A 144,179-nucleotide genomic window follows, 5' to 3' on the forward strand; every position below is an offset into this window, starting at 1 on the left:
GGGGGATCACTGTTAGAGCCATGCAGACACCTGTAAAATCACATTGGTTCTGCTCTACCACTTCTTCCCTTCTGGATCAGTTCCAGCATAAAGTGATGTATTCAGTAGATTCAGGCCACACCTGGTGGATGTGTGGCTCGGTTCAGGCAGCCCTGTTCTCCTGCCTCTTCTTATGGATGATGTATCAGCTGACTGGTTGTTAGAAAAATTCTCAATAAACATAAACAGACATTCAGATCAACGAGAGGCACAGCTGGATTTAACTTGTAAGGAGTTATAACAGAGCCAGGAGAAAAGTTAAGCACAGGCCAGCCAACAATGTTAGAATTGGTTTCCAGTCCAGGACACTTCTTTATATACCCCCATCGTCCTCCTGGGAACTGTTATCACGTCCACTCCATAGTCAGGCTTCACGTTGACCAACCACAGCAGGATGATAATAACGGCCTTAGATGTGTTTTTACAACTGCACTCAGTCCCAGAGAGGCCATTAAATAACAGTGTCCTGTGAAACAGTTCTGGGGCCTCATTTATCAAGATGGCGTAGGTACAAAAACCAGTGTAAGCCAAATGTAGTAAACTTCTGGGATTTATGAAAACCAAACTTGCGGGAGAATGTTCCTACCTCCACAGCAACTCTGACGATGGCGTACGCACAGAATCTGGGAAAACAGGAAATGCAACACCAATAGTACAGAATAAAATCAAGGAAATGATGAGGTGGAGAATCTGCTGCCAACATTTACCAGTCAGTAAAAGAAAATGTGAAGAGTAAGCTTTGGTCATTTATTCTGAGATCCAGCAGAGTTAGACAGACACAACAGGTGGATTTCCTTTATTTATTTATTCTTACACAATCCGCGATCGTGTCCCTCTGCACCTGCAGGACTCCCTCAGAGGACATGGCTGCCTCTATGAGGGGCTGTTAGAGACAGTATTTAGAATTACCCTCTCACAGTCACATATGAAACTGAAACCATTCACACATTATGGTAAAACCTCTCATACACTATACTGAAATCTCCTTTCATATACTTACTATACTGAAATGCTCTTATACACTATACTGAAATCATTCAGACACTATAGTGAAATTTCTGAAGTCATGTTTCACCATACTGCACCACTAATCAGATCTTACGACTTGTAGTAGCCCATGGGAGGAATATGCAATCAGGATGAATGCCAGGGAGTCGAGACCGGGAAGGGGAGAGCAGCAAAAGTCCAACAGTGTTGAAACTAGGTCCGACGAGGAGTGAATGTGGAGTGGGAGTATATATAGTCCAAGGCAATATTTAGTCTGCTAAATAAGATCATGGACTTTGGGGTATTCATTTTTGTGAATCCACTATTTTTTTTTCTTTTTTTTTTTTGTCTCGAAGAAATTTTGTAGTTCACATTTAGTTAAGCTGAAGTTACCAGCAGATAAGTTAAAATGTGCGGTTGTTGGGTGTATCATCCCACACAATTCCTTACATCCCCCAGCTTCAGAGCCTGCTCAAAGTGCATGGTTGGATTTAATTTTTCATGGAAATATACCGACATCAGTTGGGAAAGTCCTTTTTGTTTGTACGAAGCACTTCAAGCACGAGTGCTTCAGTAATCTCCGCCAGTATTAGAATGGATTTGCAGAAAGACTGCATCTGAATGAGGATATAACTGTACTGTGTGCTAACTTTTAGCTTTCTATCTGAGGATATAACTGTACTGTATACCTTGAATAAAATGATTTGGCTTTGTTTTTTTGCCATTTTGTGTAGTAAAACACATGATCCAAATGCATTCAATGACTTTCTTGACGCTCGCGTTGGCTAACTCCATAATGTCGAGGCCTTGTTTATTTCATTCATATTGTGGTAAAAAAAAAAAAAAAAAATTAGTGTTGGGGTAGGGGGGACAGCTGGTAGAGATGGCATGGGATGATGGAAAATACATAGAAGTGTATGGGGAACTTATCAGTAAGGGGCAAAAAGTAAGGGAGGAAGGAGGACCCAAACATGTATGGCTGGATGGACATGTTTTCTGTTGTTGACATCTCTAGTAAACTTGCCAATAAAACGTTTCTTGGCAGTACGTAATTGTATCGCTGCTATCAAACTACAAATGTGGCCGAATGGGGTGGTGGGGCATGAAATACTACAAGATGTTTTAACTGGCAGCTGGATCCATTTCTTCTGATCACAGTTCATTAGTTTTATCACATCCTAAGATGAAGCTCCAAAAATTAAAGGCTAAATAATAATTTCTTCTGTAAGAATAATTTAAAATGTTCTCATTTGTTGCAATGGATAAAGGGAAGCTTCCCTATAAGCAATCTTTCTCTCTACATTAACAATGTTTTTGTCAAGTTTTTTCTCTTTCAAAGTAAGAGTTCCGTGACGGAATAACTTCGGTGCACTGTGTAGCCCTTTCCTACTTCCTGGTTCCTTAATCACATGTGACTCCCCACAGTTGCCAAACAAAGCAGCCTTTGGAATTTTATGTTGGCAGCAGCACGCTGGTATGGAAGCTAGTAAAGGAAGCGGACCAGAAGTAGTTTCAGAAAAGCCTCAGCATCCTGCTAAAAATGCAAACGACCCAAAATGGAATAAAACAAAGATCAATATTGGAGAATCTTTTGAAAGGTGGAGAAGTCTGAGCTGGCAAAGTTTCTCCTCGACAGGTAAGCACCATAATTTTGCTTAAATTAACCGAAAAGTTTATCTTGATTTAAAAAGATTTTAGTCTAATTTATTTTTCTCAATGAATAGTGTCTTTGTCCTTATAAACCTATGAAATTACTATCAAATTAATTTATTAAGTGAGACTAATGGAAAACTACTACTGCGTGGCATCTATTCATTAATGTAGCTTTTGTTTACACTCTATTTTATGCTAACGTAAATTAGTGCGTGAAATTAGCACTCGCATTGCAAAGCATAGCAACCTACTGTGTGTGAATCATCTTAGCTCGTCATCATGACGTTTGCTGGTGCTATGTTCTCCGTCCTTCATAGACAGTATATCAAAGAACCGTCCTCTCACAAACCGGCAACCTGCGTGAATGCACTGCATTGACTGCAGTTCTGATTTGAAACACTAGGTGTCAATGCTACTTATTGTTGTGGATTTTAACATTAACAGCTACTTTTGTTGAACTATTTCATCTTTATTAGCAGCTCCATTTCTTCCTTTTGCTTTTCACTTTTCTCTGGTCCAGTCCACGTTATAAAGATTTCATCTTCAGGCAAAGCATTTGTCTTCTGAGCTTTAATCGCCATAACGATGCATGCAACGCTTCACTTTCTGCATATTGCCAGTATCGCCAAGACTTTGTTGAGATCCTTTCTTCTAGTGTTACACTCCTGGTTCACTGAGCTTCTACAGCGCTTCTCCTCTAATGGGATTTTTCTTCTAAGGCCCTCAATCCTCTTGAAGACCACCAAAGTAAAGTCTTACTGTGCATCATACCAGGACAGTCCGCTAGACTCAATATGACTGCAGAAACTGTTCAGTTAGGAGGTTAGGGCAGGTCACTTCTTCACGCCATATATCGTCTTACATGCCCATATAATTGGATTGCATTTACCCACAATACACTTTGCTTTGCAGTCCACTTCCTGAATTTGGTCCACTTGAAGTGGACCAAGATTCATGTCAGTACGTGGACTGAGTCCACCTTTTTTGATCCAAATCAGAACTGGTTTGCACATTCACAATTGTCCAAACAAAGAGGACGTTTCCAGCAAACAAACCAGGATTCTAATAAAAAGAGGGCTGGTGTGAATGCACCGTTTGGTTACCTTCCAGGTCCAATAAGCAATCAGATGTTCCATATTCTCCTAGTAAATGTCCTTTCCTTCCATGTGGATAAAACATGTTTAGCGTCAAGCGTGATGGAATACAGGTGAATGTTTTTTGGAAGAAAAGTTTTCCACGATGACCCAAAAAAACAGCAAAACAGAAAATTTTCCATTAGCATTATTTTTGAAGAAGCTTAAATTTTTATAATGCAGGTTTCACTGATTATAGCTTCATACAAGCAGAATTATTCTAAATATAAAAAGAATATAAAAAAATAAATAAGTCAATATTACAATGCCAAAGAAGAGTTAGAAAGTAGAGGAAGGAAGTCAAATAAAATCCAGGAAGGAGAAGCTTCACGATTCAAACACAATGTGGAGGTGAAAAACATTAAAACTTCTAAAATAAAATTCCAATGAGCTAATGGGATTAAAATAAGACATGAAATGAAACTTGAATAAGAATATCAAAACCACATAAACTGAAAAGAGAGAAATTAGATCATATTTACTTTTCAAGAAACATCAAATATTTTCACAAAAAGTCTAAAATAATTTGATTTGAAATAACGTAAAATTTATATGTAAAAGTTTTTATTGAAAAATCTTTAAATTCTAAATTTCAAGTTTTAAAAGTCAAACATTTGTGGTGAAAAATTAAGTAAAACAAGAAATTTCTGATGTGAAAATGAATCTTTAATTCAACACGTGAAAATGTTAGAAAGTCCAAATAAAGACAGAATGAAGCAAACAAACTAAGAGTGAAACACTGGGAGGATTTTCATTTCCAGCATCATGAAGTGAAACTAACTGCAGCTGACATGAAGTGAGCACAACATCCTGATATTCAGTGTGAAGCTTTGACTGGAAACAACATGTGGATCCTGGAAGAAGCACAGCTTCCATCTTTAAAGGACTGGAAGAGGAAGAAGTTTCCAAGGAATCATTTAGAAGAGTTTCACATAGAAACTGATTGAATCCATAAATCTGAAAAGATGTTTCTGAGTGAAAGAGACACACATGTACAGACTGAACTATCTGTTCACCAGTCAGAGTTTCTCTGTTACCATCAGACTCTTTACACTCTACACAGAGGAACCTAGGAACCAGAGGTGGACCAGACCCATAACCCAGCATAGAGAGGATGAGTGAATGTAGTGATGAAGGTGTGCAGGTGGATCAGTGAGTCAGAGGAGACTCTGTAGAAGGACAGAGAGCCAGCAGGACAGTCCACATACACTGCTACTCTGTTAGAGACAGAGGAGGAGGAGGAGGAGGAGGAGGAGGAGGAGATGTATGTTCCTCTGTCATTGTGCTAGACAGTGTAACCTTTATCTTCACAGCATCTCAGACTCCAGGACTGATTATTGTATCCAAACCAGCTTCCTGTCCTGCTGATTTCTCTGTAACTCACTGGTATATAAACGTCTCCTCTCCACTCAACCTCCCAGTAGCAGCGACCAGTCAGAACATTTTCACACAGCAGCAGAGGCCATTTAAATCTGTCTGCATGATAAGGACATGACTGAATCTTCATCACATGTGTCACCTTCCTGTTGTAGTCAGATAGTTTGAGTTCACTGTTCACTGTGTTCATGTTGATTGTGAGTGGACAGGAATCTGATGGAGAGAACAAACACAATCCAGTTGCAGTTATTGATCTATTGACACTTTGATGCTGACTGATGAATGAGTGATGGGACAGTGTGAAGATGGTTGAATGTGATGAATCCAATGAAAAACACACTTACACTCCTTCAGACCTGGTGTCAACCATGGTTCTCCAGCAGGCTCCACTCTGAAAGAAGAGGGGTCAGATCATGCTAACATGGACATTACATGGCTCTCATACACACTTTGTTCAACACCGAGAAAAGAACAGTCCAACATCTGGACACGTCCACCTGATTGGAGCATCTCCAGACTAGAAGGAGCAGAATCATGAAGCTGATTGGTCCACACCCACACCAACAAAACTGCTTTGTAGAAGTCACAGTTTCTTCTTTCAACCATCTTCTCCTTTTCATCTCTTCACAGATGAAGAACTCTGCAGAAACTCCTGATCTAACCAAGAGCTGCATCTTCTCTCTGTCCTGAAGTCTTATTGATCAGCTTCTGACAATAATATCCTCTGCAGAGCAGATTGGCTCAGATTCTTTGTTCTGACTCAGCTGGGAAATGTTAAAGTGGCTTCTTTTCCTGCAGCTGCTGAAATACAGGATGTGACAGGATTCAGGAAAGTCTGTCTCATCTTTCAACATCAGCTGTGAACATACTGAGTCCTTTCACGTTAACCAGGAAAACTGATGTAACAACACACACACACACACACACACTGCCATCTCCAGTCACCTCCTCCTCTATTATTACATGACTGAATCAACATTATCATTAGTTATCAGTCCATTCCTACGGGACAGTAGGGCTCTACTCCGCCCCCTAGAGGCTCCAGTAGGTCCTTATCATCTATTTACACCACTGATCAGTAGTACTGATACACGGAGACTCCTGATCCTGTCCGACAGGAATCCAGTCCACCGGCAGGTCTGAAATCTTTAGGATTATGCTGCATTTTCTGGTAAAACAAACATTTAAGTAATTTGACTGCTGAGTGAATATTGACTGTAAAGTGACAAAGTCTGGACAGAAATCCAGTTATTTTCATTCATGTCCTTATTATGATTCCAGATCATGAAACACTAAGCCAGACTTCAGGAGCATGAAGAAGTAAAGAACTTGTGTTTTCCTGTCTAACTCCTCTTTTCAGATCAGATCAGGAGGAGGGTGTCCACTGACTATCTCTGTCATTTTGTTCAGCTGTGTGCAGCTAATTAAAGGAAACTGATAACGACACTCGTGTGTGACATTGCATGGAGCACTGGCACTAACAGAAGATGACATGAAGGAAAGTGTCACGGAGGGTGTGAGGATCCAAGAAAAAAGGGAGCACCAGAAAGAGTTAACAGAGGTATTATTGTGACTGAATGGTGGACGGAGATGATAACGCTGGAAGGACGGGCAGGAGCGGGCAGACAGGATTCCTCAGAGGCACGGGTGAAGTCCAGGTCAGGTTCTTTGTGAGGAGAAAACACACAGTGGTTAATGTCAGGCTATGAGACAGAGACAAGACTGAGATCGCGACTGGTTACCACAGATTGTAGTATAATCCAGCGAAGACTGAAGGTCTGCTTGGAGTTCTTATGCGTGCGAGGATAATCAGTCTGAAGACTTCCAGCTGCGCCGTCCTGATTGCAGGTATGCTTCAAAGTCCAAATAAGGTCAGCAGGAAGTGTGAGCCATGACAGTGCCCCCCCCCCCCTCAAGGGGAGCCCCCAGGCGACCCACCCGCCTGGCGGCGACGGAAATCCCGGACCAGGCCGGCATCCAAGATGAAGGACCGGGGGACCCAGGAACGCTCCTCAGGGCCACACCCCTCCCAGTCCACCAGATACTGTAGGCCACGACCCCGGCGGCGGACACCCAGGAGGCGATGGACAGAGAAGGCCGGGCCACCGTCAATGACCCGGGCGGGAGGAGGGGGCCTGGAAGGAGGGACCAAGGGGCTGGTGGATACCGGCTTCAGCTGCGAGACGTGGAAGACAGGGTGGATGCGCATGGACCGGGGCAGGCGCAGCCTCACGACGGCAAGGTTCAACACCTCCAGGACCTCAAAGGGGCCAAGGAACCTGGGAGACAGCTTCCGGGACTCCGTCCGCAGAGGGATGGTCTTAGAGGACAGCCAGACGGGCTGCCCAGGGCGATACAGAGGCGCGGGAATCCTGCGTCGGTCAGCGCCCCGGCGGTTCCTGTCCGCCGCCCGAACCAACGCTGCCTTTGTAGCTCTCCACAGCCGGCGGCACCGGCCCAGGTGCCGTTGCACGGAGGGGACAGCAAGTTCTGCTTCCTGCTCGGGAAAGAGCGGCGGTTGGTAGCCCAGGGATGCCTCAAAAGGAGAGAAACCGGTGGCTGAGGAGACATGGGAGTTATGTGCGTACTCCACCCAACACAGGTGGCTGCTCCAGGCGGATGGGTTGTTGGCAGCCACACAGCGCAGGGCGGATTCCAGCTCCTGATTCAGGCGTTCTGCCTGGCCATTGGTCTGAGGATGGTAACCAGAACTGAGACTGATGGTGGCCCCCAGCTCGGCGCAGAACGCCCTCCAGACTCGGGACACGAACTGAGGACCTCGGTCAGAAACAATGTCGGCCGGAATGCCGTGAAGGCGGAAGACATGGGAGGACATGATGTCAGCGGTCTCCAAAGCCGAGGGCAGTTTGGGCAGTGCCACAAAATGGGCGGCTTTGGAGAATCTGTCCACAATAGTGAGAATAGTGGTGTTACCTTGTGATGATGGAAGTCCTGTGACAAAGTCCAGAGCAATGTGTGACCAGGGCCTCCCGGGGATGGGGAGCGGGCGCAGGAGCCCCGCTGGAGCCTGAGAGGAGGTCTTTCCTCGCGCACAGACCGGACAAGCGGCCACGAATTCCCGGACGTCCTTGTCCAAGGTGGGCCACCAAAAGCGCCGCCTGATGAGGGTGGAAGTGCGTGCACGGCCCGAGTGACAGGCCACCCGGGATGAATGCCCCCACTGTATCACCTGTGAACGGACATTATCAGGAACATACAGTCTGTTGGGTGGACCTGTACCTGGGTCCGGATGGGTCCCCTGGGCATCCCTGACGTTCTGCTCCACCTCCCACGTGACGGCAGCTATCACGTATGACGCGGGCAGGATGGTGTCAGGCTCTGCAGGAGGACCCTCGGAGCCGAACTGACGTGACAGGGCGTCAGGCTTGATGTTCTTGGAGCCGGGTCTGTAAGTCAAGGAGAAGTTAAAGCGACCAAAGAATAAAGCCCACCTGGCCTGTCGGGAACTCAGTCGTTTGGCTGACTGGATATATTCCAGGTTTCGATGGTCGGTCCAAACGATGAAAGGCTGAGCTGCTCCCTCCAGCCAGTGTCGCCACTCTTCCAAGGCCAGTTTCACCTCCAGCAGCTCACGCTCCCCAACGTCGTAATTTCGTTCAGCTGGGGAGAGACACCGGGAGAAAAAGGCACACGGATGCAACTCGCCTGATTGCGCTGGCCGCTGGGACAGGACAGCTCCCACCCCGGTATCGGAGGCATCCACCTCCACCACGAACTGTCGGGACGGATCAGGCTGAGTGAGCACTGGAGCAGAAGCGAAGCGCTCCTTCAGCTCTCGAAAGGCGGCGTCCGCATCCTCAGACCAGAGGAAGGGCGTCTTGGAGGAAGTTAACCGGGTAAGCGGGGCAGCTGTCAGGCTAAAGTTCCTGATAAAGCGGCGGTAAAAATTAGCGAAGCCCAGAAAACGCTGCAGTTGTTTCACAGTGTCGGGTGTGGGCCAGTCGATTACCGCTTTTACCTTAGCTGGATCTGTCTTCATCTGCCCGCTCATGAACACATAGCCCAAAAAGTCAACAGTGTCTGAATGAAAATGACATTTCTCCGCCTTGACGTACAGTTTGTTTTCCAGGAGCCGCTGTAGCACCTGACGGACGTGGTTTCTGTGTTCAGACAGGGATTTAGAGTAGATAAGGATGTCATCCAGATAAACAAATACGAACCGGTTGAGGAAATCACGGAGAACATCATTTACTAGGGCTTGGAAAACTGCTGGGGCGTTAGTGAGGCCGAAAGGCATGACCAGATATTCGAAGTGTCCAAGAGGGGTCTTGAATGCTGTTTTCCACTCATCTCCTTCCTTTACGCGGACCAGGTAGTAAGCATTACGGAGATCTAGCTTGGTGAACACTGGAATTGAGCAAGGAATCAAATGCAGAGTCGATCAGGGGTAACGGGTATTTATTATGGATGGTGATCTTGTTCAAGCCTCGATAATCTATGCAGGGCCGCAGGGTTTTATCCTTTTTGGTGATAAAGAAAAAACCCGCGGCTACAGGGGAGGATGAATGTCTAATAATGCCTGTATCCAAGGACTCCTGAATGTACTTCTCCAGCGTCTCTCTTTCAGGTCGGGAGATGTTATACAGCCTGCTGTTAGGCAAAGAGGACCCTGGAAGTAGATCAATGGCACAGTCGTAGAGTCTGTGGGGTGGCAGAGAGGAGGCTTTATGTTTACTGAAGACTTCGGCTAGGTCATGATATTCATGGGGAACTGCGGACAGATCCGGAGCTTCTGTCCCACCGCTGTCCTTCTTTGTGGGGGGTATGGCGGACCGTAGGCAGGACTGATGACAATCCTCACTCCAACCCGTGATGGTCCTGGTAGTCCAGTTTATTTGAGGGTTATGGAGAGCCAGCCAGGGATGACCAAGGACCAGAGGGGACTCAGGAGCTGAAATTAACTTGAATTCAATTAGTTCAGAGTGGTTGCCAGATAATTTCAACTTTATGGGTGCAGTGGTGTGGGTTACCTGGGCAAGGGTCCGGCCATCCAAGGCTTTGGCTGTAATGGGTCTGGGCAACGGTATCTGGGGTATCCGAGCTTTGTCTGCAGGGCGGATGTCCAGAAAGCTATCCTCAGCGCCTGAGTCGATTAAAGCTGGAACAGTGAAGGTCTGGTCTGCGAAGGTGATGGTGGCCGGGAGGTTGGGTCTTTGTCTGGGTTGGGCCCGTCAGTGGCAGGGTGAACGTGGTGGTGAATTCAGGAAGCGATCTGCGCAGAGGAGTCTGGACCTCCATCGGTGGCGGGGCCCAGTTCGGACTTCTGCGTTCCCGATATCTCTCCCGGAGGCGATTGTCCAGCCGAATGGCCAGGTCGATCAGATCGTCCAGAGTCGCTGGGAGATCCCGGGTTGCCAGCTCGTCCTTGAGAGGGTCTGTTAAACAATCCAGGAAGTGATCGATTAGTGCTGCAGAATTCCACTTAGAGTCGGCGGCCAGGGTACGGAATTCAACCGAGAATTCTGCCACACTCAGGGCTCCTTGGTGCAGGGACATGAGTCTTTTGGCCGCCTCGCGGCCCCGAACAGGACCGTCGAAGACCTTCAACAACTCTGCTGAAAACGACTGGTAAGTGAGAGTGTGAAGGGGCGTGGTCTCCAGATACGCTTCAGCCCAAGAAAGTGCTCTGGAAGTGAGTAAACCGATGGTGAACGATACCTTAGATCTGTCCGATGAGTAGGTGAGGGGTCTCTGAACGAAGATCAGAGCACACTGAAGCAGAAAACCTCTGCACTTCCCCAATTCCCCGGTGAAGGGTCTGGGATCCGGAATGTGCACCTCACGAGCAGGCGGCGGTGGAGGTGGAGCGGAGACCGGTTGCGTAACTGCTGGAGCCGAGAGCTGAGAAACATGGTTTAGCAGGGTTGACATTTTTTGAGTGACATCATCCAGCTGGGACTGTAAGGCAAGTTGGCCGTCCCCAAGAGATCTGAGTACCTGTGCGTGTTGGCCCAACAGGTTCCCCTGCGATGACACGGCAAAATGCAGCTCATGCCCAGCATCGGGTTTCCTGGAAGCAGCAATGGCTTGTTCCGTTGGATCCATGTTGTTGGCTGGATTATTCTGTCACGGAGGGTGTGAGGATCCAAGGAAAAGGGAGCACCAGAAAGAGTTAACAGAGGTTTTATTGTGACTGAATGGTGGACGGAGATGATAACGCTGGAAGGACGGGCAGGAGCGGGCAGACAGGATTCCTCAGAGGCACGGGTGAAGTCCAGGTCAGGTTCTTTGTGAGGAGAAAACACACAGTGGTTAATGTCAGGCTATGAGACAGAGACAAGACTGAGATCGCGACTGGTTACCACAGATTGTAGTATAATCCAGCGAAGACTGAAGGTCTGCTTGGAGTTCTTATGCGTGCGAGGATAATCAGTCTGAAGACTTCCAGCTGCGCCGTCCTGATTGCAGGTATGCTTCAAAGTCCAAATAAGGTCAGCAGGAAGTGTGAGCCATGACAGAAAGAATCTAAAAAGAACGAGTCTTCAGGATCCAAAACACTTCCTACTCTATATGTGTCATCTAAATTCATTTTCTGGATCTGTTGCTGTGATTCAGAGTCAGGAGCCTCCAGTAGCTCCAACTCCACTTTATTTATATAGCACTTACAAACAATAGGGTTGACCAAAGTGCTTCACACCAAAATAAAATAACTAAAATTGAATATAAAAAAATATACGATAAAACAGTAAAAAGTAAATTAAATTCATTAAAAATAAATAGTCAAAATATTCAGTCAAAACCAACATCTCAAGCAGTGGTAAAAGCCAACGAGAAAAAAAATTCAGTTTTAAGCAGGGATTTAAAAACAGTTAGTGATCAGGCCTTCTTAATATGTGGAGGCAACTGGTTCCACAGCTTCGTCCCAACTACCAGAAAGGCTTGTTCACCTCTAAGTTTTCTCTTTGTTTGGGGGACATTTAAAAGTGACCTGTTTGCCGATCTGAGAGAGCGTGACTGTGTGTAGGGCTGTAAGAGGTCTGACAGATATTGTGGGCCAAGACTGTCAAGGCACTTAAAAATAAATGAAGAATTTTAAAATCAACTCTAAAATGAACAGGCAGCCAATGCAGAGAGGCCAAGACCAGAGTAATATGCTCTCGTTCTTTAGTACCAGTCGAAAGTCGAGCGGCTACATTCTGGATCACCTGCCCTCAATGCACCTGTTGGGGGAGAAACTGCTGTGAAACCAAAACCGAATGTCATCAGATTTTCAGAAAATCCTGTCTCACATTATTGGCTTTGTGTCTTCATGTTTTTGTTTTATGCTTTATTCAAAATTGACAAACAATAAACGCACAGTGAAAGTAAATCCAGTCCAGCTTGTAAAAGATGCAGATGAAGAAAGAAACAGAATGAAGATGAAAAATAAAGTATAGAATAAATTAAAATACATATACTAAACAAATATAAATATAAATGAAAGGAAAGGAAACTGTCACGACAAACTTCATAATATTCTACATCAATTAATAGTATTTGTGACATTTCATTGGTTGAAAACCTCTGAATGAATATTAATTATTGATCTGCATTTCTTATTAGAAATCAGTTTTAGAGACTTAAGGTAATAATCAGCTTCAATAAGAAACAACTTAAATACTGGTGCTGAATTGTGAAATGTACTTTTATGGATGTGGAATTTTCCTAATAAAATATAAAGATTGACAAAAGTGCATCAATTTTTTTTATTTGGATTCAAAATTAGTATGTCCTTTCTGTCTATGTTAATTTCATGCACAGTACATACCCAGCCAGCATGTCTATGTGGGGTTTGTCTGCAGTTTTCACGTTGGCCTCACCAGTTTGCCCATTCAGGTCCAGGTCTATGTTTATGTCCAGGTCCAGGTCCAGTCTGGTTCCTGTGAATCCAGATGTTTGGTGATGTGAGTCCTGATCTCTGACATGGAGAAGAGTCATGGACAGTTAGAGATGGACATCTCACCTTTTAGAGGGAGGGACTCCCTCCTCTCTGTCCTGATCCATGATGCTGGATTTAAATCAGCTCACACACACTTTCTACCTTCCCCTGCAGAGGAAACACACATCATTCATCTGAACATCAACTGAAATCCTCCTTTCCATCATCTGCTGCTCCTCCTCTGATTGGCTCTGAGCTTCTGCTTCATATCAGAGTCAGATGGATGCAGTCAGACAGCAGTGAGGAAGAGGAAGCTGCCTTCAGCTGCTGGTCTTCTATCAGGACACCAGATGGAGGGATGGAGCTACAGACCAGCCTGCTCAGTGTGATGAGGCAGCTCAGAAGAGGAAATATTTCTCCTCCTTTTATTACCATGAAAAGAAACTGAAACTAAATCAGATGGAAGATTTTAAACAGGAAGCAGAAAAAAATTACATTTTCTGTCAGAAACAGAAACTAAAGGATGAAGTTAAAGAAGGAAGAATCAAGTGATTCCCTTCGAAAGTCAGACTGAAAGAGCTGCAGAATCACACACTGTAGGTTCTGATCCAGTAAACTGCTTCCTGTCAGCCACTCCTCATCTTCATCTTCTTCACTTCCACAGGTTTATTATCTGCTCCATCACAGCTGTTCACACCCAAGCTTTTTTTCCACCCATTATGATCATTTTTTATTTCAGCTGTTTCACTAAAAATCTTCCTGCAGCAGTTTGACTCAAAGAAGGTGAAAATGTTTAAATCAGAGTGGAGACCAGTTTTACAGAGATGGTTTACTGGTAATCTCCTGGAAACTGGAATAAAACAATATAATGAGGGTTTAGTGTCAAACAGCAGATGAATGTGGTTCAGTCAGCGGTTCCAGCATTAAACTGCAGGTGTGACTTAGTTCATCAGCAAAAAGTAAAATATTTCCATTGTTGAAATTACGGGGAGCTCGGCTCCCCTGGAAAGCTGAAGACCTCTGAAAACACTCACCTGGGACACTGAGGGGGCTTTAACCCCATGTTGTGTAGTGCAACAAACCTCTTCTGGCCTTTATATATTTTATTTCTTTTAATCTGATCAGTTTATTTTATTTATTCATTTGTTTTTATTTATGTTCATATTTCTATATTATCTATCATTTATTTTTATTAATTAATTATTATAATTGTTATTAATCTTATTTCTTTGCCTGATTTTTTATTTTTATTTATTTATTTTTTATTAACTAAATAAATTCTGGTGTTGAGACGTTAAAATAACCCCTCAACATTAAAATAACAGTAACGTTTCCATAAAAGCTCCTGATGTAACTTAAATGAAAAACGTTTAATGGTCAGTGTTGTGTTTATTTTTGATGATACATTAGATTGTCCTTCAGTGGGATGGACAGCAGCTTTGTTTGTTTGTTTGTTGTTGCCGTGAATCACTTCTCTGCTTTAGGTGGTTGTTAGAACAACTTTCCGTCCCTACATTAGATGATTCTGCTTGTGTAACTACAGACAGTAGCAGGATGTTTCTGGAAAAACACTTTTCTGACTTGGCAACTCACTGTGAATGCTGCAGATGAGGTTTCTCCAAAGGGCCCTGTGTTATTCAAATCCTGAATATCTTCTCTAAATCCTTTAAAATGTATTCTCTCTGATGTTAGTGATGTTTTGTTCATGAACGAGCAGGCTCTGAGAACCAATTCTTTGTAGTGAATGTGAAGAACCGATTCCTGGCTAATTGCCCATTTATGCTGATATGTAGACTGACAGACTGTTTTATCCGTCTTCTGCGTTGGTTACACGTGTAATTTAATCCGTTTTCAGGGAGTTTTGGCTATCCGTTGCTTGACGCAGAAGACAGAGGAATACCACCGGAAATCATAGGTGCAGTGCTGAGCAGAATAGCTGACATGTGACCAGGAAAATAACAATCCACAGATGAAGAAGAGTATCAGAAAGGGAACAAAAAAGTAGAAGAAAAAAGCAGACGAGGACAACTGTAGAAATTGACAAAAGACTATCGAGTGTTTAGGGCATTTTAGGCGGTTGAAAACAACTTTATCGTAACGCATTGCTGCCACCAACCGGGGTCAAAACACGGAATTGAACTCCAAATTTGGGACTACCCACTTTTGGATGAACTGATTTATTACCCACAGAAATGTAAAAGATGTGGAAGTATGAAGGTGGTGACGTATGACGAAACTGTTGCCTGCGTCACGCATAAAAAAGGCCATTTCATTTTCTTTGTACCCCTTAGCCCAGTATGGGTCGCGGGGAAGCTGGAGCCTATCCCAGCATTTTTTAAAGTGAGAGGAAGGTACAATCTGGAGAGGTCACCAGTCCAACACATGGCCATCATAGAGACCATACACATACACGGGGAGCACATGCAAACTCCACACAGAAAGGCCACAAACCCCCCAGGTACAAACTTCCTCCCAGCCGAAGCTGAAATCAGTGACCTCCTCATTGTGAGACTGCGGGGAGATAGTGGTACAGACCAGTTACACAGAGAGAGCTGGAAGCCAGGTTTAAATTAGAAGTGTAAAAAAAATGTTTATTTAAGTAGAAAGGTTAAGTAGAAATAAAAATTAATAATAAACTTAAAGTTCTATCTTCACTAAACTCCACGAAACTAAACATTTCAAACTTTGAAATGATTCATGAGGTTGTGCTGTACAAATTTCCCTCCTCTGGATGTATGTTTAATCCTTTTTTTCTTCATTATAATTATGTAATTGGACCTGGACTTTATCAAAGGCAGCTCCTCTTTGGCTTGATTGTACACCATGTTTTTGGCTCAGGTGACGTCACATAGACAGGGAGCTGTAGGGGTCAAAAAGCATCGTTCAACCAGCTTATTGAGGATAACAGATAACAACCATATTGCACATTTTACAATTGATTCCAGTTTCTGCGATTATCTTCTGGGTCATTCTTCGTCATACCAGACATCTAAAGGCCCATTTATGCCAAGGTTATCATAGTTATCGAAAAAACATTTTTGTTAACTGAAATAAAAATAAAAACGAGTTTTTAAAAAAAGGAAAACTAACTGAAACTGTATTGTGTGTTTACAAAACTAACTAAAACAAACTAAAATGAAGGCAAAAATGTCCTTCATTTTCTTTTTTTGTAAATTTATTTCATACATATATGAATATAAAATCTATTTACTTCACTCTGCCAGATTTATGCCAGGTGTCTGCGTTGTACGGCCGTGACGTCATGTGTCAGCAGCGTGTCCACCCGCGCCGGCTAGCATGATGCTACAGAGAAAGCAAGGAGAAAGCGGCAGAGTCCTATTTGGGATTTCTTTCATTATGACCATGCCAAAGATAAAAGTGCCTTGTAGAAGAAGCAGGTTGTACAATATGTGGAAGAGAAAAAAACCTCCAAAGTCCATTTGAAAAGCTGCACAAGAAAGCTAACCAGGAGTACCTGGACCAGGTAGCCTCTCTGCCCCCTCTCCGGAAAGATAAGCTTCAGCCAGGCCAAGCAGCATTGGGAAGGAACAGACACAGTCAATTACACACACACAAACACACACACACAGACACACAGTCACACACAGAGTTTTTGTTTACAATGTTGGACAGTAGGTTATGTATGCTTAGCATAGAAGGCAAGGCAGTTTATTTGTACAGCCAACTTAATTTACAGTGCATACATTACATAAAACGAAAGCATTACAGATATTAAGAAATAGTTGAAGGCAGAAACACATAGCAAGAATCACAATAAAATCATAAATTACATTAAAATGATTAAAAGCAAGATGAGTTAAAAGTTACTGTGCAGAATTAATGCATAGACATGAGAAAATAAATGTTTTTAACCTGGATTTAAAAATGTCTACATTTGGTGAAAGTTTAATCTCCACTTATGGGCTGTTGTGTTTGATTTGTCGATGGCTGTTCATGTTTCCTCCTGATACAGTTTTTAAAAATTTTATCTTTTTGAGTTTTTATTATACACTGCTTATTCTGATGATTTTGAATTTTGCACCTGACAACTACCCTAATTTAGAAAAAAACAAAAAAACTAAAACTATCACTGAAACTAATAAAACCTAGAAAATCTGCTCAAAAACTAATTAAAACTAACTGAATGTGAAAAAAAAGAAGTCAAAACGAAATAAAAACTAAAACTAATGAAAAATTAAAAACTATTATAACCTTGACTTATGCTCAATGCAGAAGATGAATATGAAGATGGACTGACACTTTTGTTCGTCTCCTGTGTCGTTTACTAGTAACTTGGTTTGTTTTAGGGGCCTTGCAGATCCGTCACAGCAAACGGAGCAAAACCACCAGAAACCACGGGGTCAGTGTCGAACAGCATAGCTGAAATGTGACCAGTGAAAGGAACAAACCAGAGAAGAAGAAGAGGAACAAGAGGAAGAATAATAATAATGAGACAACGAGGACAATAACTGTAAAGATGGCGAGAGATTTTGAAAAAAAGCTGTGTGAGTGTGTCGGGCATGTTATAAACAGCTTTATAGTGATAAATTAACTCCACCAACCGGTGTCTAAAACAGACGTTAAAACTGCCCACTAGTGGATGAACTAACTTCATAACCATGGGAACCAAAGTATGAAGGGATTTGTCTAATATTCCCTCCTTCATTTAATTGATATCATGATATGACAATAAGAGAAAACAGTGTTGTAAATTGCCGCAGCATAAATAAAGCTGAATTGAACGTCTTTATTCTGCCCAGCAACAAGCCAGTAGGTGTCACCCTTTCTTCGCGCCACAATGACCGAGGAGACAAAGATGTAGGATTCACCGCCAGATCCACCGGACCCTTCAGTAAGTGTTGGTTATTAATGACTGAAAATATGTCAGCATTGTCAGAGTACATCAAATAAAGTTTAAAGAAAGCTAAAGATATAAATGAATTTCTGGGTTATGACGAGGTTTAAGGTAAAGCTCAACTGTACAGGCAATGTTTTTAATATTTTGCTGTCTTTTCAAAATCATACTGAGCAAAATGATAGTATTCTGCCGGTTAGTAATCTACATAAGGAAAACCTAACTACTGCAAAGGAACACCTAACTAATGCAGAGGAACACCTAACTACTGCAGAGGAACACCTAACTACTGCAGAGGAACACCTAACTACTGCAGAGGAACACCTAACTACTGCAGAGGCACACCTAACTGCTGCAGAGGAACACCTAACTACTGCAGAGGAACACCTAACTACTGCAGAGGAACACCTAACTACTGCAGAGGAACACCTAACTACTGCAGAGGAACACCTAACTGCTGCAGAGGAACACCTAACTGCTGCAGAGGAACACCTAACTGCTGCAGAGGAATCAGAATCAGAATCAGAATCAGAAAGGTTTTTTATTGCCATATGAGTGAACAGGTTCACATCATTAGGAAAATGCTGCGGTACTTGGTGCAGACATAAAAACAATATAAGTTATAAGTTTAAGCATGCAATAAATATAAAATAAAAATTTTAAAACAAAATAAAGTCTCTACACTTTAACACAAAATTACAAAATATACAGGATGGGTATGGAATTAGAGCATAATCCAGAAAGTATGCTAAAGTGACAGTAAAGTAGCTTTGGTATGTTTGTCTCTTTTTGCATGAAGCACAGGTCCTGTGACTGAGACAGAGCGTTTATGGCCTAGAGTTCTCGTTCATGAGTCCAACAGCAGAGGGGTAGAAACTCTTCTTGTGGCGAGAGGTTCTGGTCCGGATGGACCGTAGCCTCCTGCCTGAGGGGAGTGGCTCAAAAAGTCCATGACCAGGATGAGAAGGGTCGGCTGCGATCCGGCCCGCACGGCCCAGTGTCCTGGAGGCGTACAGGTTCTGGAGAGATGGGAGAGTACAGCCGATCACCTTCTCAGCAGAGCGCACGATACGCTGTAGCCTCTGTACGTCCCTGGTGGTGGCTCCAGCGTACCACACGGTGATGGAAGAAGTGAGGATGGACTCGATGATGGCTGTGTAGAACTGCACCATTGTCTTTGTTGGCAGGTTGAATTTCTTCAACTGCCTCAGGAAGTACATCCTCTGCTGGGCCTTCTTGATGACAGAGGTGATGGTGGGCTCCCACTTGAGGTCCTGGGTGATGGTGGTACCCAGGAAGCGGAATGAGTCCACAGTGGTGATGGGGATGTCAGTCAGGATGATGGAGGGGAGTGGGGCTGTGTGCTTCCTAAAGTTCACAATAATCTCCACTGTCTTCTGGGTGTTCAGCTCCAGGTTGTTGTAGCTGCACCAGGACACCAGACGTTCAACCTCCATCCTGTAGGCAGACTCATCCCCGTCAGAGATGAGTCCAATAACGGTGGTGTCGTCCGCAAACTTAATAAGTTTGACAGACTGGTGGCTCGAGGTGCAGCAGTTGGTGTACAGGGAGAAGAGCATAGGAGAAAGTACACAGCCTTGGGGGGTGCCAGTGCTGATGGTCCGGGAGGCCGAGATGTTCTTCCCCAGCCTCACGTGCTGCCTCCTGTCCGTCAGGAAGTCAGTGATCCACCTGCAGATGGGATCAGGCACGTTCATCTGGGACAGCTTGTTTTGGAGGAGGTCTGGGAGGATGGTATTGAAGGCAGAGCTGAAGTCCACGAACAGGATCCTGGCGTAGGTTCCCGGTGAGTCCAGATGCTGCAGGATGAAGTGCAGGGCTATGTTGATGGCGTCGTCTACAGACCTGTTGGCTCTGTAGGCGAACTGCAGGGGATCCAGGAGGGGGGCCGTGAGGGATTTGAGGTGGGACAGAACCAGGCGCTCAAATGACTTCATGACCACAGAGGTCAGTGCCACAGGTCTGTAGTCATTAAGTCCAGTGATCCTTGGCTTCTTGGGGACAGGCACCTAACTGCTGCAGAGGAACACCTAACTACTGCAGAGGAACACCTAACTACTGCAGAGGAACACCTAACTACTGCAGAGGAACACCTAACTACTGCAGAGGAACACCTAACTACTGCAGAGGCACACCTAACTGCTGCAGAGGAACACCTAACTACTGCAGAGGAACACCTAACTACTGCAGAGGAACACCTAACTACTGCAGAGGAACACCTAACTACTGCAGAGGAACACCTAACTACTGCAGAGGAACACCTAACTGCTGCAGAGGAACACCTAACTGCTCCAGAGGAACACCTAACTACTGCAGAGGAACACCTAACTACTGCAGAGGAACACCTAACTACTCCAGAGGAACACCTAACTACTGCAGAGGCACACCTAACTACTCCAGAGGAACACCTAACTACTCCAGAGGAACACCTAACTACTGCAGAGGCACACCTAACTACTCCAGAGGAACACCTAACTACTGCAGAGGAACACCTAACTGCTGCTACTGTGAAATTTAGTTGATTGCTCAGGTAAAGAAAATAAAAATAAAAAAATAAAAAAAAAAACACTTGAAATGGGAAGCTGAACACTTTCAGAGCAGTGAAGCAACTCTGATCCACTTACAAATGTAAACCATGTAAGTCATCAAAGTATCAATATAAATCTATTAAACTGATCAACAGATGAGCCACTTTTCTTACTAATTTGTCAGTAAACATAGAAACCATGTTACATATTTCTACCTGGAAAGGAATATTTGAGCAGTCACACAAGAAAATTGTCTTGCGATTGCATCACTGCCATTTTGATTCTAATCAAATTGTGATGTGCATATTTCAGCTATTCAGGGAAAAAGTTCAGGGAAAAATCCAATGGTTTTTTCTAAAGATGAAATGTGATATGTGTGCTAAGAAGAGGATGAAAGGAAGTGCAGCCTTGTCTTTCACAATGTAGATACATTCAAGAAAATAAGCCTTCAAATAATATATTTTTAAGCAGTCTTAGACACTGTACTGTTGGAAAATATTTTTGTTAAGACTGCAAGCACATGAATATATGTGGTATGAATCATAGGTGCTATGGGAATAGCAGATGTTTTAAATATACACATTTATTTTTATCATATGCAGAGGTTTTAACAATGAAATGGTCTGAAATCCATTGATATAAATGGGCAGGAAGTTGTAGATTTGCATGTCTATGGATGGTGTTTATACTGTACAAATAGTTTTTGTGTATTTTTCTTTTTCTCTCAGCTTTCACAAGACAAACTTGAATCTGTAAAAGTCTTTGTTCCAACTTTTAAAGATGATAAAGAGATCTGTAAGAAGTTTCTCTACGTAAACAGTGTGATGAACCTCCTAGAACAAAGCTTTGTTCAGCATACTGGCTGTGTACTGGACATGTTTTTAAAGTATAACACTGATTTCAGGGAATTGATAGAAATGTAGCTATAAAGGACTTTGATAGGTTCCATGTCTCCCTGTCAACTGGAGGTTCTGGAGGACAAACTGGTCTCAGTGAGAATAACCAAAATGAGGTAGTTAATGTTGCTTAATGAAGTGTTTAAAAATGTTTAGAAATTTAGAAACTGAATTAGATGCAGATGTTCTGTATTCAGCAAGTAGCTAGTGCACAAAGATGTAAATGTAATTAATGATTAATAATTTTATTGATTTGTCTGTTTAATTTTTTGTTTAAAAGCTTTTTGTGTCCTTATTTCTTATTCATGCTTTTAAGTGCATTGGAATATTACTGTCATCTCTATGAACATAACTGCAAACATATGTGTATTCTGTGGAGGCCCCCGCTAAGACGGAAGAGGTCGATAAACCCTTACGATCACTTTTGATGAGGAAAGCCCCACAGAGTATGAGAAATCCTATCAATGCAATCCAGGAAGCTGCTTGTGAAGACATGCGTGGGAGATTTGGTAGAAAAATGTGGCTTCTAAGTATGGCTGTTCACCTTGCTTTGTTTCACGTTTGTAATTAACCTTCTATATTTTGCAGTAATGTTACAGTTCACATGCAGCTTATATGACTGTAGGAATAACTGATGCTTGCTTTCTTTGTTCAGTTACCCTGTGAGTGCAGAGTAGCTGGCTGTAGCAAAAAACATAATCTCCACTTTACCATTGCTGCGTGTCCGTGTGGCTGGACAAGGCGAAGGATTCGTGAGTAAAATTAGCACTACAAAACAATTTTTAACACCACAAAGATAGCACCCTAAATTCATTAGTAAAAAAAAAAAAGCTTGACTATACAATTACCCTAACATCCTAAAAGAACATGTCATCTTGAGTTTAGAAAATACTATTTCAGTGTTTGCCTTGTGTTTAAAGTCATTCATAATTTCGCTGCTCCTTTTTTTAAGGAACCACAAGTCTGTGGAACACTTACAATGGAATTAATCACTTGCAAACTTTAAGAGTTGTTGGAGAAAACCTTAAAAATGCGCAAGTAATAAAGAACAGGTACTTCTTCCCACATTATTAAATAGGCAGGTACTAATTTCCCACTTTACTAATTAATCAGGTACTGTTCCGCTATTTTTCTTTCTACCTTTCTCTTTAGGGTCTTCTCCTGCGTGTTCTTGGATCAAAATATGACAGACTACTTCTCTCAGTTAACTAATTTATTAATTACAGTTGATATGAGAAATGTGCAAATACAGAATTCTGGATTCATATTATCTGTCCCCTAAAGTAAATAATACGGAGTCTGCTGCTGTTACAGTCAGACCTCCCTCTAACTGATCCTGAAATCCTTATATAGGTCTGAATATACACAGTTTTGCTGACTAATGCTGCAATTGCAGAAGTTGGGCCACATGCAGTCACAGGTCGACCACATGCTGATATCTACAACTTCCTTTTGAAATCCATCTGCTTGTGTCCTAAAAAACAGGAACAAGAAGTCAATACACAGACAAGCAGGAGATGTCCTCTGAACTCCGGTTATCTTAGACATTTCCTTTAAGTCTATCATTCCACATGTTGTTTTACCAGCAGACACATTTAATCACCCCCACATGTTCTTCTTACTCCCCCCATATGAAGAGTCTCATTGTTGCTTAAGCACACTGTTAGTGAGTATATGAGCTTAAAGATAAGAGATATTTAATATGATTAACAAAGCAAAAATATAAATAAAAATAAGTACCACACTTAAGTAATTCCTTGATGAGTATCCCAATAAATCTATTTACAGTCATGCCCAACCAGAACCTGGCTCCTGTCCAATCAAACTTGCTCACACTGATGAGTGTTGTGTGTGAATGTCTGTATGTAAGTGAGACTGGATGTTTTTATATCAATGTTCTATATTTTTATGTTTGTTTTCTTTAACATCTTCCTGTCTGAGGTCTGAAGGTGGAAATTACCAGTTTAACTCAAACCTGGTACAAGATATATTTCCCTTGGAGGTCAATGTGTTGTTGCACACGTCCATGTCAAATAAATAAATTCCTGTTCAAACAACATCAGTGCTCCATAGATCATGACCACAGATATTTGATTCTATTTTCATTTTAAAAATGCTGAATCAGATGTGTCAGGTTCTGACACACATGACATTACAGAAAAAGAACAGGTGATCAGTGACATTTTTCCTTTTCTCCTTCTCAGGAACATTTCTATAATCCAGTCTCCCACTGTGGATTTATGGAATCTAAACTGTGCAATCTTAGATGTAATCTTGAGCGAGAGTAAAGGCGCAACAGAAAGTGAAAAGTGAGCACTGACATGTATGAAGCCAGAAAGCCTGAGACCACAGAGAAGGAAACGCTGGCAACACAATTTAACGGGTTACCCTGAACTGTTCAGCCATCAAGACAGGCATGGAGGAAACATATAGTAGTATGTATGTATAAGTATTCAGTGGGTACCCAGGATTTTTGGACATGCCCAGTTCGGTAAGTCTGCTTGTTTCCCTGCAAGTGAATTATTTAGTTAATTGTTTGGATGTCAGCAAATGGAGCTTCTATGTCAACCACATAGAGAACAATGTTAATTGGAATCAGGTTCAGATAGCTACCTCATGAATGTTTTAAAATATTTAAGAGTTGGATCAGAGTTTTGTGGTGTCATTATGTGGGTGGTGGCAACACGTTTGGCTTATTTTACAGAAAAAGAAGCATTTTCCATGTGCCACATTGCCACCAAGGAGGCTGAATATGAAACCACATCCTTTTTTTCTTTCCTTTTATGTGTTTTTAGCATAAAATCTAGTTGTTTCTGTCTTTTAATGCTTTAGTTATTTGATGTTCAGCACTTTGTTCAATAGCTGTTGGTAAGTGCTTTATAAAATTGGCTTGACTTTATTCTAAAAGTGTTTTTTTTTGTGTGTGTATTGTGTGTTTTTTCCTCTATGACAGCTGGACACAGAGTTTCACAAGCTTACTGGTGGAAAGACTGACTTCTTTCTGAGAAGATGGGAGGCCAGCATCAAACGCAAATCAGTGGCAGCCATGAATGCAAGTGCATGCTTTCTTTTGAAGAGAAGACATGGTGAAAATGTAAACACAATGATGCAACTGCATTGTAAATCTATAAATATATTAAAATATATGAACAAAGTAATATATTATCATCTATCTATCTACAGTATCTATCTATACTTTTTGCCGTCCTGTATATGAGGTGGGAACAGTGTTATCTTCATCTACGATGAATAAAGCGTTGCATCCCTGTGGATGGGAAAGTCTCGGCTAAAGCTGTCAGTCTAGGAAAGAATCTGGTTATTATGCAAAAGCATTAAGGTTAACTTGTTTTATGAATTGCAATATTTGTTATAACCTGTCAACCTTGATTCCACTTTTTAATATGTATTATTGACCTAAATTAATTTGTTTAAAGACTAATACTTTTTTTAATTTGACTAAACCTAGACTAAAACCTTTTTGAGTTTTCGTTGACTAAAACTGGACTAAAACTATCAAACTTAGAAATGACTAAAATGTGACTAAAACTAATTATCACTTTCATCCTGGAGACTAAAACTTGCTTCTTCCGTGATGAGATCTCCGTGTCCAATCATCATTTGGTCTGTGGTGTGTTACAAGCTGATTTGTCCTGATTATCTGCTCCGAAACAGATCATAGCAGACAATTGGGAACATTGAACATGTTTAATATTTCAGTGCCAATTTCTGAAGAATGCAGACGACTCGTGCATTGTGACTGTGTGGATGGTGACATGTAGCCAATCAGAGAGCGAGCTGGCTGGGAAACAAGGAAGTAAATAAAGTCCGTGTTCAAATCATCTCCAGTCTGTTATTTTTTTCAATTCTGGCTTTTTCTGTTAACAATAGTTCCAAGACTGCAGTTCCATCATTTCCTTGTCCTATATATCCTCTTCCATGCTGTGTGCTGTGTTTTTCGATTGTTACTATGTTACTACTTCGTTTTTTGCCAGTTGTTGCTATAGTTCTTCTATGTTTCTTACCAGTTGTTGCTATGGTTCTTCTTCTTCGTTTGAACGTTTGTCCGGCTCAGAGGACTAGATTGTACTTGAGTTACTAGACAGCATCATCATGTGTGTGGTGATCCGTGATTACATTTTCAGAGAACACCACACACAGTACGATCATAACTGATGTTTTTATCTTCACGTGTGAGGTCTCGCCCAGATAAAAAAATCTCACAAGATTAAAAAAATTGTTATGTGTGTACCAGGCTTAAGACTAAAACTGAGATGCCTGCCAAAAACAAAACTGGTTGGAACAAGTACTGCATCTCTTTGCAGTAACCCCGCAGGTTCATCCAAGACTCATCAACCCCAGATGATGTGTACTGGTGATCTGAGGAGTTCGTCCATGCAGTTTGTCATCATTGCCAAGAACGACAAAGTCATTCCTTTGGATGGTGGCCTGACATGTCCTGTGGACAAGCTTTCTAAACTGTATTAGGGTTTGTAAATTGTCCTAACCAACTTTACTCAGTTTTCCTTACTTTTTTTGTGCATTTCTCCACACAAAGGAAAACCAAATTACTGGAGCTGATTTCACAGCTCAAGGCTTGTTAGTGGAACATTCACCTGTCCGAAATGTGGTCAGTCTGAGGGGAAAAACCTCAATTGGCATCTCCATGATTAATTTACAATTAGGTTTTTTATTATTTTTTTTTTGTATCTTCATTGACCTATATTATTTAAACATGTTGAGAATATCATGTTAACTGTTTATATGGGTATTGGAATTCACGGTACGAAATAGTGCAAGTAAACAAGTAATTTATCAGAACTGAGAAAGATAGGGCTATTTTGTGAGTTGAGTCCCTAAGCAGGAATAGTCTTCACATTCATTTTTGGATTTTTAAAGAGGGTTATAATCTATTGTGATTCATGTGAAATTAGTATGTTGTAGGCTGCAGTCTGCAGATGTGTTGATAAAAGCTTTCATATTAATCTTTTCATTTTAATGTTTTTATATTCATCTTTTTGTTAAAGACATGAAATGTTATTAATAAATTTTCAATAATGTACATTTGTCACTGCTTTCTTTATCCAGAAATTTAAATACACATTTCTTTTTATACATTTTTGTGTTACTTCAATTGACACAAAAGATGTGTTTAAAGACCAGACACCTAAGTTATGTCAAATTAGATATAATATATGTTGTATATATGCAGCACATGTTAAAATTGAACACATCATGTGTTATTTTATCTCAACTGTTCTAGGAGTGTTTTACGTACGTAAAGGAGCATAAATGGGCTTTAATTAATGTCAGTTTAAATTTCAATCCAAAGCACAGCACGGTGTAAAAAGCACCAAATAAATTAATAAACTGACCATTGCATGAAAAAATAAATAGAAATATTAATACAAAGTTAAATTAAAAGACATTTTTATAGGTTTCTTAATTGAAACATTAATTGTAAACCTTTTGTGTTTAACTTATTTCAATCTAGATTTGTTTCTTGAGCCATTTTTCTAATTTCTGTATTCATGTTTTATTTTGGTTGTTTTGGGGCTCCATATGACCTTAGCTGCATGTAGAAAGGAAGTCAGATCACAAATACTAAAATAAACATTTCATCTTTTCCAGATAACTAAACATTATAGAAATATTTTGACATGACTTACTTTCCAGCTTTCACATATTTAGTTGCTCTTTTCTGGTCACTTTGCTACTTCTTAATAAGTTCTGGAGGAAGAAAATGTTCTGGTCTTTCTTCCCTCATGTCCTCTGTGGTTCTGTTGGACCACTTCTCCTCCCTCCTGGTTCTAGATTGTTCTGGACCCTCAGTCTGATAATCAAACCAAATAAAACTGGCTTCAGCCTTACCTTCCCATCCGCTTTCACAGGCTTTCACAGAGAAATTCAGCTGCACCAAGACGACCTGAGAGGAAGTGAAAGAAAGCAGCTAGAGATGCGTTTACTGACCCAGTTAGGAATCCGACCAATGATAATTGCTGGAAATGCTGGAGGTTTCCACAAAGAGACAGGAACCTGATCCTGGACCTGATGCTCTGAGAGCCTTTAGTTCTGGTTCCAGTCTCTCAGCTGGAATTCAGAACCAGTTCTTAAACTTTTTAATTGTTTATCTTTATCCTTAAAATGAGTTTATTGTGTTAATGAGTCCATTTCTGACAAGTTTAAACAACAAGTTTCAACAAGTTTGAAACTTTAAACAAAGAGACGACATTCAGCTTGAACTGGTCCCAGATGGAGGAGAACGAGAAGTCCACCACCCCCCTTTCCTCCATCTGGAGTTTTACATCAGATTCAAGATCCAAGATGTTTATTTGTCACATGCTCTACTACATGTACAATATGCAGTTAAATATGAACCCAGTCACTTCCAGACTGCAAATATAAATGCAGAGAGGACACATCAGATCTGATACCTTAATAAGTCTCTGCAAGGATTTTTTGTCCTTCAGGCTGTTGTCCAACCAGGCTCAAATACTTCAGACTGCAGACCTGTAAAAGCTTTTAAGGATGATCAAAGAGATCCTGAACCTCCTCAGGTAATGGAGCCTCTGTCTCTCCTTCCTGACCTGAACCTGTATGTAGGTGGTCCAGGTTCAGGTGTCCACCAGCTGCACACTGAGGACTTTGATGTTCCTCAGTCTCTCTACTGAAGCACCACAGATGAAGAGGATGAAGGAGTGCTGATGTTCCATCACCAGTTGTTTAGTTGGAGGTGGTTGTCCTGGCAAGATGTCTCCAGGGTCTCAAAACCTCCTTTATGTTGGCTGTCTCAGCGTTGTTGGAGACTAGACTGAGCACCGATGTGTCTTCAGCTAATTTCTCATCGTAGTTGGAGCTGAGAGTGTAAAAGTGTTCAGATGTGTCTTCTTTACTCAACAACATCAGTTAACCTGCTTATTGTCCAGGTTTTCCTTTTCTCACGGAAAGCTGAGCTAAACTGGACTTGTTGTTCAGCTTGTTTGTAATAAAATTATTGTGTAAAAATGTCCATAAATGCTGAGTCAGACCGGGAGACATTCCCCTACTCATATAATTCACACATATGCTCACACCTGTGTGTGCACAATTCATGCACTCACAAAAGTCCATTATTCTATTTTAAATTTCTATTTAACAGATAGGAACACAAAACTAAAAGCCTCAAGTTCAGTGCTTTTCACTCCCCCGCTCATCAAAAGTGTCAGCACAACAGGATTCCTGATGAGCTAAAAAACATTACTGTTTTATTTTTCTGTTCATTTTTTTCTATACAGGATTACTATAAAAAAAAAATAATAGAAAATGAAAAAGTTGACTCAACTTAAAAAGATAAGACACTGTCCAACATTATCAAACTTTTTCAGCCCACCTGTAGAGCCACGTTTGGTTCAGCAGAACTCACCAAATATGTGTGTTTTGTTCACGTTTAACTATTTAGGTTTAGGTCACTATAAATCTTACACATTCATTACTCATTTTTGTAACAATTACTGGTCCTGCTGATGCTCTGTACCTGCTGCCAGTTCCTCTTTACTACTAGTGGAGTATCCTCCCTCTGAAGCACCTGCATTATATCCAGATTTGCAGCACACACACACACACACACACACAAACACACACAAGCACATATTTTATATGGATTTGTGAACATAAACCTCAGACATCAACTTTACTCTTACAGCTGTGCAACTACTTGTGTGTTAGACAGGGACAGATGTGGACAGTGTGTGGACAGACTGTTATAGCCAAGCAGCCATATTACTATTAAAATATCCACCTGTCAGTTTAAGACACCACAAATAATTATTTTATAATTATTATAATAATTATAATTTTTATTTTATTTTATCCAGGTTATATAAGGAAACCTCAAATATTAGCTAATGTATATTAACAGTAGCTAATCCATTTGTAGTTATGTGTTTGGGCTGATGTGGTTTAATAATAAAACAACAAACCAGTGCAACATTTCCAATAGAATGAAGTTTAGACAGGAGGTAGTGGCATACCAGCTCATTGTTGCAGCTACATAAAAGGCTCATGGAGAATTTCAACCAGTGATCATCACTTGTTAAGTTTGTCCCCAAACAACACACTTCCCGCCCCCCTGCATCTGTCATTTATCAAATGTTACTCATGTGACATCACGGGTGACTGGCCACCACTGCTAGTGGAGGATTTGAAAATATCAGAAATATTCCGGCATTTCCCACCTCCTCTTTAAGTTCTCTTTCTGCTCCACATTTCCTCTTTTTTTCTTGTACATTTGTGGGAGACCAGTAAAGAAGAGACACCTGAACATTTTTATTTTTACATTTCCTTCATAACTCACAGACCTCTAGAAGTGCAACAGTCCGATTTTATTAGAATACACACATACATGTGCACTTAATAATAATAAAGTTATTGTTTCTACTAATAAATGTATGAGTGTAAAAAGATGGTGCAGCCATTGTCAAAAGTCTTCCTTTGCTCCGTGTTTTTACTTTATCTTTACGTTCGCTGCTCTCAGCTCCAACTACAATGAGAAATTAGCTGAAGACACATCGGTGCTTGGTCTCGTCTCCAACAACGATGAGACAACCACCGTGGAGGTGGAGACCGTGGAGACATGTTGCCAGGACAACCACCTCCAGCTAAACATCAACCAAACCAAGGAGCTGGCAGTGGAAACATTAGGAAACAACAGTGCTCCTTCATCCTCGTTATCCATCCTCCTCATCGGTGGTGCTCCAGTAGAGAGGCTGAGGAACATCAAAGTCTTCGGTGTGCAGCTGGAACCAGAACTAAAGGCTCTCAGGGCTTCAGGTCCAGGATCAGGTTTCTGTCTCTTTGTGGAAACCTCCAGCATTTCTGAACAATTCAACTCCAATAAAACTGACTGTCATGTTTCTGATTTTTAACTGGGTCAGTAAACGCATCTCTGGGTTTATTTTCACTTCCTCTCAATTTCTCCGTGAAATCCTCCTGAAGTTAAAACCAAAGCCATTTTTATTTGGTTTGATTTATTAGACTGAGGGTCCAGAACAATACAGAACCAGGAGGGAGGAGAAGTGATCCAACGGAACCACAGAGGATATGAGGGAACAAAGACCAGAACAATCTGAGACCAGGAAGGGTTGCTGTGAACGAGCGGACTCAAAGCAGAAGTAAAAAATATAAAACTTATTAAGAGCAGCAAAGTGACGGGAAATGAGCAACTAAATGTGTGAAATCTGGAAAGTAAGTAATTTAAAAATATTTCTTTAAAGTTTAAATATCTGGAAATGATATGTTTGTTTTTCATGTTTGTGATTCAACTTCTTCTTCTTATTATTATTATTATTATTATTTTATTATTATTATTATTTTTACTTGTCCTGTCCAGCATTGTGACAAAAAGAAAATGGTCTGGCTACTAGGTTATGCTGAACAAACTTGCTTTGCCAAAGAGCTTTATGGGTATAAGGCTGCTCTTGATAATCTCATTTTTATTTCTTTATTTATTTAAATATATTGTTTTATCTTATTTATTTTGAATTGTGGGATTTTTGGTGTGCCTGACTGGAAGGGACAAAAAAGGAGAAGAAAAGTAAAAAGGAAAGTAGAAAAAGGGAAGAGGAGACAAAGATATAGTAGATAGAAGCAATGACCTTCAATTCAACCTAACACCAGACAACCAACTGCTATAGAAACACAACAGGAAATTTCCTACAGCTTTTACACGTAAACTAAGCTGACAGTTATCAGGGGTTCCTAAAAAATAACCAAGACAACAACAACAACAACAACAACATGTATCACAACAACAACAAAAGTACCAAAGACACACGTAAAAAAACAATAAAATCCTAAACAAAGTATCTCTTGTATCAACCCACTGGACAACTCAGTGACTGTCAGCATGCAGAGGATGAGGAATGAGGAGTGATCACAGATGAGTGTGATCCTGCAAATGTGATGGAGCATCGACAGAGGCTAGAGGCAGACTAGGGTGGTCCAGAGACCCGGGCCATCAGCGGCAATCCTGGAGCACCAACAAAAACCACCCCACCACGAAGACCACCTGAGTCCAACCCCGAAGGTGGCGGAGGAAGGCCCCAGCCAAAGCCCAACGCGGTCATGGGGCAAAGGCCCCGGCAAGCCAAGAGTGGCAGCCGGCGACCCTGCCAGGCACCAGTAATCCAGGACGGCCAGAAGGAAGGGCCCAGCGGCCTAAGAGCCCAGAGGCAGCCCACCCCCCCCAGGCAACCAGACACCAGGGCATGCACCAGCCCACCGTAGCAGCACACCCAAAGCAGGCCCAGAACCCCCTGCACTAACTGACCCCTCCACCCCTAAGAGAGGGGCAACCCCCAGCCAACTGTGCCCAGAACCTCCACCCAGCCCACCCCAGAACAATCCAGCCACCCGACAAAGGGGGAATGACCACCATCCTAGGCCCCTTCCAATTCCCTTTCTACATGCAGGTCCAGTTATAAGGAGCCCCAAAACTACCAAAATAAAACATGAATACAGAAATTAAATAAATGGCTCAATAAACATATTTAAATGGAAATAAATTTCAACAAAATGTTTACAAATAAGTTTTCTATTAAGAAATCAATAAAACGTTTTAATTTAACTTTGCAATTTTCAGTTTAACTAATTAATTTATTTGGTGGTTTTTACACCGTCCTGTGTGTTGGTTTGAAATTATGACCCACGTGCATTAAAGCCCATTTAGCTCCTTTACATATGTAATAGGTACGTCTGTTTCCAGCATTGTCATACGTCGCCGCCCTTCATACTTTCTGTGGTTATGAAGTCAGTTCATCCACTAGTGGGCAGTGCTGAGTTCAGAGGTCAGTTCTGACGTCTGTTTTACACACCAGTCGATGGAGGTAATTCATCTCAATAAAGCTGCTCGACACACACACACACACACACAGTGTTCGTCTTCTGCATCAAGCATAAATGGGCTTTTAGACGTTTAGACAATGAAGAACGACACAGATGAGAAACACAGAAACTGGAATCACTTCAATTTTCCTTCTTTAACTTCATGCATTAATTTTTGTTTCTGACAGAAAATGTCAATTTTTTTTATGCTTCGGGATTTAAATCTTCCATCTAATTTAGTTTCAGTTTCTTTTCATGGTAACAAAAGGAGGAGAAATATTTCCTCTTTCGATCTGCCTCATCACACTATGCAGGCTGGTCTGCAGCTCCATCCCTCCATCTGGTGTCCTGATAGAAGTACAGCAGCTGAAGGCAGCTTCCTCTTCCTCACTGCTGTCTGACTGCATCCATCTGACTCTGATATGAAGCAGAAACTCAGTTGATGTTCAGATGAATGATGTGTGTTTCCTCTGCAGGTGAAGGTAGAAAGTGTGTGTGAGCTGATGTGAATCCAGCATCATGGATCAGGACAGAGAGGAGGGAGTCCCTCCCTCTAAAAGGTGAGATGTTCATCTCTAACTGTCCATGACTCTTCTCCATGTCAGAGATCAGAACTCACATCACCAAACATCTGGATTCACAGGAACCAGCCTGGACCTGGTCCTGTACCTGGACCTGAACCTAGCTGTGTCTCCATGAAGAGCAACCGGTCGATGAATAAACCTGTTTATTTCCGATCAGACCAGCAGTGAGTATCAGTCAGAGTCCAGTGGAGGTTGGATCAGATTTCAGATGAAAACCAGTTTATTATTTCTGGACGTCTCTGCTGAGACGAATCTGCAGCATCATGATTGTCATGTAATACAACTGATTTGTCTTCCAGATTCTTCTGCAAACTAAATGTTGAATAATTTCAACAATAAATACAAACAATAAATTCAGCTGTGAAATTATTAAACCATTTTTATTCACAGGAATCAGCTTGGACCTGGACCTGGACCCAGTGTATCCATGAAGAGTGACCGGTCAAAACGACGTTTTATTGATTTCCATCAAAGTCCTGGACAGTAAGTAGTTGTCAGTATTAAAATGTAAAAGTCAAAGCTGAACTTAGAATCAGAGCTTTTAGTGTGAATCTTTGCTGCTGCATCATCTGATCTGATTCATCACATCTGAACATCCTGCATCCTCCAATAACTCTAGAAGCACAAACAGCTGCAGTTTGATCCCTAAATCCAATCAGATCAGTCTAAATTAATCAGATTCAGTTCTTTCCAAACTCAGTTGTGTTTCAAAGCTTCATGGTTCCAGTGTGTGAGGGAGCCTCCTCCTTATTGGTCATACTGGATGTTACATAAGAGTCCGTCTCCTCTGAAGTTCACTGATCACATGGAACATGGAGCTGACACACTTTATTCACACAGTCGTTGCAGCTGCAGCTGTCTGTGATGCAGCAGATTAAACTTCAGCTCCAAGGTCTTCATCACCTGGAGAAAGTCCGGTCAGTTCAGAGATCATTAGCTGTGGAAGCTGCCACAGATCTGGTGGCTCTCTTCCCTGAAAACAGCTCAACAGCTTCCTCAGATCAGCTGTGTCACCAAAGTCTTTCAGTTTTGTCTCCTCCTGGTCCGTAAGCCAATGATCAAAGCAGAGACACATCAGCTTCATCAGCTGAGATCTGCTGCACCTTTCAGGAGAAGATGTGAACACGAAATCAGGCAGGATGAAAAAAGAAGAACATGTTGGTGTCTGAATGAGCTGCTGCTGCTTTTCTGGAACATTCTGTGACATCAGTCTGACTCTGTTTGACCTTCTAACATCTATGACTACTAAGAGAAAGAGCTGCTTATTAGATGGTCTCTTTGACAGCTTCTCTTCATCAGACATGAGCTCCTTTGAAAACATCTGTTCTGATCTTCAGCAGGTCTCTGATGGGTTTTAGGCTGAACTCTGAGATTTAATAACATCTCTGCTGTTTTTTTTTATCAGGATCCTTCAGAGCCTAGAACCTGGACCTGGACCTGAACCTGGACCCAGCTGTGTGTCTATGAAGAGCAACCGATCAAAGCGACGTTTTATTGATTTCCATCAAAGTCCTGGATCTAACAGACAGTAAGTAGTTGTCCGTATTAAAATGTAAAAGTCAAAGCTGAACTCTCAGAATCAGGTTTTACTTTGTGTTGTGAATCTTTTTGCTTCTACAGTTTTTGAGAATCAGGACATTCAGATGGTCTCAAATGTTAAGACGAGTTGGATCAGATGGTTCAACCAGCAACCAGCTGCAGTTTGATCCCTAAACCCAGTCAGATCAGTCTGATTCAGTTCTTTCCAAACTCAGATAGCTGGATTTCTCTAGGAATTCAGAAAGCTTCATGTTTCCAGTGTAAATGAGCTCCTCCTTGCTGTTCATGCTGTGTATTAGATATGATTTCCAGTCCTGACACTGTTAGGAAATAATATGCTGCTCCATGTAGAGCTTCCTTTTTGGCTGATTTTGCCTCTTTAACAAGTTTAGCTGAATGTGTTGCTGCTTCCAACCTTTGATTCCATTTCCTGAACATAGTAAAGTTGCTCTGTGAACATGTAGAAAATTAAAGTTTTGAACGTGATGTTGAGTTGGTTTACTTTTTTTCCCAAACCTTTCAGGAAACAGAATTCCTGCATGTTCCACATGTAAAGCATATTCCCTAAAACTCCCTTTGACTCACAAACAAACCAAAACTAATTCTGGTTTTGAAATTCTGACAGTTCCTCTCACGGTTCTCCATCAGACATCAGCTTCCTCCCACTGTCTAAAAAATTATGATGATGAGGATGATGTTGATTAAGATGATGATGAGCAGCTTCAAATAAAATTAGCTTTATCTTACATAAACAGTCAACGACATTCACACTGGGAGCTGCCCAGACAATCCGATCTCATCCAAGCAACCTCTGGCTGTGGCTGCCTTGCTCCGTTGCACATCAGCACAGAGCTTCATGAAGGTGTTGGTGAGAGCTTCCTAAAAGCTGAAAGCAGCTTCTCCATGTGACAGAATGTGATGTGATTCTTCCTGATTCCTCCACAGAGTGGACCAGCAGAGCTCAGAGCTTCGTAAACCTGGAGCAGGACCTGAGCCCAGCTGTTTATCTGATAGGAGCGATCACTCGAGAGAACCTCCTATTCATTTTAAATCAGGCCCACAGAGGTGAGCTGTGTGAAATTATTGCATCAGTGTTGTTTTATTGCATCTTGTGTTTCAAATAATAATAATAATAATAATAATAATAATAATAATAATAAAGGATATCTTCAGTATTTTAAGGTAAAATATCCAGATAAACCTCAAACAACAAACATGTGAGTTTTATTAAATATTTCTTATGAGCTAAGAATAATCAGGAGGATTCTGTCTCAGTGCAGGAAACATAGAATCTAAGTGACCTGCAGTCAGTTTGGCTCCTCACAAACACACCAAACTTTTTCTTAGTTGAAAACTCCAACGTCAACCACATTTATACTGGGAGCTACCCAGTCAAACCAGTCTTATCCAAGCACACACTGGCTGTGGCTGCCTTGCTCCAGGGCACCTCAGAACAGAGCTTCATGAAGGTGTTGGTGAGAACTTCCTAACAGCTGAAAGCAGCTTCTCCATGTGACAGAATGTGATGTGATTCTTCCTGATTCCTCCACAGAGTGGACCAGCAGAGCTCAGAGCTTCCCAGTGGTCAGTCTGCCCAGCAGCATCAAACACAGCTGGACTCCATATTTATGGTCTGTACATGTACAACAACTACTTTTCCATCTCTTCTGTTCACATCATCTCCATGCTGACCTTTGTAGACCAGTGGATTGTCAGTGTGTCCAACATGGATCTGATGTTTGGCTCCATGATTTCAGTCTGATTGTGTCCTTCATATCGTTTCTCTTCCAGCTGCTGGAGGACAACATGATCACTTTCATGAAGAAGGAGCTGAAGAAGATCCAGAAGCTTCTGAGTCCAGATTCCCCAGAATGCTCAGTGTTGGAGGGTGAGGATGAGGAGCAGAGAAAGTGCAGCAGAGATGCGTTAGTGAAGATCACAGTGGATTTCCTGAGGACGATGAAGCAGGAGGAGCTGGCTGAGCATCTGCAGAGCAGTAAGAGGATTTCACTAAAGATTGAAGCTGCTGGATAAATGACACATTTACTCATGTCTCAACATGTGGAACATCACATATTCACATCCTCATTCCTCAGAGGCTTTAAATCTTTTCTGACTCGTCTTATTTCTTCTTTTCTTTCAGAGAGTCTGGCTGCAGCTTGTCAACGTAATTTAAAATCTGGTCTGAAGAAGAAGTTCCAGTGTGTGTTTGAGGGGATTGCTAAAGCAGGAAACTCAACCCCTCTGAACCAGATCTACACAGAGCTCTACATCACAGAGGGAGGGACTGCAGAGGTCAATGATGAACATGAGGTCAGACAGATTGAAACAGCATCCAAGAAACCACACAGACCAGAAACAACCATCAGACAAGAAGACATCTTTAAACTCCCACCTGGGAGACATGAACCAATCAGAACAGTGATGACAAAGGGAGTGGCTGGCATTGGGAAAACTGTCTTAACACAGAAGTTCACTCTGGACTGGGCTGAAGACAAAGCCAACCAGGACATCCAGTTCACATTTCCACTGACTTTCAGAGAGCTGAATGTGCTGAAAGAGAAAAAGTTCAGCTTGGTGGAACTTGTTCATCACTTCTTTACTGAAACCAAAGAAGCAGGAATCTGCAGCTTTGAAGAGTTCCAGGTTGTCTTCATCTTGGACGGTTTGGATGAGAGTCGACTTCCTCTGGACTTCCACAACAATGAGACCCTGACTGATGTTACAGAGTCCACCTCAGTGGATGTGCTGCTGACTAACCTCATCAGGGGGAAACTGCTTCCCTCTGCTCGCCTCTGGATAACCACACGACCTGCAGCAGCCAATCAGATCCCTCCTGACTGTGTTGGCATGGTGACAGAGGTCAGAGGGTTCACTGACCCACAGAAGGAGGAGTACTTCAGGAAGAGGTTCAGAGATGAGGAGCAGACCGCCAGGATCATCTCCCACATGAAGACCTCACGAAGCCTCCACATCATGTGCCACATCCCAGTCTTCTGCTGGATCACTGCTACAGTTCTGGAGGATGTGCTGAAAACCAGAGAGGGAGGAGAGCTGCCCAAGACCCTGACTGAGATGTACATCCACTTCCTGGTGGTCCAGACCAAAGTCAAGAAGGTCAAGTATGATGGAGGAGCTGAGACAGATTCACACTGGAGTCCAGAGAGCAGGAAGATGATTGAGTCTCTGGGAAAACTGGCTTTTGATCAGCTGCAGAAAGGAAACCTGATCTTCTATGAATCAGACCTGACAGAGTGTGGCATCGATATCACAGCAGCCTCAGTTTACTCAGGAGTGTTCACACAGATCTTTAAAGAGGAGAGAGGACTGTACCAGGAGAAGGTATTCAGCTTCGTCCATCTGAGTGTTCAGGAGTTTCTGGCTGCTCTTCATGTCCGTCTAACCTTCATCAATTCTGGAATTAATCTGATGGAAGAACAAAAAAAATGTCCTAAGATGTCCACATACTTAAAGAAACCAGATTCAAAACATCTCCATCAGAGAGCTGTAGACGAGGCCTTACAGAGTCCAAATGGACACCTGGACTTGTTCCTCCGCTTCCTCCTGGGTCTATCGCTGCACACCAATCAGAGTCTACTACAAGGCCTGATGACACAGACAGGAAGTAGCTCACAGACCAATCAGGAAACAGTCCAGTACATCAAGGAGAAGATCAGTGAGAATGTATCTGCAGAGAGAAGCATAAATCTGTTCCACTGTCTGAATGAACTGAATGATCGTTCTCTAGAGGAGGAGATCCATCAGTTCCTGAGATCAGGACGTCTTTCCACAGATAAACTGTCTCCTGCTCAGTGGTCAGCTCTGGCCTTCATCTTACTGTCATCAGAAGAAGATCTAGAGGTGTTTGACCTGCAGAAATACTCTCCTTCAGAAGAGGTTCTTCTGAGGCTGCAGCCAGTGGTCAAAGCCTCCAACAAAGCTCTGTAAGTACATATATAGCAGGATGTGGAGAAATATATTCTTGCTGTTTTAAAGGACATTATTTCGTTTCAACTCTGGTTTCACACTGCTGCATGTTATCATATTTTTCTATTGTGCTCCTCTCATGTTGTGACTGCATCATTTCCATTTTTAATAAAACTCATTTTGTTGTATATGCAAAGATATAAAAAACTATATGCACTAAGATATCAGAGTATTAAAGATGAATAGAGGTGTGTTAATGTTATTTTCTATAACCAGGTTATCTCATAAAGGATATCAGATTATGCTGTCTCCATGATGACTTGATTGATCTTGATAACTCCAGTTATTAGATCATGATCAGATTGTTGGTGTGCATGTAAAGAGGTGTGACTGGGTGACATAGTTCCAACATCACAAAGTTAATGATGTCCTAATAAATGCTAAACTCTCTTCCTCACTGATCTGATCTGAAGTCAGTCCCACCCATCAACCTGATAAATTAGTTCTTGAGGTACATTTTGTCCATTGTTGTATGAATCAAACGTTCAGACTGTCACTGATTGTCAGTCTCCATGCTGAATCCTTATTCACTCATGATGTCTTTGAGCATTAAATTCCACCACATGGACACGATAAGGTTTTAAACCTGACTTTCTCTACAGGTGGTCCTTCAGTCTGCATCCACCATGAGGGCTGATTATTTTGTCACATATATTATTTGTTTTTCTCTGAAACTTTCTCTCCAGGCTGAGTGCGTGTGGTCTCTCAGAGAGAAGCTGTGGACCTCTGTCCTCCGTTCTCAGCTCCCAGTCCTCCAGTCTGACAGAACTTGACCTGAGTAACAACGACCTGCAGGACTCAGGAGTCAAGAAGCTTTGTGATGGACTGAAGAGTCCAAACTGCAAACTGCAAACTCTCAGGTCAGGATTCATCAAACTGAGAGTTTAAAATGAGTTTTTATTAATAACTTATAGAAAACCTGTGGAATGTGTTTGTATGATTCTCTCTAATTTAGGCCTCTTACACCACATTAACTTACCAGAACCAGTGACCGGTCTGACATCCAGAACCTCTCAGAACATTTAAAATCTTCAGGTTCTGTCATAAGTTTAAGGTGCTTTACAAACATAACTTTTCAAATACACTTAAATAAATAGGTAATTGGATGAACCCAATATTTTTTAGGTCTGTTTTATTGTGTTTAATAATGTGGGTTGAATATTCATGGAAAGTTGTTTAAGTAAGGTAATCCAGCTCATTTTCATACGTTGCCATTGACAAGAAATTATTAAAATAATTTAGAGGCAAACCAAGCTCCAAACTAAGCCCCAACAGATACCCGGAGAAGCATCAAACATCTCCATCCAGAAGAGATCAATCCTAGGAACAGCTAAGATACTGAACACTTCAAGCTCCCAGGTCAACTTTGTTCTCATCCACAATGAAACCATAATTTTAAATTCATATTTTGTTCCACATGTTTTGTTCAGAACATGCTGAATCAAGGAGAACTGATGTCTTTAAAACAAGTAACTATCTACTACTAAAAGAAGCTAAGCACCGCAGCCTAACAGCAAGAAAATTTCTGGTTTGAGCCTCGGCTGGGGGAAGGTTCGAGCCTGGGGGTGACGGCCTTTCTATGTGGAGTTTTCATGTTCTTCCCGTGTATACATGGGTTCTCTTCGGGTACTCTGGCTTCCTTCCACCATCCAAAGACATGCATGTTAGGTTATTTGGTGAGTGTGAGTGTGAATGGTTGTTTGTCTCTTTCTGTGGTGGCCCTGCAATGGACTGATGACCTGTCCAGGGTGTACCCTGCCTCTCACCTGATAAAATGCTGGGTTAAGCTCCAGCTTCCCTGCGACCAATAATGGACAAAGCGGTACAGATAATGGATGAATGAAAACTTCTCTAACTCCCCTAACAACATGATTGGTGAATCTCTGTAGAAACTGGAAATTTGACATTTGATACACACAAAGCCAATAATGTGAGACAGGTCCAGTTTTTTTTCTGAACATCGCATGACATTCAACTTCAGACCTGGCACACACAAAGATGATCTGGCTGTTTTTGTCCTGATTTTGCCCCTTCCGAATCAAGGATGGCAAACGACCGATTATCTTGAGTCTTATAAGATTTTCCAATAAAATCATCATTTGGTCTGAGATGTGTTGCGAGCAAACTTATCCCAATACACTGCTCTGAAACAGGTCGTGGCCAACAATTGGAAATAATAAACATGTTTAATATTAATGACAAAATATCTTGAATCCTGCGTTGTGACTGTGGATTGTGACTTGGAACATAATATAGCCAATCAGAGAGCCAGCTGATTACTTATTTACTTATTACTTTACTTCCAAGGAAGGATATAAAGTCCATGTTCACGCTGTCTCCAGTCTGTTACTTTTTTTAGTTCTGGTTTTTTCTGTTAACAATAATCCTGAGACCACCATCATTCCCTCGTTCCTCATCCTGTATGACCTCTTCCATGCTGGGTGTTGTGTGTTCCAGTTGTTGCTATGTTTCTTCTTTTTTCGTTTTATTTCCGGTTGTTGCTATGGTTCCTCTTTTACGTTTTTTTAGATCATGTTTAGACATGCGAGATTTTTGGCTCGGAGGATTAGATTAGAAATCAGTTGTGGGACAGCAGTGCTATGTGTGTGTTGTTCTGTGTTGAAATTATCTGAGCACACCACACACAGTATGATCAAACCTTGATACAAGACTGATTTTTATCTTCTCACATGTGAGTTCTTGACCAGATAAAAAAGCTGATAAGATTAAAAAAATATTTGTGTATGCCAGGCCTCAGTTTCACAGCAGTTCTCTGAGTTTCTGTCTTATGTGTTGTTTTCTGCAGCCTGTCAGGATGTCTGATCACAGAGGAAGGCTGTGCTTCTCTGGCCTCAGCTCTGACCTCCAACCCCTCCCATCTGCGAGAGCTGGACCTGAGATACAACCATCCAGGAGACACAGGAGTAAAGCTGCTGATGGCTGCACTGAAGGATCCACACAGACTCAGGTATGGAGAGGCTGCTGCAGCCACACAATGTCTGATAGAGGAGGAAGATCTGCAGACATTTTCTCTGTCCTTCACTCAGTCCTGCTTCATGCTGGATATGAGTGTTATATGAACCATCACACATGTACGAGCCTTTTCCCTTTGCTCACAGCAGTTATTTGAGTATGAGAGTCTCCAAGAAGAACATCTACAGGAACAACAATGATAACTGTCTGTTGGTCAGAGTTTCTTCAGTCTGGAAACATCTCTGCAGGTTAAAGGGACATTCTGTCGTAGAAATATCTTTTCTGCCCTCTGACCCTGGATCAGCAAAGACATGGTCCAAAAAATGTTAGTATAGCTTGTGTGAACAATCTTGTTCATACAAGATTCAAGATTCAAGTTCTCTTTATCCATCCATCCATTTTCTGCCGCTTATCCGGAGTCATCCTGTGGAGAAAACTCATTTCGGCCGCTTGTATTCATGATCTTGTTCTTTCGGTCACTACTCACAACTCATGACCATAGGTAAGGGTAGGAACGTAGATCGACTGGTAAATCGAGAGCTTTGCCTTTTGGCTCAGCTCCTCCTTCAACACGACAGACTGATGCACTTCAGCGACCTCAGCCCCAGAGATGGGAGAGCCAGCGCCAGCTACCCCAGACTCTGCTTCCTCATAAGAAGACATGTTGGTGGAATTGAGAAGGTCTTCAAAGTATTCTCTCCACCGCCTCACAAAGTCCCAAGTCGAGGTCAGCAGCCCCCAATCCCCACCGTAGACAGTGTTGATGGAGCACTGCTTTCCCCTTCTGAGCCGCCGGATGGTGGACCAGAATCTCCTCAAAGCCGTCCGGAAGTAATTCTCCATGGCCTCTCCAAAATCCTCCCATGCCCGTGTTTTTGTCTTAGCAACCGCCGAAGCTGCGCTCAGCTTAGTCCGCCGATACACATCAGCTGGCTCTGGAGTCCCACAGGCCAAAAAGGCCTGATAGGACTCCTTCTTCAGCTTCACAGCATCCTTTACTGCTGATGTCCACCAACGAGTTCAGGGGTTACCGCCACGACAGGCACCAACAACCTTACGGCCACAGCTGCGGCTGGCCGCCTCGACAATAGAGGCACAGAACACAGCCTATTCATACTTAATGTCCCCCGTCTCACTCGGGACATGGTTGAAGCTCTGCCAGAGATTGGAGTTGAAACTCTTTCTGACAGGTGACTCTGCCAGACGTTCCCAGCAGACCCTCACCACTTGGGTCTGCCAGGCCTGAACGGCATCCTCCCCCACCATCTGAACCAACTCACCACCAGGTGGTGATCAGTTGACAGTTTCGCCCCTCTCTTCACTCGAGTGTCCAGAACATGCTGCCACAAGTCCGACGACATGACTACAAAGTCTATCATCATCAACTGTGGCCTAGAGTGTCCTGGTGCCAAGTCCATGTGGGCACTCTTATGTCTGAACAAGGTGTTCGCTATGGACAGTCCATGACGAGCACAGAAGTCCAACAACAAAACACCACTTTGATTTAGATTGGGGGGGGGGGGGGGGGTTCCTCCCAATCACGCCCCTCCAGGTCTTGCTGTCTTTGCCCATGTGAGAATTGAAGTCCCTCCAAGGACTCCAAAAAGGGTGAGTACTCTGAACTGCTATTTGGTGCATAAGCACAAACGACAGTCAGGACCCATCCCCCCACCCGAAGGCGGAGGGATGCTACCCTTTTGTCCAACGTACAGGTGCCAAGTTGGGGGTCAATGAGCATGCCCACACCTGCTCGGCGCCTCTCACCGGGAGCAACTCCAGAATGGAAGAGGGTCCAGCCCCTTTCAAGGACAGTGGTTCCAGAGCCCAAGCCAAGGTGAGCCCAACTATATCTAGCCCGAACCGTTCAACCTCGAGCACCAGCTCGGGCTCCTTCCCCCCCAGAGGGGTGACATTCCACGTCCCTAGAGCAAGCTTTTGCAGCCGAGGATCAGACCGCCAGGGTCCCCGCCTCGGGCAGCTCACACTGCACCCGACACCTATGGCCCCTCCTGCAGGTGCTGAGCCCACGGGAGGGGAGGCCCATGTCACCCTTTCGGGCTGAGCCCGACTGGGCTCCATGGGCAAAGGCTCGGCCACCAAGTGCTCACCTCTGTGCCCCACTTCCAGGCCTGGCTCCAGAGGGGGGCCCCCAGTGACCCACGTCCGGGCAAGGGAAACCTCGGTCCTTGCTTTCTCCTCATCATAAGGGTGATTTGAGCCGCACTTCATCTGGTCCCCCCCCTAGACACCTGTTTCCATGGGTGACCCTACCAGGGGCATGAGCCCCCGACAACATAGCCGCTAGGATCGTCAGGATGCACAAACTCCTCCACCACGCTAAGGTGGCGGCTCAGGGAGGAGTTCTCTTCAAAAATCAGTCAATGTGAAAATGTGCACGTGTTGATCAGACCTGTATTGCTACCGCTGTATAGATACATTTAAACAAATGATGGATGAAATGCTTCCCATGAATAATGATGCTCAGTGATTCTTCCACTTACCAGAGGCTCCTGATTCTGAATCACAGCGACAGACCCAGAAAATGATTTTAGATGAGACACATATAGAGTAGGAAGTATTTTGGTACCCTCTAGATTCTTTCATTCATGTCATCTTTTGTTGGCGCCGGTGCTCCGTGCAACGTCACACATGAGTTTCGTTGAAGTGTTTATCAGTTTCCTTCAATTAGCTGCACACAGCTGATCAAAAGGGTGGAGACAGTCAGTGGAACATCTGCCCCTGATCTGATCTGAGAAGAGGAGTTAAAAAAGGAAAACACAAGTCTGGCTTATTGTTTTATGATCTGGAATCACAATGACGACATGAATCAAAATGACTGAGAGTCACTGGATTTCTGTCCAGACTTTGTCACTTTATAGTCAATATTCACTCAACAGTCACATGACTTAAATGAACGTTGTTTTACCAGAAAATGGACTGTAATCCTTAAGATTTCAGACTTGCCAGTGGACTGGATTCCTGTTGGACTGGATCAGGAGTTTTCCTGTACCAGTGCTGCTGGTCAGTGGTGTAAATAGATGATAAAGACCTACTGGAGCTACTAGGAGGCGGAGTAGAGCCTTACTGTCCCGTAGGAATGGACTGATAACTACTGATAATGTTGATTCAGTCATGTGATAACGGCTGGATTGGGTGCTGGAGGAGGTGACTGGAGATGGCAGTGTGTGTGTGTTGTGATGAAGATGATGATGGTTACATCAGTTTTCCTGGTTAATGTGAAAGGACTCAGTATGTTCACAGCTGATGTTGAGGAAAGATGAGACAGACTTTCCTGAATCCTGTCACATCCTGTATTTCAGCAGCTGCAGCTCCATGTCTGACCACCAGAGGCAGTCTAACCTCTCCTCTTCACTCAGGACTTTAGAGCTTTGATGATCACATGGCGCTGATTCAATAATTACTTTTCAATAATCCATCAGATTATCAATCAGCTTCAATAATAATGTAGATGTTGGAGTCAGTAGAAGCAGACTGAATCAGATCTGGAAGAAGTGTGGGGAGTTGATGCTGCTGATCCCTCTGATTTGTTCCTGCTTTAGAAAGAAATGTGTTTGTGTCCACACAGCAGCAGGATCTGCAGTGATAATGTGAGGGAACAAATCCTCAGTGTGATGATGAAGCAGCTGTTAGTGGTCAGTAGGAAACAAGCCGTTGCAGCTACAAACAGAAACATCATGGCCTCGAACAGAGTCTTTGACAGTCATTTAGCTTCATGTGCAGGAAAAGAAGCCACTTTAACATTTCCCAGCTGAGTCAGAACAAAGAATCTGAGCCAATCTGCTCTGCAGAGGATATTATTGTCAGAATCTGATCCATAGGACTTCAGGGCAGAGAGAAGATGCTGCTCTTGGTTAGATCAGAAGTTTCTGCAGAGTTCTTCATCTATGAAGAGATGAAAAGGAGAAGATGGTTGAAAGAAGAAACTTTGACTGTGTGGACCAATCAGCTCCCTGATTCTGCTCCTTCTAGTGTGGAGATGCTCCAATCAGGTGGACATGTCCAGAGGTTGGACTGTTCTTTTCTCAGTGTAGAACAAAGTGTGTATGACAGCCATGTAATGTACATGTTAGCATTAGGATTGGGTATAGAGCATTGATTGAAACTGGGACTTACCTTCCAATTCCCCTGGAATTGTTCAAATTTTTTTATTTCGATTCCAATTTTCGATCCCTGGTCCGCCGACCGGAACACGAACCCTCCAAACACCAACAACGAAGAATCTGCCGGAGGTGTTTACGTTACTGTCCAATAATTGGCAACACTTTGATTGGTATGAATGACAGCCTATCATCAAAGACTTTTTCAGACCGCAAAGAAAAGAAGTGCATGCGTTTTGGCTATTCAAATAGGGAGCGCTTTTGTATAACTCCAGGTGTCCTGGGATGAAAATGCCACATAAAACAGTGGCAACACTTTTAGTTTTTTGGCCAGAAAGGTAAGGAACACAAAGGTACCCAACAACACTGGGTTCACAGAAAGGTCAAAGGTCAGTCCGCAAATGTGATTTTTTATATGAATGCAGACAGACATTCATAAGGATTATACTGGAAAATGCATAACTTGGAATAAGTTTGTGGCAAACTACTTTTGATATTGTTTAACACTGGACCCTTCTGTGGAAAAGTAATACAATGGATCATGGAATAGATCTATAATGTGACATCATTACCATGAAACAGGAAGTCCAGTTAGGAGTACTGTAAAATAAATAATGTGGCTTGATTGCAGAGAACCTTCGTAACAATATGCCTATATTGACAAAAGTGTTATTGGAGAAGTTTTAGAGTTTAATGAACAAAATGTCAACCAGGTCACTGACAACAAGGTGGGAAAGACGAGGTTAAAACTTGTAAACTTTTTTGACCCTGACTCTTAAAAGAATCAGCATCAAGAATTGTTAGGGAACTCTAATCGAAACACAAAACCAGAATCGGAACCAGAATCTTTCAAATTCAAATGATGCCCTATTAAGCATGCCTTCTCCTTTCAGGGTGGAGCCTGCTGGAGAACCATGGTTGAGACCAGGTCTGAGGAAGTGTAAGTGTGTTTTTCATTGGATTCATCACATTCAACCATCTTCATACTGTCCCATCACTTATTCATCAGTCAGCATCAAAATGTCAATAGATCAGTAACTGCAGCTGGGTTGTGTTTGTCTCTCCATCAGATTCCTGTCAACTCACAATCAACATGAACACAGTGGACAGAAACCTCAAACTGTCTGACAACAACAGGAAGGTGACATATGTGGAGGAACTTCAGTCATATCCTGAACATCCAGACAGATTTGACAAATTTCCTCAGCTGCTGTGTGAAAATATTCTGACTGGTCGCTGCTACTGGGAGGTTGAGTGGAGAGGAGGCGTTTATATATCAGTGAGTTACAGAGAAATCAGAAGGACAGGAGACAAAAGTGACTGTTGGTTTGGATTCAATGACCAGTCCTGGAGTCTGAGATGCTCTGATTATGAAGGTTACTCTGTCTGGCACAATAACAGAGGAACGCCCATCTCCTCCTCCTCCTCCTCCCCCTCCTCCTCTGTCTCTAACAGAGTAGCAGTGTATGTGGACTGTCCTGCTGGCTCCCTGTCCTTCTACAGAGTCTCCTCTGACTCACTGATCCACCTCCACACCTTCATCACCACATTCACTCATCCTCTCTATGCTGGATTTGGGTTCTTGTCCTGGTCTGGTTCCTGGGTGTCTCTGTGTTGAGTGCAAAGAGTCTGATCTTAGCCGAGTGGCAACCTCCAGGGGAAAAAAGTGAAGCCTTTGCGGAAGTGCAAAAAAAACTGCAGTTCTTCTACACCCATGTCTGAACACACTATAATATAATTTTACATAACCAAACCCCTTTAACTTCTCATTTTCTTGTCTAGATAAATGTGTTTCTTGTAAATACACAATCTGTGCCTTTTCCTTCCTCAACATAGACAAGACTTTCTTTCGTTTTATACGACTGTTGAGACCATTCAACAAAATGGTGTTAATGTTAATTTCCATTGTTTATAATTTGTTAAAGGTACAACATGATTTCATCCGCAGTGTCTCAAACACAAAGGCAAACAAAAAACTAGACACCATAACAAAGAGCAAAGCTTCCAAAAGAGGGATAATGAAAATTCCTGTTGGTCCCTGTTGGTGGGTCGAGGGTAAGTTGCCACCATGTTGTGGGGGCCCTCTCTAGTAAAAGAAAAATCCCAATCAGTGGTAGTCCTCCGATACTAGAAATGTCCAAAACTTTGTGAGGTTTTAGCCATTGTTCTTCACATGTTGATCATATTATGAGTAAGGACCTGTCCATGTACTATCCATATAAATCTGCTTGTTACCTAAACTGTTAAAAAAACTTATGTTGGTTTTCTAACATGAACCATGTTAATGGGATGGAAAATATTATAGCCTTGTTTATTTAACAAAACTTTATTGTCCTCTGTTTTGGGGAACGACACATGCCAATGTCCACAGACTTTGACTTGAACCCACTTCAGCATGGACCCTCAGCCTCTGTAAATGGTTCCTAATCAACCAATGAATTTTCCCAGAATCCCAGACCGTTTTTATTTCCATGTTTAATCCAATCAGAAGTTATCTTACTAATGCATTTTTGCTGCATAACAGAAGTTATTGGCACTACAATGAAAAGCAGCTGTTCTTCTAATCTGGGATCATCAGGACCAGGCAAAATTTATAATCTAAGTTCTTAACGAATAAAAAAAGTGCTCCTGTATGACTGAAACTGGAGCTGTGTCTTTGTCTGAATCTCCATTCTGTTTGTCTTGTTTGGACCTCCATGTTCAGCCTTTGTTTGTTGGGGTGGTTGTTTTTTTCTTTTGTGTCTCTGGTTCTGGGAACTCCACATTCTGTCTGAATCCTGAAGTTTCTCCTGCTGGATTGATTCCCTTTCCAGGATTTTATTTGGCTCCCTTTCTCAATTTTCTAACTCTCCTTTGGCATTTTAATATTTATTTATTTATTCATTTTAATTGTATTTCTATTTAGAAAAAAATGTCCATGTATGGAATAAAATGAGTGAAACCTGCATGATGAAAACATGAGCTTCTTTAAAAAATCCTGATGGAAAATTTTCTTTTTTGCTGTTTTTTGGCTCATCTTTGAAATGTATAATTTCTTTGTAACCTTGACAACAGGATCCAGAGTCAATCCAAAACCGTTATAGAAGTATATCGTAAAAGTGTAATGGAAACAGTTTTCTTGCTTTTATGCTTCAACGGATGTGGCGTAGCAGGTCACATAAACGGTTCATTTCAAATAAAGATGGCGCAGTATGAGTAGACCCAGGAAGAGACGGAAATCTCTTTAAAAATAGGTAAAGAAATAAAATATAATTGTCAAAGCACACAATGGCAAAATGCAGAGTTTTACAAAGATTTAAAAATCTCTATCCTCCTCAAAGTGGAGTCTCGTATGGAGTCTGTAATTCAAACGCAGCTACTGTCAACATGTGTACTGTCTTCTTCTATGGTGTTTTTTAAGAGCTTACTTATCCCAAACGCTGCTCCTGCCCTATCAAGCAAAGCCAGTACTGCAGTTTTAAAGCTGAGAGGGTTCTCAGTTCACACAGTTTGTCCATTCAGAGACACCGTAGTAAAAATGGTGGCACAAATGTGGCAGCTGCCATGTCTGTGGACGTACGCCATGTAGATATAAACGGCTCATTCTAAAAGAATAAAAACATGTTATTTTAGTAAAGTGTTTAGATGCCAGTAGAAGCAGTTGTTGGTGATGTTTGACATTTTCTGCCATTGACCATTGTTTTCGTTCCACGCTGCATCTTTCAGCTCAGTTTTGTAGCTTCCTTTAAAGAACTCTGACATGTTTTTATATTTCAGTTTGCCTCACTTTAGTCCAGCCACTGTCATGTTTTTCCCAGCATTCATCATTCTTACCGGTAAACAGGGATTATAGTTTATATACAGGTAGAAATATGTTTTTCAGATGGCCTGTACATGTTTTACTTGTGAAGAAATGCTGAGTGAAAAGTTGATGCTGAAATCAGTGGATCCATTCAACTCAAAGACGTCATAAAAACTTGTATTTAGACTCAGTTTCAGCTCAGATAAATTAGTTATTAAACTGCATGTTTCTATGTGCCAATCAAAATGTTTCCAGTAAATTCCTGCATGGTGCAAGTTATCTGTGATGTTTCCAGCTTTGATCCGCCTTTATGAGCACGTTCCAGTCTGATGCAAAGCTGTCATCTCCCTTTCACACTCGCTGGTTTAACACATTTATTACATGTTTTTTACAACTGATGAGAGAAAGGTTAAAAAACAAGACAAATTTAATGGGTTTTTTTATTTTAATTTAGCTTATGATAAAAGTGTGAAGTATTAATTTTTTCTTGAAAACAAGAAACAAACAAATAAATATAAGTAGAGTGAAAATCTGAAGCAAAGAGAAGTGAAACAAATGAATTAATAAATGAACAGAAACAAACTGACTTCCTGAACAATCAAACAGGAACTTAAATACAAGTTTAGAAAAGCCAAATTAAACACAAAGAGGGGAAATAAAATGGCTACTACAATTTGAACCAACCTCAAAATGAATCCCCCACAAACACGAGCAAAAATATGTTAATAGCAGGAAATAATCTGATGGAAAGGCCAGAACATTCCAGATGTTTTTCATGCTGTGATTAATGCATCATTAGAACTCTTCAGACTGAACTTGTATTCAGGTTTAAGTCCAACTTTAGATCATGATGAGCCTTCAAACAGCCATGAGATGAGCTCTGAACTCAGGATCAAAGTTCAAGGATCAAAGCTTTTTCTCCTCTGAGTCTCCATTGTTCCCTCTAACATCTGCATCATCCAGCTGTGTGTGCACGGCTACAGCGGTCCAGTCTCATGAGTCCAGTCTCAGGTCCTGCTGGCTCTTCTTTCTATGATAAAATGGCAGCTAGAATCAGACCAAAGTGCAGGAAACTGTAGTTCCTGCTGCTGATGGAAACATCTTTTATTCCCATCAGTGTTTTATGTTTAACCTGACTTTAGAAGCTGAGTGTTTCTCAAAGATTTCCTCAGACTTCCTCTGCTGGTTTAGTGTCGCTGCTTCTTTTTAAAAGTTTGTCAGAAATGAGCTCTTCTGCTTCAGCATCACTGTTGGCTTGATTCAGTAGAAATGGCAGAAGTTTCTAGTTTAGCTCTGAAGTCTAAACTCTGGTTGAGGTGATGGCAGGATTAGCAGCTGCTCTGCCTCTGTTTGAGCCGCTACATGCATCAATACTTCACAAAGGCCTTAACTGACTGAATTATTTCAATGTACACAAATGAGCTGCTTTTCCATCTTTAAATTTCCTGATGGTTTATGCAGGTTCAGGTTTTACTACCAGGTGAGGTAGAACCTCCAACCTTCAATTATCCCTGTAAGAAAGTCAGAAACAACAGGCCAACAGGATCATAATCCACGTCGGCACCAACGATATCCGTAAACAGCAGTCCGAGCTGTTAAAGCTGGATTTCCTCCATCTTTTCGGGTTGCTTGGACAATATCAGGTAAATGTTTTTATCTCTGGCCCCACCCCCACTTGCGGCAGAGGGATAGGCTGCTTCAGCAGGTTGCTCAGCCTCAACACCTGGCTCTCCTCCGCTTGTAGTTCCCACAGCCTAGGTTTTATTAACAACTTCGATGCTTTTTGGGAGCAGAGGCATCTTTTTGGGGCTGACAGGCTTCACCTCAACTTGCAGGGCTGCCGTCTTCTGTCCGCCAATTTGGCATTTGGTGTACAGCACCCCTGCACCCAGCCCACTCATCACACCAAACCCACTGCACCTGCTGACCTGTCCATCACGGATTGATGCCCCCCTGGTCCCAGCTCCTACTTACTCAGTTCCACTTTTAACAGCAAAGCTCGCAATACTGGACTTGGACCTAACATTCCTCCACACAGTTCATCAATTCATGTCATCATCACATTCAGAGAGCAACCACACCACCACAAACCATATCATACCGTAAACATCAATAATCTCAGGCCTCTCCCAAAATGTCAACCAGTACCTGCCTCTTCAGTTCAAATGTCACCAGTCACACTCAACATGGCACTTTTAAATATACGCTCTTTGTTAAATAAGTCTTTTATTGTCAATGACCTGATTTTAGACCACAAACTAGACTGTTTGTTTTTAACTGAAACATAGTTGGGTGTGGATGCACCTGTTGTTATAGCTGAGGCCTCCCCACCAAATTTTAACTATTCTTTTTCTAAAAGAACTGGTAGGAAAGGTGGTGGCACAGCATCTTTAACCAATAACACCACCAAACAGATTTTATTCGCCAATTTTACCACTTTTGAATATCACGCCATTGTTTTTAGCAGCCCTCCAATTTTATGTGTCACTGTTTATAGACCACCCCAAAAATGTGCTGCTTTTATTAATGAGTTTTCAGAATTTTTATCAATCAAACACACAACATACAACATGATAATTTTAACCGGTGATTTTAACCTGCACATAAATAATCCTTTAGACCCTGTTTCAAAAGAATTTTTAAACATTCTTAACTATATGGATTTTACGCAACATGTCACGCAACCGACTCACAACAGAGGACACACTCTGGACTTGGTCATTACCTATGGCCTTTCTGCCAGTGTGTCCTCTGTTGTTGACTTGGCTGTCTCTGACCACTACTGTGTGATTTTTAACATCTCCGGTTTTATTCAGCGGGAGACCTCGGTGCAAACTGTGAGGAAGCGCTATCTAACCTCTGAAGTGGCTGCAAATTTTATCAAAGTTCAAATCAGGTTAAATCAGGAGGTTATCAGGTTTATTTATTATTTAAGGAGAAGGGGTGGGAGTTCATAAGTTATACTTCTTCCCACTCCCTTTCGAATATGTAATTGTACTTTTTTATATTGTATTAAATTTTGTCTTTTGTTTTATTTTGCTTTCATGCTTATTCGAAATAAATTCAATTCAATTCAATTCAATTCAAAGTTCTAGATAAATGTCCTCCTGTGATTTTACCTGCACCCTGTGATTTTATTGTTGAACACTTTAACAGTAAACTGAAGACAAGCCTCGACTCTGTTGCTCCACTCACGACAAAAAAGATTTACCCAAAACTTATATCTCCCTGGAGGAATGAGGAGGTCAAAAAACACAAAAGAAATTGCAGGGCAGCAGAAAGGAGATGGAGGAAAAATAAAATGATAATAAATTATCAGATATTTTGTGAGCAACTTAAAATTTACAATAACGCACTAAGGAACTCAAGAAACACGTACTTCGAAAAATAATCAGTAACAATAAAAATAATCCCAAGGTTCTTTTTTCCACCATCGATCACCTATGTAACCCTGATTTTAACAGCTCCCAGCAAACCCCCACGGACTCTCTCTGTGAGCAGTTTGCAGACCACTTCAGAGGTAAAATCAGTGCCATCAGATGTGGTATTTTATGCAACCAGAACACGAACACGTCTGAGTGCTTGGTTTTACCTGAGGAAACACTGGACAGTTTTGTCGTGGTTAATGCTGAGATCCTTGATAAAGTTTTCTCCACAGTAAAACCCACCACATGTCTTTTAGACCCAATTCCCACTTCACTTTTTAAATCATTTTATGGATTTTTTAAAGACGAGCTTTTATGCATGATAAATTGCTCTCTTCAGATGGGCGTTTTCCCTGCGGCCTTTAAAACGGCGGTGGTGAGGCCTCTTCTGAAGAAGAGCAATTTGGATTGTAATGATTTTAATAACTATAGACCTGTATCCAACTTACCATTTTTAAGTAAAATTTTAGAAAAACTGGTTTTTATTCAGCTTAATGATTTTTTAAATAGTAGAAATATCCTTGAGATATATCAGTCTGGATTTAGGGTGAACCACAGCACAGAGACTGCTCTCCTGAAGGTTTTAAATGATTTTAGGATTAACTGTGACTCACAGAACCTCTCAGTCTTGGTGCTACTGGATCTTAGTGCAGCCTTTGACACAGTGGATCACACAATTCTTTTAAACAGACTGAAACACCTGGTGGGCCTCTCTGGTGCTGTTCACAACTGGTTTACTTCCTATCTCACAGACAGAACTTATATGGTAAGTTTGGATACATGCTCCTCTAAGATCCATAAAATGACATGTGGTGTGCCCCAAGGGTCAGTTTTAGGCCCTGTTCTTTTTAATTTGTATATGCTCCCTCTTGGCAGCATCATCAAGAGGCATGGAGTAAACTTCCACAGTTATGCTGATGATACTCAGCTGTACATCTCCATGTCTCCTGATGACACGAGACCAATGGACGCCCTTTTCAACTGTATTTTAGATAGCAAATCCTGGATGGCAGAAAACTTTTTACAGCTTAACCAGGACAAGACTGAAGTTTTAGTCATTGGTCCTGAGGCTCAGAGAGAGAAACTCTAAGCTAAATTACAGGCATCCGCATTAAACCCATCATCACAAGTAAAAAACCTGGGCGTTATATTTGACTCTGAGCTTGGTTTTATTCCACATATTAAAAATGTACCAAAATAGGATTTTATCACCTAAAAAACATAGCCAGAGTCGGTCCCATTCTCTCTCGGGCCAACACGGAGATGCTAATGCATGCTTTTATCACCAGTCGTATTGACTACTGTAATGCCCTGCTCTCTGGTCTTCCCAAAAAGAGTACTGCACCTCTACAACTTCTACAGAACTCAGCTGCTCGTGTGCTGACGAAGACCAGAGGGCGGGCCCACATTACACGGGTTTTAGAATCACTGCATTGGCTCCCCGTGTGTTTCAGGATCAATTTTAAGGTTCTCTTATTGGTTTTTAAATGTCTTAATGGTCTTGGGCCTTCTTATCTTTCAGATTTGCTTTTACCTTATGAACCCTCGCGGCCCCTGAGGTCTTCCGGTACTGGCCTCCTGACTGTACCTAAAGTCTGGACACATACTCATGGAGAGGCAGCTTTCCAGTGGTATGGTCCTTGTCTGTGGAACAGCCTGCCGGAGGAGCTCAGGGCTGCAGAGAACGTTAATGTTTTTTTTAAGAGCAGGCTCAAGACCCACCTTTTTAATTTAGCTTTTACTTAATATTTATTCATTTTATTTTTTTTTATTTTATTCCCCTAGCCTATTTATTTTTCTATGTTAACCCATTTTTTTATTTATTCTATGCTTTTATTCTATTTATAATATTTTTAGGTTATTTCTCCAGTGTTTCCTCGTAGGGGGATCTCTGCACCAGGGGCTTTCATCGGCTGTGGCTGCTGCGGCTCTGTCCTGCGGGTTCTTTCAGTCTGGTTAACTCCATGGTTAAAACTGCATTGTTTTAACCATGGAAAGCACTTTGGGCTGCATTTATGTATGAAAAGTGCTCTATAAATAAAAACTGATTGATTGATTGATTGATTGATTGAAATGTTCAAATAAAATGATAAAAACCTTCATTTAAAGAAACATGAAGCTGACTGAATCTGAAAAACTACATTTAAATGAAAAAGTGAAAATTTTCAGGTCAAACATTTAAAATTCACCTGCTGACTGAAAACAGGTTCATGAAAGTTTATCTGAAATGTGGAGTTTGAAGAATTTAATCCAAAGTCAAACATCTTGAGACAGAACCGGAAAACTTAACCATTGCTCTTGAATAGGCTTCACTCTGAAAGTAGGAGGGGAGTCAGGTTTGGCTTCTATCTCCATCTAATCCCTTCTCCTCCAGATCTGATTGTTTTTAATCAGTTTCATCAAATATGAGGGAAATGAATGAAATGTCTGACCACCTTGTGTCTGAGAAGCCTTTCACCTCCAGCCTCTAAGAGACCTATCACCACTTTGACCTGCTTCTACTTTAATATGAGACTCCTCAGTGAGGACATGATGGAGGAAACAAAAAGATGGTGCTGACAGAAGGAAAAACCAGACATGTGAGGTAGAAGTGGACAGACAGGTGATGTGTGCTCAGCTTCCAGATGCAAACAAGACTGATGTAGAAAAATCTGACCCTTCAGATTCAGATTAAATGAACTCCTGGTCCAGTTCTTTGCAAGCCTGTTAATGAGTCCTTTGTTAAAGTGTGGAAACATGGAAACATGCAGGATGGGGTCCTGAGGTGCAGGATACACTGCTGGAAAATATCCCAGTGGTGCAGGTGAGGCTGTTAAAGAGGAGGAGGATGGTCTGATGTTGCTCCTCCTACCTGTCCTCCATCTTACGTCTCCTGCCTCCTACCTTTAATCCCTCCTACCTGTCCTGCCTCCATCACAGGCAGAAATGACACCCATTCCAGGAAGGAGCTCACCTGTGTAACAGTGGATATTCCTCTTCTTCTTCTTCTCTGAACAAACTGTAAGTCTGAATTTTCCTCTTTGTTTCTGCAATGTTTGGAGAACGTGTTCACTTCTGATTTCAGCTCCAACTTTGATCTCTGATGTTTGAAGACAAATCTACATGATGATCAGATTATTGATTATTGATCCTGGAATCAAAGTGTCGTTTGCACCAGACATTGTGTAAACTTCCTGCTGCTTCCAGTGAAACATGGATCCTTGGATCAAACTGCTTTAGTAGATAATGACACAGAAATTCCCAAATATCCCAAATTTCCCTGAGGGCTCTCTGAAGGGATTAATCAACTATTTCTATTCTATTCTATTTTAGAAATGCTGCAGATCAACTTGAACTTTGAGCCTCTCTTTATGTTTCCAGTAACAGGAGTCAGAGAAGTTTTACAAGTTTCATGTTGCAACATCATTTCCTTCATCATAGTTCACCTTCATGTTATTTCAGGAACATCAGTCTTTTCTGTTTAATTTCTTTTTAAAAATCTCCTTCCATCTCACAAGCAGCCTGCAAGGCCTCCACCTCCACTATTTTTACATCTACTTTACTTAGAGCTGCCAGAACACGTCCATTTATCTGTGGATCAGTAGAAATAAATTCATCTTTAGCTCATTTTTTCAACTAAAAAAAACTGGATATTTTACACTAGTTCACACATATCTGAAGCATTTTCAGCTAAATAACGTGGAAAACACCACCTTCATCTCTAGAAATGGTTTCACACATTGTAGAAAACAGTAAAATGTCTGAAAGATGATCAATATTTTAGTCAATATAGAAACAGTTTGGATGTAGTTTTAATTTAAATTCATGTTTAATCAGCCGAAGTGGCTGCAACCAGTCCCAGCACCAGGAGAAGGTAACAGGCCGAGCAACTGACTGTTGTCATGGATACGTGGGTCCTGTCCATCAGTGAACTTTGAATTGTTTATAAGAGAATGAATGCCAGTTTAATCATTTATCTGGCTTTTATGAAGCAGATTAGATATAGATGCCATAAAATGTATTCTCTACTAAAGAAAAAAACAATCATGCCGACACGTAACTCTCATGTCCTGTTAGAATAAATAACGTTGGGACTGTTATCCCAACTGATGAAGTAATTAATGTTAGTTAATAACTTGATAATTTCTCACAGTTTAGATGTTTTTTTCTGACATGGTTAACAGAAGACACAAGTGCTACATTTCTTTTTTTCTGAATTAATGTCGTTATCTCTACTTTTTTTTAACCATTTCATCTTAACTGGGATTTTAACATTCACAAAGATAACATGATGGATGGTAATGTTAAGAAATTTTCTTCTATACTGGACATGTTTGGTTTGTGGCAACATGTAAAAGAACCAAACCACATTTGAGGTCAGATGGTCATTTCAAACTGTGTTGATATTTCTTCTGTTGCGGTCACTGACTCGGCCTTGTCTGACCATTTTTGAATGTCTGATTTACTGATCAATCAGAATGTCCAAACAAGCTGCTTCTTGTTAGTTGATGGACTCCTGGATCATTTCAATCTGAAAATCTTGAATGTAATGGTTGCCATTGCACCAATAAGAATCAAGAGCACCTTGAGCAAACAGAAAACACCATGGAGAAACATTACTGTGGTCATGAGGCTAAAAAGAGAGTGCAGGAAAATTGAGATTGAAATGGTGGAAAAATAAACTTCAAATTCACTATAAGCTGTACAAACAAAGCCTGCATAACTATAACAATGAGCTATGCAAGGCCAGACAGCTGCCTTTATCTGAAATTATTAAAAAGAAGGGGATGGTTGACGCTGGACTGGGGATGTGTGAAGAGGAGGGAGGGGGGGCAGAGAGAGTGGGGTTAGAATCAAATCTGTTAAAAAACAGATTTAAATCATTGGCCCACCGCTGGTCTCCATCAGCTGTCCCTCTGGCACCACTCTGTCCAAATCCAGAGATCTCCTTCAGCCCTCTCCACACGTCCCGTGTGTTATTCTGCTCCAGCCGCTCCCCCAGCTTCTTCCTGTAGCTGTCCTTGGCTCGCCTGATCTTGTACTGGAGTTCATGCTGAACTCTCCTCTGCTCCTCTCTGTCCCCTGAAATGAAAGCCCTCTTCTTCTGGTTCAGCAGGACTTTAAGCTCAGGGGTCACCCAGGGTTTGTTGTTGGAGAAACACCGCACCCTCCGGGTTGGCACAGTGTTCTCCACACAGAAGTTGATGTAGTCCGTGATGCAGTGGGTCAGGCCATCAATGTCCTCTCCATGAGAGCTGCAGAGTGTCTCCCAGTCTGTGGATTGGAAACAGTCTCTCAGTCTCTCATTGGCCTCATCGGTCCACACTTTCACAGACTTCTTCTGTGCCAGCTGTCTTCTCACCCTGGGTGTGTATTCAGGGAGCAGATGTACGAGGTTGTGATCAGAGCGTCCAAGCGGGGGGAGGGGGGCGGAGGTGTATGCGTCCTTCACATTAGCATACAGTAGGTCCAGCGTCTTGTTCTCCCTGGTGTGGCACTTCACGTACTGGACGAAAGTAGGGAGAGTGGCAGAGAGCGAGGTGTGATTGAAATCCCCGCTGATGAGCAGGAGGGACTGCGGGTGGCGAGTCTGCATCCGAGTCACTGCGCTGTGGAGCAGCTCATAGGCAGCTGCTGCATCGGCCGAGGGAGGGATGTACACATTAAACAGTATAACGTGTGAAAACTCCCTCGGGAGGTAATACGGCCGCATACCCACAGCGAGTAACTCAATGTCCCTGGTGCAGAGCTGTTCCTTTACACAGACGTGCGCCGGGTTGCACCATCTCTCGTTGACATACACCGCGAGTCCCCCGCCTTTCCTCTTACCACTCTCCGCCGCACTCCTATCCGCGCGCGAAAGTTTAAATCCATCCAAGGAAACCACAGAGATTTCACTATGGTGTATTTCGACTCAACGCTCTGGTTTCTTGCAGAGTGATCTCTCTAGTGTCATACTTGACAGCAGCGTGTTGCAGCACAAGACCGTGGTGATTTGTTTTGCAGGGCTGCCAACACGAAATGGCCGTGAGACTCGCGCATTTAACTGGCTGAAATATGTAAATAAGTCGAATGGAGAAATAATAGCTGCAAGCACTTCCTCATTTATTGTTTAGCTGCTCCCACATTTAGGCAGAACACACACATGTAGCCTATGATGTCAGTACAAAGCCCCCCACTTCCTGGTCTACCGTAATAACCCTTGTAACATTACATTACACAAATAGAGTCAGCCTGTATACTACCGTATATAACAAAATACACATCAAGAGCGATGCCGGCTAATCTAGAGGTTCGAGAGGATTCCCAGTCGGCCGCATTACTTTTGGGCCGGTGTCCTGGCGTGTGTGAAAAAGGCGCAGTGTCGCAGCAGCGCTGTTCATTCACTGCTCATAGATCAGTCTGACACACAGCGATGATGGGAGATGTTTCAACTTTACAAACGATGCACAGTATTTATATATATATATATATATATATATATATATATATATAAGAGTATAAGAGAAATGAAAGTTTATTGATCTTTGAAAGGGGTGCACATGCATTATTATATCATTGTCTTTATGTCTTTATGTTAGTTGAAAATGGTCTCAAAATTGCAACATCAACGCTTTGCGCAATATTATCGTTTATCGCGATAATTTCTGAGAAAATTTATTGCACAGCAAAATTTGTTATCGTGACAGACCTTCTCAGGGTTTGATCACCAAGTTCACACAGGAGCACCGGCCAGAGCACTTCTTAAGGCCGGTGCTGAAAGTTTCCATGGGTTAAAGTTACACCTGTTACTGTGGTTCTTCCTAAAACCAGATTGATATTTTTCCAAGATATTGTTTTTTTTCCAAGAAGTCATTTAACTGAATAAAAACAACTGTTATGAATGAAATCAGCACAGTAACTTTCTAACTGATCTTGCTTTTAATCATTTTAATGTAATAAATTACTTTATTGTGATTTTTTTGCTACTTGTTGCTGCCTTTTGCCACTCCTGAATGCTTTCTTTGCACCACATGTAATGCTTTAAATGTTTCATGTAAAGCACTTTGAATTGTCTTCCACATGAAATGTGCTATACAAATAAACTTGCCTTGCCTTTGTAGTTTGAACTTTAACCTGCAATAAAATGATGAAAGATTAATATTTTTACAGTTTATTTTCTTTTCATTTCTACCATGATTAATGCATCACAATAAAAGTATTAAGATGCCAATTTTGACCAAACACCACAAGCAGCCTTTTGGAAAAACACATTGAAATTAAATATTGTAAAAACTAATTAGACCTGCATCAGTATCAGAAACACCAACTAGCCCATCTGATAGAAACATTAGAAGATTGATTTAGATGCATTATTTTATTTTATTTTTTTTTTTTTTTTATGTCAGATTGAACAAAAACCTGTAAACACACATTGTGAACACACATTTACATACAGTGTGTGAACCTCATGACAGATTAACCCCTTGATGGCCGGCCTAAATTTATTGTATTTATTTGTTTTTATACATTTATATTTATTTACTCATTTCTATTTATTAATTTCTATTAATGTATGTCATATTTAATTGTATTTTGTTTTATTCCAGTCTTGTTCTTTGTCAAATATTTCCTGTATTTATGGTGTTTTATATAATTAATTTATATAAACATACACTCATACACAAACACAACTTGCAGATATCTCTAGAGGTAAATTTTCTCTCAGCTGAAAAAGCACAAGAACTGATTCTTACTACCAGTATAACAATGATGATAATAGATTATATCTGAAAGTACATAGCAGCTGATCTTTGTACAGCAGATGATGGAAAGGAGGATTTCAGTTGATGTTCAAATGAATGATGTGTGTTTCCTCTGCAGGTGAAGGTAGAAAGTGTGTGTGAGCTGATGTGAATCCAGCATCATGGATCAGGACAGAGAGGAGGAAGCCCCTCCCTCTAAAACCACTCAGAGGTGAGATGTCCATCTCTAACTGTCCATGACTCTTCTCTATGTCAGAGATCAGAACTCACATCACCAAACATCTGGATTCACAGGAACCATCCTGGACCTGGACTTGAACCTAGACCTGAACCCAGCTGTGTCTCCATGAAGAGCGACTGGTCGATGGATCAACCTACTGGTTTCAGATCAGACCAGCAGTGAGTATCAGTCAGAGTCCAGTGGAGGCTGGATCAGATTTCAGATGAAAACCAGTTTCAGGTTCATCATTTCTGGACGTCTCTGCAGCATCATGATTGTCATGTGATAGATTTGATTTGTCTTCCAGATTCTTCTACAAACTAAATGTTCAACAATTTCATAATTTAGCTGTGAAATCATTAAATCATCTTTATTCACAGGAATCAACCTGGATCCATGCCCAGCTGCCCCTTTAAGAATCGCTGTTCAAATGAATATCTTTTTAAACTTAAACCAGACTCACAAAGGGTGAGCTGTGTGGAACTGTTGCATCAGTTTAGTTTTATTCCATCTTGTGTTAAAATTTAATAATAGTAACATTAATAATAATAATAATAATAATAATAATAATTAAAGCCGCAAGCGGCATCCATCGGGTCCGTGCTGCCTGGACCCCGCCACCCGATTTTGCCATGACAACAGGTGCTGTAATGCGTTAAGGACCCAAGAACTATGAATCCTGTCAAGTTTGGTGCAGTTCCCATGTATTCCTGTGGAGATATGAGCAAACAGTGTTTCATGGCGAGAAGGCGTTTTTCCGTTGGTTGCCATGGTTACACGCTTTCTGCTATTAGAAAGATTTGAGGAGCGTTTGGTCCCCAACTTGTCAGGAAGCTTCCCACCAAGTTTGGAGTCTGTCGCACGAATCCCCTCAGACTAGTTCGTTCAAATACGATGTGTGTAAAGTGCGAAAACTGGCAAAAAAATGGCCGCACACACCAAGATGGCGGGCGCCCTGTTGCCATGACAACCGATGTTTCATTGACTTTTCTGCTCGACTCGGGGTGTTACACGTGTGTGCCGAGTTTCGTGTTCCTACGTCGAAGTAGACTTTCTGGACCCCATTCATTGTGTGATTTTTTTGGTGTCTAGGTGGCGCTGTTGAGCCAATTTTGCATTGAAGTGTATGCGGACTTTATAATATCCGAGTTACGCGGGGCTTGACGTGTGTGCCAAGTTTCACAACTTTTCATGGGTGTTTAGGGGGTCAAATTTGGCGTTGAAACGCTTAGGAGAAGAAGGAGAAAAATAAACATTTCAACTACAATAGGGTCTCGCCATACTTTGTATGGCTCGGACCCTAATAATTAAAGCCGCAAGCGGCATCCATCGGGTCCGAGCGGCCTGGACCCTGCCACCCGTCTCATACACCTGTTCCTAGCATGGTAGGTAACCTGGTAACATGGAAGGTAACATGGCAAAACACCCAGCTGAAAATCTGAAATGTTGATATACTTAGTTAGCATTTTTTGCTAGCATGCTAATTCTGCTAGCTAACATACTATGTTGCCATGACAAGAGGTGGTGCAATGCGTTAGGGACCCAACAAGTATGAATCCTGTCAAGTTTGGTGCAGTTCCCATTTATTCCTGTGGAGATATGAGCAAACCGTGTTTCATGGCGAGAAGAGTTTTTCCGTCGGTTGCCACGGATACACAGTTTCTCCTATTAGAAAGATTTGAGGAGCGTTTGGTCCCCAACTTGTCAGGAAGCTTCCCACCAAGTTTGGAGTCAGTCACACGAAGCCCCTCAGACTATTTCATTCAAATGGCAGTGAAATCCAAGATGGCGGCCACTCCGTTGCCATGGCAACAGGTGTTTGATTGACTTCTTTGCTGGACTTGGGGTGTGACATGTATGAATAATGTTAAGTTTGGTGCTGATCCCACGTATTTGCATGGAGTTATAAGCAAACCGTGTTTCATGGCGAGGGCATTTTTCCGTCGGTTGCCACGGTTACACGCTTTTTCCTATTAGAAAGATTTGAGGAGCGTTTGGTCCCCAACTTGTCAGGAAGCTTCCCACCAAGTTTGGAGTCAGTCGCACGAATCCCCTCAGACTAGTTTGTTAAAATGGGAGTGAAATCCAAGATGGCGGGCAGTCCGTTGCCACGGCAACAGGTGTTTGATTGACTTCTTTGCTGGACTTGGGGTGTCACACGTATGATTACTGTCAAGTTTGGTGCAGATCCCACGTATTGTTATGGAGATATAAGCAAACCGTGTTTCATGGCGAGAAGGCATTTTTCGGTCGGTTGCCACGGTTACACGCTTTTTCCTATTACAAAGATTTGAGGAGCGTTTGGTCCCCAACCTGTAAGGAAGCATCCCACCAAGTTTGGAGTCCGTCGCACGAATCCCCTCAGACTAGTTCGTTCAAATACGATGTGTGTAAAGTGCAAAAAATGGCAAAAAAATGACTGTACACGCCAAGATGGCGGGCGCCCCGTTGCCATGGCGACAGGTGTTATATTGAGTTTTTTGGTCAACACGGGGTGGTACACGTGTGTGCCGAGTTTTGTCTTCCTACGTTGAAGTAGACTTCCGGGGCCCCATTCATGTGGTGATTTTTGGTGACTCTAGGTGGCGCTGTTGAGCCAATTTTGCATTGAATAGTATGCGGACCTTATAATATCCGATTTTCGCCGGGCTTGACGTGTGTGCCAAGTTTCACAACTTTTCATAGGTGTTTAGGGGGTCAAATTTGGCGTCGAAATGCTTAGGAGGAGAATAATAAACATTTCAGGAACAATAGGGCCTTGCCATACTTTGTATGGCTCGGACCCTAATAAGGATATCCTCTGTATTTTAAGGTAAAATATTCAGATAAAGCTCTAATAATAAACATGTGAGTTTTATTAAATATTTCTTGTGAGCGGAGAATAATCAGGAGGATTCTGTCTCAGTGCAGGAAACATAGAATCTCCATAATTCAACTTTCCCATCTGTGTAACGTAGAAACAAATGAGAGTTTTTCCTCCTCTGGAAAAAGGAAAAGGTTCTGGATGTTTTCCGGAAGTTCAGGAGATTTTCAGAACTTCGGTTACTAAGTGACCTGCAGTTAGTTTGGCTTTTCACAAACACACCAAACTTTTTCTTACTGAAAAACTCCAACATCAAACACATTTATACTGGGAGCTGCCCAGTCTAACCAGTCTCAACCAAGCACAGGCTGGCTGTGGCTGCCTTGCTCCAGGGCACCTCAGCACAGAGCTTCATGAAGGTGTTGGTGAGAGCTTCCGAAAAGCTGAAAGCAGCTTCTCCATGTGACAGAATGTGATGTGATTCTTCCTGATTCCTCCACAGAGTGGACCAGCAGAGCTCAGAGCTTCCCAGTGGTCAGTCTGCCCAGCAGCATCAAACACAACTGGACTCCATATTTATGGTCTGTACATGTACAACAACTACTTTTTCATCTCTTCTGTTCACATCATCTCCATGCTGACCTTTGTAGACCAGTGGATTGTCAGTGTGTCCAACATGGATCTGATGTTTGGCTCCATGATTTCAGTCTGATTGTGTCCTTCATATCGTTTCTATTCCAGCTGCTGGAGGACAACATGATCACTTTCATGAAGAAGGAGCTGAAGAAGATCCAGAAGCTTCTGAGTCCAGATTACCCAGAATGCTCAGTGTTAGAGGGTGAGGAAGAAGAACAGAGGAAGAGCAGCAGAGAGGCGTTAGTGAAGATCACAGTGGACTTCCTGAGGACGATGAAGCAGGAGGAGCTGGCTGAGCGTCTGCAGAGCAGTAAGAGGATTTCTCTAAAGATTGAAGCTGCTGGATAAATGACACATTTACTGATGTCTCAATACATGAATATCACATATTCACATCCTCATTCCTCAGAGGCTTCAAATCTTTACTGACTCATCTTATTTCTTCTTTTCTTTCAGAATATTTTGTTCCATTTTGTCAACGTAAACTAAAATCTGGTCTGAAGAAGAAGTTCCAGTGTGTGTTTGAGGGGATTGCTAAAGCAGGAAACCCAACCCTTCTGAACCAGATCTACACAGAGCTTTACATCACAGAGGGAGGGACTGCAGAGGTCAATGATGAACATGAGGTCAGACAGATTGAAACAGCATCCAGGAAACCACACAGACCAGAAACAACCATCAGACAAGAAGACATCTTTAAACTCCCACCTGGAAGAGATGAACCAATCAGAACAGTGATGACAAAGGGAGTGGCTGGCATTGGGAAAACTGTCTTAACACAGAAGTTCACTCTGGACTGGGCTGAAGACAAAGCCAACCAGGACATCCAGTTCACATTTCCACTGACTTTCAGAGAGCTGAATGTGCTGAAAGAGAAAAAGTTCAGCTTGGTGGAACTTGTTCATCACTTCTTTAGTGAAACCAAAGAAGCAGGAATCTGCAGCTTTGAAGAGTTCCAGGTTGTCTTCATCTTGGACGGTCTGGATGAGAGTCGACTTCCTCTGGACTTCCACAGCAATGAGACCCTGACTGATGTTACAGAGTCCACCTCAGTGGATGTGCTGCTGACTAACCTCATCAAGGGGAAACTGCTTCCCTCTGCTCGCCTCTGGATAACCACACGACCTGCAGCAGCCAATCAGATCCCTCCTGACTGTGTTGGCATGGTGACAGAGATCAGAGGGTTCACTGACCCACAGAAGGAGGAGTACTTCAGGAAGAGGTTCAGAGATGAGGAGCAGACCAGCAGGATCATCTCCCACATGAAGACATCACGAAGCCTCCACATCATGTGCCACATCCCAGTCTTCTGCTGGATCACTGCTACAGTTCTGGAGGATGTGCTGAAAACCAGAGAGGGAGGAGAGCTGCCCAAGACCCTGACTGAGATGTACATCCACTTCCTGGTGGTCCAGACCAAAGTCAAGAAGGTCAAGTATGATGGAGGAGCTGAGACAGATCCAACATGGAGTCCAGAGAACAGGAAGATGATTGAGTCTCTGGGAAAACTGGCTTTTGATCAGCTGCAGAAAGGAAACCTGATCTTCTATGAATCAGACCTGACAGAGTGTGGCATCGATATCACAGCAGCCTCAGTTTCCGGAGTGTTCACACAGATCTTTAAAGAGGAAAGAGGACTGTACCAGGAGAAGGTGTTCAGCTTCGTCCATCTGAGTGTTCAGGAGTTTCTGGCTGCTCTTCATGTCCGTCTGACCTTCATCAAGTCTGGAATCAATCTGATGGAAGAAAAAAAATCATCATTCTGGTGGTGGTTCACATTTTTTATGAAACCAGACTCAAAACATCTCCATCAGAGAGCTGTGGATGAGGCCTTACAGAGTCCAAATGGACACCTGGACTTGTTCCTCCGCTTCTTCCTGGGTCTTTCACTTCAGACCAATCAGAATCTCCTACGAGGCCTGATGACACAGACAGGAAGTAGCTCACAGACCAATCAAGATACAGTTCAGTACATCAAGAAGAAGATCAGTGAGAATGTATCTGCAGAGAGAAGCATCAATCTGTTCCACTGTCTGAATGAACTGAATGATCGTTCTCTTGAGGAGGAGATCCAACAGTTCCTAAGATCAGGACGTCTCTCCACAGATAAACTGTCTCCTGCTCAGTGGTCAGCTCTGGTCTTCATCTTACTGTCGTCAGAAGAAGATCTGGAGGTGTTTGACCTGCAGAAATACTCTCCTTCAGATGAAGTTCTTCTGAGGCTGCTGCCAGTGGTCAAAGCCTCCAACAAAGCTCTGTAAGTACATATATAGCAGGATGTGGAGAAATATTCTGCTGCTGTTTTATAGGACAGAATGTGACAGAGAACTACTTGTTTTACTTTTGTTTTCTCTAATTTGCTGCAGAGCAGGTTTAGTCCTGAGATCAGAGATGAACACAGGTGAAAGCTCAGCCTCATAGACGTTTGAACATGTCAGAAAAACATGGGTGTGTAGACGCTGAGAGAGTCTCTTTCCAACTCTCTTGAAGAGAGAATGTGTTGTTTGATTTTCACTGATCTTCATCTTCCTCAGAGATGTGTCATCAGAAGGGAATGCTGATGGAGCTTAAAAAGAAGACTAATTACTCTAAAGTTTCTTCCTGCAAGCTTTTAAACATTTGGAGCTGGTGTTATTTGTTTTTGTTTACTGTGAGATCTGATTGGGCTCTGTAAGTTACAGTTCATTTCTGACTTTGTTGTAATGTAGGCAAATACTCTTGCCTCCTGCGTGTCCAGAACTGATTGGCAAGAGCCTGGGTTGTCTCCATTGTTTGGTGTAAATGTCTTTTTCCGGGAAATCTCCAGGTAGGGGTAAAAGGCAAGATTTGTGTGTAAGGAGCATGGAGGGGGAAAGCATAAAGGGGTTATCTGGATTGGAGGACACTGGGAGAAGTGGCCTGACATTTTTGATGGCTGTAATTTCGGCCATGAAGGGACATAGTACTTTGTGAGCCAGTTGTACCTTATTATGAAGTAGCATAGTGTCCGGGATTTTGCGGGCGATGCCATTCATGTGCTCCCAAGAGCCATGTGGGAGGCATGTCGCAGATTGAACTCCCAGCTGCAACCTTGGTCTGTTAGGTACTTTTGCAGTGATGATTCCATTCCTAGTTCCTTCAAAGCTCCTATAAAATTGGTGCCACGATCAGATAGCAGCTGTTTTGCAGGTCTAAAGTTTATTCTTGCAGACATTTAAACATTTGGAACTGGCGTTGCTTTTTATTAATTTAATGTGAGAGCTGATTGAGTTCTACAAAGTTGTTTCAGGTGAAAAGCTGCAGGATTTCTGAATTAGATCTTCTAAAATCACTTGAATTTACATCTGAGATCCTGGACATTGAACAGATTGCAGTATGTGGTTTTCAGTATTTCAATAGACAAGAACAACTTCAACATAAATTACCTGTACAATTCAGCAACTGGGAGAAATAAGTCTATTGTGATAATCAGATCTGACACATCTATGTGCACTTCTGATATGTTATGTTATGAAAAACCTTGGTTATTGGATTTGTAACGGAGTGCATGCATACTTGGTGATGTAATATTCAAACTTCCAGACAATTTCAGAACATCTGGTTTTCATTGAACATGGCAGTTCCTACAGTTTTAGCATTAGCTGTGCTACTGAGAAAGCTCATAATCCTGTAAAACAAACTACCTGTGAATGCTTTACTTTGTTTTTACTCTGTGCTTCACACTGCTGCATGTCATTGTATTTTTCTATTGCATTCCTCTCATGTTGTGACTGCATCACTTCCATTTTTAATAGAACACAATTTGTTGCACATGCAAAGATATAAAAAAAACAAAGCAATCAGATATGTGTATGCACATGCATTACATGCACTAAGATATCAGAGTATTAGGGATGAATGGAGGTGTGTTAATGTGATTTCATATAATCAGATTATCTGATAAAGGATATCAGATTATGATGTCTACATGATAACTTGATTAATCTTGTTAACTCCAGTTATCAAATTATGATCAGATTGTTGGTGTGCATGTAAACAGGCTCATTGATGGTGTGACATAGTTCCAACATCACAAAGCTGATGATGTGCTGATAAATGATAAACTCTATTCCTCACTGATTTGATCTAAAGTCAGCCCCACCCATCAACCTAATAGATTAGTTCTTGAGGTACATTTTGTACTTTGATATATGAATCAAATGTTCAGACTGTCACTGATTCTCTGGAAATTCTCAGCCACAAATGTGGATCCTTCTTCACTCATGATGTCTTTGAGCATTAAAATCCACCACATGGACACAATAACAAGGTTAGAAACCTGATTTTTTTCTACAGGTGGTCCTTCAGTCTGCATCCTTCATGAGGGCTGATTATTTTGTCACATATATTATTTGTTTTTCTCTGAAACTTTCTCTCCAGGCTGAGTGGATGTGGTCTCTCAGAGAGAAGCTGTGGACCTCTGTCCTCAGTTCTCAGCTCCCAGTCCTCCAGTCTGACAGAACTGGACCTGAGTAACAACGACCTGCAGGACTCAGGAGTGAAGAAGCTTTGTGATGGACTGAAGAGTCCAAACTGCAAACTGCAAACTCTCAGGTCAGGATTCATCAAACTGAGAGTTTAAAAAGAGTTTTTATTAATGACCTATGGAAGGTGTTTGTATGATTGTCTCTAATTTAGGCCTCTTAAACCACATTAACTTACCAGAACCAGTCACCAGTCTGACATCCAGAACCTCTCAGAACATATAAAATCTTAGTTCAGGTTCTGTAATAAGTTTAAGGTGCTTTACAAACAGAACTTTCCAGATACACTCAAATAAATAAGTAATTGGATGAACCCAGTTTAATTCTAGGGCTGTTTTCTTCTATTTAATAATCTGGGTTAAATATTCATGCAAAGTTTTTTAAGTAAGTTAATCCTGCTCATTTTCGTTTGTTGCCATTGACAAGAAATAATCAGACTAATTTAATTTAATAGAGCTAATTGATGAACATTTCTTTATTGGATTTGAATTAACAGTTTACCCTTCCATGCATAGTGTCCACTATAGTGGAACCTGTTTAAAAGATTTTCCAGTTTTCTAGTGTATGAATGGGTAAATGGGTAAATTTCTGCCAGAAAGGACCACAGATTCACATGCCAGCCAAGACCACATGTCCAGGCTGTGCAAAGAGGCCCCTGAAACAATCCAGCATCTCACAGCACGGTGCAAGATACTGGCAGGAAAAGTATACATGGAAAGCCATAACAAAGTAGCTGGCTTAGTGTAAAGAAACATCTATGCACAATTTGGATCCATCCAGAAGAGATCTGAAACATGATTGGTGTATCTCTGTAGAAACCTGGAAATTTGACATTTGTCACAAGGTGAGTCATGAAGTCATAAACTTGGAACAAATGAAGACACAAAGCCAGTAATGTGAGACATGTCTAATTTCTCTGAGCATCTGATAACATTCAGCTTTAGTTTCATAGCAGTTCTCTCAGAGTTTCTGTCATACGTGTTGTTTTCTGCAGCCTGTCAGGATGTCTGATCACAGAGGAAGGCTGTGCTTCTCTGGCCTCAGCTCTGACCTCCAACCCCTCCCATCTGAGAGAGCTGGACCTGAGATACAACCATCCAGGAGACTCAGGGGTGAAGCTGCTGATGGCTGCACTGAAGGATCCACACAGACTCAGGTATGGAGAGGCTGCTGCAGCCACACAATGTCTTATAGAGGAGGAAGATCTGCAGACATTTTCTCTGTCCTTCACTCAGTCCTGCTTCATGCTGGATATGAGTGTTATATGAACCATCACACATGTAGGAGCCTTTTTTCCTTTACTCACAGCAGATATTTGAGTGAGAGTCTCCAAGGAGAACATCTGCAGGAACAGCAGTGATAACTGTCTGTTGGCTAGAGAATCTGCAGTCTGGAAACATCTCTGCAGGTTGAAGGGACATTCTGTCATAGAAACAACTTTTCTGTCCTCTGACCCTGGATCAGACACAGAAATGGTTCAAATGTTAGCTTAGGTTAACTTAGCATAAATTTTAAGAAAACCATGTGAACAGTAATGGTTTTGTAAAGATCTCTGATCAGGAGTCTTTCTGTATCAGTGCTGCCAATCAGTGGTGACCTAGTGGACCCACTATGAGGCAGAGTAGAGCTCTACTATACCGTACGAATGGACTGATAATACTGATAATGTTAATTCAGTCATGTGATAAAGGTTGGATTGGGTGCTGGAGATAACACAGTGTGTGTGTTGTGTCATAGAAACATCTTTTCTGTTCTCTGACCCTGGATCAGACACAGAAATGGTCCAAGAAATGTTAGCTTAGCTTAGCTTAGCAGAAATATTTATAAAACCATGTGAACAGTCATGTTCTAGTAAAGTTTGCTTTATAAATCAATTCATGTGGAAATGTGCACGTGTTGATCAGACCTGTATTCCTACGTCTGTATGGATACATTTAAACAAATGATGGATGAAAAGTTTCCCATAAATGATGATGCTCAAGGGTTCTTCCACTTACTGAGGCTCCTGATGCTGAATCACATCAACAGACCCAGAAAATTAATTTAGATAAGACACATATAGAGTAGGAAGTATTTAGGTCCCTGAAGACTCTTTCCTTCTAGATTCTTTCATTCAGGTCTTTACAGTCAATTTTCACTAAACAGTCAAATAACTTAAATGTACGTTGTTTTACTAGAAAATGCACCATAATCCTAAAGATTTAAGACCTGCCAGAGGACTGGATTCCTGTCCCACTGGATCAGGAGTTTTCCTGTATCAGTGCTGCTGATCAGTGGTGTAAATAGATGATAAAGACCTCTTGGAGCAACTAGGAGATTGAGCAGAGCCCTACTGTCCCGTAGGAATGGACCTATAACTACTGATAATGTTGATTCAGTCATGTGATAACGGCTGGATCGGGTGCTCAAGGAGGTGACTGGGGATGGCAGTGTGTGTGTGTTGTGATGAAGATGATGATGGTTACATTAGTTTTCCTGGTTAATGTGAAAGGACTCAGTATGTTCACAGCTGATGTTGAGGGAAGATGAGACAGACTTTCCTGAATCCTGTTAGTCAGTAGAAGCTGGGTGACGTGACTGCACTTCAAACTGAAAATTTTCAGTGTGATGATGAAGCAGCTGTTAGTGGTTAGTAGGAAACAAGCCGTCGCAGCTACAAACAGACAAATCATGGCCTCAAACAGAGTCTCTGACAGTCATTTTGCTTCATGTGCAGGAAAAGAAGCCACTTTAACATTTCCCAGCTGAGTCAGAACAAAGAATCTGAGCCAATCTGCTCTGCAGAGGATATTATTGTCAGAATCTGATCAATAAGACTTCAGGGCAGAGAGAAGATGCAGCTCTTGGTTAGATCAGGAGTTTCTGCAGAGTTCTTCATCTGTGAAGAGATGAAAAGGAGAAGAAAATGTGACTTCCACAAAGCAGTTTTGTTAGTGTGGGTGTGGACCAATCAGCTTCCTGATTCTGCTCCTTCTAGTCTGGAGATGCTCCAATCAGGTGGACGTGTCCAGATGTTGGACTGTTCTGTTCTCAGTGTAGAACAAAGTGTGTATGAGAGCCATGTAATGTCCATGTTAGTATGTTCTGACCCCCTCCTCCTCTCAGGGTGGAGCCTGCTGGAGAACCATGGTTGAGACCAGGTCTGAAGAAGTGTAAGTGTGTTTTTCATTGGATTCATCACATTCAACCATCTTCACACTGTCCCATCACTCATTCATTCAGCATCAAAGTGTTAATAGATCAATAACTGCAGCTGGATTGTGTTTGTTCTCTCCATCAGATTCCTGTCCACTCACAATCAACATGAACACAGTGAGCAGAAGCCTTGAACTGTCTGACAACAACAGGAAGGTGACATATGTGATGGAGGAGATTCAGTCAAAGCTTGAACATCCAGACAGATTTGACAAATTTCCTCAGCTGCTGTGTGAAAATGTTCTGACTGGTCGCTGCTACTGGGAGGTGGAGTGGAGAGGAGACATTTATATATCAGTGAGTTACAGAGAAATCAGAAGGAGAGGAACCAGCAGTGAATGTTGCTTTGGATTCAATGATCAGTCTTGGAGTCTAAGCTGCTCTGATGGTAAAGGTTTCTCTGTCTGGCACAATAACAGAGAAACGCCCATCTCCTCCTCCTCCTCCTCCTCCTCTTCCTCTGTCTCTAACAGAGTAGCAGTGTATGTGGACTGTCCTGCTGGCTCTCTGTCCTTCTACAGAGTCTCCTCTGACTCACTGATCCACCTCCACACCTTCATCACCACATTCACTCATCCTCTCTATGCTGGAGTTGGGTTCTGGTCATGGTTTGGTTCCTGGGTTTCTCTGTGTTGACTGTAAAGAGTCTGTTCATAGCAGAGAAACTGACTGGTGAACAGGTAGTTCAGTCTGTACATGTGTGTCTCTTTCACTCAGAAACATCTTTTCAGATTTATGGATTCAATCAGTTTCTGTGTGAAACTCTTCTAAATGATTCCTTGGAAACTTCTTCCTCTTCCAGTCCTTTAAAGATGGAAGCCGTGCTTCTTCCAGGATCCACATGTTGTTTCCAGTCAAAGCTTCACACTGAATATCAGGATGTTGTGTTCACTTCATGTCATCTGCAGCTAGTTCCACTTCATGATGCTGGAAATGAAAATCCTCCCAGTGTTTTACTCTTAGTTTGTTTGCTTCATTCTGTCTTTATTTAGACTTTCTGAAATTTTTACATGTTGAATTAAAGATTAATTTTCAGATCTGAAATGTCATGTTTTGCTTTTTTTAAAAAAAAACAAATGTTTGACTTTATACTTGAAATGTAAAATTTAAAGAATTTTAATAAAAAAAACTATCAGATATAAATTTTAAAAGTTTATTTTTAATTAAAATTATTTTAGACTTTTTGTGAAAATAGTTGATGTTTCTTGAAAAATAAATATGGTCTAATTTATCTTTTCAATTCATGTGGTTTTGATATTTTATCAAAAATGTCATTTTATTTTTTACTCTGTTTTGATTCTATTTTGTTCTAGTAACACACTGGAATTTTATTTTATAAGTTTTAATGTTTTTCATCACTTTTCATTTCTTTGTTTAATAAATCGTTTTTTAAAATTCTCTCTTTTATGACTCATCTTGAATCTTTTTTCTTGACGATGATGACGATGACGGTAACGATGATGGTGAGGATGATAATGATAATAATGGTAAAGATGGTGTTGGTGATGATGAAGATGATGATGGTGATGGTGACGGTCATATTGATGGTGATAGTAAAGAGGGCAATGATGATGGTGTTGGTGATGATGATGGTGATGATGATGATTGTGATGATGATGATGATGTGATGGTGATAGCAAAAACTAATAATGATGATGACGACGGTGATGGTGATAATGAAGGTGATGATGGTGATGATGATGATAATGATAAAGATAAAGATGGTGCTGATGATGACGATGATGACGATGATGTTGGTGATGATGATGATGATGATGATGATGATGATGATGATGATAATGATGATGGTGATGATGATGATGGTAATGATGATGATGATAATGATGATGGTACTGATGATGACGATGATGTTGGTGATGATGTTGATGATGGTGATGATGATGATAATGATGATGGTGATGATGGTGATGATGGTGATGATGGTGATGGTGATGACGATGGCTCCAGAACTAGGGGAAATTTAGGCCGGCAGCAAGCGGTAACCAGGCTAGGGAATGCTGTGTAGCAGGAACACTGTGACTTTCAGAGAGAACGGCAGCCTGTGGTCAGCTAATGTACAGGTGGAGCAGCAGGTGGATGAGCTCCTCTATCTGCACCTCCACCTGCTGCTGTTATTATTAAATAACAGCTGATCTTTAACCAGATATTTCTGTCTGATTTTCAGGTCATTGATGCAACAGTTTCCAATGTTCTCTCTGACTGCAGATGGGAGTAGCTCACCTGTACACAGGTGGCAGTTAGAGACATGATGCAACTTAATTACATTAATTACAATAAACCAGGCTGTTTAGTTGTTATAATAAAGGACAAAATATAAACCTGTTCTACCTTTATTCAATGTAGAACATTGAAAGCACAAGTAAAATAAAAGAAGTATAAAATAAATGAACCACCCTAATCAGAACATATAAAAAAAAATATTGTAAATTATTGGAGGACAGAAGCAATATTAAAGAGATTTGGAAAATATTAAATGGTATTATTGACTATGGGTCTAAAGAAACATCATTTTCAGATTATTTTATTGAAAATGGCAAAAAACTTACCAACTTAAATTATATAACCAACAGCTTTAATTCTTTCTTAACGTTGGCAAATCAAAGCTGGCAAGAGAAATGAATGAAAGTGGAGCCTGAAGATGATGACGAAGAAACAACAGCAAGAAAAGTTAGCTCCATGTCTATAGATCATCGAAGTCGAAAAATATTAGATAATAAATAAGTAAATGCAAAAATAAGACTTCAACAGACTGCAATTAAATTGGCATGGCAATACTCACAGAGGTTATTCTGGGAATTTCTAAACCATTAACACAAATCTGTAATTTATTGTTTTAAACAATTTCCAGGAAAAATGAAAATATAAAAAGTTTTACTGTCATTCAAAACATGAGACAAACACCAATTGACAAATTACAGGCCAATTTAATTCTTTTCACAGTTTTCTAAAATACTGAAAAAGTTCTCTATAAAATACTGGATACATTTATTACCATGCATAATCTCTTATCACACTGTCAGTTCGTATTTACAGTAGAAGCAACAGATCAACATTTCTGGTGATAATGCATTTAATAGAGGGAATTACTAACTGTATAGATCTGAAACTACTTACAGTAGGGCTATTTATTGACCTCAAAAAGCCTTTGACACTATTGATCATGGTATTTTGATCAATAAAATGGAGCAGTATGGGATAAAAGGGGTTGTGTTGAAATGAATTTATAGCTATTTAACCAAAAGGCAACAGTATGTAATGATATATGTGGAAAGTTTCAGATGCACTGACACTAATCCTGTTTGCAAATGATACCAATATCTTATGCACTGGAGAAGACTTGCAGCAGGTTTTTTCAAATTATCAGTGACTTTAAATAAAACAAAAAATTATGTTGTTTGGTAAAAATAAAGGATGTAATTAATGAAAGGGTGTATGATTACAGATTTCTTGGTGAGATTATCAACAACAGAATATGCTGGAAGTCACATATTAAGTTTGTTCAGACAAAAATAGCAAGAAATATTGCAGTTCATTTTTTGTATCAAAAATCACTTTATATTTTGTACTGTTCATTGATTGTGCCTTATTTAAATTATTGCGTTGTGCTTTGGGGAAACACAAGAGTTCTCTGCAACCATTAAATATACAACAAAAAATCAATAAAGGTTGTCTGCAAAGCTGGATATAGGAACATACACATCTCCTATTTTGGAAGTGAAAACATTAAAATTCAGTGATTTTGTGGAGTTAAAAACAGCAATAATAATGTGCAAAGCTACAAATAATTCGTTACCTGACCACATACGAAATGTTCTTTAACCGTGAAGGGGGCGATAATCTGAGGGGAAATTAAATCTGAAGATTTTAAGTGTGAGAACAATTAAGAAAAGCATGTACAGTACATGGTGTAAAACTATGAAATAATCTTCAGGAAGAACTCAAACAATGTCCAAACATCACACAATGCAGATGTGTACATAAGTATTTTTGCATACATGTTTATATTTATTTTTTTGTGTATATATTTATTTTTTTCGAAAAAAAACAACAACTGAAAAGTAACATTCAAGGGATTAATGAAACAACTGTAAGGAAGAAAATTGTTATAAAAGGGGGGCAGGAATAAATAAGTTTTTTTTTTACTTCATCCTGCTCCTTTTTGGTTGATGTCTATAAGCTATACATTTAATGTCCAAATAACAAACTCAACACACCCCATAGGTCTTCTGACATCATGATATAAAGAACAATAGAACAGAAAATTTCATTCATCCCCAACAACCCTTTAGTCACACAAAACACATACCCTGGTCTTGTTCTGGGGACTGCTTCATAGCGCCACCTGCACCTGTAGAGGCTACATGCTCTGAGCTGGCCTCCACAGAGACCTCTGTGCCCATCTTACATTACATTTAACATAGGTCTCATTTCCATAGTGAGTTTATGGAGTGCAGGTCCCTTGGTTTAAAATAAAATATTTGTTGAAATAGAAAAATTACAATTAAGTTAAATTTACCAGAATTTACTTAAATCCTAGTGGTGTTTTTTTATGCTGATGATGTTGAATTAATCATTTACAGAGTTTTAGAGCAGCGGCTCCCAAACTGTTTTCCTTGAGGACCCCCTTCGTGTCAATACTAAAAACTCATGGATCCCCTGCCCCACCCCAGACTGAAACCATACTGGTTTCATGCTTTAATTAGCAAGATTTTCACTATAAACACTGTATTCTGGCTGAGTCCTGTCCTTCCATTAAGCCAAAGTTACATTATCAATATATAGCCATACTTTTTTTTTCTTAAAATAGGGACAATGTTTGGACAATAATCACAATGGCTCTTAATATTTAAGGCCTCAGGGACCCCTTGTGTTCTTTTGGGGAGGAGGAGGAGGTGGAGGAGGAGGGGGGTGGATTGGGGTAGTGTTCTCAGACCCCAGACTGAGAGCCACTGTTTTAGAGATTTCAAAACATCAAGACATATATTGTGTATCAATAAATCCCTAAAAAGCTGTCTTGCTGACCCCAGAAGCCGACAAGAGGACTCTGCCTTGCTGCATTTTAGCAATCAGTTTTATTCAACCTGATCCAAGCTGAAGGCCAGTCTCTAAACTGATAAAAAGGAGAAGAGAGACTAGAAGGTGCCTCTCTCTTATTGTCTCGCCCAAACAGGCCGCTATTTTCTAAACAACTGTTTGTATCTAGCAGCTGCCCATCAGTCTCAACTTTTCCCCATATCACGAGTCTGGAAGAAAAGTGGTCAGCCTGACCTCACACAAGAACCCAACAGGAGAATAACTTCAATGTTCTATATAAGAAAAATACACATTATGAAATGTAATTGAGGGTAATAAATGAATAAATGTATTATATGAATAAAAGAATGATTACACTTGTGATTGTTATATGAGTATGATCGATTACCATATGCAGTAAAATTACTTCCACAGCAGTCATGAAGACTCCTCGCTATATAAGCTCCTCATCACCTTCATTCTGGGCATCTGTGTCAGACTGGAGCACAGTTTGCCACTGAGGACTGGTTTTTTGGGCTGTTTACTTCTGTCCCAGGACACTTTGTGTTGTTTAGTTTTTGTTCGGAGATTGTGTTCAGTTATTTTGGACTGGGATACTTGGATACCTTTTTGTTTGCAGACTGATTCTTTTGTTTTTTATGGGTCTATTCTGTATATAAATTTGCTTTCTTTGTATCCTCTCTGACCGTATGTGTTGCACCCTTTTCCCCTGGACTCTGTGGGGATGTAACAGTGTTTCCAGGCCAGAGCTCCTTTATTCTCATCATGTGACTTATTTTATGTTCATTTTTTCATTGTTAGAACACATGGGAACAAAGAAATTTAAACAAGAGAAAGTAGAGAAAAAGCTGGAATCCGGAATTCCAGCTGTTCAACAGTCCGTAGTTATTTTAGTTATGGTAGTTATTTATTAGCATAAAACTAGAAACTCAAACTAGAAAACTGATCACCAGTGTGTTTCCCTCCGGTCCTTAATACACCTGAAGAGTATATTTAATTAATATTCTGTATCCTTGACGTCTCATAAAAAAATCATGGATAAATAAACATATTTGAGAATAAAAGGATTGTTAGGTTTTATTTCAATTCAAAATGTCCTTTCTGGCTGGTAAATAAACACATGTACAGAAATATTTATTCCCAGTCAAAATGATCAGGAAACATCCCGGATAGCAGATATTTTATGACCAGTTAATGTACTTCATTTTGTGTATTTAATTAGGATCTGTGTTTATAATCAGTAGGATCGGGACAACTTACGGAAAAGTGTTCAGTTCTTTGTTTGCTGGACTTTTATTTATGATTTATTTTTTCTTATTTCTTTCAAAGTTTCAAAGAAGCAGTCTGACTTTGGCACAAGTGTTTGATAATCACTTCATGTGATGTCAGAAAGTTATGTAAAAAAATAATTTGTATAGTATCTTTTTTTTAAATCCAGTATCAGTCAGGCTTTAGTTAACTTGTTAAAATCCTGGTGAACCTCATATGGCCACTTGGCTAGCTGCAGATGGAACCAGGTTTTTATTAAAAACTAGTTCTAACCTGTGAATTAACCAGATTATCATCTGTAGGCATCAAACACACAACTGAGTAACCTGAGATGTTCCAGAGCAATGTGACGAAGCTTAACAGAAGATTTCAATAAACCAAACAAGCTGGAGTTCAAGTTCAGAGATGCTTTGATTTGTTCTTGTTGCTTATTTCGTTCAAACATGGCTCTAGCATACCTCTAAAACACACCTGCAACACATTTACCCCAAAACAAAGAACCTGAGAAGTAAAATTCTGAAACATGAGCATGTTCTTCAACATGATAGCGATGGTCCTTCAGAGATCGGCCAACAGCAGCTTTTAACAGCAGTAGAGACATAATAATGGAGTTAGTGTGGTTCAGCATCCTGAAGGCTGACAGGAAACTCTGAACCCACCAAGTACTTCTGGAAACGGCCAAGAGACAAAAATCTCAACTCCTTCAACCTCATCATGCACAATAATAATGCACAATAATGAAAGCAAAACCAACAGTTGTTGCTGACATTGCGTCGCTGTGCTACCTGGAATCCAATGTGGGGCCTGGAAACCCAAACCTGGATTGTTAATGTCCTCATTAGTTTTTCATGTACAAAGTCATAGTCAAAACTTGTATTGTGAAGGAAGACTATTAGTTTCCACAAAACAAAAAAACAATGATGTTTCCCTGAACCTTTCTTAAGTGGTTTCCTCTGATAATGAACCACAAGCTACAGGACTGATCAATAAATAAATAGATAGTGGAAGTAAGCATTCAAATCTATCAGTTAATTTATTAATTTAAGGACAATTATGATCTAAAAATACTTTGCAGAACAATGACAAACAGAAAATAAAATCCTGCATCTTTTCCGTCATTATACTGTTCAGTGGTTAATTAGCACACCGTCGCCATCTGCAGTATGGCTAATTATTTGCACAACACATGTACTGTCTGAAATACATATATTACAAACAGTGTGAATGAAAACAAAAGTAAATAAAACACAAACTCCTTTAAAACACATACCCAGGTTGTTAAAATATTTAAGAACTGTTTAAGAATATGTGATCTTGCAGCATTACAGCAAAAAGCTTTTTGGAGATAAGATTAACGTTTATGATATTATAGAGCTTGGTCACCAAGAGCTTAGACTGTGAGAAGAAATTAGAAAATGATTTTCTGTAGGTAAAGAGGTGAGCAATATATTGCCATACAATTACTACACTTGCCATCACAAGCGAGAATATTGTGACATACAGGATGTGGTGTTGTCAACCTTTGTCATCCTGCCAAATAGATTAGATTAGATTTGATTCAACTTTATTGTCATTACACATGTACAGGTGCATGGCAACGAAATGCAGTTTAACATCTAACCAGAAGTGCAAAAGCAGCAAGTGCAGATATAATAAATTAAATATGTACATGGTATGTTATGAGAATATTTTAGTGATTTATAGAATGGGACTATGAACATATTATCCAGATTAATATGAGCTGTAAATATAGTCAACTATAAACAGAAACAATGAACATAATTTACAGAATGAAATATGCAGATGATAAATTATGCTATGCAAAGCGACAGGTGGAATGACATTAAATATTGCATTAATAAAGGCAGTAGCTAAGGACTGCTAAAATTAGTGATATGTGTGAGTGCAGGATAATCAAGTAGTACAATGGTGGCAGAGTACAGTTTATGGTCCAAGGAGGAATAGAGGGTGGGCAGTGAAGTTGTGTGTCAGGGTCAGCAAGAGTTCAGTAAGGACACAGTTCTGGGGAAGAAGCTACTCCTCATTCTGCAGGTCCTTTTCCGGAAGCTCCTGAAACGCTTGCCTGAGGGCAGTAGGGAAAACAGTTTATGGGCAGGGTGTGAAGAGTCCTTAAGAATGCTGCGAGCTCAGTTCAGATAGCGTTTCTTCTGGACGTCCTCGATGGCTGAAAGTGGAGTTCCTGCGATGTGTTGGGCAGTTGTCACCACCCGCATCAGTGCCCAGTGCCTGTGCATCACCTGATCTGAAGGCAGTGTTACGGGCCTTCAGCAGGAGCTGCACCTCCTTGTTCATCCATGGCTTCTGATTAGGGTACGTGGTGATCTGCTTCTTTGTCGTGATACTGTCAATTGTGGTGGTGATATAATCCAGAACAGAGGAAGTATAAGTGTCAATGTGAGTTGCAAGTGACCTGGGGAGCAAACATACTCCAGTCCATGTTTTGAAACCTGTCCTGGAGTGCACTCTACATAACCAGGTGGCTCAGTCGATACATGAGAGTAATACCAGGAGAAAAGCTGTGTTTGTTGTATTTAGTGCAGGATGGAACATAAAACACAGAGTTGACGTCATTCAACTTCCACACAAGCTTGAAAAGACCTCCACGGAGGTCAGAAATGGTTTCAGGTTCTTGTTGAGCTGAATGACTGTCAAGTGTAGCCTGCTGGTTTGGGTTCCTAATGGTTACCAGTAAACTCTTTCCTTAGATAAGCTCTCTCATTGCTAAAGCAGGACTTTATAGTTTTGTTGCCAGTTATCACATACAGCTGTTAAATGTACTTCGCTTTCCAGCCTTACATTTAGAAGATGGCCGCTGTGTGACCCATTTGACATACATCTGACATTCTGGTTCCCCCCTTCACCAGTTGGTGGCACTAACGCACCTAATTGCTGCCCACCACCAAGTAAACAGGAGGAAGTCACTTCATCTAAAATCTACATCAGTGGTTCCCAACCAATTTTTCTTGAGCACCCCTTTCATACAAATACTAAAAAGCTGTAGCCCCCCTGCCCCACCCCGTGGTGAACCTACGCTGGTTTCACGTTTTAATTAGCAAGATTCTCACCATAAATACTGGAGTCCTGTCCTTCCATTAAGCCACAATTAAACATTTAACCTTACTTTTCCCAAAATGCCAGTTCCATGTGAACGAAATGCTCAGATGATTAAAACAACTTGACCAGATACACATTTTTAATCACAATGGCTTTGAATGGGCAAAGCCTCAGGGCCCCCTGTGGTCTTTTGGGGACCCCTTTATGGGTTTTCAGACCCCAGTTTGGGAACCAATGATCTACATGATGGCTGATTGTGACCAGAATAGCACTGTACTGGGATACCCCTTGGACCCACTAGTTGAGGTGTTAGGAGAGAGGATGATGATGATGATGGCTAAGCTCTCATCCATGTTGAAGGACTGCTCCCAGTAAACCACAAACACGCTCAATAAAAGCCAGTAGAACTTCTTAATGTCAAAGACCTGCATATTAGGCTGGTTTGACCCTGTAAACTCTCTCTGTAGCAGAGAGTGGAGTCTCTCTGTGGTGGTTCTGTGATGGATCAGGAATAGCTCCAGCCTCCTTGCCATCCTCCATCTATATAATCTGTTATCTCCCGATAACCAAATAAATTATCCCGTTATCACCAGAAAACGCTGGTAAAAAACATGCCAGCTGCTCTTGGCTTCCCTTACACACCTTTTTTTCTCATTTAATTTTACTTTTCTGTCTTTGTTATATTAAATTCTTTTTCCTGTTTTAATTTCTCACTGACATGTAATTTTAATGTCCTCTTTCCTTTCTCTTACAGGCCCCTGATCCGCTGGCCAGTCGGAGTAAAAATGAAGCATCCCTCCCCAGTAGTGCTTGTTTTTTTATAAGGTGAGCATTTAATATGTCAGTTTTCCACCTTAGCTGTGCAGTAGACTCTCTTTCTGAGCAGACACTAGTTGTCAAATCTTCACTGAGGATTTAATTATTAGACTCTTGAATGGCTTTCTGCTGCATTTTTGGTGTAAATTGTAATTTCTGGGACCCCAAACAGCTGAAAGCTCTTATATAAGTCAAGACATTGATGAACTTAGTTCTTTGTAGATGTGATGTTTAGGAAAGTGTTTTCCTTCTCACCCGAAATGTGTCAGAAGCAGATTTTAATCTGCAGAGGGAATGAAATCACACAGCAGGTGTTTATTAAAATGGGAATAAAGACAGCTGCTTCCCAGCACCAAGGACACAAAATGGAAAGAGAAACTGATGTATAAGGAAATGTTTCAGTTTAAACACAGAGTAGAACTAAAGTAAATGCTTTAATGTCATTTAGTGTATTTTCTTTAGGATCATAATTCCTGTGGCTCTCGTCATAAAGTTGTGTCTAAGAAGTGTTTAAACACATGGTCAGCATTTTGTTTTTGCCTCAGCATCTGGCCTGAGTTTGTCATTCAAAGCAAATGAACTGCGCTGTGATAAATAAAGCCATTTTTGATGCATTGATTTCTCATCAGATTCTATGGAGATGAGCTGTGTCTGGCCTGGAAAACAGGCAACAGCTGCTGATGGAGGCAGGGACCCTAAATAACTGTCAGAGGTAATTACATACTCTTTAATCTCATTCTGATTCAATAAAATGCTGCTGTCAGTATATGCTGCTCTGCTTTTATTTTATTGCTAACTTAAATTCTGTTATGGGTCTGTTCATGACTTGACATGAATTATTTCAGAGGATGCAACTGCAGACAAGATGTCCAACCATGGGGCGACAGTTTTAAAGAGGACATTGTCCTGGTTGACAGGGAATATTACAAGCTGAGTGGACGTTAGTCCCAGTTTCAGAAAATATTTCAGGTTATATTACTGTGAAAGTAAATGCATTGGAAGCATTTAAATGAGCCATTGACGGCTTTACAGTTTTATTTAATCCTGGAGGTAATTTTATGTCTCTGTAAAAGCAGCTAAATTACTATTTTTGTGGAAATAAAATCATCTTTTACCAGCTGACATTAAAATCAGAGCTTGCAGTCACTGAATGTAAGATATTGGTGACTTCCGCGGCTCTACAGCCTATTAAACACTTGGGATTTCAGGCAACGCTTAATTATAACAAAAGGAAAATGTCAGAATTTAGTCAGATTATCAGCAAAGCTGTACTTTTTTAAAACTGGTGTGAAATTGTGTAAAATTACTATGAATGGTAGATGGCTTAGATTTCTATTAGATAAAGATTTATTTTTATAATGAGGAAAAAAATGCAGGATGAAGCTGAGGATCAAGTGCATTAAGACGACTGCACCACCTCAAGCTTTGATCCAGTGGAACAGGTCTGATAATCCGGCTGAAGATGTGCTGCAATACTTGTTAAAGTCTTGCTTAGAAAGGAGGTCTGTCACTTAAATACTGAGACAAAATGATCTCCAGAAGCTGGAAAGCTGCTCTGTTATCAGACATGTGGAGGCAGGACAATGTGTTTTGCTTTCATTTCAGAGCCTTTAAAAGTTTAGATCAGGACATTGACACCAGTTCTCAACCGTCCACTCTGTAAAACAGGGGTGCCCAAGTCCAGTCCAGATTCAGGTGTATTGGAGAAGGGTTGCATCTAAAAGTTCCAGGATAGTAGATCTTGAGGACTGAACTTGGGCACCCCTGCTGTAAAACATTTACACCAGACCTGAATCAACCTCTCTGCGATTTCTCTGAGATTTGCACCAGATCTGAAAGGTCCTCTCTGTGGGAAATTTACACCAGATCTAAATTTTTCTTTCTGCGGGACATTTACACCAGAGCTGAACCTTTCTCTCTGTGGGACATTGACACCAGATCTGGACATTTACACAGATCTGAATTTTCTCTCTGTGGGACATTTACACCAGAGCTGAACCTACCTTTCTTTGAGACATTTTCATCAGATCTGACCCGTCCTCTCTGTGGGACATTGACACCAGATCTTAACCGTTGTCTCTACGTGGGTTCAGGTTTCACTGCATATTGTATGTGTAGTAGAGCATGTGACAAATAAACATTCTAGCTCTTGAATCTTATGTAAAGCCTGGTACACATAAAGATTATCGGGCTGTTTTTGTCCCGAATTTGCCTCTTCCCGACCAAGGTCGGTAAACTAAGGTATGTTATGAGCAGATTTGTCCCGATAATCGGCTCCAAAACAGGTTATAGCCAAGAATCTGAAATATTGAACATGTTCAATATTTACAATCCAATATCTTCATATGTGTGAGGAAAGCTGACGACTCCTGAATTGTGACTGTGTGGATGCTGACGTGGCACAGAATATAGCCAATCAGATTGGCAAGCTGGCTGGGGAGCAAGGAAGTATTTAAAGTCTGGTTCATGCTGTCTCCAGCCTGTTATTTTTTTCAGTTCTGGCTTTTTCTGTTAACAATAGTCCCAAGACCACCATCATTCCCCTCGTCCTATCCTCTTTCCATGCTGTTTGTTGTTTTCCGGTTGTTACCATGTTTCATCTTCTTTGTTTTTGCCAGTTGTTGCTATTGTTCTTCTTCTATGTTTTTGTTAGAGCACAGTTAGTCACATGAGATGTCCGGCTCGGAGGACTAGATCGAAGATCAGCTGTGGGACAGCATCGTTATGTGTGTGTTGTTCTGTGATTAGATTATCGGAGCATACCACAGTACGATCAAGACTTAAAAATCTCATAAAATTAAAAAAATCCTTGTGTACCAGGCTTAAAACTCCAAATGGAGGAAAGGGTGTGGTAGACTCCCTGTTCTCCTGTTCAAGCTGAAAATCTTCTCTTTGGTTTAAGTTTCCAGCTTGTAGGAATGGTGTTGTTGATTAAACTTGTCAGAAATGGACTGTCACGTTTCAGCAGACTGGACCCAGTGAAAGTCAGTAACCCAAGGATTGGTGTAAAGATAGTTTATTTGAACAATGTCCTGGATTGGAAGGCGGTGTCAGGATCCTTTCAGGTAGCTCGTCTGTGAACGTAGGAGAAAAGGGGTGAGCAAGCAGAATAATCAGTGACAAAACTCAACTGACTGGGGCCACGTACCAGAAGGCAAGAAGGAGTCCCACACAGCAGATATTTCTGGATGAGATGATAGGGGCAGCCAGAAGGATTTCCACCGCGACTCTGTTGAGCAGCTGAATTAAAGATGGTTAGAATGGGGCTAGTAGTGGGTTAATATGCTCCAGACTAATCCTTCCGATGGGAGTCCAGAGGGGTCCTTCCAGTAATAAAGGTTAAGTCCGTAATCCAAAATCCTAGTCCTAGAGACAATCCAAAAAGGTCAGAGTTCCAGAATAATCCAAATGACAGAACAGAGTTACCAGACTGGGGCAGGCAGAATCGGAAGATCCGGGTCAGAAGCAGGTCGGAGATCAATTCAGGCAGGCAGGCAGAAGAACAGGGCTGGAAACGTGCAGGGAATAAACCAAGACGATCTGGCAGAGAGAAGTTGTCACACACAGGTATATAAAGAGCATAGCACAGGTGGAGCGCATCAGCAATCAGAGCAGAGCTGGAGGGAGGATGCCTTCAGGGACGGCTGGGAAATCCTGACCCCAGCCAAACACTGTGACAGTACACCCCTTCCAAGGGGCAGCTCACGACGACCCACCCGGCTGATCGGGACAGCGACGGTGGAACCGAGACAGGAGGGCCGGGTCCACAATGAAACGAGCAGGGACCCAGGAGCGCTCCTCAGGACCATAGCCCAACCAATCCACGAGATACTGGACAGACCTCCCAGAGCGGCGAGAGCGCAGGATGCGCCGCACCGTATACACCGGCCCACCGTCAAGAAACCGGGCGGGCGGAGGGGGTCTGGAGGCGGGAACCAGCGGACAGGAGAGTGCAGGCTTAACCTTGGAAACGTGGAACGTGGGGTGAATCCGGAGAGTCCTGGGGAGACGCAGGCGCACAGCCACTGGGTTAACCACTTTAGTGATGGGAAATGGACCCACAAACCGTGGGGCCAGCTAACAATTCTCCACATGCAACGGCAGATCTTTAGTAGCCAGCCATACACGCTGACCCACCTGGTAGGAAGGGGCCGCTGAACGCCGACGATTGGCAGCCGTCTGGTACTGCAGAGAGGTCCGCAGCAGCACCGCCCGAGCACGCCTCCACACACGGAGACAACGGCGGACCGCAGCATGGGCAGAGGGAACCTGGACCTTCTCCTCCTGTGGCTCGAACAGAGGGGGTTGGAAACCATGCACAACCTGGAAGGGCATGAGACCTGTGGCTGACGAAGGCAGAGAATTATGTGCGTGTTCAACCCAGGACAGATGCCGGGCCCAGGAGGATGGATTCCCGGAACACAGACAACGGAGACTTGTCTCCAGCACCTGGTTCGCCCGTTCTGACTGACCATCTGACTGAGGGTGGAAACCAGATGAAAGACTGACGTGGACACCCATGAGGCGACAGAATTCGGCCCAAAATCTGGAGGTGAACTGGGGTCCACGGTCGGAAACGATGTCCAGGGGAAGACCGTGCAGCCGGAACACATGGATGGACAATAGGTCCGCCATCTCCTTGGCCGTGGGCAGCTTAGGGAGAGCCACAAAGTGAGCCATCTTAGAAAATCTGTCTATGATGGTCATGATTACAGTCTTACCGTCCAAAAGGGGCAGTCCTGTCACAAAATCCATGGAGATGTGGGACCAGGGTCGTCGGGGTATGGACAGTGGATGCAGCAGACCAGCAGGGCGTTGGCATGAAGTCTTAGATCGAGCACAGACTGGGCAGGCAGAGACGAAACTACGGACATCCCGGCGACAGGACGGCCACCAGAACCTTTGAGACAGGAGGTGAAACGTGCGCGCCACTCCGGGGTGACAAGCCAGACGGGAGGAATGACAGAACCAGAACCCTGGACAGCAGGTGAGGGGGCACAAATAAGCATCCGGCGGGACAACCGTTGGGCACGACGGAGGCAGACTGGGCCTGCCGGACCTCCTCCTCCAGCTGGATCCGGTTTAGCCCCAGACGGACATGAGCAGGGAGGATGAAATCCACATTGTCTCCTGCATCCTCCTCCGGATGGGTCGCCTGTGGGAGAGAGCATCAGGCTTGGTGTTCTTTGGACCAGGGCGTATAAGCTAGAGTTAAAACTGAACCGGTTGAAAAACAATGACCAGTGGGCCTGTAGTGGTGTTAGCCTCCTTGGCTGTCTTCAGGTATTCTAAGTTCTTGTGGTCTGTCCAGACTATGAAAGGTAAGGCGGCGCCCTCCAGCCAGTGGCGCCATTCCTGCAAAGCCAACTTTACAGCCAGGAGTTCTCGATTTCCAATATCATAATTACGTTCGGAGGAGGACAAGGTTTTAGAAAAGTAGGCACAGGGGTGTAACTTAGAGTCGTCTGGGCTCCGTTGAGAGAGAATAGAGCCTACCCCATAGTCAGAGGCGTCCACCCTTCCACCAGGAACTGTCGGGTTGGATCAGGCATGTGCAGGATAGGAGCAGAGGTGTGAAACTGCTGTTTAAGTTGGTTGAAGGCTGACTCAGCGTCACTGGTCCAGATGTATGGTTTCTTTACGGAGGTTAGCTGATGGAGAGGGTTGGCTAGGACACTGTAATCCTTTATGAACTTTCGATAGAAATTGGCAAAGCCCAGAAATCTTGGAGTTGCTCTTATGGTTTTCGGGGTTCGCCAGTCCCTGGACTGCAGAGACTTTGGAGGTATCCATTTCGACACTACCGGCGGAGATCACACTACCCCAGGAAGGAGACAGAAGAGGCGTGAAAATCACATTTCTCTGCCTTGACGTAGAGCTGTGTCTGCAGAAGACGCTGTAAGACGGTACGGACATGGAAAACATGCTCAGCCAGGTTTTGGGAAAAATAAGGACTATCATCCAGATAAACAAAAACAAAGTATTCAACAGGTCCCGTAACACATCATTAACTAATGCCTGGAACACGGCAGGAGCATTTGTCAACCCGAAAGGCATGACCCGATACTCATAGTGTCCAGTGGGCGTGTTAAAGGCCGTTTTCCACTCGTCCCCCTCTCTGATGCGGACTAGGTGGTAGGCATTCCGCAGGTCCAATTTAGTGAAGATGGCGGCTTTTCTGTAACTGGTCCAGAGCAGTTGACATTAAAGGCAGGGGGTAGCGGTTCTTAACAGTGATGTCGTTTAGGCCCCGGTAGTCTATACATGGCCGAAGTGAGCCGTCCTTCTCCACAAAAAAGAATCCTGCCCCAGCTGGAGAGGAGGAAGGTCGGATGAGTTCAGCAGAGAGCGATTCGGAAATATACTGATCCATAGCCTTCTTTTCTGGGGCGGATAGTGAATACAGACGGCCCCTGGGTGGCATCGTGCCAGGAAGGAGATCAATAACACAATCGTAAGGTCGATGTGGGGGCAAGGAGGTGGCACGTGTCTTGTTGAAGACTTCCTTAAGATCATGGTACTGGGTCGGGACCTGAGACAGACAGGGGTAATTGGCTTCCGTGACCTCCGGCGTCATGTTGCCTGCCAGGGGGAAAGAACGAAGACAAGTAGTCAGGCAGTTGACGCCCCAATTAATAATCCTGCCCTCCCGCCAGTCGATATGAGGGTTATGAAGTCGGAGCCAGGTGATGCCAAGAATGACCGGGATCTGGGGTGAATCAATTACAAGGAAACTGATGGTCTCGTGATGACAGTGAGAAAAAACAACTGACACAGGTTCTGTTTTACACGTAACGTTGTGCAGCAGATGGTCGTCAAGGGCTCGGACCTGCACGGGTTTTGACAAGGGAAGGAAAGATAGTCCCAGTTGTTCAGCCACATGTCGGTCTATGAATTCAGTGTCAGATCCGGAGTCAATGAAAGCTGCCAGAGTATGTTCCTGTGCCGCAGCTGTAATCTGACAGTGAAAAACTGGCCGGGAGACAGAAGGATCCAAAAGAGTTCGGCTCAGCAGCGTCCTCCCGACCCCTGCTGAGCCCCTCCTTTTACTGGACAAGACCGTACTATATGACCTGGTTGACCACAGTATAAACAGAGCCCATTGGTGATCCTCCGATCTCTTTCCGTCGTGGTCAATTTAAAACGTCCGATCTGCATGGGTTCTGGGTTGCTAGGACCAGCCACAGCTTCATGGGGTGTGTCAGAGGCAGACTGTGTTGTGGATCTGTTGGTGGGGCTAAGTCTATATCTGTTCCCTCCAACTCCTTTACCTGACTCTCTTCTTCTTTCTCGGAGTCGTTGGTCGATACGTGTTGCGACATCTATGAGGGAATTGAGGTCTTTTGGGGGGTCCCTCGCCCCAAGCTCGTCTTTAAGCCGGTCAGATAACCCTTGGTAGAATGCGTCATACAGGGCGGAAGCATTCCAGGTGCTGTCAGCAGCAATGGTACGAAATTCAATAACATAATCGGTCACTGACCTGCCAGCCTGGGAGAGTGAAAACAGATTCCTTGACGCTTCTCGTTCGGGTCTGATAGGGTCGAAAACCCGACGAAGTTCTTCCGAGAAGCTGGGGAAGTTGGAGAGCACAGGGGAGCCCCTCTCCCATTCTGCTGTACCCCATAGCCTAGCTCTCCCAGAAAGCAGGGAGATAACATAGGCGACTTTGGCTTTTTCTGTGGGAAACGAGGAGGGTTGGAGTTCAAACTGTAAGGAACATTGTATCAGAAAACGCCCGACACTGAACCTGGATCTCCAGCATATCTTTCCGGGGGTGCCATTCGGGGTTCGTGACCCGGGGTTACTACCTGAGGTGGATAACGGCAAGCGGGTCTCTGTTGAATCAGAACTGGTTAGCAGCGCCATCCGCTTAGACACTTCCTTAACATTAAGGGTTAGCTCACTCAAACCGGCCTCCTGCTGCGCAATGGCGCTTTCGACTCTAGCGCTCCAATCCTTCCAATCTTTGGGCTCTGATGGGTCCATAGTGCTGGCCAGATCGTACTGTCACGTTTCAGCAGACTGGACCCAGTGAAAGTCAGTAACCCAAGGATTGGTGTAAAGATAGTTTATTTGAACAATGTACTGGATTGGAAGGCGGTGTCAGGATCCTTTCAGGTAGCTCGTCTGTGAACGTAGGAGAAGAGGGGTGAGCAGGCAGAATAATCAGTGACAAAACTCAACTGACTGGGGCCACATACCAGAAGGCATGAAGGAGTCCCACACAGCAGATATTTCTGGATGAGATGATAGGGGCAGCCAGAAGGATTTCCACCGCGACTCTGTTGAGCAGCTGAATTAAAGATGGTTAGAATGGGGCTAGTAGTGGGTTAATATGCTCCAGACTAATCCTTCCGATGGGAGTCCAGAGGGGTCCTTCCAGTAATAAAGGTAGTAATACCAGACTGGGGCAGACAGAATCAGAAGATCCGGGTCAGAAGCAGGTCGGAGATCAATTCAGGCAGGCAGGCAGAAGAACAGGGCTGGAAACGTGCAGGGAATAAACCAAGACGATCTGGCAGAGAGAAATTGTCACACACAGGTATATAAAGAGCATAGCACAGGTGGAGCGCATCAGCAATCAGAGCAGAGCTGGAGGGAGGATGCCTTCAGGGACGGCTGGGAAATCCTGACCCCAGCCAAACACTGTGACATTGACTCTTTAACACAATAAACTCATTTCAAGGACAAAGATGACAAAGAATTAAAAATTTGAGTTTAAGAACTGGTTCTGAATTCAAGCCAAGGGACTGGAACCACAGCTAAAGGTTTCCAGAACTTCAGATCCAGGATCATGTTTCTGTCTCTTTGTGGAAACCTCCAGCAGTTCTGAACAGTTCAACTGCAACAGAACTGACAGCCATGTGTCGGATTTCCAACTGAGACAGTAAACGCCTCTCTGAGTGTACTTTTACTTCCCCTCAGGTCGTCATAGCACAGCTGAATGTCTCTGAAGGTAAAACTGAAACTGTTTTTATTAGGTTTGTTTATCAGACTGAGGGTCTAGAACAATCTAGAGCCAGGACAGAGCAGAAGTGGTCCACTAGAACCACAGAAGAGGACATGGGGGGAACAAAGACCAGAGCAATTTGAGACCCAGGAAAGGTTGCTGTGACTGAAAAGACTTAAACCAGAAGTAAAAAAAAAAAAAAAAAAAAAAAAAAATCCATATATATAAAACTTATTCCAGGAGGAAAGAAGCAAAGTGACTGGAAATGAGCAACTAAAACTTGGAAAGTAAGTAATTTAAAAATATTTTTATAATGTTTGATTATCTGAAAAGAGTGTTTATAACAAGAGTGTTTCTATTAATGCTTGTGATGCATGCTTCCTCTTTTTTTTCTTTTTTATTCAACTTCTCCTGTCCAGCATTGGAGCAAATAGAAAGATGGTCTGGCTGCTGTGTTGTGCCAAACAAATTTGCTTTGCCAAGGGGAGCTTTATTGGTATAAGGCTCCTCTTAATAATCTCTTTGTTTTCTTTATTTATTTAAATATATTGTTTTAGCTTATTTATTTTGAATTATGGGATTTATGTACTCTTGCTGGACCTGACTGGAGGGGACAGAAAAAAAAGAGTAATTAAAAGAAGTGAAAAGGAAACTAGAAAAAAAGAAGAGGAGATAAAGACACAGTAGATAGAAGGCAATGACCCTTCAATCCAACCTAACACCAGACAACCAACTGTTCCACCTGGGCAGGCCCAGAACCCCCGGCACTAACTGACCTCTCTACCCCTAAGAGAGGGAGCCATCCCTGGACACCAGAGCCCAGAACCCTCACCCAGTCCATCCCAGAACAGTCTGGCCAATCGGCCAAATGTCAACGACCCACCAACCCAGTCAGTTCCAACTTCCATTCTACATGCAGGTATGGTTATATGGAGGCCTGAAACTACCAAAATAAAAAATGAATATAGAAATAAAAATATGTATAAGAAAGTTTACAAATAATTTTTCTATTAAGAAACCTATAAAAATGTGTTTTAATTTTACTTTGTATTAACATTCCCATTTATTTACTTTTCCATGTAATTTTCTGTTTAATTTATTTGTTTATTTCATCCTTTTTAGCTGTTTGTTTGAAATTAAGACAGATGTGCATTAAAGCCCATTTATGCTCCTTTCTGTACTTAATATGTATGTCTGTTTCCAATGTTGTCACATATTCCATGCGTCTTTTACATTATCGTGGTTATGAAGTCAGTTTTTCCACTAGTGTGCAATGCTGAGTTCAGAGGTCAGTTCTGACGTCCGTTTTAGACACAAGTTGTTTCTCAACACGCACGACACACCACACAGCCTCAATTCAAAATCTCTCGCCATCTCTACAGTTATTGTCCTTATTGTTGTTGTCTTCTTTTTATTCTTCCTCCTCCTCCTGTTCCTCTTCTGCTTCTCTGGTTTGTTCTTTTCCATTTCAGTTATCCTCAACAATGACCCCACTGTTTCTGGTGGTTTTGCTCTGTTTGGTGTGACGGATCTGTAAGGCCGAAAGCAAACCAATTTATGCGTAAACAACGCAGGAGATGGATGAAAGTGTCCATCTGTCTATGTATTCGTCTTCTGCATTGAACTTAAATGGGCCTTTAGACGACTGGTATGACGAAGAACGTCACAGACGAGAACCACAGAAACTGGAATCAATTGTAAAACGTGCAGTATGAAGGAAACTGCTGATATGTGGTTGTTATCTGTTATCCCCACTAATCCTCAGGGTTTTTCACTGTGCCTGAGCAAAATGAAGCGGAAAAGCTGGATGAAAGATGCTTTTTCACCTCTACAGCCTCCTGTCTGTTTGACTCACCAGAGCCAAAAACATTGTGTCCTATGAAGCCTTTGATCAGCCTTTAACAAAGTTCAGGTCCAAGTACATGATTAGAAAGGAAAAGATTAAACATAAATCAAAAGAAGGGAAATTTATCAGAGGCAGCACAACCTCATGAACCATTTCAAAGTTTGAAGTTTTCTCTGAGGCAGTCGATCACGACCGAATCTGTCTGCGATTGGTCAGAAAACACGTGTGAAACTTTAAGAGGCTGCTTTGATTGTAATGACTGGACTGTACTCTTGGCCAGCAGTAGTGATATATACAGTATCACTGACGTAGTCACCTGCTACATAATTTTTTGTGTTGAGTCTGTTATCCCCTGTAAGCGTGTGAAAATATATGCTAACAACAAGCCGTGGGTAACAGATGAGGTTAAAGCTGCTAAAAATCGGAAAATGCTTGCATTTCTTAGCGGTGATAGAGACCAATTAAAAACTGTTCAGAGGGAGCTAAAAGCGAGCATTAGGGAAGCGAAACAGAAAAATAAGGAAAAGGTTGAGGGTCAGATGTCTAATAGCAACATTAAAGGTCTATGGAAAGGAAGGAGAACTATTGTTGAGTAAGGAAACAGTACTGTTAAATTAAGCAGAGGTGTTGACATCTTAAAGTTCCTCTTTTAAACGGGATGTGGCTACAACTGCTCTTCATGATAAAGGCTATGAAATGATGGATGCTGTGTTTTTCCATTCTGACTTGCTTACGCTACTGATTCATGTAATTTGCGTAATCCGCATAATAAAAAGGCTGCGCTGGGGTTGAGCCTTCAGAGTTGACATCAGATACTCTCTGAGTGCTGAACCACTGTCTCTCCCCATCACGATGTTGATAACCTCAACCTGATTTCTTTGTGTCTTATTTCATACCTATCAAGTACCTCTGGCTTCCCCAGTGCAGCAATGAATGTAAATGAGGCTAACCAGTTCTTTGCCCGGTTTGATTATGTTAACTGATTCTCTTGAGAACATCAGGTCGACTCTTAGATAGAACTGTCCTGATGACACAAGTCCAGCTATAGTCTTGAGTGTGGACGGTGTCCAACGGCAGCAGAAAGGTCTCAATCTAAATCAGCAGGCCCGGATGACGTGCACCCACGCACTGTGACAGTTTGTGCTGATCAGCTGTTAGCTATTCTGCATTATATCTTTTCTATGTCCTTGTCTACATCTAAAATCCCAGCAGTATGGAAAACATAATGAATAATTCCAGTTCCCAAAAGAACAAACACGAGAAGCTCTCTGTCTAACCCCAGGCCCATAGCTCTGGCCTCACACATTATGAAATGCTTGGAAAGACTTTTTCTGGGTCATCTTAGTAGTCAAGTCTCAGATTTTCTAGATCCCTTGCAGTTTGCTTATAGGAAAGGGGTGGACATGGACGATGCATTGCTACATATGCTTCACAACATCTACAAGCATCTTGAAACCTCTGCTAGCTCAGTGAGGATACTGTTTTATGATTTTTCCAGCACTTTTAATACTATTCAGCCACATATTTTTGCTAGTAAGCTAATAAATTTTAAACTCCGTAATAAAACTACTGCTTAGATTTTAAATTAACGTCTGTCCCATCGTCAGTATGTCAAACCTGGTAGTAAGCATTCTGATATTATTTTAACAAATACAGGAGCTCCACAGGGAACAGTTATGTGTCCTTTTTTATTTTTTCTGTACACAGCTGATTACAGGGTCAGGTGTACCGCAAAAGTACTCAGATGATACTTCTCTTGTGGGTCTGCTGACCCAAAGTGATGACCATGCCTACAAAAGAGAGGTGGAAGCATTTGTCAGCTGGTGTGATGCAATTTTTTTAAAATTGAATGTAGAGAAAACAAAAGAGCTCATTATTGATTTTAGGAGGAAGAAAGAGGAGCACTTATTAACTTTTATTAAGGGTCATGAAATAGAGGTGGTTGAATCCTACACATACCTTGGTGCTGTTCTGGACGATAAATTAAATTTTAAAAAGAACACAGAGGTGGTCTTCAAAAAGGCTCAGACAAGACTCTTCTTTCTGAGAGAACTCAGATCTTTATATGTAAGCAGAAACCTTTAGTGTTTTATCAGGGAATTTTAGCCAGTGTTATTTTCTATGCTGTGTTGTGTTGGGGAAGCAGCGTTTGTTCAGATGACAAAAGCAGAATTTTACTTAAATTAACCAAAAAGTCTAATTTATTTCTGCATGGCTATATTACTGGAGTAAATTGGTGGCCTGTTAGTTTACAACAACAAATGCAATGATGTTTGGGCCATGTGAATGGTGTGTTTGTCCTTATAAACGTATGAAATTACTATCAAACTAATTTATTAAGTGAGACTAAGGAAAAACAGCAGTTGAATGGTATTTGTTGATTAATATGGAGTTTGTTTACACTCTATTTTATGCTAACGTAAATTAGCATTTGAAATTAGCGCTAACATTGCACAGCACAGCAGCTTACTGTGTGTGTGAATCATCCTTACTCGTCATCATGATGTTTGCTGGTGCTATGTTCTCCATCCTTCATAGACAGTATATAAAAGAACCGTCCTCTCACAAACCGGCAGCCTGCGTGAAACTCTGAGGGGTGGTTAGAACGCTCTCCGAATATTTCTGTTTTGACTGAAGTTATGATTTGAAACACTAGGTGTCAATGCTACTCATTTCGCCTTTAAAATGTATTAAAATGCTGTAAAAATCAGGGTGCACTTACAATTTTTGCTTATGCAGCTAAATTAAAAAGTTTGGTGCACCAGTGCAACCACTGCTCAAAGTTAGTCTGGAGCCCTGCATTTGTAATTTAAACCTGGCTTCCATCTCTCTCTGGGAACCTGGTCTGTACCACTACACCCCTGTCTTCTAAGAGACCCTGGTATAATCCTAGCCTTTCCTCATATGGAACTGACCACATGGTGGACCTATCAAAACAAAGTTCTGCCTCTTCTAAAGATTTGCCTCCCTTAGACAGGAACCGATTCTTCTGGTTCACTTATTCAAGAATCAGTTCTTAGAGCCAGCTCGTCCATAAACGACACATCATTAACATCAGAGAAAATACATTTTAGACGATTCAGAGAAGATAGCAGCATCAGGAAAGATCTCACGTGGAGTGTGCACCGTGAGTTGCCAAGTCACATGCAAGCATTATCAGTGCATGAGGCTTGGTCAGAAAAATGTTTTTTTTTCCAGAAACATCCTGCTACTGTCTGCAGCTACACAAGCAGAATCATCTAGTGTAGGGGGGAAAAAAAGCTTGAGTGTGAGCAACTGTGATGGAGCAGATGATCCACCTGTAGAGGTGAAGATGATGAATATAAGGTGTGGCTGACAGGAAACAGTTTAACGGATCAGAACCTACACTGTGTGATTCTGCAGCTCCTTCATTCAGACTTTCCATCCAAAATGGATTCACTTAATTTTTCCTTTAGTTTCTGTTTCTGACAGAAAGTCCATTTTTTTTTTCTTTTTTGCTTCCTGTTTTAAATCTTCCATTTGATTTAGTTTCAGTTTCTCTTCATGGTAATAAAAAGAGGAGAAATATTTCCTCTTTTGATCTGCCTCATCATACTGTGCAGGCTGGTCTGTAGCTCCATCCCTCCATCTGGTGTCCTGGTAGAAGTCCAACAGCTGAAGGCAGCTTCCTCTTCCTCACTGCTGTCTGACTGCATCCATCTGACTCTGATATGAAGCAGAAACTCTGAGCCAGCCAGAGGAGGAGCAGCAGATGATGGAAAGGAGGATTTCAGTTGATGTTCAGATGAATGATGTGTGTTTCCTCTGCAGGTGAAGGTAGAAAGTGTGTGTGAGCTGATGTAAATCCAGCGTCATGGATCACGACAGAGAGGAGGGAGTCCCACCCTCTAAAAGGTGAGATGTCCATCTCTAACTGTCCATGACTCTTCTCCATGTCATAGATCAGAACTCACATCACAAACATCTGGATTCACAGGAACCAGACTGGACCTGAACCTGGACCCAGCTGTGTCTCCATGAAGAGTGACCACTCAATTGATTTTTTATGGGAGTTCACAACTGGTGTTTCCCCAGACCAGCAGTGAGTATCAGTCAGAGTCCAGTGGAAGTTGGATCAGATTTCAGATGAAAATCAGTTTCAGGTTCATCATTTCTGGATGTCTGAGCTGAGACGAATCTGCAGCATCATGATGTCATGTGATAAAATTGATTTGTCTTCCAGATTCTTCTGCAAACTAAATGCAGAATAATTTCAGAATAAAGCTGTGAAATCATTAAAACATCTTTATTCACAGGAATGAACTTGAACCTGGATCTCAACATAAAACTGGACCTGGACCAGGACCTGAGCCCAGCTGTTTGTCCTATAAGACCAATCGTTCGAAGGATCCTTTTTTTGATTTTAAATCAGACCCACAGAGGTGAGCTGTATGAAACTGTTATATCAGTTTAGTTTTATTCCATCTTGTGTTTCAACTTAAAATTAATAATAATAATAATAATAATAAAGGATATACTCAGTAATTTAAGGTAAAATATCCAGATAAAGCTCTAATATTAAACATGACTTTTATTAAATGTTTCTTGTGAGCGGAGAATAATCAGGAGGATGCTGTCTCAGTGCAGGAAAGATAGAATCTCCATTATTCAACTTTCTCATCTGTGTAACGTAGAAGCAGATGAGAGTTTTTCCTCCTCTGGAAAAAGGAAAAGATTCTGGACGTTTTCCAGAAGTTCAGGAGATTCTCTGAACCTCAGTTACTAAGTGACCTGCAGTCAGTTTGGCTCCTCACAAACACACCAAACTTTTTCTTACTGAAAAACTCCAACATCAAACACATTTATGCTGGGAGCTGCCCAGTCTAACCAGTCTCATCCAAGCACACACTGGCTGTGGCTGCCTTGCTCCAGGGCACCTCAGCACAGAGCTTCATGAAGGTGTTGGTGAGAGCTTCCGAAAGCAGCTTCTCCATGTGACAGAATGTGATGTGATTCGTCCTGATTTCTCCACAGAGTGGACCAGCAGAGCTCAGAGCTTCCCAGTGGTCAGTCTGCCCAGCAGAATCAAACACAGCTGGACTCCATATTTATGGTCTGTACATGTACAACAACTACTTTTCCATCTCTTCTGTTCACATCATCTCCATGCTGACCTTTGTAGACCAGTGGATTGTCAGTGTGTCCAACATGGATCTGATGTTTGGCTCCATGATTTCAGTCTGATTGTGTCCTTCATATCGTTTCTCTTCCAGCTGCTGGAGGACAACATGATCACTTTCATGAAGAAGGAGCTGAAGAAGATCCAGAAGCTTCTGAGTCCAGATTACCCAGGATGCTCAGTGTTGGAGGGTGAGGATGAGGAGCAGAGGAAGAGCAGCAGAGAGGCGTTAGTGAAGATCACAGTGGACTTCCTGAGGAGGATGAAGCAGGAGGAGCTGGCTGAGCGTCTGCAGAGCAGTAAGAGGATTTCTCTAAAGATTGAAGCTGCTGGATAAATGACACATTTACTGATGTCTCAACACATGAACATCACATATTCACATCCTCATTCCTCAGAGGCTTGAAATCTTTACTGATTCCTCCTTTTTCTTCTTTTCTTTCAGAATATTTTGCTCCGGTTTGTCAACGTAAACTAAAATCTGGTCTGAAGAAGAAGTTCCAGTGTGTGTTTGAGGGGATTGCTAAAGCAGGAAACCCAACCCTTCTGAACCAGATCTACACAGAGCTCTACATCACAGAGGGAGGGACTGCAGAGGTCAATGATGAACATGAGGTCAGACAGATTGAAACAGCATCCAGGAAACCACACAGACCAGAAACAACCATCAGACAAGAAGACATCTTTAAACTCCCACCTGGAAGAGATGAACCAATCAGAACAGTGATGACAAAGGGAGTGGCTGGCATTGGGAAAACCGTCTTAACACAGAAGTTCACATTTGACTGGGCTGAAGACAAAGCCAACCAGGACATCCAGTTCACATTTCCACTGACTTTCAGAGAGCTGAATGTGCTGAAAGAGAAAAAGTTTAGCTTGGTGGAACTTGTTCATCACTTCTTTACTGAAACCAAAGAAGCAGGAATCTGCAGCTTTGAAGAGTTCCAGGTTGTCTTCATCTTGGACGGTCTGGATGAGAGTCGACTTCCTCTGGACTTCCACAACAATGAGACCCTGACTGATGTTACAGAGTCCACCTCAGTGGATGTGCTGCTGACTAACCTCATCAGGGGGAAACTGCTTCCCTCTGCTCGCCTCTGGATAACCACACGACCTGCAGCAGCCAATCAGATCCCTCCTGACTGTGTTGGCATGGTGACAGAGGTCAGAGGGTTCACTGACCCACAGAAGGAGGAGTACTTCAGGAAGAGGTTCAGAGATGAGGAGCAGGCCAGAAGGATCATCTCCCACATGAAGACATCACGAAGCCTCCACATCATGTGCCACATCCCAGTCTTCTGCTGGATCACTGCTACAGTTCTGGAGGATGTGCTGAAAACCAGAGAGGGAGGACAGCTGCCCAAGACCCTGACTGAGATGTACATCCACTTCCTGGTGGTCCAGACCAAAGTCAAGAAGGTCAAGTATGATGGAGGAGCTAAGACAGATCCACACTGGAGTCCAGAGAACAGGGTAATGATTGAGTCTCTGGGAAAACTGGCTTTTGATCAGCTGCAGAAAGGAAACCTGATCTTCTATGAATCAGACCTGACAGAGTGTGGCATCGATATCACAGCAGCCTCAGTTTACTCAGGAGTGTCTACACAGATCTTTAAAGAGGAGAGAGGATTGTACCAGGAGAAGGTGTTCAGCTTCGTCCATCTGAGTGTTCAGGAGTTTATGGCTGCTCTTCATGTCCGTCTAACCTTCATGAAGTCTGGAGTCAACCTGCTAAAAGAACACAAAAAACTTTCTAAGAGGTCCATATACTTAAAGATACCAGATCTAAATCGTCTTCATCAGAGAGCTGTGGATGAGGCCTTACAGAGTCCAAATGGACACCTGGACTTGTTCCTCCGCTTCCTCCTGGGTCTTTCACTGCAGACCAATCAGACTCTCCTACGAGGCCTGATGACACAGGCAGGAAGTAGCTCACAGACCAATCAGGAAACAGTCCAGTACATCAAGAAGAAGATCAGTGAGAATGTGTCTGCAGAGAGAAGCATCAATCTGTTCCACTGTCTGAATGAACTGAATGATCGTTCTCTAGAGGAGGAGATCCATCAGTTCCTGAGATCAGGACGTCTCTCCACAGATGAACTGTCTCCTGCTCAGTGGTCAGCTCTGGCCTTCATCTTACTGTCATCAGAAGAAGATCTAGAGGTGTTTGACCTGCAGAAATACTCTCCTTCAGAGGAGGTTTTTCTGAGGCTGCTGCCAGTGGTCAAAGCCTCCAACAAAGCTCTGTAAGTAGGATGTGGAGAAATATACTGCTGCTGTTTTATAGGACAGAATGTGACAGAGAACTACTTGTGCTGATGTGCTAAACTCTATTCCTCACTGATTTGATATGAAGTCAGCCCCACTCATCAACCTGATAGATCAGTTCTTGAGGTACATGGTGTACTTTGTTGTATGAATCAAATGTTCAGACTGTCACTGATTCTCTGGAAATTCTCAGCCACGATTCTGAATCCTTGTTCACTCATGATGTCTTTGAGCATTAAAATCCACCACATGAACAAGATAACAAAGTTAGAAACCTGATTTTCTCTACAGGTGCTCTTTCAGTCTGCATCCACAATGAGGGCTGATTATTTTGTCACATTAATCATTTGTATTTTTCTCTCTAATGTTGTCTCCAGGCTGAGTGCATGTGGTCTCTCAGAGAGAAGCTGTGGACCTCTGTTCTCAGTTCTCAACTCCCAGTCCTCCAGTCTGAGAGAACTGGACCTGAGTAACAACGACCTGCAGGACTCAGGAGTAAAGAAGCTTTGTGATGGGCTGAAGAGTCCAAACTGCAAACTGGAAACTCTCAGGTCAGGATTCATTAAACTGAGAGTTTAAAATTAGTTTTTATTATTCACTAATAGAAAGTGGAAGATATTTGTATGATTGTTTCTGATTTAAGCGATTTTTTAAGTGATGTATGTATATATATATATATATATATATATATATATATATATATATATATATATATATATATATATATGCTCCAGATTTTATTCTGATGCCTAATGCCTCAGAATAATTGCAACTAGGGTGGCTGTAGCTCAGAAGGAAGAGCAGTCAGCTTTCAACTGGACGGTTGATGGATCAATTCCTGGCTTCCTGACTCCATGTAAAAGTGTCCTTAGGCAATACTCTTAACCCTACGTTGCCTCCCGATGTGCCTATCGGGTTATGAGTGTATGTGTGAATGGGTTAATGCAGGGGTTCCCATGTCCGGTCCTCGAGATCTACCATCCTGCAACTTTTAGATGCAACCCTTCTCCAACACGCTTTAGTTTCACAGCAGTTCTCTCAAAGTTTCTATCATACGTGTTGTTTTCTGCAGCCTGTCAGGATGTCTGATCACAGAGGAAGGCTGTACTTCTCTGGCCTCAGCTCTGACCTCCAGCCCCTCCCACCTGAGAGAGCTGGACCTGAGATACAACCATCCAGGAGACTCAGGAGTGAAGCTGCTGATGGCTGCACTGAAGGATCCACACAGACTCAGGTATGGAGAGGCTGCTGCAGCCACACAATGTCTGATAGAGGAGAAAGATCTGCAGACATTTTCTCTGTTCTTCACTCAGTCCTGCTTCATGCTGGATATGAGTGTTATATGAACAATCACACATGTACAAGCCCTTTTCCTTTGCTCACAGCAGATATTTGAGTGAGAGTCTCCAAGGAGAACATCTGCAGGAACAGCAGTGATAACTGTCTGTTGGCTAGAGAATCTGCAGTATGGAAACATCTCTGTAGGTTAAAGGGACATTCTGTCATAGAAACATCTTTTCTGTCCTCTGACCCTGGATCAGACACAGAGATGGGCCAGAAAATGTTAGCTTACCACAAATATTACGGCCGCCTGCCCTTAATGACTCTCTAAATTTTGCATGCAAATGGCTGTGTGCCATCACTCACCAGGGATTGGCTCTGCTCACCACACTCTTGTTTCCTCATGCCGAGGAATGCCTCCATGCATCACACCTTTACCTCCTAACAGCTGATTGGAAAATTGCCTGGTTTATTGTCAACCTTGCAGGCACACCATGGTAGATATAAGTTTGCCCTTGGCTTGCTAAACTTTGTTGACTGTGACTGTATGCTTTGGCTAGTGGTAGTGTGATTAGTGGTTTTCCAGCAGTGTTAAAACTGTTTGTCTTGTTGTTAAATTCTTTTTTTTTTTTTTTTGCTGACTGTAATTAGTCTTGTTCATTTGTTTGTTTGGTAATAAGTAAAGCCCCTTTGACTTCTCTTTCTGTTGTATTTATAGTTAGCTTATAGTTAAAGTAAGATTGTGTTGGGCTAGGATAGTTTTGTGTTTGTAATTGCATTAGCATAGCTATTGGCGCTACCTCACTTTCTTTTACTAGTATAGCTCAGTAGGTCAGTCTTTAGTTTCACTCATTTACTTTTTCTTGGGTTTTCCTTTTTGTACTGGCTGGTTTGAGTTTATATACAGCCATTTTATTGCTTTCTTTGCTTCAAGCAGCTTTGCTAACCCCAACCCTTGTACCTTACCACCACTTATTTGTTCCTCATCACCCCTTGAAACAATACATTCTAATAACTTCCATTTTAACACCTGTCTACAGTTCTCTTTGTTATGCCTCACATTCTCTAGTAGAGCCGGGTCTTAACAAAGTCAGGTCTTGCCCGGGATCTTTTTATTTTCCGTTTTACTGTGAGTACTGTTGGCATGGAGCATGACTTTATTTTTCTAAGTAGCGATAAAGAATTGCCACATCCATCAGTTTGGAATTGTTTCTTGTGGCTCCTTCCTGTGTGGCTCTTGACTGTTGCCACAAGGCTGATCTCATGCCAATTGCAGATCATTCTGGTGATCCCAAAACAGGCCACCAAGAGCCAGTATAAAGCTCTACTGGTGGAATGGTTGGAAGCGTCTGGGGTGCTGAAGATGCCTGCAGAAACCATAGAGGTGTGTGAGGGTGCTCTGGATAGGGGCAACCCAATAATTTGGGAAGTGAAACCTCACCCCCAAACTCCCAGCACAGCTACTGCTGAGATGGGATCAGGGGTTGAGAAACAGGTGAGAGCACCTGGTACTCATCCTTTGTATGATCTGCTTTCCACCGACAGCGTTGGAGCCCTTGGTGAGGTTCGGCTGAAGGTTCGTTAGGAGTTGGAGGCTTGTGAGAAGGTCCAAGCTTGCCAGTCTCAATTGGAATTCAACCTGCAAAAGCTAGAAATAATAGTTGAAGTGGACATTATGCTGCGTAAGCTGGAGTTGGAGGCTCAAGCCCAGGCACTGCCCCCTTCCACCACTACTACAGAGGCAGCTCCTGTATCTAATGCATTTTATGTGAGCAAGTGTATCTCCTTGGTGCCTGCTTTTAGAGATATGATGGTTGGTTCGTACTTTGCTGCATTTGAGCGTATTGCAGGCGTATTGAGTTGTCCATGATATGTGTGGCCTTTTGTTAGTTCGAGTTCAATTTATCTGTCTCATTAACAGGGAGAGTGAAGGATCAGGTACCAATCCGCATTCTCAGTCTCTTATTCTTACCAGTATTTTGCCCTTCCCTACTCACTCGTCCTGTGGTTATAATTTAGTAATCAGAGAGATCGAAATGGGATATATGCCCAGAACAGTGCATCAGATTTACATCCACTATGATCTAGTAACTGCTTTTACCCTGTTGTCACCTGTCCTGAACTTCCTGTTTCCAGTGTTACTATGCAGTGAAGGGCAATGATATGGCTGGAGATCATGTGATGCCATCCCTAGAAGTTGTAGAGAACCCGGTCACTGGTCAGCACCCATCAATGAAGTGAAAATTCTGTTCTTTATGCGGCTTGTGCTGTGACACATGCCCAAGCTAAAAGGAATAACAGCATCGACTTAGCTGGCTCGATATTTGTACAATAAATATCTAACGAGAATTCACCTGACAAGATACCAGTGATGTGCAAACCCCAGTTGTATCAGATGAAACCGATATCAACCCCATTCCATTTGATAGCAACATTAAAGTTCTTCTGTTGACCCGTGAACAGTTGGCAATTGCACAAAAAACAGACTTGACATTGCAAAAATATGTTGATAAAATAAAGTCTAAAACTCTGACTGATACTGAATACCCCACTTACTCCACTCAGAATGGAGTGTTTATGCGTTGATCATCTCTGTCCCATTTGAAGGCAGCTGAATGGAGCACAGTCACACAGATAGTTGTGCCAACCCAATACTGATCAGAGGTGACCTCTTTAGCTCATGAGAGTGAGTGGTCTAAACATTTAGGGATTAGAATAACATATCAGCTGCTCCTCCAACATTTTTTTTTTGGCCACTGATCAAACGTGACATGGCAATGTTCTGTTGAACTTGTCATGTGTGTCATGTAGTGAGTAAGCCTAATGAGGTTATTACCCCTGCTCTCTTGTGTCCTATTCCTGTGTTGGTACAGCTCTTTGATCATGTGACTGTAGATTGTTTTGGCCTTTTGCCAAAAACTAGAAATGGTTTCCAATTTCTTTTGACAGTCTTGTGCAACTACATGTTTCCCTGAAGCTGTCCCTCTGCATTAGATCACTGCTAAATCTGTCATCAGTCTTGACCCAGTTTTTCCTCTACGTTTGGATTGCCAAGGTAATACAAATGGACCAAGGCACAAATTTCCAGTCTCGCTTGTTCAGTGATAACGATCATTGAAGAGGCATCGTTGTTGCATAATCAACTACGGTGGCAACTATTCTGTGCTGCTCTGTAACTGTGTCTTGCTTTTTCATGTTTTAGTGAAGGTGTGCTTCTTTAAACACTTGAGAGAAGAGCTCCTCCACTTACGACTTAAGTCGAGTGAGATTACACATTCAATCCCATGAGAAATCAAGAGGCCCTTCTGCGGATGCCGGGCTGGAGCCAAGCTAAGGCTAGAAGGTGGTGGTATAAGTCCTTTAACCATCAATAATCATGGGAAATGTTAATTCAACAAGTGTGAGGAAATGGAGGCTTTGGTGCGGTGTGACAGAGCTTACTGGGAGTGTTGTTTTTACCTCTTAACAATCATTACCTCATTTAGGCAGTGGAACCCAAAGACTAGCTACACACACTGAGGGGCTGTTTTGAATCTACTGATTGGAATATACTTGTGGGCTCAGGGGGAGGCAGCAGTGACAGTGACATTGATGAGGTCATGGACTGTGTAACAGATTATACTGTATTAACTTCTACACAGATGTAGTGGTGCCCCTGAGAACTGTATGCTGCTTTCCAAATAACAAGCCATGGATCAAAAACAACAACAATATTATTTTGAACTTAAAAAATGTAGAAGGGGGTAAGGATCATACGACATAACCTGAAGAGGACTTTGAGGCAGGCGTAAAGGGATTACAAATTCTTGAGAGGAAATTACAGAACAATAACAACCAGGGAGTATGGAGGTGTGAGAGCCAATATTGGCTATAAGGAGAAGAGATGTGTAGTACCTGTTTATGTGGATATGGCGGATGAGTTCAACTGCTTCTATAACAGGTTCAACTCTGCATCTGCCCACAAATGCCCACCCAGTGACTGCCCCACCTTCACCTGACCCCCCCCCCCCCCCCCCCCACACACACACACACACACACACACACCTACTCCAACCTCCACCACATATAGCCTCACTCACACCCTCCCCTTCACTGTACTGATAAGCAATCACCAGCGGCAACCACTTCCCCCTGCCTGCCCCATGGGGGAACAGGGGTGTGAGGGGTCCCCATTACCCTCCTGACTGTTTATGAAGTGTGTGTTGTTTGCAATTCAAATTGAGGGGCAGTGACCACATTGTGCTGAGAGCGAGACCACCTTGATGGCTCCACCCGTCATGCACTACATGGCACGGCCCCCAGATGATGTTTGTGTGTTGTGTTTTTTGTGTTGTTGTTGTCTTAAGTGCAATTAAAACTGAGAGGCAAGTCACCACAGGGTGCAGCTGAGGAGGCCACTTAAATGGTCCCCTTTGCTCCACCCCGCATCGTGTGCATGCCTCTCAAGTCCCTACTTACACACCATCTTTAACCGAAGTCTTCAGACTGGATGTGTCCCTGTCCCGTGGAAAACCTCGTGCCTTTTCCCCATGCCCAAGGTGGCAAGGCATGCAGGGTTAAAAGACTACAGACCAGTGGCCTTCGCATCTGTTTTAATGAAGACTTTTGAGAGACTACAACTCCAACTGTTCAAATTTCAAGTAGAGTGGGCGCAAGACCCCCTACAATTTGCCTATCACCAAAACAGGGGGGGGTAGATGATGCAGTCCTCTATATGCTCCACCTGCTCCATCCAAGAAGGAAAGAGACCAGTGTAGCATATAGATTCAAGATTCAAAGTGTTTATTGTTATTTGCCTAGTAAGGAAACAAGTTTCCCTGAACAACAAAATTCTTACTTTGCCATCCACACTGAATGCCATAAAAAATTATAAAGAAGATTATATAGAAGAAAAACAGCTTTAAAAACTCTGAGTAAATAATCTTTGTAGATACATGTGCAGTGTGTTACATAAACTGTTGTGCCACATTCAATAATGAATGATTAGCTGTGCAAAAAACTGCCATGAGGTAGATGGTAAGATGCATGTGCAATATCTATTTTAAGTAATAAGACATAAAACAGTAAACAACATTACAGTTACTGTGGTTGACTATATAACAGTCAGTGTGCAGGGTACAGGCTGTTGTTACAGATTCCTATCAACTGTTAAGGAGTCTGATGGCTGAGGGAAAGAAAGAGTTTCTGAGACTGGTTGTCCTGCATTTCAGACTCTTGTATCTCCTGCCAGGGGGAGTCGAATGAACCGCCCATGTTGGGGGTGGGTGGGGACTTTGATGATAGACTTTGTGCTGGTAGATGCTCTGCAGAGACGGCAGCAGAGTCCTGGTGATTTTGGACAGTCTTCACCACTCTCTGCAGGCATTTGCGGTCCGTGACAGTAGAGCTGCCGTACCACACGGTGATGCAGCTGGTCAGGATGGACTCGACGACACAGCTGTAGAAGTTTCGGAGGATATTTGGTGACATGCCGAACTTCCTCAGCCTCCTCAGGAAGTACAGCCGCTGCTGAGCTCTCTTCACCAACTGTGTGGTGTTGAGTGTCCAGGTGAGGCTGATGTGGACCCCCAGATATTTAAAGCTGCTCACCCTCCCCACTTACATGCCGCTGATAAGCATAGGCTGATGAGGGTTCCTCTCCATCCTCATGTCCACTACCATCTCCTAGGTCTTGTCCGTGTTGAGGGTGAGGTTGTTGTCCTCACACCATGTCACCAGAGTGGTCACCTCTCTCCTGTAAGCTGCTCTATCCCCACCAGTGATGCGTCCTATCACAGTGGTGTTGCCTGCAAACCTCAGGATGGTGTTGTCCGGGAGGCGACACAGTCACAGTGGGTGAACAGGATGTAGAAGATGGGACTGAGGACACACCACTGTGGTGTGCCAGTGTTAGTGATGATGCTGGCTGAAGTCCTGTTCCTGATCCTGATAGACTGAGGCCCGCCAGTCAGAAAGTTCTAGAGCCAGTCACAGAGGATGGGGTGTAGTCCCAGGGAAAACAGTTTGTGGGTGAGCTTGTGGAGGATGAATTAAATGCCTAACTGTAGTCAATAAAGAGTATCCTGATGTAGTCTTTATTTTCCAGGTGTGAGAGGGAGATGTGCAGGGCTGCAGCAATAGTGTCTGAAGTGAACCTGTTGGCATACTGCAGGGGGTCCAGTGTGTCTGGTAGGCAGCTCTGAATGTGGGCCAACACCACTTTCTCTCGTAGTACTTCATAATGATTGGAGTGCTACTTGTCTGTAGTCATTCAGACAGCTGGGGGGGGGGGGTTTGGGGAGTGGGACAATGGTAGTGGTGTTAAAGCAACATGGAACAGTTCTCTGGTTGAGGGAGAGGTTGAATATGGAGGTGAGAATGTCACTCAGCTCATTGGCACATGCTCTGGGGGCTCATCCATGGATGTTGTCTGGCCCTGCAGCTTTGTGGGGGTTTATCCTCCTCAGAGCTTTGTTTACCTGTGTTGATGAGACGACTGGTGAGAGGGAGGGGGATGTTGCTGTCCAGCTGTCTGAGAGCCTCCTCTCTGTGTGGGGGGGGTGGAGGTCTCAAAGCGGGTGTAAAATGTGTTGAGGTCATCAGGCAGACTGTCTGTGATGATACTGGAGCTGCTCCTGTAGTCTGCGATGTGCTGCAGACCCTGCCACATGCGCCTGGGCTCAGCATAGAAGCCGTTCAGCGTCTCTTTGTACTGCCTGTACTTGGCTGCTCTGGTGGCCCTCCACAGTCTGTACTTTGCAGCTCTGTACTCAGTCTCATTGCCAGATTTAAGTGCAGGGGAGCAAGCATGCAGCATATGACGTACTTGACTGTTTATCCAGGGCTTCTGCCTGGGGAACTTTCTGACTTGTATGGAGGGCACGATGTTATCCACACATGTGCTGATTTACCTAGTCACATAGCCAGCATAGTCCTGTACACTGACAGAAGAGTCCTTCAGAGTGGCTGCAGCTTTAAACACCTCCCAGTCTGTAGTAGCAAAACAGTCCTGCAGTGTGCCCTCAGTCTCGGGTGTCCAGAGCTTAACCTGTTTGGTGACTGGATTTGATTGTTTGAGTCTTTATCTGCATGCTGGCTACAAGAACAAAGAGATGTGGTCCGAATGTCCGAATTGGGGGCGGGGTGCAGCCCTGTGTGCACCCTTTATATTGGTGTTCACGTGATCCAAAGTGTCTACGTGTTGACGGTATTTGGAAAGTACAGTCCGTAGGTTACACTGATTAAAGTTGTCTGCAGCAATAAAAACGTGTCAGGATGAGTGGTCTCCAGAGCGCTGATGACGTCATGGAGCTTTCCTAGTGCTGCTGCAGAGTTGGTTTCTCAGAAAAATGTAAACCGCGGCCAGAAACACAGATGGAAACTCCCTTGGTAGATAAAAAGGAAGACAATTAAGCAATATTAACTCCACATCAGGCGAACAGCGCCGATCAACAGTTCGTATATCTTCATACCACACGTTGTTGATAAACACGCACACACCTCCCCCCTTCGCCTTTCCTGAGTTTGCTGTCTGGTTTCCTCGGTAGATGGAGTGTGTCTGTAGTTGAATGGCTGAATCTGGGAGTCTGGTTTCGGTGAAAATTAGAGCGCAGCATTCTCGTTTCCTGCTGTGTTGTAATCCTGACACGCACCTCATCTAGCTTGTTTTCCAGAGACGGCACATTAGCCAGCAGGAGGCTGGCTATCGGTGGTTCATGTGCAGGAGAAAAAGCCACTTTAACATTTCCCAGCTGAGTCAGAACAAAGAATCTGAGCCAATCTGCTCTGCAGTGGAAATTATTGTCAGAAGCTGATCAATAAGACTTCAGGGCAGAGAGAAGATGCAGCTCTTGGGTAGATCAGGAGTTTCTGCAGAGTTCTTCATCTGTGAAGAGATGAAAAGGAGAAGATGGCTGAAAGAAGAAACTGTGACTTCCAGAAAGCAGTTTTGTTGGTGTGGGTGTGGACCAATCAGCTTCCTGATTCTGCTCCTTCTAGTCTGGAGATGCTCCAATCAGGTGGACGTGTCCAGATGTTGGACTGTTCTTTTCTCATTGTAGAACAAAGTGTGTATGAGAGCCATGTAATGTCCATGCTAGCATGCTCTGACCCCCCTTCTTCTTTCAGGGTGAAGCCTGCTGGAGAACCATGGTTGAGACCAGGAGGCCTGAAGAAGTGTAAGTGTGTTTTTTATTGGATTCAAAGTCAGCATCAAAGTGTCAATAGATCAATAACTGCAGCTGGATTGTGTTTGTCTCTCCATCAGATTCTTGCCCACTCAAAATCAACATGAACACAGTGGACAGAAACCTCAAACTGTCTGACAACAACAGGAAGGTGACATATGTGGAGGAGCTTCAGTCATATCCTGATCATCCAGACAGATTTAACTGTCCTCAGCTGCTGTGTGAAAATGTTCTGATTGGTCGCTGCTACTGGGAGGTCGAGTGGAGAGGAGACATTTACATATCAGTGAGTTACAGAGAAATCAGAAGAAGAGGAGACAGCAGAGACTGTTGCTTTGGAAGGAATGATCAGTCATGGTGTCTTAGATGCTCTGATAATGAAGGTTACTCTGTTAGGCACAACAACAGAATCACACCCATCTCCTTCTCCTCCTTCTCCTCCTCCTCTGTGTCTAACAGAGTAGCAGTGTATGTGGACTGTCCTGCTGGCTCTTTGTCCTTCTACAGAGTCTCCTCTGACTCACTGATCCACCTCCACACCTTCATCACCACATTCACTCATCCTCTCTATGCTGGATTTGGTTTCTGGTCCTGGTCTGGTTCCAGGTCTGGTTTCTGGGTGCATATGTGTTGAGTCTAAAGAGTCTGATGGTAGCAGAGAAATTAATGGATTCAATCAGTTTCTGTGTGAAACTCTTCTAAATGATTCCTTGGAAACTTCTTCCTCTTCCAGTCCTTTAAAGATGGAAGCTGTGCTTCTTCCAGGATCCACATGTTGTTTCCAGTCAAAGCTTCACACTGAATATCAGGATGTTGTGTTCACTTCATGTCAGCTACAGTTAGTTTCACTTCATGATGCTGGAAATGAAAATCCTCCCAGTGTTTCACTCTTAGTTTGTTTGCTTCATTCTGTCTTTATTTAGACTTTCTGACATTTTCACATGTTGATTTAAAGATTCATTTTCACATCAGATATTTAATGTTTTGCTTCATTTTTAAACACAAATGTTGGACTTTATACTTGAAATCTAGTAATTGAAAAACATACATATATATATAAATTTTATGTTTATTTTAATTCAAATGATTTTAGACTTTTTGTAAAAATATTTGATGTTTAATTAAAACTAAACATGATGATGAAATTTCTCTCACTTTTTTATTTCAATTTCTGTGGTTTTGATATTCTGTCCCAAATTCTTATATAAGTATTTTTTTTTTTTTTAGGTTTTATCTCATTCTAGTAAGTTATCAGAATTTTAGAAGTTTCATTTCTTTGTTTCGTAGCCTCCAGTCAGGGAGACTATATTTCTAATTACATCATCAGGGGTTCAGTGCCTGTTGACAGTCTGATCTGATCTGCAGTGATTTAATAAGTCAAGTCCATCTCTTCTTCCTCTTTATCTTTCCATCCTTTTCTTCTCCACTCACAAACTCCTGTGTTCCTAAGAGGAAAACAGGATCCAGGTCCTGCTTCACAGGTGGAAACTGAACTGTGTTCAGGTCCCACTGGACGGGTTTTATGCTGATAAATCTGAGATGGATGGATCAGGTCTGCTGGACCACCACAGCATCCAGATGATGATGATCCGCAAGAAGATGGAAGAAGTCCAGGAAGGGACTGATTCACCAGCTGCAGAACCAGATCCAGATAAAAAGGGTTACCTGTTAATCTGAGACAGAACCAGATGTGGTCCCTCTGGGCTTTTGGTGCTCCAGGCCCTTCGCTCTGGCCGCTGTGGATGGCTGGTGCCTGGCGGCTGTTCCGCCTCTGCCCAATCTCTCTTTTTTTCTTTTTCATTTCTGTCCAGTCTGATTTTCCATTGAAGTTGCATTAATGGACGGAGCTTATTTAGTTGTTTTGGTGCAGTAACTTTTCTCTCCTCAGTAGAAACGTGAGCCTTATTTTTATGTGTGTGTTATGTATTTTATGTGTTTTATTTGTGTCCGTCTAATAGTCCCGTATAAATGTTGGCTTGGATGAATTGAGACCGTCCTTCCCAGAAGAACGCCCACACTGGTCGTTTTAACATGCACCCATATATGGTTTATTGTTACATTTCAAAGTTAAGCGGCCCCTACCGGTCATGTAAAAAAATGACTGTCAGCACCACAGCAATGGTGTGTTCCAGTTGTCCCGTAATTCTGACCATATGTATGTATATATATATATATATATATATATATATATATATATATATACACAAAGTAGCCAATTCTGAGTATGTACAAGTATGTCACATAAAGCTAGAAAATCACAAATCAAATTAAATACATTTTTAAACAAATAGTTAAATAAATATTGTGTACCCCAAGAACTCAAGCAAATTTGCGTAATAATGATTAATTAACCACACATATTTACTCAACCTTTTTACAAACAACACCATCTTAACAACAAATTTATTGACAATTTCATCAACAACTCTGTGATACTTACACTACAAACTTAGTAAAAACAAAACATAGAAAGAAATCCAATAAAGACAACAATGGACTACAGGTGGGACCAGGCCCTCTTGTCTTTGAATCTGGAATGTTGGGATCTTCTGAAACCTACCAGTTAAAGGTCACTTCGTCATTTCCAGCCAAAATACCTTCAGGTAACACATTCTGGGGACACAGGACAACGGTGCCCTCGTTTGTCCCGGAAAGGGTTTGACTTAATTTCGTTGCTGAACTTCGTGGTACTGGTAAAACTAGCATGTTTGTGTATTTAGCTTTATTTGTCTATGTCATTATTATTATTATTGTTGTTGTTATTGAAAAGGTTGCATTTCGGGCGTCCAAAAGTTAGTTAATTGTAAGGTTTTAACTACTACTTTGCCAGGATCATTTGTGAATGCTGGCCTAAGGCATGCAACTAGGGATGGTGAAACCGAGGCCTCATGAATCATCATGCCAACTTTGACCCAAATGCATGATAATGGCTTGCTACGTGTTCAATAAACGATACATAATCTACCATCTGAGTGAATATTTATTTTCTGTTGTTCATATAAATAACAAGGAGGGGTATTATGTAACGTTTGTTTAGGTAAATTGTGGTGTAACTTAAGTAAACCAATCTGTAATGATAGTAGTGGTCAACTCACAACGGGGATCGTGACTGTGTTAGTTATTTTATACAGTTTTAATAAAATTGTTTACTGTTTTATGTGTCTTATTTATAATAGATATTGTAAATGCCTGTTATCGTCTATCTCATGAGTCATTTTCTTTTGCATAGCTGATCGTTGCTGAATGTGGCACAATAGTATAGCACACTGCACATTTATGTACATAGATTATTTACTTAGTTTTTTTATCTTTATCTTCTAGTTTTTTTTTCTCAAATTGTTTATTTTTTATTTTATAATGTTTTATGGCATTCAGGGTGGACGGCAAAGTAAGATTTTATTGTTCAGGGAAACTTGTTTCCTTACTGTGCAAATGACAATAAACACTTTGAATCTTGAAGTGTATTGTGAGAAAAAAAAACTTTGGCAACATTGTGATGTGTCATAGATTTTTATTTGAAAACGTATTTTCTCAATGAAGTTAGGCTTTAGTCTGCTCCTCTTCTGGCACACTACCTCTCCAGCTTTAGAAAGGTTGCACCTTGCAAAAAGTAGACTTTAAAACGTTAAAAGCAGACTTTAATTAATCATAAACTTAATCCAGGAACATAAAGGAAACGTCTCGGTCTGCAGCTGCAGAGGAAAACTACAACCTGCAGGACCGTAGACACCAAGCTGGTTTCTGATCACCATCAGCAGAGAATTTTAATGATTTTTAAAGTTGGTTAATTACAATTTAATTCTTGTGTTTCTTTCAGGTGCAAGTCATTTTCATGCATTTGGGTCAAAGTTGGCTCAATGATTCATTAAAGGCCTCGGTTTCACCATCCCTAGGCAAGAGGTATCCGACAAGGGCAAGGCAAGAGGGGTAATCCATGGGCAAAAGTAGTAGGCAATCTGAAGACAACTTGAATGCTGGATATCAACTTGGCGAGGTGCTGGTGATGATAATCTGGCAGAGAAGGAGAGACTGAAGTGGGATTAAGTAGTGCAGAGAAACCAAGCAGCAATCAGGGAAAACCAGGTAGGCTGAATTAGGCTGGCAGCCTGTCAGAGCAGGAACAGAGGCAGAGTAGCAAATAAGCCCAGGTGATCTAAATCAGCGGATGAGCCCAGTCAGGGCAGAGAACATGACAGCTCGCAACACTTCCGTGTCACATGCTCGGCACGTGATTGAGCAGATAGGCTCGAGCATAACATCCCTACATGCAACTTTAACAGGCGCTTTGCTAGCTTACAAGTATGAAGGTTAGAAAAAAAATAAAAATGAAAAAAATAAATAATCTAACTGTGAAATACGTCTGTACAATAAAAAATACCTCAACCAGATACGACTGTCACCTGTTTGCACTTTGAATGGTGACCACTAGTGTAAACAGATATCCGAAAGCACATTTCAGTATCTCAAAAATGTATGTAATTCTTTCCAGTGCTAAGAAAAAAATCAGAAAAGGGTTAAAATATTACTTACAGTATGATTAAGCATGTTTTTTTCTCTTACATCATCAACATTAATTTGTTGCATCAATAATCCATAAATTGAGCTTTAGTTTTTTGTACCCATCACCCTTCAATGAAAACTAACCAAAAATAAATAAATAAAATAAATACTGCAAGCACCATTGGTGAGATTTACTAATCAAAATAGAGATTTTCCATGTATTGCTAATTTCTAATTGTACCTAGATGAAACACACAACTTTCTAGTTTTTTCTTTTTTTATCTAGGACTTTAATATCAATTTATAATCACGCAAGACTCATTGTCTTGAGATGGCTAAGTCCTTTAAACAGTGGTTGGAGGTAGGGAAAGACCTGGCAGATGAGTTGTCATCAAAAGTAGTAACCTTCATTTTATTCTATTATTTTTATGTATATCATTCTGTTGTTTCATTTAACTGAATTTCTGTGCAGACCTTTTTTTTTTCTTTTCCTTTGTTTCTTTTTTTTTTTTTAGCCCCCAACAAAAAAAAAGCGCAAGCATACATTGCTGTGTCTGTATTTTCATATTCATATTTCGTATTCATATTTCTTTAAATATTTTTCTTCAGAGCAACATCTTCAGGAACTCTGGGATCTTGTCCCTGCATCAGTCCAAGTGGAGGAGACACCTGCCATGTCTACATGGACTAAAAGACAGTCAGCTGTTGAAAAAAAGTTCCGAACTGCAGTGCCAGAGCTGTTGGATAGCAAATTTGCCCTGAGACAGTAATAGAGCATTGCTGTCATTTATGCAAAACAGTGGGGGCAGTGATCCGGTGCCTGGGCTGCGTTGCTTCAGGAACTCAGTATCTCTGTCCAGCATGCGATTCAGCAGTCCACCAGAAACGAGTCTTCCATGACAGAGAGGCTATATGTGATGGGTTTTTCAGACCTATTCCTCACACATCATCAGTTGTGATGGATGAAAGTGGCACGTATCAACTTGGTGAACAAGGTGAGTTCAAATAAATTTGGTACATGTCAACTCATGCTGTCATTGTGTGCGGTGCACGTACAGTGGCACAATATAAGTCATGTCCAATTTTTACTTTGTTATATTTTATCTAAATATAGCGATATTCGTTTTTTTTTAATCATTTCTACGCATCACTGTATTGTTCTTCCTACAGTGTGTGTGCTTCCAGTTCCGCCACCATCACAGATTTGCTCCTGTGGCCCAAACCAAGACTGTTCTATTCTACCTGGAAAGCAAACTGTCTGGGTGACTATTGATGGTACGTTGTCACTTTTTGTGACTGTTTTTAACCCACAGGTTAAGTTTCAGGTCAAGCCTAACAGTGAATTAATATTATGATGATATATTATAATGAAGATCTTATTTAATTCTGATACTGACTGATTGGTAAGTGTAATTTTTTTTTCAGGTCCAGACAGCCTCTATCTGCCTGCTGTGTGTTGTCCCCTTTGTTCCTCCAAATGGACCCCAGGGATGAGTGATTTCCTTGGCCTCAAATATTGGCCAGCTTCCAGTTGCTGTTCAAATTTGATGTGTTCACATCATTTCAGCAGATGAAGTTAGACAGCCCAGCTTTATCACAGCAAGCGTTTGTCAAAATGCTTGAACATCGAGCCCTTAGTACAGGGCAGGTAGGTGCTTTGTCATTCAAATGTTTTTAATTCCAAACTTCCACATCTTAAACTGACCAAAATGCTAATATTCTTGTTTCCAGAAAAGCAGCATCTGTAGTGACACATTCCACAAAGTCTTTCTAGAATTTTCTGCAATTACAAAAAAAAAAAAAAAAAAAAGATCTGTGCCTGGTGGAGCCATTCAAGTGTCCAGCTTGTACTCCAGATACGCTGCTATATTATCGTTTCAGAAAGTCCAAAGGGTCAGTCCAATAGTTTTTTTTATTTTTAATAATTGATATATTAGCTATACTGAACCTTACCATGAACAAACAACTGTAATTGTTTTGGGAATCTCAGAAATGTGTCTTCAATTAGAAAATGTTGAATGAAAATGATCCAAAACAGTTTGTAGTTACATATCATTAGCAGTAACTGCAGTTAGGATTCATGAGTTCATGAGTCATATTTTAAATGGCCAGTAATTTAAAGATATTTTATATATTTGAACTTTTATGCTGTATAACAATATAAGTTAACACACATGTTGGAGAGATAGTACAATGTTTTGAGTGGTGGTTAGTTTGATTATGTTGTCAAAAAAAATACTTTTAACAGGACAGATGAACCATCACTTTTCAATGGACTGTTCATCGCACAGGATGCAAAAATGTCTGCCTTTGCTGATCAGATAAGAAGTCAGATGAAAATTGTAAGAATCTATTCAGTTTATTCTAATATGTATATATATATATATATATATATATATATTTGTGTCAGAGATGTATGTAACACATTATATCTTCTTTCAGAGGATGGTCATGATGTCTGTGGGCTGGCAACATTTACTGCAGGACGGGAAATGTTACAGAAGTCCCGGGCCAAGGTGGATGAGGAGAGCCTGGAAATAGCTGTGTGCAGACATGGCGTCCTGCTGCAAGGCTTGAACCACTACCGTGGTGGAATTTATGCCTACCCACTATTCCTACAGAAGGAGCTGGCTGACATTACAAATGCAAAATTCTTTTGTATGGACATCACTTGCAAGTAATCATAATCATGGTGAAATCCAAAATGAAAACAACTAGCTTAAAACTAAAGACCATACTGGGATGGTAAACAGAAGTAGTCATTAATGGGCACCCATACATGATTAATTAGAATTCATTGGTTGGACCAAACCCATATTGTCTGATCAGAATTAGTTCAGATTGACAAGGTGAAAGCCAAATCATTCCACTTACAAGGCTTACATTCATGGTTCAGATGCTGTAGCTGTAGGTGACATGGCTAAAGTGTTACTACTTGCACATCAAGCATATATTGTCAGTTATTTCACTACATTTTGTCCTTTGATTGGTTACAGTGGTCATACTGGTGACATCCCTGGTCCTAGTATATCTTACAACAATACTAATACCTTTATTTTCCCATTACAGGTATTGGCCATATTTGCAGAAGATGTCTGAAAAGTTCCCTGAGCTTCAACCTCTTACAGAAATGAAGCCATTTCTCTCTGTAATGCATGCTAAGGCTCACACTGGCAAATGTGAGGTATAGTGGCAAGTTAAATGTTTGGTTTACACTGTCTTTCAAACACATTGCTACGTTTTCTTACACATGACACATAACATGCAGAAACCAGGAAGGTGCAGGAAATACAATTGGTGAAGAAGTGGAACAGGTTAATAGTTTTCTCTCCAGGGCAGCTTTGGCCACGAAGTACATGACCAAATCAGGTAACCTGAAAAATGTATGCTTTTAATACATCATCAGATAACAAAATAGATTCTAATATATTTGGATACAATCTGTATAATTACATATAACTTAAAATTTATTTGAAATTATTTTGTAGGTCGAACAGACATGATAACCATTCTTGCCATGGGATGGAACCATCGGAAGGTGGAGCTTCTCCACAAGGCACTGGCAAAGAGATTTCTCAAGGTAAGTAGTCTGCAGTTTGTGAATATGTTTTAATTTAATCTTTACGTTCTGCAATTTTCAATACTGGGATTTGGCAAATGTTGCTTAATGAAATTTATTGAGTAAAATTTATTTCCAACAGTAGATGTATGCTACATTGTTCTGCCAATGCTGATGTAGTATCTTAAAACTAGTTATTAAGTAATTGACTGTTTGGCTGTACAGTATGTTTGAAATATGTAGTATGTTCCTATAATCTACAATTGTAAAGCTAGACGAACTACCAGCCTTTACCAACTTTAATACACGCTTAAATATCGAAAATAAATAAGCATCTTTACATTTTATCAACATATATTATGTAGTGGTAGTGTAATCACCAGTTCAACTTTATTATTTATTTGATTAATGTAATATATGTTTTTGTAACCCTATTTTCTAACCTGTTCTGAAAATCTAAAGAATTACAATAATGACACTGATTTTTTCTCAGACGCATTACACTGATATAGGGCATTGTGGTTTTTAAATAATAGAAGTGTTTTGCTTATATTATAGGGGTCTATTTTCAATACTCCAATGGCGAATAAAGAAGATTAATGCAGTCCTGGAGGTGGGGCACAAAGGCGAGTGCCTGGTGGCCCGTTCCATCGCCTATCGGGCTGTTTGTGCTCAGTCTGCTCGGGGGACATGGTCACCTCCTTCTGTGGGCTCACAACCTGCAGGAGGGGCAATAAAAGTATAGTGTAGTGTGAGCTGAAACAGGGCCAAAGTTGGGGTCTCAGCCTTTTTTGAATCCTTGGATGGGGTGTTGGAGAGCAATCTTTCCGAGAGCTCCCTTGTAGTGCTGGGGGATTTCAATGCTCATGTTGGCAAAATGTATATGTAAGACCTCGATGGGTGTGATTGGGAGGAATCCCCCCCCCCCCCCGATTTGAATCTGGGTGGTGTTTTGTTATTGGACGTCTGTGCTAATCAGGGATTGTCTATATTTGCACACCATGTTGAGGCATAAGAGTGTCCACAAATGCACTTGGCACCAGGACACTCTGTGATCCGGGAAGGGCTCAGAATAGAGTTGCTGCTCCTCCACATTGAGAGGAACCAGATGCGATGGCTTGGGCATCTGGTCAGGATGCCTCCTTAAGTGTTCCGGGCATGTCCCACCTGGAGGAGACCCTGGGGAAGGCCCAGGACACGCTGGAGGAGCAACATCTCCCGGCTGACCTGTGGGACTGCCTTGGGTTCCGCCCAGATGGCATGGCAAATGTGGACGGGGAGAGGGAAGTTTAGGCTTTCACACTAAGGCAGCTTTCCCCGGACCTGACCCCGGATAAGTGGTAGAAAATAGATTGATGGATAGAAGTGTTTTGCATCCAATTAAAAGATGGAAATGCTGAATTATATACAATACAAACACGTTTTTTACAACCCCTGTAGGTTGGTGTGTTTCTAAATTTCTAGTCAAAATCCTGTAAAAGTATATATAAAAGTGTTTTATTGGATATAATTGCACATTAAAAAAAAGAAATCCTATTTTTTTGTTATTTATATATACATAAAAATTATTTTTAAAAACATCCATACTGCTGTCCGACGATAATTTGGAATGAAATGCAGCCAATTGACGGCAGACAGCCCATCAAAGTATTGGAATGTACCATACAGCTAGCAGCGTCCATAGCAACCACGGCAGCAGCGATCTCTCGAGACCTGAGATAATGTAAGACTGGTTGAAATGGCTATAAGACATATGTTTAGTTTTTCTTTCAGTTATATCATTTCTTTAAGGTCCATTGGGAATCCTTTTCTTTGTTGTTTCGCTCATATATTAATTAGTCCCGGTTTAAATGTCTTGCGAGAATTTTAAACTGGACACCTTTCGAATTGGATCAGGAGTCTCAGTCCAGCTTATCAGCGATGTGAATATATGACAACAACCTACCTGCTAGGAGGCAGACTATGGCCTTACAGCCCCTTACGAATGGGCTGATAACCACTGATAAAATCTATTTAATGGAGTGATAATGACCAAATCTGGTCTTTTTACGTGGTTACCATCATCGATATTAAAAACAACATGAGGGTAATACATATTAACCACAGCAGTGACAAATTGCACCAAAACAGTTGCACAGAACAAAAATAGCTGAATGCTACAAGAGATTACTCGTTAATGTCACTTCATCCGTTACAGCTTACCATAATAGCATTTGGACATTTATAGAAACAGAAAAAGTCAAATGATGGTCAAGCAGTTACATTACCATATATAATACAGCATCCAAACATAGAACAATTTTGGGGTTTTATATCTGAATATTTGCCTTTGGTTCCCAAGAGTTTTTCCACTTCATTCCACTGCAAGACAGAGAGAAAGACAGGCAGCCCAAAATATTACTTTTTCATTAAAACTGTTTTTATAATGCACCATCCTGACAATACCATTCACAAGAATATTTGGAGCATCCTGGTATGCATGTATTCCTGCTGTATACAATCACAGCAGAGTACCAGACAGGGAGCAGGCATAGACGAGAATCCAGGTCCAAAAGGGAAGCGGTCAACGGCATGCAGGCAGGCAGAGAGAAGAATAATGCTGGATACGTGCAGGGAAGAACCAAGATGATCTGACACAGGAAGACTGTCACACACAGGTATATAAGGAGCACAGTGCAGGTGGAGCGCATCAGTGAGAGTGGAAGGAGGGTGCGTTCAGGGCAGCTGGGAAATCCGAGCACCATAAAACGGATCATGACATATGTTGCTTTTATGTATTTATCGCTGGAAAGTTCCTCGTCTTCCTCCATCTGTTGCCAACTCTAGGACCAAAGTTTGGATTTATAATCATGTTGATGTCCCACCTGTCCACTTTCATGCCTCCCAGCATTTATTTATCCCCTAATGCTCCATCAGGGACCAAGCTGTAAGGCATCAGGATTCTTCAAAACTGGTTTATTTACACCAAAAAATTAAACCTGTTACCACTTCCAGTATTTAACTAAACAGACTGACAAGAGGCCAAATAAATTATAAGTAGAGTGAAAATCCAAAGTAAAGAGAAGAGAAACAAATGAATGAATAAATGAAGAGAAACAAACTGACTTCCTGAACAAACAGGAACTTAAATACAAGTTTAGAAAACCCAAAGTAAACACAAAGAGGGGAAATAAAATAGCTACTACAATTTGAACCAACCTCAAAATGAATCCCCAACCCACCTACCCCATGAAAGTGGAAATCTACTTGTAGTGAGGCGGAGGTATTAGCATGTGTGACTGGCCATCACACACATACATAGGAAGTGGAGGAGAACTGATCTAATCCCTTCTCCTCTAGATCTGATTGTTTTTAATCAGTTTCATCAAATATGAGGGAAATGAATGAAATGTCTGACCTCCTTGTGTCTGAGAAGCCTTTCACCTCCAGCCTCTAAGAGACCTATCACCACTTTGACCTGCTTCTACTTTAATATGAGACTCCTCAGTGAGGACATGATGGAGGAAATGAAAAGATGGTGCTGACAGAAGGAAAAACCAGACAGGTGAGGTAGAAGTGGACAGACAGGTGATGTGTGCTCAGCTTCCAGATGCAAACAAGACTGATGTAGAAAAATCTGACCCTTCAGATTCAGATTAAATGAACTCCTGGTCCAGTTCTTTGGAAGCCTGTTAATGAGTCCTTCATCTCAGCCTGGTGGGTTAAAGTGTGGAAACATGAAAACATGCAGGACGGGGTTCTGAGGACCAGGATGGAGAAACACTGCTGGAAAATATCTCAGTGATGCAGGTGAGGCTGTTAAAGGAGGAGGAAAGTCTGATTTTGCTCCTCCTACCTGTAATCCCTCTTACCTGTCCTCCATCCTACGTCTCCTGCCTCCTACCTGTATTCCCTCCTACCTGTCCTTCCTCCTACCTGTCCTCCCTCCTACTTGGGCATAAGTGCATGATTTCATCACACAATATCATCTTGGGCATAAGTGCACACAGCTTCTTCAGCACTTGGTTGAGCCAAAGAGCTGGACAAATCTTTCTAACTCATTTAGTTAAGCTAAGTGTGGAAATGCACCTTAAACAACTGAGTCTATAGCTTGCTCTTAAAAGTGGATAAGGACTCTGTGGATCAGATGGAGTTTGGTAGATCGTTCCACCACAGGGGAACAACAGAGGAGAAGAGTCTAGCTACTGATTTTGCACCACCCTCTGGTGGAAGCACTTGGCGTCTTTCACTGGCAGAGCGTAACTGTCGAGAGGGAGTGTAGCTCTGGATTAAGTAGTGAAGGTAGACCGGAGCCGTTTGGGTTATTGTTTTGTAAGCCAGAAGCAGAGCTTTGAATTTGATGCATGCTGCAACTGGAAGACAGTGAAGAGCAATTAGCAGCGGAGTGACATGAGCTCTTTTGGGCTGGTTAAAGACCAGACGTGCTGCTGCGTTTTGGATCATCTGCAGAGGTTTAACTGAGCATGCAGGCAGGCCAGCCAGTAAGGAGTTGCAGTAGTCAATGCATGAAATGACCAGAGCCTGGACCAGGAGCTGGGTCGTGTGTTCAGTCAGGTAGGGTCTGATCCTCCTGATGTCATCCTACCTGTCATGTAATCCCTCCTACTTGTAATCCCTCCTACCTGTCCTGCCTCCTACCTGTCCTCCATCCTACCTGTCCCCCCTCCTACCTCTCCTCCTTCCTACCTGTCCTGCCTCCTACCTGTCCTACCTGTCCTCCCTCCTACCTCTCCTGCCTCCTACCTGTTCTCCTTCCTACCTGTCCTTCCTCCTACCTGTCCTCCCTCCTTCCTGTAATTCCTCCTACCTGTCCTTCGTCCTACCTGTAATCCCTCCTGTCCTCCCTCGTACCTGTAATCCCCCCTACCTGTCCTCCTTCCTACCTGTCCTGCCTCCTACCTATCCTCCCTCCCACCTGCAATCCCTCCTACATCTCCTCCCTCCTACCTGTAATCCCTCCTGTCCTCCGTTGTACCAGCAATCCCTCCTACCTGTCCTCCCTCTATCACAGGTAAAATTGTGACTCATTCCAGGAAGCAGCTCACCTGTGTATCAGTGGAGATTCTTCTTCTTCTTCTCTGAACAAACTGTAAGTCTGAACTTTCCTCTTTGTTTCTGGAATGTTTTTAGAACGTGTTCACTTCTGATTTCAGCTCCAACTTTGATCTCTGATGTTTGAAGACTACATGATGATAAGATTATTGATTACTGATCCTGGAATCAAAGTGTGGTCTGCAGCAGTAAAGTCGGACTCATCAGCTTCCTGCTGCTTCCAGTAAAACATGGATCCTTGGATCAAACTGGTTTAGTAGATAATGAGGCAGAAATGTTGCTGCCGAACAACTTGAACTTTGAGCCTCTTTTTATGTTTCCAGTAACATGAGTCAGAGAAGTTTTACAAGTTTCATGTTGCAACATCATTTCCTTCATCATAGTTCACCTTCATGTTATTTCAGGAACATCAGTTTTTTCTGTTTCATTTTTTTCTTAAAAACCTCCTCCCATCTCACAACCAGCCAGCAAGGCCTCCGCCTTCACTATGTTTTACATCTACTTTACTTAGAGCTGCCAGAACATGTCGGTTTATCTGTGGATAGTAGAAAGCTAATTTTCTTTCAAATAGAAAATGCTGAATATTTCACACTAGTTCGTTAACTAATTATCTGAAACATTGTCAGCCAAATAAGGTGGAAAACATCACCTTCATCTCTAGAAGTGATTTCACACATTGTAGAAAACAGTAAAATGTTTCTAAGATGATCAATATTTTGGTGAATAATTAAACCAGTTTAGATTATTAGTTTTATTCTAAATTGATTTTTAATCAGCTGAAGTGGCTGCAACCAGTCCCAGCACCAGGAGAAGGTATCAGGCTTGACTGGTGTCATGGATACATGGGTTCTGTCTATCACTGAACTTTGACTTCCGGTTTAATTATTCATTATTTGGCTTTTATGAAGCAGAGTAGCCATAGATCCATAAAACCTATTCTCCTCTACTAAAGAAAAAAAAAACTTTAAGCTGACACATAACCCTCATGTTCTGTTAAATATATTACATTGGGACTGTTTATAGATATATCGATATAGATATATTTTAGATTAATATTTTCACAGTTTTTCTTTTCATTTATGTCATGATTAATGCATCACCATAAAGAACTAAGATGCCAGTTTTGACCATATGTGGCCCTCTGACCTGTCAAGGGTCATAAGGGGTGTGGTGATAAATCCTGTTAACATAAATCAGAGAGGCAAAAGGCAGGAGCTCGTGATTAACCAGCAGCGGGATTTATTCTGCCATCAGTCAGTTGCCTCCTGTGTACCTATGAACACTCTGCACCATCTTTGGTTACTCCATTCAACAAACTCACTTAGGAACAACAGTACAGAAATAATGTTTAGACATATTGAAGGTACATTTAAAAAGTACTGGGAGGGTCTATGTCAACTTTTTTAACTCGTGAACAGTCCCATGAACTGTGCACATATCAAAATGATACCCATTAATCAATCTTAACCCTTTACACGCCTCTTATTTTTTTTGTCTGACCTATGCTTGTCATATCAATACACCAGACTGTAACAGGTCAATGGCTGTAGATATGGATATGGGTAGTGTGGAAGGAGAACCATACTCAGGTAGCCTGGGAAAGGGTGGCTTTGCAATGACTTCACGCTTGAATAATATGATGGATGTCACAATGTGTCATAGGTGAACATTTCTGTTGCTCTGGCCGTTTGCTGGAATTTTCTTACTCTTCCCATTTCCTCTTAATTTGCATTACCACACTTTCATTTCTGACATCCTTAGGTTGGTCCACAATTTGTTGTTCAACATCTGTTACTACATCCTCAAGTGCTCTGTTTTTTGCCTGTGGTCCATTTTCCTGGACCTTGTGGGGGTGGAACTCATGAGCAGTAGCATTCAGTTTTTGTTTGAGTTGAGGATTGTTCACTGTTTTATGTGTCTGTTTAGACCTAACCTGTCTATGGGTGGGGCCTTGTTCGGGCTCTGCTTTGTAACCTGGGCCACTGCAGTTCTTTTGACTATTCTATTCTATTCTATTCTACAGTCATTTAGCAGATGCTTTTATCCAAAGCGACATACATTTGAGAGTAAGAACAACACAAGCAAGAATTCAAACAAAATGGGACATCATAATCAAGTGATGACTGTGCTTTGAGTCCAGTTGGACCCAGGCGCTGTCATGTAGTGCTAGACGCAGTGCATATAATTTTTTTTTATTTTTTTTTATTTTTTTTTTTATTTATTTATTAGTTTTATTTCATCAAACAATATCATCTTGGGCATACGTGCACACAGCTTATTCAGTACTTGGTTGAGCCAAAGAGCTGGACAAATCTTTCTAACTCATTCTCTTGAGTAGAAGAGTTAAGCTAAGTGCAGAAATGCTCCTTAAACAACTGAGTCTTTTGCTTGCTTTCAAAAGTGGATAAGGACTCTGCAGATCGGACGGAGTTTGGTAGATCTTTCCACCACCGGGACAACAGAGGAGAAGAGTCTAGCTACTGATTTTGCGCCACGTTGTGGTGGGAGCAATAGGCATTTTTTGCTGGCAGAGCATAACTATCGAGAGGGAGTGTAGCTCTGGATTAAGTAGTGAAGGTAGGCAGGAGCCGTTTGGGTTATTGTTTTGTAGGCCAGAAGCAGAGCTTTGAATTTAATGCATGCTGCAACTGGAAGCCATTGAAGAGCAATTAGCAGCGGGGTGACATGAGCTCTTTTGGGCTGGTTGAAGACCAGACGTGCTGCTGTGTTTTGGACCATCTGCAGAGATTTAACTGAGCATGTAGGATGGCCAGCCAGTAAGGAGTTGCAGTAGTCAATGAGATAGAAGATGTAGGCACAAGCGAGAGAGAGTCATGCTGCACACTTATCTGTGTCAATAAGGAAGGATTGGCTGGAAAGACAATAAGCTCGGTCTTGGACAGATTTAGCTGAAGGTGATGATCCTTCATCCACGTGGAGATATCAGCAAGGTATGCTGATATTCCCATTGAGACGATTGTGTCGACAGGTGGGATAGAAAGGAAAAGCTGAGTGTCATCTGCATAGCAGTGGTAGGAGAAACCATGAGAGTTAATGACTGCACCAAGTGAGGAGATGTATAGTGAAAAGAGAAGAGGGCCAAGCACTGAGCCCTGAGGCACCCCTGTTGTCAGCCTATGTGATCTGGACATTCCCCCTTGCCAAGATACTTTTAAGGATATTCCTGTGAGGTAGGACAATAACCACAAGAGGGGAAATCCTGAGATGCTAAGCTCAGAGCGTGTGGAGAACAGTATAGAACAGTGAATTGGTTACTGATGGTAGCAACATTTTCAGTGAAGTAGGAAGCAAACATTTCTGCAGTCAGCACAGTGGGAGGCTGAGCAGGTGGTGGAGATAGAAGAGAATTAAACACCATGAACAGTTGTCGTGTGTTGGGAGCATTGCAGATCTTGTTTTGATAAAATGGCTATCTTAGCTGCATTTAGGCTGGATATGAAAGTTTCAAGTTTTTGCTGGTACTCAGACAAGTCAGTATGCAGCCCTGAGTCCGGTTCTGTGCTCCCTTAGAACCTCTGTGAGCCATGGACTGGGAGGATTTTGTCTAGCTGGTTTTGACAGAGTTTGTCCAGAGAGGAGGCGAAAGAGGAGCAGAGTGTTTCTGTAGCCTCATTAACAGACAGTAAAGAGAAGTGTGAGTGGGAAGGGAGGGTAGGGTAAACCTCATCAGACAGCTGTGTAGGTCTGAGGGATCTCAAGTTTCTGCGGTAGGACACCATTTTGGAGCCGCTTGAGTGACATGAGGAAGGAAGACAGAAAATTTAACCAGGAAGTGGTCTGATGCAGCGGGGTGACGGACAAGTTGGCTGTGGAGCAGTTTCTTGTCTGTGCCAAGTCAAGAGTATTGCCAGCTTTGTGTGTTGGAAGAATCTTTACCAGTTTGAGATTGATAGGTAGATGTGAGCCAGAACGTCAGTTGCCTGTGAACCATGTCCATTTCAGAGACAAACTCATCTATATTGCCACCCGGAGGGCGGTAAATGACCAAAATGTATGCAATGATGGGTGTAGAGACCTTTACTGTGTAATACTCAAGTGATGAGCAGTTAGCCATAGGATGGAGAGAGGTAAAGTTCCACTTTTGTAGAAAGAAGGTGCTAACGACAGAGCCCCGCACTATCAATGTAAACAATAACCCAAAACCAAGACAGAAACTCAAGCAGTAAACTCACGTAACTGACTGTGCCAACCCTGATTGAAATCAGTGCTTGTTCTGCTGAAGTTAAACAAATTGTCTCTTTTATACAGAATTTTCCTCAAAATCACCACCTCTATCTTCTTTGCCCTAAGCAGTACACAGTGGGTGTGACCCGCGTCATGGCCTCAACTGGTTGTAATGAGAAAGTGCTAACGACAGAGCCCTGCACTTTCAATGTAAACAATAACCCAAAACCAAGACAGAAACTGAAGCAGTACTCTGTGCACTATTGGTTCCCAATAAGACTACAGTTTGCAAGGTCCTCCACCCTCTGACTTGTTCTTCACCAGCACTCTGTCCCCAGGCTGTAGCACAACGTCACTGACTTTTCTGTCATTCTGTTTATTTCTTTTGCTGATAAATTTTCAATGTTTTTGGCAGCAATGTCATAAGCAAAACACATTCTCTTTGCCCATATTTGTGCATATATCTGTCGATGTCTGAGTCTCTTTTTGGTGGAAACAACAAATGTACAGGTAAGTGTGGGGGTCTACCATACAACAGAAAAAATTGAGAAAAACCAGTGACCTCATGCCTTGTGCAGTTGTAGGTAACATGAGGAAGTTGGTCTTTCCACTGACTTTTTTACTCCTCTTCCAAGGTTTGCAGCATTTGAAGGACTGTATGTTTCAGTCTCTCCACAGGATCACCTTGTGGATGGTATGTTGCTCAAGATTGACCGATACCTGCCAACTGCAGCAATCTGCTGAAAAGATTGTCCTCAGGAGTTTCTCAGGGTATCCAAATCCAGGAATGCAGTCTTGAAATACTTTTTCAGCTGCTGTTTTTCCAGATCTGTTCCTCATTGGATATGCTTGAGCAAATCGAGCTCGATCAGGATGAGGATGTACTCATAACCCTGGCTCTACTGAAGGTGGAGGTAGTTGATTCATACAGGCTCGAATGGGATATTTGTAGTGATGTGAACTATTGATTCTCTGGGGGACATTTGGGCATATCTGCTTAATACATGCACATCTCTTGTTAACCTAGTCCTCAATGTCATTTTGCATGTTGGGCCAACAAAGTATTCAGGAGCTCGATGAGACACTTTTTTCTGCACCAACATGTCCCATATCATTGTGGAGAGTTTTGAGAACCAGAGACTCAATTTTTGGGGGAGCACAAGCTGCTTGTGATGGTCAATGTCTCTATACAATATCCCATCACTTCCAACCTGTTCCAGTCATACAGAAGTCTCCTTGTGCATTTATCCATATTCCTTCTTTCTCTTTCACTTGGAGTTAATTATTTTTGATTTATTAACACTGTTTTCATCGCTTGATCTTCTTGCTGGGCAGCATGGACATTTTCAGGTGAGATGGTAGAAATGCAGTCACATGTGACAGCATATACTGTACATTTCTATCATCCAGCTATAGAGCTGCTACCCATGGCATACATTTGAGAGTAAGTATTTTCATGCACTGCCTTGTTACCTTGCCAGACTCCAGACACAAGTCCTGGCATGGTGTTTTGGAGCTTTAGTGGGATCCCTGGCAAAGTGTCAACATCAGTGTTCATGTTCTCTGGTCTGTACTTTTTTGCCAAAGTGAAAGTGGAGCAGTTCTCCCACCCACCTATGCCCAATGGCGTTAAGTCTCAAAGTGCTGAGCAAATACATTAATGGGTTATTATCTGTGTACACTATGAATGTTGGTGCGTAGTATAAATAGTCACAAAACTGCTCACAGATGGCCCATTTAAGTGCTTATTGATCTTTTGACTGGGTGTCTTGGTCGGCTGTATTGCTGGGGGGCTGCTGGTCCCGGAGGTATCCGGGCTGCTTCACTTTGGTGGTGATGTAAAAAAGCACACAGCAACACAAAAATGTTATTAGATAACAAAAATTACAATAAAGATATTAAAGTGTTTTCTGCATTTTCTGCTTTTTTATTGTTGTTTCTGAGCCAGAAAAAAACTACAGACAGTACGTTGAAGTGCTTTCAGTGAATTAGGACCCTGATTGGCTCAGAATTTGGTAGGAATATGTACAAATTCTCTGAACCATTTGTAAGAGCAGTCTGAACTGGCCCATCTGATAGATACACAAGAAGATTCATTTAGTTGCATTATTACTTTTTAATTTTACATTGAACAAAACACCTGTAAAAAGTCGCATGTGTAGTGTGAACTAAAAACTGCAATAAAATCATGACAGATTAATCCCTTGATGCCTGTTGTTGTAAATTTGTGACAAACCACTTCTAGCCTTTGTTTATTTTATTTATTTGTTTGGTTTGGTTATTAATTGCTATTAATTTGTGTAATATTTAATAGTATTTTATTTAATTCCAGTCTTCTTATGTGTTACATTTTCCTGTATTTATTGGGTTTTTATATAATTAAAAACAAATGTAGGCATTAATATTGAGTCATTTTTATAATGAAAGGGTTCTCTATAAAATTGTATCATGATTTCATTGATAAAAATAAATATTGAAATTTTATCAGACTGTGTTTAATCCAACTGAAGACAATGCCTCTGGAGGCTGTGGAGGAGGAAGGTTGCTGCAGCAGTTGCTAGGTAGACAGTCATCCAAGCCATATGTTCATTTCTTCATGTTATTTTTAGCCACTTTCAAATGGCTTATTATCCAGTATCAGTCTATACTAATAACTAAAGCTAGCCAATGACTGAGCCACACATACTAACTTAAAGAACATACACTCACACACAAATACAACTTAAAACTATATCTACAGGTACATTTTCTCATAGCTGAAAAACTATAAGAACTGATTCTAACTACCTGTATAACAAAAATGAGAATCAATTACATCTGAAAGTACATAGCAGCTGATCTTTGTACAGCAGATGATGGAGAGGATTTAAGTTGATGTTTGACGAATGATGTGTGTTTCCTCTGCAGGTGAAGGTAGAAAGTGTGTGTAAGCTGATGTGAATCCAGCATCATGGATCAGGACAGAGAGGAGGGAGTCCCTCCCTCTAAAACCACTCAGAGGTGAGATGTCCATCTCTAACTGTCCATGCCTCTTCTCTATGTCAGAGATCAGAACTCACATCACCAAACATTTGGATTCACAGGAACCAGCCTGGACCTGGACCTGGACCTGAACCTAGTTGCTTGTCCTTTAAGAGCGATCAGTCGAAAGATTGTCCTCTGAATTTTAAATCAGATCCACAGAGGTGAGCTGTGTGAAATTGTTGGATCACTTTAGTTTTATTCCATTTTATGTTTTAAATCAATAATAATAATAATAATAATAATAAAGGATATCTTCAGTATTTCAGGTGAAATATCCAGATAAAGCTTTAATAATAAACATGTGAGTTTATTAAATTCTTCTTGTGAGCTGAGAATATTCAGGAGGATTTTGTCTCAGTGCAGGAAACACAGAATCTCCATAATTGAATGAGGGCTCTCCGAAGGGATTAATAAAGTATTTCTATTCTATTCTATTCTATTCTATTCTATTCTAATTCAACTTTCTCATCTGTGCAACGTAGAAGCAGATTTTTCCTCCTTTGGAAAAAGGAAACAGATTCTGTACGTTTTCCAGAAGTTCAGGAGATTCTCTGAACCTCAGTTACTAAGTGACCAGGGGGGTATTCCACGAAGGTGGATTAAGGGAAAGCCGGGGCTGTGTCCGAATGTGCACTACATAGCACACTACATAGTGCACTCATTCTCTTAGCGATTTGGACACGAAGCTCCCCATTTTTTCTTCGTCGGAAACCACGTGACTACCGCTGTCACCACGGCAACCACAACCCGCGTGACTCGATGCAGTATTCTCCATCGGAGAAATGGCACAAGTTTTAAATTTCTTCTTATTGACGCTAATTCAGCTTTTAATCGGCAGAGAAGACGAAGGAGACATGTGATGAGGAGAAAACTGATGAGGAGAATGGCACTTGTTGCGTTAGCAAGACACCATGTAAGTAAATAGTTTTTTTTTTTTTTTTGGTGTATCCTGTTTATCACAATCAGACAACACCGTCTTCTGGGCAAAGTTAAATGTACTTTCGGTCCTGATCTCAAATTAAAAGCTGCTGTTACAGCTAGTTTTATGGGAGATCAGTCTCCTTTCTCTATAGAGAACACCGAAGGCCTTTATGTAGACCAAGAACAGGCCTCAACTCCAGCTTATATCACATCTTAGTTATACATGTTAGAAATTGTATGTACACTGGATTTAAACTAAGAATAAATTGAGACACTAAATAAAATGACTATTTACATAGAATGAACTTTATTGGTTAAAAGAACACCACATTGGAAATTAACCAACAGAATAACATGCTTAACAACAAACAACACTGAGCTCCTTCAAACATTGAATTTTAAGTAGCTACATTACTTGGAAAGTTGTTTTTTTTTTTTTTCTTTTTTTGTTTTAGTCTTTTGTTTTATTTTTGTGAGTTTGTGTGAAACACTTAAGGAAAAAGTTTTATTTCTTTTAGGGACCACCACTTTACTGCCAGGTGAATAAAAACATCCCCCTCCTGACCATGTATTTTGATGGTCACTCTGACCTCCGCCCTGACTTCCGCCTGAACCGAGACACCATCTCGGGTCTGATTGGGCAGCTTTGGGCCACAGATCACCATGGCTGGGGGAAACACCTGGACACGCTAGTGTTTCTCTTCTGGCTGGCAAGCGGCACATCATACTGTGTTGTGGCCCGGGCCTTTGACATGCCCAAGGCCACAGTCTGCGACGTTGTCCACAGGGTTGCGGAGACCATACTGGCTGTGCGCAGAAGGGTCATCAACTTTCCCTCTTTGGATGGACTGGCAGAGGTTTCAGCTGGTTTCCAGAGGCTTGGTGGATCTGCAGCATTTAGGAAGGTGGTGGGAAGCATTGATGGCTGCCACGTCAGGATCAAGCCCCCTGGTGATAATGTGGAATGTTATTTTAACAGGAAGCTTTTTCATTCCATTCAGTTCCAGGCAGTGTGCGACCATAGAGGCAGATTTCTGGACATTTTTGTTGGATATCCAGGATTAGTACATGAACATGTACTAAAAAACAGCCCCTTGTACACCCAACATCTTTACCCACCGAACGGCTTCATCATTATCAGCGATGGTGGATATCCGTGCCTGTCACATCCCATCACCCTCCTTCCTCCTGACAGGGAGCCTGTAAGGAGTCCCGTTGAAGGCCGGTATAATCGACACCACTCCAGGGCACAAGCTGTAATAGAGAGAGCAACATATTTTGTTTTACTTAAAGGTGCTTTCAGTGATTTCACTAACAATGTCAAGGGATATTGATTTGACTACCAATCCTCCATGTCATTGTTTCTCTCATGTAGCAACACGAAGTCTAGTTTATCTCCAGATCTGTAGACTCACCGGTGAAGCATTAGATTAGTGGGGGAACATATATGATGCTATATGGTTGTTGCTAGTTAATCTTCTGATATCTAGAAAATGTAAATATTTCTCTGATTGGATTGAAAGCAGTCACCCAGTCTGCTACATTACAAATGTCTCTGTTCCTACTGCAAAGCAGGAGGATGAGTCCCAAACTACTGACCTGACCTAACATGACAGTGATAGCTGAGAAAATAAATGCAAACTATTTTTATTTAATTTTAATAATTCAGAACTTTTTTTCTATTAGAAAATGTTTTTTCGCCACAATAATCAACCAATTCAACACTCAGCTGCTCACCTCGTTCCTCAGGGACCACCTGGACATGTTCAGGTGGGGTGGGGAGGGGAGGGGAGGGGGGGTCTGGCAGCATCTGCTTCGGCTGCTCTCGTGTCTGTTCGGACATGCATGATGTTTTAATAGAGCAGCTTGCTAATCGTTTGCCTGCCTTGATTATTTGATTAAAACAACAGTTAAATTAAATAAAATCCAGAGTTTTCTTCAGAAATATGAGCTAATATGGGAGTAAAGTGAGCTATAGCTTATATGAACTAAGTTTAGAAGAGACAACAAGCTGATGTTCCACAACTTTCCATCAGACGAGCTAACTGACCACCTCGCCTCTGAAAGAACTGGGTAATGAACTGTCCACCCCTCTGTTCTCTCTCCAGTCTCAGCTTTTTTTCTTTTTAAACTTCCCTATTTTGGGGCATCCGTCTTAGCATCCACCGGCTGTCTGTCTGTTGCGCTGCTTCGCAGCTGAAGGAGCAGGTGGACTGAACCATTTAAGTGAAATATAGAGGGGGGGTGGGTGTTCAGAAATGTTTCCAAAACAAAGAAATTTAGTGATACCATTGCATTGTAACTAAAACGTTTGTGTGATTGTAGGGTTATCATTGAGTATTAGATAATTTTGTTAGTATTACAATTGCACTGAGGACCCTTCTGGGCCCCCTGTCAGTCATGGGCCCCGAGAATCCTTCCCCTTTACCCCCACTTTTCGGCGCCCCAGGAGACAAAAAAGCTGAATGCGATCGTTGACTATCATCAATTTATTTTTATTAAAAATAAAGAGATGTTTTCTGTCTGGAACAGGAAGAAGTAAAAAAGAACCGACGTTTCTCTTTGTGAAAATACATGCAGATGGACAGAACATCGTAATTTTTGGACGGGAAACTGTTTTATTATTATTTTTTTCAATAAATGCGGTTTTAATTTATGCAAGACAGCAAAGGTAAGACATCCTTTCTGACTTTTACAAACGTGCAGCATAAATCGGGTCTTCTTCCACCTCTGGTTCGGTGAATTTTGGTCATAGCGAGATGAAACTTCCAGCTGTGAAACCTGTGAGATGTGAGTTTTCAGTAGAGGAGCCGTTTGTTCGTGTTCATGCCGTGGGGTGGACACGGGGAGACATAATTTGTGTTTACATATTTTTCGGACTTTGTGTAGCTGCTCTTTAAATAATTTGTTGTCTTAACTGTGTTTGTTGGTGATCGAAATGGTTTTACTGAGCTGGTAGCTGAGATTCTGGACTTTCTGTGGATACCACACATGTTTAGAGTTCTAAACATGACCTGACGTTACACCCGGAACGAGATGTTAACCCCTTAACTTCCGGTAGCGGAGGCTGAAAATTAAAGTTTAGAGAAATTATAGGCCAGAAACCTGGATAATGAAGCACTGAAGGTGCATGGATGGAAGTTATTGTGCATATTGTGAATATTTCTCTCTCCTCACCATCTAAAAGCTGTGAGATTCTCATCCTGCTTTCTGTCTGTTCATCTGATGCTGATATTCATCACATATTGTTCCTTCTGTGTTTAGAAGGAAGCAGCTTCACAGCTTTAAATCCATCCTGCTGACTTTTTACCTTTTAGTTAGTAAATCCTGAACATTTCATCCTTCTTTGTCATAAATATTTGATTTTATAAATGTATATGAAGAAATATTTTAACTGTTGCTGTTTAAAGAGAAAACTGCTGCTAAATCTGTTTATGTGTTTAGTGCAGGGGTCTGCAGCCTTTCCAATCCAAAGAGCCATTTTTCCCTTAGGCAGCTAAATAAAACTCATTTAGAGACGCAAATGTTACGAGACTTTTCAAAACGGCAAGTTAATATATATTTTTAATGAAGAGCCACCATAGGATATTTGTTATTTTTGAAGAACCACATTTTTATTTCCATTTTTAAGGTTTTAAAATAAAGAAAAACATAAAACCTTTCTGCTAAGGAATGTAGATATTTGTGGAAAATGATGTAAAAGAAAGGGAACAAAAGTCCATGGTTTCCAACCTAATGACAAGATAGATTTAAAAAAAATATTTTTGCCACGTACTTAGTGGCATTGTGGAAGGTCCAGAGAGACACTTGCAGCTCCAGAGTTGCAGGTTGGAGACCCCTGATGTAGTGTTTGTAAACCAAAACTTACTGCATTTTCTTTTTATAGCTGTAGGCCTTTTTTTAAAGGAAAGAGACATTTTGCATGTAACAATACGATTAATCGTGATTAATCGCAACATTTCATAATAAATTTTAATATTTTCAACTGATCTGTGTTAAAAATGCATTTTAATTATGAATCTACTCAAAAATTGCATATTTTGAGGATTTTCCTTATTAAATACAATGCAGAAATCCCAGTTTAGGCAGTGGGGAGCTGTGCCTCTCCTCTGACTGCGCGATCCAATACAAACTGTCTCTGTTTCTATTCCTCAGCATATCATTACATTACATTATATTTAGCTGACACTTTTCTTCAAAGCGACTTAAAATGGTTAGGTAGTGGCATTAGAAGGTGTTATATTTGTTTTCTGGGGAATATAATATGAACTTTATAGAAATATTTGTTATATAATATGACTCTCTACAGTCTGTGTAATGTCTTAAATGTATATGTGAGAGAATTATCCCTGCTTATCGTACAATAAAGTGCAGCGAAAAGTCTGCAGGTGAGGCAGGCAGTACTCTACCTCACCTGAAGGTGGCATAGTTGCATGCTGTTGGATTAATAGTGAATGTTTGGTCAGATCCTACTGTAATGAATGGCAGAGGGCAAGGAACCAAATGCAGTCAGTCGAGACCTGAGGCAGAACTGTACAGGTGACAGTGGTTTGTTTTCCATTAAACCTAGGACAGGCAACCACACAAGACAGGGATGAACCACAAGAATCTGATAGGGAAGAACTGAAACCATGGGGTATATGTACACAGGGGAACAAATTGAGAACAGGTGAAATGGATCAAAATCAAACCAAGTGAGCTAATGAGCCAGGGACAGAAAACACAGCACATTAGGGAAAACTCAACTAAACATGACAAAACCAAAAACCCAAACCACGATCTAAAACAGAAACTAAACATGTCAAAACCAGAAATATAACTAAAATCATGACAGAACTAAAACATAATAAGACCGTGAAATATGACAGTGTGGCCCTGATGGACCTCTATCCATCATGGCAGAGGTATTTGAGCATTCAGCTCATTATATTGTGAGTACTGCACCACTTCCTTGTCAGGGTTTAATACCTTTTTCATTGGACTTAATCTCCTTATAGCGTGGCAGACAGCTGATTGCTGTGGTCAAGTTGGTGTTACCCCGGGCGGGTTAGCCGCAGGAGCCAGTTGGTGATGACTGGGTTGAAGAATGGTGGGCAATATTCCATGTCACCAGCTTATTTCCCTGTTTATTTCCTTTTTCGTCAGGAACCGCATAGACTGGTCAGAGTAAGTTTAATTCTGGTTCATAGGTGTAGTAACCTAGAACTGTGGATGTGTGTGTGTTCCGATAGCCCGGGGAATGACCACACATTGGGGCGCATTATGTTCCGCCACAGGAAGGATGCTGCTGTTCTGTCCCGGTTGTTTTACGTTTTGATCCGTTCATTTGGACCTTGCCGCCAGGTATCCTGGTCCTGCGGAGTAGTGGTCATCGTCCTTATCTCCATACCAACTGATCACTCTAATAGCACAGGAGCATTGTGGGTGCACTTAGGCTTGGCTGGCAAGAGAAGGGGTGCAACCTTTTTTTGTTTAATTTATGGAGGGTTCTGTATAGGTTTTTATTGTGTTGTTTTTATTGTATATATTAACTCTTCCTTTTTTTAGGATTGTGATCCCTCTGAGAATCCAGCCTTTTTGCATCTTGGTTTTATGTTGGATTGATTTTTATTTATCTTTTATTTTAACCTCTGTATTTATTTTAATAAATATCTTTAATCTATGAAACTTTCTGTCCATGTGCCTAATTTGAACATGTGTGCCCTTTTAGGAAGATTACCTGGGGTGAAAGTCACCAGGTGGCGCTGTGAGTGTTTGTATTTAAAATGATTTAAAAACCCCAAATGTACCACTGGCCACATCAAACAACAAACCAAACTTTTTCTTAGTGAAAAACTCCAACACCAAACACATTTATACTGGGAGCTAGCCAGCCAAACCAGTCTCATTCAAGCACACACTGTCTGTGGCTGCCTTGCTCCAGAGCACGTCAGCAGAGCGCTTCATGAGTGTGTTGGCGAGAGCTTCCTAAAAGCTGAAAGCAGCTTCTCCATGTGACAGAATGTGATGTGATTCTTCCTGATTCCTCCACAGAGTGGACCAGCAGAGCTCAGAGCTTCCCAGTGGTCAGTCTGCCCAGCAGCATCAAACACAGCTGGACTCCATATTTATGGTCTGTACATGTACAACAACTACTTTTCCATCTCTTCTGTTCACATCATCTCCATGCTGACCTTTGTAGACCAGTGGATTGTCAGTGTGTCCAACATGGATCTGATGTTTGGCTCCATGATTTCAGTCTGATTGTGTCCTTCATATTGTTTCTCTTCCAGCTGCTGGAGGACAACATGATCACTTTCATGAAGAAGGAGCTGAAGAAGTTCCAGAAGCTTCTGAGTCCAGATTACCCAGAATGCTTAGTTTTGGAGGGTGAGGGTGTAGAGCAGTGGAAGAGGAGCAGAGAGGCGTTAGTGAAGATAACAGTGGACTTCCTGAGGAGGATGAAGCAGGAGGAGCTGGCTGAGCGTCTGCAGAGCAGTAAGAAGGATTTCTCTAAAGATTGAAGCTGCTGGATAAATGACACATTTACTGATGTCTCAACACATGAACAACAAATATTCACATCCTCATTCCTCAGAGGCTTCAAATCTTTACTGACTCTTCTTATTTCTTCTTTTCTTTCAGAATATTTTGCTCCAGCTTGTCAACATAAGCTAAAATCTGGTCTGAAGAAGAAGTTCCAGTGTGTGTTTGAGGGGATTGCTAAAGCAGGAAATTCAACCCTTCTGAACCAGATCTACACAGAGCTCTACATCACAGAGGGAGAGACTGCAGAGGTCAATGATGAACATGAGGTCAGACAGATTGAAACATCATCCAGAAAACCACACAGACCAGAAACAACCATCAGACAAGAAGACATCTTTAAACTCCCACCTGGAAGAGATGAACCAATCAGAACAGTGATGACAAAGGGAGTGGCTGGCATTGGGAAAACTGTCTTAACACAGAAGTTCACTCTGGACTGGGCTGAAGACAAAGCCAACCAGGACATCCAGTTCACATTTCCACTGACTTTCAGAGAGCTGAATGTGCTGAAAGAGAAAAAGTTCAGCTTGGTGGAACTTGTTCATCACTTCTTTACTGAAACCAAAGAAGCAGGAATCTGCAGCTTTGAAGAGTTCCAGGTCGTCTTCATCTTGGATGGTCTGGATGAGAGTCGACTTCCTCTGGACTTCCACAACAATGAGACCCTGACTGATGTTACAGAGTCCACCTCAGTGGATGTGCTGCTGACTAACCTCATCAGGGGGAAACTGCTGCCCTCTGCTCGCCTCTGGATAACCACACGACCTGCAGCAGCCAATCAGATCCCTCTTGACTGTGTTGGCATGGTGACAGAGGTCAGAGGGTTCACTGACCCACAGAAGGAGGAGTACTTCAGGAAGAGGTTCAGAGATGAGGAGCAGGCCAGCAAGATCATCTCCCACATGAAGACATCACGAAGCCTCCACATCATGTGCCACATCCCAGTCTTCTGCTGGATCACTGCTACAGTTCTGGAGGATGTGCTGAAAACCAGAGAGGAAGGAGAGCTGCCCAAGACCCTGACTGAGATGTACATCCACTTCCTAGTGGTCCAGACTAAAGTCAAGAAGGTCAAGTATGATGGAGGAGCTGAGACAGATGCACACTGGATTCCAGAGAGCAGGAAGATGATTGAGTCTCTGGGAAAACTGGCTTTTGATCAGCTGCAGAAAGGAAACCTGATCTTCTATGAATCAGACCTGACAGAGTGTGGCATCGATATCACAGCAGCCTCAGTTTACTCAGGAGTGTTCACACAGATCTTTAAAGAGGAAAGAGGACTGTACCAGGAGAAGGTGTTCAGCTTTGTCCATCTGAGTGTTCAGGAGTTTCTGGCTGCTCTTCATGTCCGTCTGACCTTCATCAACTCTGGAATCAACCTGGTGGAAGAACAACAATCACATTTCAGATTGTCCACATTTTTTATGAAACCAGATTCAAAACATCTTCATCAGAGAGCTGTGGACGAGGCCCTACAGAGTCCAAATGGACACCTGGACTTGTTTCTCCGCTTTCTCCTGGGTTTATCACTGCAGACCAATCAGAGTCTCCTACAAGGCCTCATGATACAGACAGGAAGTAGCTCACAGACCAATCGGGAAACAGTTCAGTACATAAAGAAGAAGATCAGTGAGAATGTGTCTGCAGAGAGAAGCATCAATCTGTTCCACTGTCTGAATGAACTGAATGATCGTTCTCTAGAGGAGGAGATCCATCAGTTCCTACGATTAGGACGTCTCTCCTCAGATGAACTGTCTCCTGTTCAGTGGTCAGCTCTGGCCTTCATCTTACTGTCATCAGAAGAAGATCTGGAGGTGTTTGACCTGCAGAAATACGCTCCTTCAGAGGAGGTTCTTCTAAGGCTCCTGCCTGTAGTCAAAGCCTCCAAAAAAGCTATGTAAGTACATATTTAGCAGGATGTGGAGAAATATACTGCTGCTGTTTTTCGTCCATCCATCCATCCATTTTCTTCCACTTATGCGGTGTTGGGTCGTGGGGTACCTGCCTAAGCGCGGAAACCCACACTTCCCACTCTTTTGCCACATTCACCAGCTTGTCCAGTGGGATCTCAAGGCATTCCCCGGCCATCTGAGAGATGTAGTCCATCCAGCATGTCCTGGGTCTTCCCCAGGCCCTTCTCCCTGTGGGATGCGCCTGGAACACATCACCAGGAGGGAGTCAAGGAGTTATCATATCCAGATGTCCGTTCCATCTCATCTGACTACTCTTGATGAAACAGCAGCAACTCTACTCTAAGCCCCTCCCAGATCACTGAGCTTTTCACCCTATTTCTAAGGGAGAGCCCGGCGACCCTGCGGAGAAAACTCATTTCGGCCATTTGTATTCGTGATCTTTTTCTTTTGATCACCACTGCTCATGACCATAGATGAGGGTAGGAGCATAGATTGAACAGTAAATCAAGAGCTTTGCTGCTTGCCTTTAGGCACCATCCTTTCCTCACTCGTGAACAAGACCAAGGTACCCTTCACTTGGGGCAGGACCTCATTCCTGACCCGGACAAAGCACTCTACCCTTTTCCAGCTGAGGACCATAGTCTTGGATTTGGAGGTGCTGATTTTCATCCCAGTTGCTTCACACTTGGTTACGAATCACTCTAGCAAGAGCTGAAAAACCACACTGCTCCTCCTCAATCTGAGGTTTGATTACCCGACGGACTCCCCTCTCCAGGATCCCTGAATAGACCTTACCAGGAAGGCTGAGAATTGTGATTTCCCGGTAGTTGGAGCACACCCTTGTTACCCCTTTTTGAAGCGGTGGACCACCACTCCAGTCTGCCAGTCCAGGGTAACTGTCCCCGATGTCCACATGATGCTGCAGAGGCGTGTCAACCAAGACAGCCCTATAGCATCCAGAACCTTAAGAAATGCTGAACAGACTTCATTTTTTCCCGTTTAACCGGCCGATACCCAACAGCTACCTCCAGAGTCCCATAGGCCAAAAAGGCCCAATAGGACTCCTTTCTTCAGTTTGCTGCTGTTTCATAGGACAAAATGTGACAGAATTACATGTCTTACTTTTGCTTGTTTTAATTGCAGTGATGGTTTAGAGATGAACACCGGCGAAAAGCGCAGACTCAAAAAATTTGAAGTGGTCAAAAAGATATTGGTGTGTAGATGTTGAGAGAATCTCTTTCAACTCTCTTAAAGAGAGTCTGTTTTAACTGATTTTCACTGATCATCTCTCTGAGAGATGTGTCAACAGAAGGAAATGTTGACGGAGAATAAGAAGACTGTTTAAATGTGGTTTCTGCAGATATTTAAACATTTGAAACTGGTGTTAGTTTTGTTTACTGTGAAATCTGTTTGGGCCCTACAAAGTTGGGGTCTTTGATTCAATAGTGAAATAGGAATTTGAATAGTTTTGTGGGAAAAGCTTCTCTTCTTGTCACGGATCAGCAAACTGGACCACAATAAGTGTCGGAACTGAGGATTGGGTAAAACGGGTTTTATTGTAATGTTGAGAAAAGCTCCAGGGGAGTCGAGTCTGGTCTCACAGTCAGCTAGCCTGTGAGGGTAGGAGAACCAAGATATGAATCCAGCATGATCAGACTGGAATGTGCAAGATAGTTTGTCACGTACCAGCAGAGGGCATGGAAGCCGGCCGTGTGGTTTTCAGGAACCGTGATGGCACCAGTGGGGCTACGCCGGGGCTGTGGAAACTGCTGGACCAAAAACAGGTTCTGATAGTTACAAGAGCTGAATATCCAGACTGAATGAATCCTCCAGAAAGATCCGGGTATTCATCCAGATATTCTAGATGGGAGAGAGACAGGTTCCGCAATCCAAATTCAAATCCAAGAGACAGTCCAAGGGTCAGAGTACCAGCAGAATTAACAACAGATAGAGTTACCAGACAGGGGGCAGGCAGAGTCAGGACATCCAGATCCAAAACGGGTCGAAGATCAGAGAACAGGTTTGGCAGGCAGGAGATCAGGGCTGGAAACGTGCAGGTATAAACCGAGACGATGTGGCAGGCAGAACTTGTCATATGGGTTGGTATTTAAGGTGCATAGCGCAGGTGGAGCGCATCAGCAATCAAGGCTGTGCTGGAGGGAGAATGCCTTCAGGGACGGCTGGGAAATCTCAGCGCCAGCTATACACCGTGACACTTCTTAAGGTTGTCTCTTCCTCTTTGTCAAGGCGAGGGTGCGGATCCAAGGAAACGTGAGTACTTTGGAGAAGGTAACACAGGTTTATTGTGACTGGTTGGTGGAAAGGAATGAGAATGCTGGAAGGACGGGCTGGAGCGGGCAGACGGGTTTCCTCAAAGACACAGGCGAAGTCCGGGTCGGGTTCTTGAGGAGAGAGAACACACATTAGTTACAGTCAGACTAGAGACAAAGGCAAGACTTGGCTCACGACTGGTTACCACAGGTTGTAGTATAATCCAGCGATGACTGGAGGTTCGTCAGGGGTTTATGTGTGGAATGAATGATGAGCCTGATGTCTGACAGCTGCGCCGTCCTAATCAGTGTCTCCAAATAAGGGCATCCGGAAGTAGATGAGGAGAGGAGACGTGGGCCATGACACTCTTCTTTCTTCTATATAGATCTTCTATGTGGTTTTCAGCATTTCAGTGGACAAGAACAGCTTCATGATACATGACCTTCAAAATTCAGTAACTGGGAAAAATCAGACTATTGTAATAAGCGGATCTGACACATGTATATGCACTTCTGATATATGATATTGTGAAAAACCCTGGTCTATATTTTCCAGTCCATTATTGGATATCTAATAGAGTTCTAGATACTTGGTGTTGTAATGCTAAAACTTCCAGATATTTTTAGAATGTCTGGTCTTTGTTAAACTTGGCAGCCCCTACGGTCTTAGCATTAGCTGTGCTCATGTAAAAGGTAATAATCCTGCAAAACAAGCTGCCTGTAAATGCTTTATTTTGTTTATACTCTGGCTTCACACTGCTGTAAGTCATCGTATTTTTCTTTTTGATCCTCTCAAGTTGTGACTGCATCACTTCACTCTTAATAGAACATAGTTTGTTGCACATGCAAAGATAAAAGAAAAAAAACACTAAAATCATATGTGGTTGTCTACATGTAGTAAGATTTCAGAGTGAATGAATGGAGGTGTGTTAATGCAATTTCTTATAATCAGATTATCTGATAAAGGATATTAGATCATGTTGTCTACATGTTGACTTGATTAATCTTGTTAACTCCAGGAATCAGACAATAATCAGATTGTTGGTGTGCATGTAAACAGGTTTATTGATGGTGACAAAGTTTCAACATCACAAAGTTGATGATGTGCTGATGAATCCTAAACTCTATTCCTCACTGATCTGATCTGAATACAGCCCCACCCATCAGCCTGTTAGATGAGGTCTTGAGGTACATGATATACTTTGTTGTATAAATCAAATGTTCAGACTGTCACTGATTCACTGAAAATTCTCTGCCACCAATCTGAATCCCTGTTCACTCATGATGTCTTTAACCATTTAAATCTGCCACATGGACATCATAACAGGGTTAGAAACCTGATTTTCTCTACAGGTGGTCCTTAAGTCTGCATCCACCATGAGGGCTGATTATTTTGTCACATGTATTATTGTGTTTTTCTCTATATTGTTGTTTCCAGGCTGAGTGTGTGTGGTCTCTCAGAGAGAAGCTGTGGTCCTCTATCCTCAGTTCTCAGCTCCCAGTCCTCCAGTCTGACAGAACTGGACCTGAGTAACAACGACCTGCAGGACTCAGGAGTCAAGAAGCTGTGTGATGGACTGAAGAGTCCAAACTGCAAACTGGAAACTCTCAGGTCAGGATTCATCAAACTGAAGGTTTAAAATGATTTTTTATTAATGACTAATAGAAACCTTGTGAAAGTGTTTGCATATTGTTTCTGATATAGGCCTCTTACACCACATGAACTTAACAAAACCAGTAACCGGTTCCACATCCTGATCTTCTCAGAAGAAATAAAATCTTGGTTCAGGTTCTGTGATAAGTTTAAGGTGCTTTACAAACATAACCTTTCAGAAACACTAAAATAAACAAGTAAATGAGAATGAAGGGCTGTCAGGGAGATAGAGGAAGAGGGGAAAAAAAAGGGAGAAAAGGACAGGATAAAAATGTGGAAATAACAGTTGTTTAGGCTGCCTAAAACAAACCACATAAAAACAATATAAACTACCACAGTAGATGATGATCATATGAAAAAGTACAGTAGTCATCAAACATGCCTGCAGAGAAATGTAACGACACACAAACATCAGCAACATCTAGTCAGAAGCGGATGGAGAGACGAGCACGTTTGTGAGCACGCACATGTGAACATGCGTGTGTGGCCATGCAACAACGAAGAAATGTGTGCTTGCAAAGGGGCCGTGATCATGCCGCACCCGAAGCATCAGCGGGGGACGGGGGGAGCCTGAGCCCCCAATGACCCAGCAGGTCCACAGAGCATCAAGCCCAGAGAGGCTAGTGAAAGGCAGGCCCCAGACCTGAGCACTCCACATACGCACACAACCACATACATTCTTCCTGAGGTCTCACCAGCCCCCCGATGCGGCACTGAGGGCAGCCCCCAAGGCAAACGGCACCCAGCAGTCCAGCAGCACCCCGCACAGGACTCTAGACAGGCACCTAACCGCTCCACCCTCCGCAGCCCCGAGCCTGTCCCAAGGCACGAGGGTGTATGAAGACCCCCCCCCCCCCCGCCTGAGTTGTGTGTGCATGAGAGTGGGGCAGGCAGTCGCTGGGGTCCACTGGGGGTTCCCGCAATGGGGACACCTCGGCCAAAGCCACCGCCTCCATCCGCCCCACAGAGCCCTAAGTGTGATGTGTATGATGTAGG

At 42.1% G+C, this 144,179-nt stretch overlaps 3 protein-coding genes and 1 long non-coding RNA gene across 5 annotated transcripts in view; all 4 read left to right on the forward strand.

Annotated features, from left to right (window-relative positions):
- Nucleotides 1-36,219: 36,219 nt before the first annotated feature.
- LOC121649644 (NACHT, LRR and PYD domains-containing protein 3-like) lies at nucleotides 36,220-48,352 on the forward strand. Its single transcript, XM_042000635.1, has 6 exons — nucleotides 36,220-36,344; nucleotides 36,492-38,292; nucleotides 39,022-39,195; nucleotides 41,142-41,303; nucleotides 46,320-46,366; nucleotides 46,497-48,352. Exons 1-6 carry the CDS (start codon nucleotides 36,308-36,310, stop codon nucleotides 47,042-47,044), a joined length of 2,769 nt encoding a protein of 922 aa, XP_041856569.1. The 5' UTR covers nucleotides 36,220-36,307; the 3' UTR covers nucleotides 47,045-48,352.
- A 12,180-nt stretch (nucleotides 48,353-60,532) lies between these two features.
- LOC121649774 lies at nucleotides 60,533-60,980 on the forward strand. Its single transcript, XR_006012172.1, has 3 exons — nucleotides 60,533-60,567; nucleotides 60,651-60,755; nucleotides 60,957-60,980. It is a non-coding gene; the product is annotated as an uncharacterized LOC121649774 (long non-coding RNA).
- Nucleotides 60,981-90,726: 29,746 nt separating this feature from the next.
- Nucleotides 90,727-110,610, forward strand: LOC121649638 (NACHT, LRR and PYD domains-containing protein 3-like). Of its 2 annotated transcripts, XM_042000616.1 has the most exons (11): nucleotides 91,532-91,796; nucleotides 96,516-96,599; nucleotides 96,682-96,786; nucleotides 97,001-97,126; nucleotides 97,719-97,797; nucleotides 97,958-98,162; nucleotides 98,309-100,109; nucleotides 100,509-100,682; nucleotides 101,204-101,365; nucleotides 109,519-109,568; nucleotides 109,658-110,231. In XM_042000616.1, exons 2-11 carry the CDS (start codon nucleotides 96,559-96,561, stop codon nucleotides 110,209-110,211), a joined length of 3,297 nt encoding a protein of 1,098 aa, XP_041856550.1. In that variant the 5' UTR covers nucleotides 91,532-91,796; nucleotides 96,516-96,558; the 3' UTR covers nucleotides 110,212-110,231. The 2 variants fall into 2 exon arrangements, 1 of the variants encoding a protein (XP_041856550.1); XR_006012142.1 differs by lacking the exons at nucleotides 91,532-91,796; nucleotides 96,516-96,599; nucleotides 96,682-96,786; ... (5 more) ...; nucleotides 109,519-109,568; nucleotides 109,658-110,231 and adding exons at nucleotides 90,727-90,737; nucleotides 101,640-101,652; nucleotides 110,238-110,610 and having other exon boundaries at nucleotides 101,360-101,365.
- A 26,494-nt stretch (nucleotides 110,611-137,104) lies between these two features.
- Nucleotides 137,105-144,179, forward strand: part of LOC121656988 (NACHT, LRR and PYD domains-containing protein 12-like) — a 16,748-nt gene continuing 9,673 nt past the window's right edge. The window contains exons 1-4 of the mRNA XM_042012339.1: nucleotides 137,105-137,295; nucleotides 137,443-139,243; nucleotides 142,968-142,995; nucleotides 143,041-143,141. Of these exons, the coding sequence (XP_041868273.1) occupies nucleotides 137,106-137,295; nucleotides 137,443-139,243; nucleotides 142,968-142,995; nucleotides 143,041-143,141 (2,120 nt within the window). The 5' untranslated portion in view covers nucleotide 137,105. The remainder of the gene's footprint in view (nucleotides 137,296-137,442; nucleotides 139,244-142,967; nucleotides 142,996-143,040; nucleotides 143,142-144,179) is intronic.

This window comes from Melanotaenia boesemani, chromosome 2, assembly GCF_017639745.1.
Source record: "Melanotaenia boesemani isolate fMelBoe1 chromosome 2, fMelBoe1.pri, whole genome shotgun sequence".
NCBI classification, from domain to species: domain Eukaryota; kingdom Metazoa; phylum Chordata; class Actinopteri; order Atheriniformes; family Melanotaeniidae; genus Melanotaenia; species Melanotaenia boesemani.

What these genes read in the sequence shown, in the direction of transcription:
- LOC121649644 (XM_042000635.1), top strand. Translation starts at nt 36,308, where the DNA reads ATGAAGCAGGAGGAGCTGGCTGAGCATCTGCAGAGCA. An exon ending in TGCAAACTGCAAACTCTCAG is followed by an intron (nt 39,196 to 41,141) that starts GTCAGGATTCAT and finishes TGTTTTCTGCAG; the next exon opens with CCTGTCAGGATGTCTGATCA. An exon ending in AAGGATCCACACAGACTCAG is followed by an intron (nt 41,304 to 46,319) that starts GTATGGAGAGGC and finishes TTCTCCTTTCAG; the next exon opens with GGTGGAGCCTGCTGGAGAAC.
- LOC121649638 (XM_042000616.1), top strand. Translation starts at nt 96,559, where the DNA reads ATGGATCACGACAGAGAGGAGGGAGTCCCACCCTCTAAAAG. An exon ending in TTTAAATCAGACCCACAGAG is followed by an intron (nt 97,127 to 97,718) that starts GTGAGCTGTATG and finishes ATTTCTCCACAG; the next exon opens with AGTGGACCAGCAGAGCTCAG. An exon ending in ACCAGGAGGCCTGAAGAAGT is followed by an intron (nt 109,569 to 109,657) that starts GTAAGTGTGTTT and finishes TCTCTCCATCAG; the next exon opens with ATTCTTGCCCACTCAAAATC.